At 42.0% G+C, this 126,769-nt stretch overlaps 3 protein-coding genes across 3 annotated transcripts; 2 read left to right on the top strand and 1 right to left on the bottom strand.

Moving 5' to 3' along the window:
• Positions 1-5,708: 5,708 nt before the first annotated feature.
• DCLRE1A (DNA cross-link repair 1A) lies at positions 5,709-19,940 on the bottom strand. Its single transcript, XM_032117135.1, has 9 exons — positions 19,526-19,940; positions 16,507-18,000; positions 15,916-16,049; positions 14,681-14,799; positions 13,034-13,177; positions 11,980-12,125; positions 10,870-11,024; positions 7,130-7,271; positions 5,709-6,496 (listed from the first exon to the last, which is right to left on the bottom strand). The coding sequence occupies exons 1-9, from the start codon at positions 19,938-19,940 to the stop codon at positions 6,330-6,332; spliced, it is 2,916 nt and encodes a 971-aa protein (XP_031973026.1). The 3' UTR covers positions 5,709-6,329.
• Positions 19,941-20,845: 905 nt separating this feature from the next.
• NHLRC2 (NHL repeat containing 2) lies at positions 20,846-54,644 on the top strand. Its single transcript, XM_032117136.1, has 11 exons — positions 20,846-21,241; positions 23,192-23,344; positions 26,986-27,441; positions 30,908-31,029; positions 32,127-32,256; positions 42,263-42,362; positions 42,793-43,024; positions 43,477-43,599; positions 44,682-44,891; positions 45,953-46,181; positions 46,962-54,644. Exons 1-11 carry the CDS (start codon positions 21,079-21,081, stop codon positions 47,222-47,224), a joined length of 2,181 nt encoding a protein of 726 aa, XP_031973027.1. The 5' UTR covers positions 20,846-21,078; the 3' UTR covers positions 47,225-54,644.
• A 52,771-nt stretch (positions 54,645-107,415) lies between these two features.
• ADRB1 (adrenoceptor beta 1) lies at positions 107,416-126,388 on the top strand. Its single transcript, XM_032116867.1, has 2 exons — positions 107,416-108,746; positions 125,581-126,388. Exons 1-2 carry the CDS (start codon positions 107,469-107,471, stop codon positions 125,851-125,853), a joined length of 1,551 nt encoding a protein of 516 aa, XP_031972758.1. The 5' UTR covers positions 107,416-107,468; the 3' UTR covers positions 125,854-126,388.
• The last annotated feature ends 381 nt before the right edge of the window (positions 126,389-126,769 follow it).

Genomic DNA, 126,769 nt, shown 5'->3' with positions numbered 1-126,769 from the left:
CTTCAGGTTATTTCCTAGCATCAGACAAGTGGCAATAAGCAGCACCTGCCCTCAAGATCAGCTAAAACATTGAAGTAACTCAGAGTATATATGTGTCCAGTCTCTCTGGCACCTGGATGAAACATCCCCTGCACTGTGGTCTGATCACCCTGCGACCTTTCCATCCATTTGTCTTTTTAAATTCTGCCAATGGCACAATTGCTGATGATCACAAGGCTGGGAATAGTGCAGGGGTGTTTTGGCATTGCAGCCAGGAGACAGGAGGACGTCTGTGCCTGCAGGAGGGGGTGGTCACTGCTGTCATCCCCACAGGGGACCCGCACCTGTTGGTGGGCTGTGGCACCATGTGGTGATGTCAGCTGTCCCTCTGGTTGTGTTTGGTGTGAAAACCGGGTGAATGAAAGCCAACAGATTTCCTGCACAGCCCTACTCAGAGCCCTCAAAGAGCTCACGGACTCAAGAGCTGCTGCCGCGTCTTGAACCGAACCTCTCTGGTGCAGGGGAAGCTCATGGCAGGTTCCTGCCCTGATCCTCCAGGTGGGACAAAGCCAGGACACTGTCAGGGAATGGTGCTCAGCAAGGAGGTTTAGAAATGTTTAGGAAGAGAACATTCCCCTGAGTAACTCCGGCTGAAGTGGTGGCGGGGGTCTGCAGGTGGTGCTGGTGTGGGCAGGAAGGATGCAGAGCCCCAGCTCCCGCTGACAGCACTTCCAGAGTCGTGCCATCCTTACCTCCCACCCTGCTGTCCACAGCCTGACTTTTCCTGTGTTGTGAGCCATCCTTTGCCTAATGAGCCCACGGGGCATCCCTGCTGCCCGCACCCCACTAACCTGTTAGAGCAGTCGGGTAGTAAATAATTTCCTAATGAGCTGTCACTAACTGTACCACTGTCCTGCTGCGTTCATCCCTCTCCCTGCCACTTTGTCAAATACAGAATACTTTGGGGTTATATGGCAGAAGATGAGGAACCTTCACACACTACTGGAAATGTTTGTCATGCCCTGAGGGCACCAATACTCCATGACAGCTCTGCCATGGCCCATTGTCCCCAAGGCTGTCAGTCCCTGCCCCAGCGATTCTGTGGGATGCCAATCACCCCTGCCTGGCTGTTGGCCCCACAGATGAGCTGCAAGGGCTGTGACCATGAAGGTGTTAGAGAAAAACCAGGCTCCTGCTGTGCTGCAGAGCTCAGTTCATCAGATGGTCGCTGGGTAGCAGCACAAAGAACAGAATTCAGCTTTACCTCCCCTGTTCAGGCAATAGATGTGACCAAGAGCAGGGCAGAGAGCCAAGCAAATAACAAGGCCTCAGTAACAAGAGAAATCCAGCCTGCCTTTCTCTGATTGAAGCCCTGCTGAGATAAATGCTCCAATCCATCACTTCTCTGAAACAGGAGCTGAAAAGTGGGTCAGATCCTGCTGCTGGCAGTGTCGCATCTGCTAGGAGCTGACAAATGACTGGAGCGGTCAGAAAAAAATCAACTTTGCTTCTCACAACAGAGTTCACTGAAATCATGGCCTCTGCAGGGAGGAGGATAGTGGTGGACAGGCAGGAGGGGTGGGCAGCAGCAGGAGGCAGCACATATAGAACTCCCCAGCCAGCTCTGGTCATGCTGAACTCTGCTCCAAAGTCACCCTTGTCGGCATCTGTGTCCTCATGTCACCTTTTCCTCGGGTGCATTGCTGGTGTCTTTTTCCCTGAGGTGGTGAACTTTTTCCTCTTCCATTCTTAACAAGCAAGGCAACGTACAGAAGGAAAGGTGAACCAAGTTTAGCTCAAAAGCCAAATGGGAAAGCTTAGAGGTTTTTAAAACTGTTTGGTTTATATAAGAACCTATTGGAAACTGGCACAAACGAGTGCCTATCTGCTCTGAGATAGCACAGCAGATGTGACAGAGTGGAAAAGCCTCTTCCCTGCCAAAGTATTTGCTGGAGATTTGATAACAAGGTGCCATTGTACAACACTGGGTAAAGGTCCAGAGCAGAAAGAAGAAAGAGAAGAGGCCTCCAGGCGGTACAGGGCTCTGCCTTTGTGGGCTGCATCTCCTCCACCAAACCTCCTGCCTGCAGACAGCAGGTAGAGCTGGTTAGATTCAGTGGGAAGGCAGCAGTCAGCTCTCCTGTGCTGTTTTCCTTCTCTGCAAAGAGTGACAGACTGTCTTGTCCCTTCATTCCTGTTAGAAGGCTGGAATCTCATTCTACCTTCTCTGCACTGCTGGGGAGAACATTAAATTCAGCATTCCAAATGCACATTTATAATCTGTACCAAGATGTGAAACTAAAGACAAGAGCTTCAATTTTTAATATTGGTACTGACAAGCTTTCAATATTTCCTGTGAATTTCATTCATCCCTGTCATGTTTCCCACTAGATACTGTGTGTTCTAAAATATTAATACTGAATGTTTTGCAAACACACTTGGTTTGGAATGGTGGCTATTGAGTAAAATTTCAAATCACATCATCTCACTATAAACCCTAAACACATAAAGCAGCCTGTGACCCACCCTCAAAAGTGATGCTCTTGTTTTGGTTCTGAAATGAGAAACAGCTGGTTTTCTGTAGCTAAGGGAGGATGGGAATGTTTGGGCTGCATTCTCTTGTTCTCAAAACTCACCTGCTGCTTTTTGTCCTCTACCAAAGAAAACTCACCAAAAATTATTCAGACACTGAAAACACATCAAGGCAATAACTGCATCTTTACCCTGACATAGAAACAAGTCTCCCACAATCCCCCCAAAGCGGTGTTCAAATTCAAAATTCATGTTCAGTCAAAATCAACCCCTAATTGCATGAAGGATGTATCTGAAGTCACACTTTCTTAAAAAGAAAACAAACTTGAATGGCAATTTATCTTAACAACCTTTACGAAGCTCATGTGAGCAGACAGGTTTGATCAAATAAGAGAAATGCTTTAACCATGCCAATGGCATCTCAGTTCCTTTCTCCACTCCAAGGTGCTATCAATTGTTATTTCACATCAAGGTTTAAAGAGATACTGGCACCTTGAAGTTCCCTTTAGCTGCCCATATGCTTTTATTCTGCATTGCTTCACACATGCCCTCCCAGCAGCCTCCCCAGCGGTGGCCACAGGCCGTGGGTGCTTTCATTTATCACAGCCAGCCTGAAACCCAGTGCCTGAGACAGCACAGCCAGGAGCTGCTCTCCTCATCTCCCCTCTCCCCTCCTGCTACCCTTTTCCAACAGAGTTGCTTTTAGCTCATTTATCTGCCTATTGGGTGATATGTAATCAGAGCAGGAGTCCTGATGGGAAATACAAAGTGATTCTTTAGAGGGGTTGGCTTTGAAAGCCGCTCTGGGCGCCGATGAAGCGAGTGTTACAGCTGCCCCTTTCATTTTCTTTGCCTTCTGCCCTGAGCCTGTCAGCACCAGACAAACAGGAAGAGCCTCTGGGATGTTCACAGGCCCATCTTGCTTTAGTGAAATCTGGTATTTGTGTCAGTACAGGATGGGCATTTGATGTGAGGTTCAGGACACAGGCTGACTCCTCCACCCCACTGTCCAGTGGACCCTGGGCTAGTGTTTCTATAGCACCACAGAGGTCAAAGTCCCCATCCACTGACTGAAAAGGTGGCACCTCTGCTGTAGTCAGAACCTCTACCCTCAACCAAAATCATGAATGCTTTCATTCATCCATCTCTAATGCCAGCACTGCTCAAAGACTGAAAAAAAAAAAATCACTTCTTCATTAGGAAAAGTAGAGCTAGAGTCTAAGTCCTAATTAATGACACCTGTACAATCACACTGAAATTGGCTTTATCCCAGGTCTGCACTCCCCAAAGGACTTCAACTACTGAGATCAGAGAGATAGCCCTTGGAACCACCAAGACAAGGGAAAAAGTCCTGCCACACATCTTCCCACAAAATTCTTGTTAGTTATATTTTGTTTTCCACATCTGCTTGTACGTCCTCCTACGCAATCGAATCCTGTTATTAATCTTCTTTATTGTAAAGAGAACAAAAATAATTTATTCCTGAGTTTGGATTCTGAAAATACTTTTTTTCCATACAAAGGAGGCCAAGTAACTGGGTAACATGGAGATCTCCTACCATGAAGGTGGATGAAATGCCCCAGAATTCATCTACACACAAAAGCAGCTGGTAGAAGTGCTAATACAAACCAGAGCAAGGGAGGAATGAAAGCAGTCAGTGGGCCAGTGCAGGAATGCCTACAGCAGAGCAGACAACTGGAAACAGACCCCAGCACTAGAGCCCTTCTGCTTTGCTGACCAAAATAAGTCCATCCCCATCTGCTCCACATCAGGGCAGGATTAACTGTGTCAGTCCAGCAGATGCCAGTATCAGTGTCTTCCAAGATACACCATTTTTGTGGTTAGTTTCAGAAGTACATTTGCTTTTAAAAGAAAAAAGACCCAACCCTTCATTCTGGGTAACAGGCTAGAACTGACAGCAGGAGGTAAGGAGCCACAGAGAGGTAACAGGTATCTCACACTCATAAGGCTGCACTGGAAATTGAATTGTTTGGGTTCTGAGTCACCACTGGCACAAACTGAGGGAACTGCAAAACCAGGAACAGCATCAGCCTGTTTGAGCCTGTGAGCCCACACACACACTCATTCTCTGTAGGAACAGTCATTCTTGAAAATGCAACTAAGGAAGCAAGAAGATGTCTGAGTCGTGACTAAGATTTGACTTTGGGGTGCTTATTCCAGCCTTTCATACTTGATGCAAAAATTAGTCAGGAAAAAGACCCTGAGGGCCAAAAAATCCATGCATAATTCCTTAACAATTCAAATGGTAAAAGCAACTGCCTGCCAAGTAGAATCCCCAAATTTGCTCTGATTTGTACAAGGCATTGATTCAGGTTTGGTATTTGCAAGAGCCATAAAAGATACCTCTTCATACACCTCCAAAAAGGAGTGGAATCCTAGGAATGAGCACTCCAGTCCAAGTTCTTGTGACAGCCAGCTAGCACTATGCATGATGTAAGACAAAAACTTCCAATTCCTTTAACTGCTTAAACTGCAGCACTTAACAATGCCAGATGTCAGTGAAATACTGATTCACAATTCTTTTAGTACAAAGAATCTTTTTTCCATCAATTTCTCAGTTATTTCTCTCACAAGACAGAAATAAAACAAGCGACTTCACATTACAGAGCTCGTCACTCAGAGACAAGGATCTATTTACATTCACACTGATCATTACAAAAATGTTTTACAACATAAAATGGCATTGAAGATTCCAGACAAGCTACTCTGAGGGGCTGGGGGATCATTCTTTACATTTGATTCAATCCTGGAAGTTTTGAACAGTTTTTATTTTAATGATTAAAATTTTACTAGTGTGCCTGCATGCACCCAGATACTTCAGTACATAAACACCAGGCAGATACAGAAAAAGCAGCACTGGATAATCTGGTAGGATCAGGGCAAAAAATGCAAAGTGACATATACTTTGCTGCTGCCACTACTAGCATTTGTCTTTCTTGTTTTTTCAGAATTCAGGTGACAAACCTTTATATAAACAACCCTGCAAACCCCAATGGGGATTATGTGATGAGGAACCACTTCTGTGCTCTGAGCATGTGCTGAGAACTGGCACTACCAGGACACAAGAGCAACCTCAGACAAGCAACATACACAGCACATTTACCAAAGACTGCAGACAGGTTGCTCAGGTTAGCAACTCTGGCACTGAAAGGAAAAGCAATTTGCTCAGAAAGAACACACAGGCATAACATACCTTCTTTATTTTAAAAAAGATAACTAAAAAAAAAAGCTGAAAATCTTGAACAGACTGTAGGTAGAAATGTCTTTTGTAAACAATCCTCTGAAGTACCTATGCTGCAGGAGCCCAAGTCAATCCTCTCTCACAAGTTTTTGATTTTTTTTTTTTTTACAAGATTTAAACCACAATAGTCAATTGTGCCTCATGAAATGAGCTTCTCTGAAGCCTGAGTTGACAGCATGTGACATAAGCTTAGTATTGCCTCATTTATTACATAAATTTATTTCCAGAAATTACCCTGGAGACTGTTTAATCCCCAGCATTACACATCTGAGCATCTCCACAACCTGAGAAAAATTAAGAACAGAGGAAAAGGAGTGAGATAAAAATAACCTGAGATATGAACTTGCAAAAATGGTAAGCTACAGGGGGAAAAAATGTAGTAAATACAAAGAAAGCAAGGTGCCTTTTTTCTTTCCCCAAATTTATCTTTCCTTAAAGAATGGCAGTTTAGTCCTCCCTAAAGAAAGCTCAGTGGAAAAAGGAGATAAATAAAACTCACAGGAACTCAATTCCCACTCCACCCTACCTCCTTTGAAATATACATTCTTCCTTATATTTACTTATGCCTATTGCCCTCCGTCATCCAGTCTCTAAAATGCTTTTCCATCAAGCTTCTGTATCTCCAGTCACCAACGTTTACAGTGGGGATGATTTTCTGTGGCTTCAACCACTGAACAAAACGCTTCATTTCCAGGTAACTGCTGTGTTCACTGTAAGGAATCCCTGAAATGAAAACAAATCACAGGCACCTGTCAGTCTACTTAGCTTCCTCCAAGCCTTCCAGCTATAAAATACTTTAGATAAAAAGGTTTTTTCAATTCCTATTTGGGACCCAAAGTTTATAGCTAAGGTAAAACAACCCTTCCCACCAATTTTCCTTTGAGGAAAACTACCTTGCATTAAGTCACCAAGTCATTCATCAGGTCAAACTAAGCAACATCAGTGACCTGGTTAAAGGAATGGTTTAAGGGATTTAGCTCAACCCGCCAATAACAACTGAGAGGAAGACACAGTCTCGCAGACACAAGTAAGACATGGAATGAAATCTCAGCTCTGGAACTGCACTGCCACCACCAGCACTGGTCAGGCCAAGACTCCACCCCTGAAGTCTCTCCCTGTATCAGCTGAAAGCCTTTATTTGCACCAGGAGGACAGGTGCAAAATGTCTGTAAAAATCTGTATTTATGGTGTTCTCAATTACTCATTTCACAGATCTCTCCTGAAGAGATCTGTTCGGTTTCTCAATGAGTTACCAGAAAAAGCAGCAGTTACCAAAATCAGTAGGAGTTTCCAGAATAAAAATAAGAAGAGCATCCACACAAAGCTAAATGCACTGAATCTTTGCCACTCTTATACCATATATAGTGATTTTTCCTCTTGTTTGAGGCTTGATATCCTCCAGAGAAAGGCACGAATCAGAGTAGGTCCACCCTGTAGGTTTGAAAGCCAGAACTTGATCAAAATTCTCAGAAAACTTATTCAAGTGATCTTGCAAACCCTGTGAAAAAAAATAGAATATACTTAATCCCATTAAATAGCTAATAAGACTAAAGGCTGGCCATTTCATGATGGAGAGGCTTCAGACTATATTTTATTGTCATGTGCTTTTTTAACTTTAAGTCTCATCTACCTTGAAGTTATTAATGATAAATATGGACATTTGCAAAACAACTTGTCCCTTAGGATCTCAGTTCCTTCACCTGAATTAAGCACACACAAAGAGCTATGCATTACAGATTAGAACACATAAGGAATAATCACACCTTCTTGTAAATCTTGCTCCACAAATCATTCATTTCCTCCTCTAAGCTCGAGGTCAGATGGTGAAATGCTGCTTCAGTGCAAAATTATCTGGTTAATTTACAGTGCCACAGAGATCATGACACCTGCTTATGCCCAGAAGTAACCAGAGTTAGTTAAACTACCCCAAAAAAATTACAGCAAGCCAGTGCATGAGCTGAGTATTGCTCTGAGCACTAAACCAGGTTTTACCACCTCTCCAAGACAGGAAGGAAACCACCTCTCATCTTCTCACTCTTAAAAAAAAATTACCTTGAAGAAGTTTCCAAGTATAAGGAATGTACAATCCTATTCCTGGATAAAGTGAAGTCAGTATTGCTTCAAGTTAAAAATAGAAAATCAATTTCATGTGTCCTGTATAAAATCTTACAGGCAAATTCCTAATTTGAAAGCCCTACAAGGTTACTGATTACAAAATCATAAAGTTTATATTAGCAGGAGAGAGAGGAATACAAAATAAAGACTGATTAAAAAAGGGAGGCAGAGTGGGATAGAAGGGCTGTGATAGAACATTAACCAACCTGTCAGATATTTGACAACTATAAAACAGGGCAGCAGAAAGCTTCCTGTGAGACTGCCACATTGAACAACACCTTCAGTACAATCTCCAGTAGCAACATACAGAATCCATCAAACCAGGTACATAAAAAATTTTTTAAAACCCCACCACAGCACACATTTCATTCAGCAACAGGAATTGTGGCTCACTGCTGTGACTGTGAATACACTGGGAATGTTCAGTCTTCACTTGATTGAAAGTATAACTGTAGCAGTCTAGTTCTCCTTCACACTTCATTTTGAGAGGATTAACATAGCTTAAGGTAATTATTCACATATTTGCTCCCCTTGCTCTAATGAAATCTAAATATAGTACTTCAAATGCAACAATTATTATATTAACAATGCTAATCTGCTTTCAATTTTGTTATAAATCAAGTATGCAACATTCACATTAAGGATGCAATTTCAATCTTATAAAAAAAATTATTTGTGCATTTCAATCACAAGCACTTCTGAAAGGCTCACCTCAATGCCAGTACAAGACCTTGCTGAGTTAAACAACATGAAAGAGATTCATAGACCCACAGAGCCCAGTTCACTGGAAATTTTCCACTGCATAGTCAAGTGGCAAAGGCCTCAATTTTTGAGTTACAAAAAATTGTTTGTTGCAAAAGAACCATGCACGCATTTTGGAAAAAATGGCCTCTTTCCCCAAAACAAATTACTACAGTGTTTACTCATAACAAGTCCATTTTAAATACACATTCCATTTTCTTCGTTTATTGCTTTAGCCAAGACTGTTCTAAACCTTCATCCTTTTGAAATGGAAAATATATTTCACTGCTACACCAACCTCCTTCAATCACCATGACAGCCTGTTATTCAGAGAGGCACTAGAGTCAGCAGTGTACACAAATAGATTCCATAAGGTAGGGAAAGACTCAAACATGATTTAATATGTAATTTACCACCAGCCCTAACACCACTTAAACTCATCTGGCTTATTCAAGAACAGCCATTTGTCAGTACATACAGCAATCCCTGTATTTTACTGGGGTAAAACCAAATACTGCAGTGAAGTACCACACCTCTGATTTTTTTTTTTTTTAATATTTTCTTAATACATATCAAATCCAAAAGTAAGATAAATGATCACGTGAACTCATCTTTAAGCATTTAAAATTCTCCACGTTTTACTGACCATACATTCCTCTAGCTGCAGGCCTAATTGGCAGCTGGGCACTCTGGGAGTCTCCCCAGCGTGCCCAGCTTACATGGACATGACATTACTAATGATGGCATGAGACCGCACTCAACTTCACACCTGAGGGCACAGCCCCAGTACAGAGGGCCCTGCTGTCAGACCAGGACTCTCATCCACAAAATCACTGTGCCTTTCATCTTTCCCAGCCCTTTTCAGGGTCCAGGCACGGCTTCTGTCACACTGTAGATTTGTCTAGAGGTGACACCCTCCATGATACAACTGCCTCCCTCTGAGAAGTAAAGCTGTCCTTGAGGGTACAATCACACCCTGAAAGTCCAGCTATGCGAGTATCCATGCATGCTGGGACAAGGCGACTTAGCAACCCAGAAATCTGCAGAAGAAACTAAAATAAATTACTGTTTAAGACAACACAACACAATAAAAATAAATCCATACATATTTCCATTACTCATTTTCTGCTCCTCTCTGATGTGGAAACATCATGGAACAAAGTTAAAGCATTAAGATACTAAGTTCCATCTCCTGCAGCTCCATCCAAATCATATAGACTTTTTTATTCCTTTTTAGGTCAACTCTGACCTTGACTAGTCCTGCAGCTAAATACCATCTTGCTCTGAAGGATTTGCTTGAGATGGCACAGCACGCCTGAAGCAAAACAGGAAAATGGATCCAAGTCTGTAAGGCATAAACAACCAATGTTTTTCTCTTGCTTCCAGGTTACCTTTAATCTACAGCCTGCTGCTTTACCTTACTGCCCTTCAGTACTTTGTAGTCTATTTAGTATAGCCTAGGAATTTGTCACATTTCCGAACTAAGAAATTCCCAGAAAAAACATTCAACAACAAAAAGTCGGTGTTTCAAATATCAACCCAATGTGCATTTGAAATCGAATTAGATTAAATAACATTTTTAAATTAACTGCTTTATGTGATTTTGCTACAAATATTAGAGAAAAATGTGTGTGGAAAAACTAAAGCATGTGTACATATGAGGTGACCCACAGTTCACTCAGAGCATGCACTGGTTTATGTGCAATTTTCACTGATTTTCAAGTAACCTTATCTCCAGTGTAAATCATCAGCCCAGAGAGTGAATATTCTTTTAAAAGATGAAAATATGGCTATAAATACATTGGAAATCAGACACCTGACTGGTAGTTGGCCATGTTCATAAGCTGCCTCAAAACAGAGGCTCACAGGCAGAAAGTCCTTTTAGTCTTTTCCTACACTGGACCAGGTAAAAGGCTGAAAACAGGGACTTCATGTCACAATATATTAATTGCTAATAGGACAGATCAGGAAGTCATTACATAAATCTACTTCAAAAAGGCCCGCAAAGAGTGGGTCTTTGAACAAGCCTCACCTTATCTTGTACAAGCACCACATCATGTTTGGAGAAGTTATTAATGTTTAATTGCATTTCATTTTCAATGTATTGCTACATGTCAAAGCTCCACTAAATAAATGTGATCCGACAAGAGGTTACAAAGCACCAAACACAGCACTGGCTGGGAGGAGCCCAGAGAATTTGAGCAGCAGGTTCATCAACAGAGTCCTTTTTCTGAACTTACCTTAAAATTAATTTGCATCATGGGAAGAACATGAAGCAAAGTACCCTTCCAGTCCACACTGATGAGGGAATTAACAGTTGGTGACTCCAAGCACTGCAGGGTTTTGTACTTGTCACGGGACATACTTGCTTTTGAGCCCAGAACTTCAGCAATTGCTTTAGGATTCAGAGGAAGGAAGAAATCGGAGAAAGAAAATTGTAAGAGTTCTTTTTTGGCTTGTTTTGTAGATAGTCCTGATTATTGTACAAGATAATTTTTACTATTAGAAAAGAAATCCATATTCAACAGGTTATAGTGTTTCATAATCTAACATTAAGAAGAGAAACCTATAATGGCTGTTAAAAACCTTTGTCCCCACCATTTTAGCAGCAAAATTTTGTATGACAATCGGAAAGAGAAGGAAAAGTACCTTCATAAATTCCAAGTCACATTTCTTTGGCAGAATGTTACTGAGGTGAACTGGTATTTATTCCAAAGTAGCCAGAAACATGCAGGTTTTGGAATATGTGACAAACAGCCAACATTAAAGACAGACTGAATTTCAGTGCACATAAGTCATGTATTGATGACCTTAAATATACACAAAAGCACAACTGGTACACAGCTGCCTGCTCTAAAGCAGACGTTTGGGCAATCATGTTGGTTCCTGGTGCAGTAACTGAGCAAAGAAGAGCACACAACGTCTTCATTTACTCAGAAAGGAACAGAAGCCTATGAATAACATCCCTTTGCTTTTTCCTGACAACAGGAACTTGTTAGCAACAAAAATGTCATAAAGACCTAATTTATTTATTTTATTAATTGCCTTTAGCAATTTTCTCACCACAATTAATTAATTAGGTTCATACATTTAATATCCAAACTGGCCACCTGTATATTCGGGGCAGGGAGGTTATAAACATGGCAGAACACTATTTCTTTCAGAAAGTTAAAACTTATTGATTAGAAAACTAAAAAAATAGCAGGAGGATTATTAAATATATTTAATTTCTTTACACAATATCTGAACATTCAGACTAAACAACTTTTTATACCTTCAAGAAAGCAACCTTCTAAAACTAAACTAGATATTTATTTAGATATTTGATCCAGTACACTTCTTATACATACCTAAAAAGACTTTTTCTTTTCCAATGGAGTAAGTGCCACAGACAACTAGAGTTCGTGGGTTTAAAGTCACTGTCTCAAAGGCAATGTTGACAGCAAACTGGATAACCTCTTGTTGTGAGGGGAAAGTGTACTCAGGGCTACAGTATCTGGGGCATGGAAACAAAATATACCACTTTGTTACAAAAGATAAGACATCTGAAATTACCAAAAAAGGCCCTCAAAACTGCATGTACACAATAAGTGAAAACGACATTATTCTTCCATATCACTTCAGTCTATTAGAAACACTAAGGTGCCCAGATTAAATTGTTGCAACAAAAATTAGATTGAGCATATCAGTGTTTCCTCTACAGCTATTCACTCTCTGGCACTGAATTCTACATTTTCTTCTTCATAAATACTGAATGCTCTTGCAAGCTAGTTACTTGTATTACATCCTAATTATATTCTTATGTCTATTTTTTGTCATACACACAAATATAATATAAGACATTACTCATTCACAGAAACATATGGAACAGAAATGAAAGTCTGCAGCTGGGCATTAGTCATCATTCACACAAAAACAATTTTGTATACATGAGTCAGAGAAAGGTCTAATGAAAATCCCCAAAACTGATACAACCATTTGGCGTCCTTTCACCTTTGAATCTTCCACACCTCTTTTCATAACAGAGTTGAATCCACTGAAAACTAGTGTTCCATAAACCTCTTGTTTCAGAGCTGAACACTTAAATGTATGAGCTTTGACATCCAGAATTTAATACTACTTATAAATAGCTTATAATACGTATAAAGGTTATCTCAGCAAGTACTTCAGCACCTTTTCCACCACCCACTTTCATTCTCTCATGTAACAGCATAACCAATGAACAAGCTGTACATACATGGGCTTTTAATAAATATCTGCTTTTACTCAACACTAAATAGAGCTAACAAGTGTTATCACAGCAATGGCATTTAGACTTATATTTATTTGGTTCATATAAAGTCTTCCTAAACTGAAAAGAGTAAGAGTAAGCTGAAAAAAAGCTCCCATTTCCAGACAACTTACGTTGTATCGAGGTAAAGGGTGTGGACTTGCTGAGCCATCAGAGCAGGGTAGCGCTCCATGGAAGGGTCTGCCCTGAAGTCCCCTGTGTGCAGAATAACAGTCCCACTTGGCAGGTAGAAAAGGATCATTGTTGCACCTGGACAACTGAAACAAACAAACAAAAAACCCCACAAAAAAAGGTATGTCAACTCTCTATACTGTTAAACTGCCTTAAGAGACAGACCACCTTTCAGCAGCAGGAGGGTGTGCAGAACAGCATTTTAAATCATAGCTACTATGCAGACTAATTTAGCTAGGAATTCCTGATTTCTGAAGGATTTCTGCAGCCAATTCTATGGCCATAAACAAGCTTGACCTGAGTTCTCCACTGAGATGGGAAGAAGAAACAAAAACCCCACATCATTAACTGTGTTTTTGGAATGCCCCACCTTCTAGGCATGACAAAGATGCTGCCTCAGTTGCAATCATTCTATTACTTTACTCGAAGGGGAAACAGCTCACCAAAGAGAAGCAGCATTCTTGTTCAGGAGAAATAAAATTGTACTACTGCAGATTCATCTTCCTTCCTGCAGGACTTACTGGAGCATTTTCTTTTGAATTCTATTTGCAGATTTTAAATGTTGCCCTAGATCCAGAACTCCCTGGTTATAAATACAACTCCCTTCCTGGTGATAGTGCATCCATTGCACTTTCTGCAGTTGCTTGCCAAAGCTTTCTGAAGGGCAAGAGTTCAGACTGGAAAATCTGAGTGGGACTATTTTAGATATCAATCGTCTGCAAAGAGTAAGTGAAACTCAAAAAAGGAAAAACTGGCATGAATCATAAATAAAATGACAGAATTGGTGAACTCTTCAAGAAGCTGAACTTTGTAGCTAAGGTATGTATGGCTTTTAAATTGGAGCAGAGGATCAGAGAGATAAGCAAGAAAAATGAGAACTGTACAAATTACATAAGCAACAAGGCTTGCTCCATTCCTAGAGAGATTCTCAGAGGACTTAATGGAGTCTTGTCTCTCCAAGTATAAACACATCCTACACTAAGCAATATTCAAACCAGCTGTGACACAGTCCTGCATTTCAATGTATGTACTGCAGGGAAGGTCTCTTCCTCTAGCCATGGCCAAATAAGATACCAAGATGCAGAACATCAAGAGCACAGGGCTGGAAGTGAGGTGCTACTGCACTTTAAATCCAGCATTACCACACCGTGCTAGTCTGACAAAACCTCACCCTTTATCACCAAATTCAATAGAAGTCTTGTCCAGATTTCAACAGCATCTTACTTGAAGTTCAATTTTCAAAACATTGACCAAGTTATGTCTCTCACAGGATCCAAAGTACCACATTTTTCTTTAGCTCAGGATTTCCCTATCATCAGCTGAAGTTACAGAAACCTAGTGTATCTGAGAATCAAATTTACTATGTTCCCAACTAGACACCAAAAAACCAGGAAGTGTCCAGATCACTAGAAAAATCATTCAACCTCTCAACAAGCATAAAAATTATGGAGCTACACATGGTTAACACAATGTACTCAAAGCAAAGTTAAACTAAAATTCAAAAAAGTTTCACTTTTGAAGATAACTCACCTATTTCAAAAGCTAACTACTTGCAAGCAATTTTACACCACAAATGCAGTGATACCTACTGATTGGCATCGAGCAACAGCACTTTGATCCCATTGACCACACACTCTGTGTTCATCGGCAGCACGTGGACATACTGCTCCTGGACTCGAAGTTTGCTCTTCACCAGATTGCCAGTTATCTGGAACACAGAAAGGATTTAAAAACAGGACCAAAATCTAGAAGAAGCATTGTTCATTTTAGAAACAAAAGCTCTCAAAGTCAGGCAGTCTGGCTTAGAGACAAACTACAAGGTCCTGGGTATAAATCAAGCCTTTCAGTAGCATTTCACTTCTCAAAAAGCAAATTGAGAAAAGCTGTCTTAAGAAAGCAAACCTTTAAAAGCCTGTCAACAGGTTATGCATTGGAATCAGATAGGAGACAAACAAGAGGGAAGAACATCTGTTGCAGACTATCAGGTCAAGAAGAAGAGATGGGTAAAGCCTTCTCTAAACGAGTGAAGAAGTTTCCAGGTAACAGGCCCCTGGATCTTATCATGGAGGACTGCAGTAACTCCAACTGCAAGGGCAACACAGGAGTAAAGCATTCCAGGAAATTTAATCATAAATAGTTTTTCTGATGCAAGCTCTGGATGTGTTGATTAGGCAAGGTGCCCTAGCATGTTACAAGTAAACAAGAGCTGGTTGGACATACAACAGCTAAGGGCAGCAGCCTGAAGTACAGGACACAAATGCCACTTGCTTAGCATGGAGAAGAGATGGCTTATGCAGAATCTATTCCACACTTGCATCACTGGAACAGTTACAGAGAAAATGGGGCCAGATTCTTCATGATGCACACAAAAAAAAGCCAAGCTACAATGTCAAGTTGCAAAACCAGAGATTTTAAATGTATTATTAGGAGAAATAAAACCCAGAGTGGGTAAGCCCTGCAACAGGTTGTGAAGAGACATAGTAAAATCTGGCCTATGTCCAAAATTTGACTGACAAAAGACTCCCTGCAGTCTGATCTAACTTTGAAGGTAAACCCACATTGTGCAGGAGATCAGTCTATGTGACCTCTAGAGATCCTTTTTAAACCTGATTTTTTTCATGGTATCTAGTCAGGGAAGTTTCACTAACCCTCTTGAGCAGTCAAATCAGGGTAAGGATTTCTCACAAGCAAAATGCACATTCCCCTGTACATATCCACTGACCCAACAATGGAACAACTGATCGCCTATTTAATTCCACCAGCACAAAACTGATTACAGCTGTATATGGATGTGATGATACCTAGCAACCTTGAAAAACCTTACCTTGTTACAGTAGATTGGAAACCTGAAGTTTTTTGTTAGTCCACAGAAATGGTCAGAGTGAAAATGCGTAAGGAAATAAGCTGTGCAGCCTTCAATTTCTCCATACTGGAAGGCATCAACTGTAAAACCAGTTCCTACAGCAAAAAGGGAAGAGAAGCCACTCACTAAACATGCACAGTTCAGAACCAGACTCTAATTAGATATTGGTTTTGTTTTCTCTTTGCTTCTTCCCAGTTAAAAGGTAATAGTTACTCTGCATACAGCTGAAGAAGCCATTTAAAGATTAACATGTTTTGTGTATTAGTCAACAGTTGCAAAAAGATTTTCACTTACTAAAATAAAAATTCCACAAAACGTTCATACACAAATACTTTCAAAGGCATCTCAAATATGCTGTTCAGCTGCCATCCTGCACAGATGGCAACCGGTTAAGCAAATAAGACACATTTATCTGCATTCTACTGGTATGCTTTAAAGTTCACATAGATTGAAATCTAATAACAATAAAACATGTCACTTCAGTTTTAGGACAAAAACACAACACTCCAGCCAAAATTAATTAACCTCTGCAAAAACCAAGTTTCATCTCACCTGGTATTTTCTTATAGAAAGGGCACTGTTTTTTTCTTGGCTCTTCACCAGTAGTAGGTAATTCTTTAAATTTCTTTCTCCACCTTCGTTGGCCACCAGAAGGTATATCTGCAACAGCTCCATTTTTACTTGAATTTTCTGTAACTGCTTCTACATCTTCCACAGATCCCTCAGCCTTCCTTTTTTGCTGTCTGGGCCTCTTTCCATTAGGAGATACTGAACTTGGTATCTGCTTTTTCTCACTCAAACACGCTTCTCCTTTGCGTTCCTCCTTTGCTTTGGGTTTTAACCCAAAGAAAACACCAATGTCCATTTGTTTAAGTTCTTTGGCAGGACTGGTTTTAGTGTTCATAGCTGCTAATGAAAGAGATGGTACTGATTTAGAAGAGATGGGGCTGGGAAAGCACACAGCAGCTGTACTGAGATTTCCTTTTTTCTCTACTGCTGTCTGCAAACTCTCCTGGAGAGCTGTTTTTTCAATGGCACTAGCAGTCATTTTACCTGTATGAGTTAAAATGTTACTTGGCTCCCTCAAAATATTACTCTTCTGTGTCAGAAGAGAGGCAGCATCTTCTCTGTCCAGCAGTGATGATGTCTCAGTAAAACTCATGTATGCAGAATCCAGAGCACAAGCACCAGCATCTCCAGACTCTGTGGTTCCTGATTTGGCAGCAGAGGAAATCAGTTCTGGCTGTTCAGCTTCCTTGTAACTAGAAGCAAAAGAGGATCCACTGACTACCATGCCTTGCTGAGGATCTAGATGGTGCAGTGTATTTACTTCCTCACAGAGGGTTTTTTTAATTATGAAATTTCCCATTTTCCTATGCTCATACTGAGGCTTCCTCCGTAAGAGTTCAGCAAATGTTTTCAATTCCACAGAATTAGAGTCTTCTTCTTCTTCTGAGTTCTGCACTTCAAATAATTTATTCTGTGATTCTTTTACTTTCTTCTCTTCTTCCTCTTCACTTTCCTCAAATGTACTTAGTGGAGAGTAAGAAATTTCACAGTCATTGAAATCCACTCTTGACTGTAGCAGACTTGGCTGACATGTATCTTTCTCAATACACAGATCTTTTCCTGTTTCACTTTCTTGAGAGGATGCAAAATCAAAAAATTCAAATTTACAACTATCGTCTGTGGTCTGTGGAAGCTGAAGTGTCTGTTGAGGTTTTTGAACACCTGCAAAAAAGGAAGTACTTTCACTGATTCTATTTAGACACTTCATTTGCGGTGAATTCCATACCATCGATGCACAGTCATCATTTGGGACATGCTTTATTTCATTAGAGGGTTTCTCATTCTGTGAGGTTTCCCCTGCATGACTTGGGGAACAGCTGGGCTTTGCAGCAGTAGAACCTGTCATCTTCATCTCCACAGTGCTTCCTGAAGAGTTTACAAGATAATCTCCTGCCCTGTTTGCTGCAAGTAGAAAATGGCTGTACCGCTTGTAGTGGGACAGAATGGTGGAGGTGCAGAGTAAACCATCAGGACACTCTATGGAAAGAGTCATATAGAGGTGTAATGTTAATACCTTGGCAAGTATAGTTGGCATAGTTAAAATAAAAATCACATGTGACACAAGATTTAGGAACTCTTTCTTATAAATACAGCTACTGGAGGACAGAAGGCACAAGTAAAAAGTAATTTTCAAGCTACCAAGACCTCTTTTCTGAGCTGAGAAATGAGAATGCTTCCAGCCTAAAACCAAACAGCTGCTGCTCATACAGCACTATGCCTGAATTATACAGCCCATTAACAAGAGTACTTGACCCTGTTTCAATGCTGTGCTCCTGTAATCACATGGTTTCTAGTTTAGAATTGTCTCACTTTCAAAGCTCAGAGAAGTAGCACCAGAAACAGGCAGTACATTTCAAATATAAGCAATAAATAAACCAAATTCTGAATTAACCTAATACTCCATTTCAAATTTTCTGCAATTACACATTAATAAGGAGGAAAAAAAAGGGCTATGTATTTACTTATACGAAGAAAACATTCGGCATTGAGATGCTAGGAAAAAAAACCCATAGCTCTTTCCTAAGCCTTTCCCCCTGAGAGTTCACTACCCTAACTTTTCAGGCTTTTAAGGTGAATGCATAAATCAATCAGGATTTTTCACCTGTTAATTATGGGAGTAAGACGGAAATGAGGTGTTAAAACACCTGCCTTAAATTAAATTCACTGCCAAAATCAGCATGAAATTACTTACATTTCATTGTTCTGAAGAAGAAACTCAAGGAAAGTTATGAAAATATAAAAAGGAGAGTGGTTGTATTACTTGAAATAGCCTTTACTCAAGTTTCCTGTATGCTTTCTGTTTTACAAAAGTTCTGAGGTGTATTAAGGACATAAGATGGATACCTGAATCTGTTCAGATATGGTATTTCCCCATGAAACTAGAATTTGGAATGTGTTAGTTTTGTTCCTCTTGTACAGAGCTCAAAACAAACCCGTTGTTTTATGATACAGGAATGTTAATCTCGATTTCTATATAAAATTTCTAAACCATGGGGGCCCACAAGTTAACATTTCAAGTAAATTGGCCTATTTCAGCTTCCAAATGTCCATAGACAACTGAACAAATCACGTATCAACATGGATACAGGATAATGAAATCTGTATCTAAGGAGAAAGAAACTTGATGTCAAAAGTAGCACCTTCGTGCCTGAAGGTTCTTTTCTGACTTAGTAATTGTAATAGGTTTCATTATTTTAAATATGCACCTTCAGTTTGTTCAATGAAATACTGAAACTTGATAAACAACCACGAAAGTTTCTCAGAGTTTTGAGGTTAGATTCTGAAATGAGATTTTCACGTCAGATTTCCACGTTCTTCACAAAGAAGCAAAAATTTCATGCAAAAATAGGACTGATCAGTAAAAACATAATAAAACATGATAAAAATCATACCAACTACCATTTCCGATTTTGAGCTTAATATAAAAAACAAGGTTTACAGCAACATTTCATGAGAAGTCTGTAAGTTTTCTCTGAAGGCTTTTTTCTTACACTAGCCATACCTTTTTCAATGGGTCCTGGAGTTTCCAAACATTCATAGACGTGCCACTGAGGTGTCTGGACCAAGAGCAAAGAGAAAGGCATCTGGCAGCTGGGACAGTATCCATCGTGAACGGGCTTTGCATTTTGTGAGCCCTGTTCTGCCGAGCTACTCACGCTTTCCTGGGAGTGCACGCTACTGTCATCTTTACATCGATCCACATCCTGGTCTGGCCGTGAGCTCTGCTTGGTTTTCGGAGGTGTATCAGGTTTTTTTACAGATTTCTTTTTCCTATTTCCCTTTCTTTTTAGCCTGCCCTTGCCATCACTGACTTCCTCTACAGGAGTAGAGATGCTCTGTGAATTACTCTGATGCTTTCGTTTCCTAATGGATTTGTATTCCCAAATGTCCTCTTCCAATAAAGCATCTTCATACATGACAACACATGAAATATTCCCCTTTCTTTTAAGCAACAGTTCACAAACCTGCCCTTCCTCCCACTAATATATTTGCTCTTCACTACCTGAAGTAAAGCTCCAGAAGCCCATGTTAAAAAAGCAACACTGGGACACAAACCAAGCAGCAGCCCGTGATAGGACAGGAGCATGGTGGATCCTGTCCCAAGAATAATTTAATGAGTGCCTCTTTGTAGATTTGCAATTTCTCCTGTTACACAGGGCCCGACTCTGCAAGGCCTTCCAGGGTGAGCCATTCCCTTCAGCTTCCACCCCCACCTCGTAAGCACCACCCGGCCTCAGCGGGGACAGGAAGATTTTAAAGATTCCTGCCCGAGCAGGAAGATTTTGAAATAAAACGAGGAAGAGTTCAGCTAGGGGATCGTTGTCAAGGTGTCTCGGGATGCTCCTCCGGAGTGCTCCCCCCGGAGTGTCCTGTGATGCTCCTCCGGAGTGTGCCGGTGCTGCTCCCCGGTGTGTCTCAGCAGCCTCAAGTGTCCGGGATGATGGGGGATGTCGCGGTGCCCCCGAGTGTCCGGGATGTTCCGTGGGATGTCCCGGTGCCCCGAGTGTCCCGGGATGTTCCCTGGGATGTCCCGTGTCCCGCCGGTTCCGCGGGTGGCGGGCGGGCGCTCGCCTCCTCGCCCGTTCCCCGCCGCGGCCGCGCATTCGCTTCCGCAGGTTCGTCACTGCGGCTGCCGCTCAACTTCTCCGCATCTCCCATAGTATGCCGCCAAAAAAACCCCCAAGTCCCACCGTTTAAATTACTGGAGCCTGGTTTGTACTTTGTCCGGTGCTGCTCAATTTTTACGTCTTACAAACACTAAAGCAGCCGGGCGGGAAACACGGGCTGTGCTGAATCTGCTGGGCGGTGCTGAAACTGCTGCGCGGGAATCTCCACCGTGGGCTCCCGGCAGGAATGTGCTGCTGTGGATACCAAGGATACGTAAAAACAGGGGATAAGTGAGGACGTCCCGCTTTAAGACAGACGAGTTACCGCGTGTCTGTGCTTTGTGCTTTATTTTCTTTTTCAGTCGCGGTTTTCCGCCCTGGCGCCGCGGGCGGTGCCGAATGTGCGGCGGTGAAGCGCCAGGCCGGTAAACAGCGCCCGGGTGAGGCGATGGCGGCGGGCGGGCTGGCGGGGCTCCTGCCCGCCCAGACACAGCTCGAGTACGCGCTGCTCGACGCCGACACTGCCCAGGAGAAGGAGAACCTGGTCTACCAGTACCTGAAGAAAATGGACAGCCGCGAGCGGGACCTGACGGTGCCCGAGCTCGGCGGAGGTGGGTGGCGCGGCCCGGGCGGGGCCGGGGGTCTCCCCGGGAGAGGCGGCGGAGCCCCGGCTGTCCCCGTGCGGGGTTTGCCTGGAGGTGCTGCTGCCTTCGAGGACCGGGCAGGGACGGCCCCGTGAGCCGCTGTTTAAATGGCACTTGTAGCTACAGGAAATGTCACTCCTGGAAGCAGCAGGAGCGAAGGGCAAGGAAAAAGACCCCCTTTACACATGCTCTCCCTGGTACTGGCTGCAAAAACGCGTTTGTAAAATCTCTCTTCTAAATCTCTTCCCATCTGTACTGTGTATTTATATCTGTCACCTCTGGTCATAGTGAGAACCTTGCTAACTCTCCCTGCGCTCTCCTGAGCTCCCTTGGTTTCCCGGAGCATCCCTTAGGATATTCCCCAGCTCTCTCTCCCCAGTTTTCGTGTCCCTGATAACACAAACTGTGCTGGAGATGTCATTCATCCTCCTGCGGTGGTTTGCCCCTTTCACACATTTCTCTGTCTCTCCATGTGCTCAGGGCGAAATCAAAGGTTCAGCCTTAAAAGGTCTCGCAAGTCCTGCTCAGGGTCCTTTTAACCTTTGCGAGGCTCCCTGCAGCTATGGGAGCTCACATCACATACTGCGAGACAGAGACCTCAGGGGGGTGAAATTCAGGGTTAAAATCACACGTATCACGGGAATGAATTAGGACTTTTAACTAGTAGAGCAAAGGGAGTCCTTGCTCTGTCTAGATTTGGGCCCTTGAATTGAATTTTAGTTTTTACCATTGATATTGTTTCAGTGTTCTGTCAAGGCTTATTTTCTCCTCTAAAAAGGGCTCAAATAAGTAGCCAATATCTATGAAAGGTATTTTAGTTCTAGTGAAAAGGGGAGAAATGCCATAAAGTATATAAACTACCCTTTTCTTTTGAAAAATGAACAGCAAAGCTGTTATACTGTGAAGATAGTGCATATACTGATGAATTATTCTCATTATTGTCACCAAAGCTAAATGTGATGCATCCATTTTTGTTTATAAATATATGGAGCTAGAGATCACTCCTCTTCGTGAAACAGAAACCAAGCCTCCTGCTGACTTGAGTAGGAATAACTTTTCCTGGAGCAGATCTCACTTGCTGAAACTGTCAGAGTGGAAGTTTTGAGGATTTTTAGATCAGTCAACCTACAATTTTTTAAAAAAAGGCCTTCAAAAATTTAATTCAGCTTTGCATTGTCTCACAACTGTCTTTCCCCACTATGATTTTAAATAATTTTTAAGAGTTAATAATGGCTGACCACATTCTAGAATATTTATTCCTTATCTTGATACCAGGTTCTAATGGATCAGAGGACTTTCAGTTACCAGGGAGGAAAGAATGTTTTCATGTCTCATGTCAAGTGCTTTAAACAAATGACCAGGAGTACTGTTGTGCATATCTGAAAAAGTTGTATTTCTTCCCATGTGACAGAATTAATTTATACTTGTCATTTCAAATTTTGAAAATCAAGATCAAATCTATAAGCACAAAAATATTTCAGTGATCTCTGAAATCAGTTCTTTACAAAACTGTTGGAAAAAAACATTAAGAGTTTAATGCTTTCAAACTTTTAGTAGCCTTTATGTGAGTTTTAAATAATTGATTGTTACCCAAATGACATTGGGGGTTGAATAATGTAGATCGTGTTTCAAAATATATGAAATTTGTTCTGAGGCTTGCATGTTCTTTCAATTAAAAAGTGCCTATGTAAAGATATAAACTACACTTTCCTATTACAGTGAGTCTTATTAATAATATTTTGATTTACTAATTATGAAGAATTGTGGAACGTAAGGGTGATTTGGATAAATAAAAGGCTTTTTGTTTGCTTTTCTACCTTTTTTTTTTTAAAGTTAAAAGCACCAGGAGCATTGTGTGGTATTGGTGCCTTTCCCTACCCTTCCCTTAACTGGCTATCACTGTTCTCTGAATTCCAGATCTACAGTGGTTAAACACTGAAGGTCCTATTTCTCTTCACAAAGACCTTTCTGGAAAAGTTGTGGTGTTGGATTTCTTCACTTACTGCTGCATCAATTGCTTGCACCTGCTGCCTGACCTCCACGCCTTAGAGCACCAGTACTCTGATAAAGGTAAAAGTGCTTTGGCTCTCTTGGAATAGAATTTCCTGGCACTGTTGCAGGCTGAGTAGCTGAGTCACTTTGTTGCTGGTTACTAAACTGCTGGCAATATTTCAGGGGTGTCTAAAAATGTCTTCTAATCTTTTAAGTAGCCTAAGAAAGGTGACTGTGTGTACTTCCATCACATTTTTGAAGGGGGTTAAATAAAGTATCTGTTGTGTCTATGTAATTAGACAAACAGGATATATGCTTAAAGCCCAAATCTGATATCTCTATAAATAAGGCAACTTTCAAAAAGCTACTGAAGAATGTGAGATACAGGCTTAAAGTTAACATAAGTAGGTAACTCTCTACACTTGACTGAGGATCCAGCTCTAAGAAGAATATAGTAGAGGTGGTAGAGTAGATGTAGATAGATGGTAGAATAAGATATAGATTACTTTTTTTTTCCACTGGAACTGAAATAACAAAATATCTAAGCTTGATGTAGAATTGTTTTGGTATTGGCATCGCGTTGTATACCATTAATAGCCCTGTATTCTGGAGAGGGAATTATGGTCTTTAAAGTCACGTCTGAAATGAGATCTGTCTCTCACTCCGACTGAATAAAAATGTAGGGTAATTTCTATTTAGAATGCAGTGTCTTGTTATCATGATGGCTTGTCAGAGATAACCTGTAGTCTTACACAGAGTGTGTCAGCTACTCACTTATGTGGGATATTTTAATAGGCTGAACAGTGAGATGAAGAACAGTGTTACTTTCAGTCCTAAAAATATTGTATGAAATACACTATATATGTAGTAAATAACATTATAATGTTTGTCTGATTCTCCATTGCTGTTTCTGATTGGTTTTAATTTTGTCAGTGTTTATTTTCATGTGTTAGCTTTTTCACTACAAAAAGAAATTGCAATTTATTTGAAATTTACACAGTGCTTTAGATGGGTTTCCATAGCACTTCACAGAAGATTCAAACTAATTTTTCTACCTTGGAAAGCTTAGATGTTTGCTTTGGAGAAATTTGAGATGCAGTGTAATGTTTCAAATATTAGGAACTTTTGTCTTATAAGGAAAAACCTTCATGGTTTTTTTTTTTTGGGGGTGAGTCAGTTTTAAGAGGAAGGTGAATGGCAAGTGATAAGTGGACTGTTGTGGGTATCAGGCATGTTGGGAAGAAGGTCTAGATAGAGATTTAGGAAGATTATATTGATCATAAAATGAATAATATATTTAAATTATAACTATTTTATAGTACACTGTGAGTGCATTAATATAGCTGTCATATCCTTAATCTGTTTTTTAAGGCTAAGGTGTTAAATCAGCTGATAACAAAATATTCATTTTAACAACCTCTTCACACACGCTTTCTCCTAGAAGTGTTTGAACATCTCTATACTGGTGTAGAAGAGGCTTCAGCACTCTGAAGTAAAGGTCCACCTGGAGACCTATTTTTTCCTTTGACTTGAGTTAAACTTCCTGTCACAGCAGTTAGTACTTGAGGAAAGCACTTTGCTGATGGGTGATAAATGATTTTTGTATTTGAACTACCCTTGTAAGTTTTCTTTGGATTTCAGCTATCCTGTTTCTGCAGGAACCAGAATGAGAAAAAATATGCTTGGGGTGAAACTGGAGGTAAAAGGGAAGAAGAGCAGGTTTATGGAACATTAATCTTAAATTTAATCCGTTAGGAAGCAGAGGATAGCAGCTGCATTCAGGAAGAGATTAAGGTGCTTGATAGTTCAAACAAAAAGAAAAATACGTTGGGGTTTTTTTCACTATAGATCTCCCTTTTGGTTCTTTTCTGCTGTTTTCATGTTTTGATTTTCAGCCCGTCAGGATTATTGAATCTCTCTTTGCTGTGCTAAGTGTCCAAATCTTCATATTACAGTAATATGTATAAATATACCAAGGCAGTAAGGGTTGTGGGTTTTTAAGCCATAGAAAACTATTTCAGTACATGGTCTTATATCAGTGTACATCTTCTTCACCTAAGGCAAACGAGATTTACTAATCACTAGGAGAAAGGTGAAGGGAGAGTTGTTGACTTGAGAAGCTTGAGAAAGATAAAAACTGGAAGAACAAAACATCTTGCTTGGGCAAAGCATCTGTCTCATAATGCATTTGGATCTTTAATCTCTTGTTTGAATACTTGAAGGTATATTGCCTATTTTTTCTTAGTTACAAGAACGAACAAACCTCAATACTGATATAATTGACTGTACATTGTGTACATACGTACTGTGTACATACACACCCTGATGATTTTTTTTAATGTGATTCAAATGCCTTCTTACATGGAGCATGTTGAAACTTCAGCTGTGTGATCACCAGACAGGAGAAGTTTAAAACACAGGAGGCTGTAATGTTAGGGTGATCCTAAATCATTATAAATATTCCAGTACATGTGCCATAGTTCTATTGTCTGGAACTTCAGGAGACCTGTTTCAGAATGAAGACTGCTTTCCATAGGATTGAATGTCGCCCGGCATCTTTATCTGATATGCTCTCATTGCTATCTTCAGTGGTGCTATTTCTGTATTTCAAGTGGCATTCAGAAGGTTATTTTAAACCCCAGTGCATATTCAGTTCATGTTATCAGCAGTCCAGAAATTACTTCTATAAGAGGAAGTACTTTTTAATATTCAGAAATAGCTTGGCATAAATCCAGTGTTGTGCTCTGCTGTAATCCTTCAAACAAAGTGTTTCAAAGGGAGTGCATATTGTTATTTCTCAGCATAGCATCCATCATTTCCACAGGAGTTTTCCGCATGAGGGGATGTTGTACCTTAGTTATGCTGTTCAGGTGTTCACTATAGAATTGTCTTTCTAGCTTTAATGATGTTTTTGAAGGACAAATGTAAGTGCTGGTTCTGATCCCTTTATAGATAAAATGTGTGACCTGCTGCTTGGATTTCAACAGTTAATGATACTATAACTTCAGCTGTCTGATACTGCAGCATTCTGCTCCAGTAGAGTTGATAAGACCGTATCAGTTATAGTGACTTTTTAATTTTTTAATTGTGAAATTGTTGTATTCAAGCTTGCCTTGTTTATAACAAGTGTTGTCATTTTGTCATACTTGTCAGTGCTGCCATTTTATTTGAAATAGAGAATACTGTATTGATTTCAGAGGCCTATGCGTTATATGTTTTACTCTTTATCTAGAGGAAGATATGTCCAGGTGATGCTAGAATTCCACACTTTGGTGTTAGCTTTGTGGTTTCTGGTTAACTGTCTAAAACACCATAGTTGTATATAGAAATCAGAAGGCAAAGAGGTGTCTGTCCTAAGTATCTTTAAAAAACCCCAAAGTATCAGTTGAACAGCTACAACTTACCCACAACTATTTGAAAGTATTTCTAGCTTAGTGTGTAGAGGTTCAGGAACTAAGAAGAGTTTGTGTCAACCAGCTGGGGAAGTAATGGTCCTAAAACTTGGTAATTTTACCTGAGTGTTATTTCTGAGTGTCAGTATTTTCTATATATAGCTATCTATATTCCTAATGAGATGTAATTGTTCTCTGTTTGTTCAAATCCTCTCTCATTCTGGGAAGCAGTCAGTCACATTATGACATAACCATGGTTCATTTTTCCTTAATTTTTTTTTTATTATTCAAATATGTTTCAATGCACAACTTCCTTTTTCTTTGCAGATGGTCTTGTTATTGTTGGTGTTCATTCAGCAAAATTCCCAAATGAAAAAGTTCTGGATAACATTAAAAGTGCCATTCTGAGATACAACATTGTCCACCCTGTAGTAAATGATGCAGATGCAACACTGTGGCATGAACTAGAAGTGTCCTGCTGGCCAACTCTGGTCATTCTTGGGCCTCGTGGAAATATGCTGTTTTCTCTTGTTGGAGAGGGACACAGAGAGAAATTGTTTTTATTTACTTCTATAACACTGAAATTCTACAAGGAAAGAGGACAAATCAAAGATAACAACATTGGAATAAAGCTGTACAGAGACTCCCTTCCACCTTCTCCTCTGCTGTTTCCTGGCAAAGTGACTGTAGATGATTCAGGAGAAAGGTTGGTCATAGCAGACACTGGACATCACAGGATTTTGGTTACTCGTAAAAATGGACAAATTCTACACACTATTGGAGGTAAGGATATATATGTAAGTTTATTATAGCAATTTCAGTTCCTGAGTAGGGTATGTTTGCTGTGCCTCCTGGGCTGACTCTTCTTAGAGGACTGTTGCAGTGCTAGGTTTGGTTTAGCAAGCTGCAGCTTTCCTGGAGAGCACAGCTGGGCTGCGTAGGGCAGGGCAGCCTTTCTGTCCTCCCATAGTCCTTTTTGGACAGCCCTGAGCTTCTGCTCTGGCCAGCTGAGCTCTACAACACAGTGATGGCAAAGGAGGCAAGAAGGGTCTCTCCAGTGGGAATCTGTGTTGTTTCATGTTGGTTCACTGGCTCCCGGAGGCAGAGTGCCTGAGAGAGACCTGGTGGTCAAGGAGCAGGGGGATTTTCTCAGGGGCCCAGGGGCGGTACATGGGCGGGGTTGGGGTACAGGAACCAATAGGGAGAACCCGAGGGATTGGCCAGGACTAGGGGCAGGGGAAGGCAGTGGGGAACAATATGGGATAGGAAAAGCAGTGAGTAAACAGATCACCACAGAGGACCTGGCAGTTTGTAAGCATTGCCAGAGTTCTGTTTTGTGCTAAAATTGTTTTTACTGGATTTGGGGGAATAGGGTGTAAGACCATGATGTGAGAGACCATTAATGCAGTTGTTGGAGATGCCTAATTGTTTTTCATTGCTTCATTGACTAAAGTTCATATTTTCATGTGCTGTCCAATATGAATTATAAAAATGCATTTTGTATTCCTCTGAAGGAGTTGCAAATGGTTTTAGATATAAAGGATGTACATCTACATCAAGCAGCAAGGTAGGGAAAAGACAAGAGACTGTAATGCCTCCTTTTCCAATAGAAGTGAATGTTGAATTGTTGTGGTGGTGTTGTGAGGAAAGGTTTTTCGTGTTGTTTTTTTTGTTTGGTTATTGAGTTTTTTCAGTGGAAGAGCATTCCTGTATAGGATCTCCTCTGGTTTCAAAAGCAGAGGAGAATTACTAAGAACAGTGGCATTCCAGTAAGAACACAGGCACCTGAAAATGTAGTTGCCTTAGTGTGTGTAAAAAGACCTGTGTTCTCATCAAAACTGAGATAATAATGTATGAACAAGTTATGAAAATAGTGAAAGTATTTTAAATTTCATTACATTTATTACAATGTTTGTATTAGTAACATTTCAGCTTTAGAAAACGAACATCCATAGTTGATTCTGTGAAGTAACAATCTGCTTTACAATGCAAATGAAGACAATTTGCACACTCTTTGTATGCTTTACTGTTTCACAAATGAAACATTCAGCGTTGGGGTTTTTTTGAAACCTATTAAAATGGTCCAAGTTACATCTTAGTCCACCGAGTACATAACCTGATGGGTTGCATGCTAGCCAGAAGAGAAGGAGCCCGGAGGTTTAGCTGCACTGCCGTGTACAAGGTGGCACTGAACACAGAAGGGGTTCAGAGAGTGAGCTCCTCACCCGATGGAGCTACTCCTGGGCTGCTTGGAGGACACACAGGCAGAGACAAAGAAGAAGGGAGGGGACTCCTCGTATAGGTTCCACGCAGAGATTTATTCAGGTGAAGGGACAGGGATGAAGAGCCGAAAATCTGAGGATGTCCAGGGGTTTTATAGTGGGGAGGGGAAAGGCGGGGATAAGGGATACAGGCAATGGGATGGGGCAAGGGAGGCGGGGTGTACAGTGAGGGAGCCAATGGGATTAATACAGAGGAGGGACTTAGGGAAGGAACCAATGGGGTGTCGATTAACACAGACGCTTCTGGAACTTATGCATATTAACTAAGGGAAATTAATATTAACATATAATTAATATATAAGATTAATATATATAATTAATATATAAAATAGGGAGTGGAAAACATGAACCAATCATATAGGAACATGTAGATCACAGAACTGGGGGGGTTATGGGTTCTCATCCTAACTGCAGAGTGAGTTGTTGAACCTCGGTGCCTGACCACTGTAAGTTGGTCTTGGTTTTACCCTCAGGGGTCAGGGTGGCTGCAGCCACTTGCACCACCACAGTAACTGTTAGGACAACCGTAATAGACAAATTTAAGAAGTGGTTGTATCCTCAAATTATTGAAAACAATGGTTTGTTTATGTCTCAGAATCAGGACCTGTGTGCTGATGTGTCCTGTATTACTTAGTCTGGAATTGACTAATGCCTGCCCCAGGGCAGGATCCTACAAATCTCATAAGAATACCAGTGACTCTGCTGTTTAAGGAAGGGAAGAAAAATTCTATTTGCTATTTGAAGTAACACTGCATTGGCTAGACAGGCTATTTATTCAAGTTAATCTGATTTATCATTAAGGCATTAGTCTAAATACCTTTCTCCAGTAGGATGTGCAAAGAGAATTTCTCATGACAAAAATGAGAGAATTTGGTTTCTGCTTGATATGTGAGATGAATTTTCCGGCTACAAGTTACCCTTTAGTGTTCTGGGACAGTCATTAAACAGGAATTCAGAAGGAGTGTCTTAAGCTCCAAACTGGCACCCTCCTTCCTGTGGCATGGTGTGCTAATCCCTTCCATGGGGATGTGCACCCTCTCACTCACAGGGGAACTACTGGAATCTGACACACCAGTACTTCAGTCCTTTTTGTCTGACAAGGTCTAAATTGATTTCTGACTGGAGGTTGTAAAAGTTTGTGTATTTCAGTGACTCAGTTAAATGATTCAGTGGGCAGAAAATAATGTAATGAAGTTGATAATGCAGTAATAAATGTGGGCATGCACAAAGGTTGAAATTGTTATTTGCATCATAAATCATGGTACACACATAACTCATACCTAAATGTCTTCTGCTGACACATCCTGCTAATGCACTTTAAATGCTACCTCCTCTGAAATACGGTGCTTACCTTCACACTGTTATGTTCCTTTCTATTTCCTGACTGTTCTATGCAGAAGTCTGTCACTCCATCATTCTTACTGTTCTTTTGTGTAATTAGTTCCTTATCACCTTTTTCCTAATTAGTGTTCTTAATGAGAAAATGTTGCTAATAAAATATTAGTTTCATTTGTGATTACAACAAAATCTAGACCAATGAAATGGAGTTGAGCTTTGGACTTTTTTTTCTTCCTGGCTTGCTTTGATGTAGTCAAGACTAAAAAAAAGCTGTAGTTTTTTATTTTTGTTTTCCATTGTTGCTGTTGTCCTTTAGTGCAATTTAGAACCCTATTAGGACTCCTCTAGAACATTTTAGAACCCTATTAAGACTTCTCTTTAAAATATGAGCTTAAGCAGAGAACTTTTGCAGAATGAGTTACAAACTTAATAGCACCAGGCTATTTTTATTAAGTAGCACAGAGGCTAAAATGAGACTACTCCAGATAGTAATAGTGTAAAATGTACAAGGTGCTGTGAAAGCAGCTCTTGGAATATGTAATTATCCTAGAGGTTTAAATGTATGCACTTTATTTTTAAGGTGACTTTTTTCAAAAATTACTTTTGAGTTTGCTGTGTTTTATTTACAGGTCCAAACAGTGGAAGGAGAGATGGAGGATTTTCAGAGGCAGCTTTCAACTCACCACAAGGGATCGCTATAAAAAATAATATTATTTATGTAGCTGATACAGAAAATCACCTAATTAGAAAGGTAAATTTTCCATAAGGAAATTCAAAGTTTAATCTCTTACACTTTATTCTACTTACACAGGTGAAAGTTTACACCACACGAATTACTCTCCAAATAACATCAGAAAGGAGATTTGGTCCACTATCTTATAAAGAAATGCTGTTGAGCAGGGTTTTTGATCGTATACTTTTGTGTTTCCTTGCTAATGGAGATGAGGTTGGCTACTTATTATAGCATAACAGGGTTTTGGTTTTGGTTTGGTTTTTTTTCCTAGTCACTCTTACTTTCCTGTTTTGAGAAACATCTATTCTTAGTCCTGGAAGCAAAAACTGGTTTTGTTTCACTTCCAGTAGTATCAGATTCTTATCTAAAGTTATTGTACTGCTGTGGAGCAGTGAATATCCAAACTTCCGTTGGCTGTTTGGGTTTCTAAAACACAGGTAACTGCCCTGATATCAGAACTGGCTGCATGTGTGTTCTCTCTGATTAAGAACTTGCAACGTTTTAGCATGTAGGAATTGGATCTTACATTAGGTTAGGTCAAATGTAGGATAATCAGAAGTTAAGTTTGGTGATGGAATATAATATTGCTTTGTTATCTAAAGTACTCCGTGCATCTCAGAAGATCTCGGACTCGGGTCCTCACCAGTATCCCATTTGTGATCAGAGGAGGTGCACCCTTAATCCATCTGAGGTGCCTTTGTACAGATTATTTTATGTGGCGATGGGAAATACTGTTACAGTATCTGAGTTTTTATGTCATATTCGTATATAACTTTAAAATAAAACATCCACATCAGTTTATCTAAGTATTTATCCAGAAATTTGTGATGCTTTCTTGTACAGCCATTGAGCAAATGCTGGCAGAGCAGTGTTAATTTTTGTTGCACGTGGAATAGAGTTCCAGGTACATTGTTTTCATGCTGCCTGCTGCTTCCCCACCCCCATACTCCCTGTCCATCAACAAGCACTGTGGTAAAATTAATTGTTTTCTTACATAAACAAATGCCTGATATTTGTTAGGATTTCTCTGGTTTTGACACCTAGCTCAAATTATCTGTAACTTCAGTCAAGTGAATTTCATACATTCATTTAATGTGTCATTTTCCTTCACACAGATTGACCTGGAGTCGCAGATGGTGACCACTGTAGCAGGCATTGGGGTACAAGGTGTTGATAAGGAAGGAGGAGCAAAAGGAGAAGAACAGCCTATCAGCTCTCCGTGGGATGTAGTCTTTGGAAATTCAAGTACTGTATCAGTTGAGCTTTAACATCTCATATTTACACGTGTGACTGTTGGCTAAATTTTTTACTGTTTTGGTATTAATCTGAGATAGAAAAGGTAAAGATGTAATATAAAACTGAGTCCAAAACACAATAATTTCAATTGCAAATGGTAACTGCAGTTCTGCTTTGGATCACGAAATGTTACTTGATGGAAGAAAAATTCTTTTGCATAAAGTTCTGTAGTTACTGCATCCAAACACAGAAGGAAATCATGATTGCTTTTTTTAGGCCAGTGCTTTAAGCCAGGATCAGTAGATCTGAGGGTAGATTTTTTTTTTTCTTTAGTAGATCAACAGGTAGATTTTACAGGAAGTGAGCATTGTCTAGAAGTTCCTTTCTTTGACTATACAGATGTGTCTGACCACTTGTAAATATTTGAGTTTAGGAAATAAAAATAATTTTATTTGGGGACCTTTGTTTATTCCTGTTTAGGTGACATAAAATCCTTAGCCTCAAGATCACAATAGAGTCAGTCAGATAGGAGAGGAATACCTCAGCACAAACCTTGCAAGTGTCAGGAGGTGAAATAAATCTTTGCATAATAGGATACAAGGATCACCTTCTGAGGACTTAAGTAGCTTTCTTTCCCAGTTCACTTTGAACACACACCTGAGCCTGGCATCTCAAAACTGCCAAGTTTTCAGCTGTTGCTGACTGTGAGTTGAAACACAATTTTCTCATGTTTCTGTTTCATTGTAATTTAGAGGTTGCACATGCCAATTTATTAACCATGACAGAACAATGCTTTGATGTGACATAAAACCCATAGGTTGGTATTTCAGACATGAAAAATTGACTTCCAATATTGGGATTTCTTTAATCTGCAGATGAACAGGGTGGGGAAGTAGCATGATTTACCTCTAATATCTTGAAATTAGAGGTGCTTTGCAAGTTTAGTAAATTATAATATTTTACTGATGTGGAAGCATTTGTTAAAATCTTGTGTCAGTTATGAGGGAGGAAAACACGCTCAAGTGTAAGGGAACGTAGAATCACAGAATGGTTTGGGTTGGAGGGGACTTTAAAGACCATTTTTCCAACCTTCCTGCCATGGGCAGGGAAATCTTCCACTAGTCCAGGTTGCTCAAAGCCTCATCCAGCCTGGTCTTGAACAATTCCAGGGACGGGGCATCCGCAGCTTTTCTGGGCAACCTGTCCCAGTTCCTCACCATCCTCACAGTCAAGAATTTCTTCCTAATTTCTAATGTAAATTTGCCCTCTGTCAGTTTGAAGCCATTCCCCCTTGTCCTACCACTGCATGCCCTTATCAAAAATCCCTCTCCAGTTCTTTTTTAACCCCTTTAGGTACTGCTCTAAGGGCTCCCCAGAGTCTTCTCCAGGCTGAACAACTCCAACTCTCTCAGCCTGTCTCCGTAACAGAGCTGCTGCTCCAGCTCTCGGCTCATCCTTGTGGCCTCCTCTGGCCTTGGTCCAACAGGTCATTGAGGCTGATACAGAAATGCTGACAGTGTAGAATCTTCTGGTACAAAGACATTGTCAGTATAGACAGAGTACCACCAGCAGCCTTGAGTACTTGGGGAAGCAACTGGGATATGTTTTCAGATTTAACAGTTCTATTAACATGTCTTGTGAAAAAAAAAAAAAAAAAGCCTTTTCTCAAAGGTCTGGTCAGCAACCCTTACAATCTGTGGTAAGCATATGGAATCCTACTTGGAAGATCAAGGAGGAACACCTGGAAGAGAATCTCACTGGATGTGGGCTGCTACTAATGCAGGCATGACTTTTACTGAATTTTGTACAATCTGCTTTTCCTTTTGTGAACTGGGAGACTTGTGTGGCTAGATGGTGTAGTTTTCAAGAGATCTTGAACCAGAAAGCTGATCCCTGTGGGATGTTATTGCAGAGCTGTTTCACAGATCAGCAAAGAGGAGACTAATAACTGATTAGTACTTCAGAAACTTGAGCTGGTTGACAGAGCTATTCAAAGTATCCTATAATTTTAATTTTTTATGATGCTTTTTTATGCTTCTGTCAGTAGTTAAATATGATGTTTTTTTTAGTTTTGAGAGCTCTGCTTGTTAAATGTTAATTGATATGATAATTTTTATCAACATGAACATAGTATTTACTGAGTTAGTCATCTGTAGAGGATTAGTCATCTGTACTGCTCAGCATTGACTGCTGAATTTTAATAAGCATTTGCATAGAAATCAGATCTTCTGAATGCACTTTGTTCAGACCGGTGCCGATTTTTTTCATATTCAATTAGAACCTACTAGTCAGTTGCCTGTTTAGATTGCTACAAAATATAATATAAGCTGTCAGTTAAGCAGAGATTAAATCAATTTGAATTCTTTTTTTTTTTTTTGAGAGGGTAATAAGCCTAATAGATAAAATGGGGGAAAATATACATTACTGTAATAGCAGTAAATTCTAAAATTCTTTAGAGAATTATAATAACCAGAGAGAGTTGTAAAAATGAGCAGTTATATTGAGTGGAATGTGAACAGGAATCTGTCCTAGAGCATGAGGAACCAGGACTGCAGTGCAAGTCTAACAAATATTTTTTGCTGTCATAAGCTGCAGTGACTTTTTAGTTTGCTACCAGACATCAAAACAGTTTGCCAGCAATGCAGCAGAGTTTGCCAAGGTTGTATTGTTGAGTTGCAAGTTGCTAAGCTGCAACTTGCTTGAGCATAGTGGGATCTTCTGTTCCTCTGCAGTATAACATAGAGTGCACTCGTGCCTCTCAGAGTGCTGTCCTACAAGTTCATACCCTGTTGTCAGAATTTTAAAACTCACGTGCCAGTGTCTTTAGGCATTTGGATGGGTGAGGTAATTTATGAGAGTTTCAAAAATTACTTTTGTGTGCATTCACACAGCAGTGTCCTTGTTTTACATATGCTTGTATCTCTCTGTGCAAGTTGCAGGAGGTAACGTACTTCAACAACGTACGTTCATTATTGCAAATTTTAAAAGTTTGAGTTTTGTATTAACTGGTGTGTCATGTGGTAGCTAACACCACACTTTCCCATCTTCCTTAGATCTATGTAGCACAAACTCTGTGCAGTTTCAGAAGATAGATTTTTAGTTGTTTTTTTAAATATGGATTTTATAATTTTTAAACAAGTGCTATTTCTGGAAGTTTCATTTTAGTGTCCAAAGCCATGCTAGTCAGAACATGAAAGGGAGAAAAAGGAAGTTTAAATGTTTAAGCAGAAAAAGGAAGTTTAAATGTTTAAGCAGGTTATTAAAAAGCTTATTCTGACCTTTTTCAAAGTCTCAAAGAGGAAAGATTGCCTCTTGAGAGAAAGTTTTTTCCTCTATCATTGACATTTCTTGAGTTCACTCCTACATAGAGTTTAGAGTATATATTGATCAATTGAAAGAATTAATTTTTTGTTTAAAACCTTAATATATAGGTGGTTGAGAAATGGAAAATACTGAGAAAAAGTTTGAGGACATGGATAAGCTAATATTCAGGACCGATAGTATGTAGCATTCTTTTAAGTATCCACATAGTATTTTCATAAGTAGACTTTTGTTGCCCTGTTCTATACAGATGCCAAAGTCTGAGACAGAGATTAAGTGAGTGTGAAACACCATTTAAATGAAATTTGGCACAAATGTCTTCCTTTGAGGCAGGGGAGCTAATGGAGACAAAACATATGGTAGGATTCAGACAGAGTATTCTTCCTTGTGATCTTTTTTATTTCTTTGGCTGTGGCCACTGAGCTTGTGTTCTGAAAATTCTTGAATGAACTCCATGGCTTAAATTCTGGCTTTGCTGAGGTTGGTGCTGAAATTTGCATTGATATAGATTGTGTGGGAAATAGAAGGGAAGGGACAGAGGCTTAAAAATACGTTACAAAATTACTGTGTGCTTTTTTAGCTTTCTCTGTTGTGCCCTTCTATTTTTATTTAGTGGGTGTTGAAAGCAAGTGATACTTTAATGCACAGTTGATTTGAGCGTGAAATGTTCTTGATAGCTGCATTCTAGCTGGAAGGAGCAGGACAATGACCTGTGCTTGGTGACATAACCATGTGTTTCACATTCCAAAATCTGGTTTTAAACTGCATGATTGTAATCTATTTATAGAAAGTCCCAAGTACAGTATTGACCATGCTTTCAGTAAACTTGTTGGAAATTTTTACCTAATTTAAGTATTATGTAGATCTGATTTAAATGAAAGTACAGTACCTTACCATACTGGTGCAATTTTTATAGCCCTTAAAAGGCAAAAGTATGTAAGATATTTTTCATCCTTCTCTGTGTTTCTGCTAGAGGGTTATTTGGTACCACTGCATTCCACAGCAAACACTTTTTTTTTTCCTGTATTACTCATGGTGATTCTTTCCTAATGTAAAAAAAATTTTAAAAATCACTTAACCAGTAAGCAATTAGCACTTCCTGCTTGAGCTCAGATTATACATGAGGTGTTTATGTCTGAACTGTCTTATCTTGAGGAGATGCTTTCTTCTACGTGTCACCCTTTTTCCTCCTAGTCTGGTCTCATTCTGTCATTGAGGCTCTGGCCGTCACTGTCCTGTGAAAGGAATTTTCCTGGGTTATAGCTGAAAATGAAAGAGCTGCTTTTGCTATCATCAGGCATTAATTTAGAACCATTTTTCTGGACAAATCAAAGCTTGAATTCTTCCAAAGATACATGCATATATGACATGACTGCATGATGTAGCAATGTGGATTTATTTGGAATGCAAAAGGCCTGCTCATCTCTTTAGCAGTTTCCTATGCAAAGTACAAGCTTAAAGATACCCCATTTGGCTTTGCCCTTATACAAATTTAGTTCCACAGAAAATCATGTTAAGAGACATCACTGACAAAAAACTACATTGTCTGTCTTTCCTTGTTGAGCTGGATCCTAAATTACTTGTAAATAGCAATTATTTTTTATTTTAGATTCTTGGAATTTCAAAGAAGAAGTAACTCCATTAAAGAGAGGGGTGAAGTAAAGTGAAAGATATATAATAAGGTTTTATTCCTGTGTAAGAACTGCTTTAGGTGAAAAAGTCTTTTGAGAAATAGAAAATTAAGTAGTTACAGGGCAGGAGTGCAGTGAAGCAGGACATTACCCCGTCTTGCTTTGGGTTTATAAGTATTGCTGAATAGTAGTAGTAACAAAACTTACTAGTATTTCACATGTTCATTATAGAAACAGGTCAAGAAATGAGGGACTTATGTCAGTATTTTAGTATAAACATGCCTGTGACATTCAAAGACTGAAGTCTTGATGTAAGGATATAATGGGAGTGTAGTGACTGAATATTCAACAGTAATCTTACTCAATTGAGTTTGACAGACTGCTTTTCTAAGTTGGACTTCTCTATGTCTTGAGGAAATGCATAATGACAATGATTACTTTCTGCAGTAGAAAAGAAGCATTTGGATTAGCAGGGTTGACATCCTAGCAGCTGTCAAATTTAGAATCTTTTTGAAGTCCTTGACTTGAAACTGCCTTCTGTAAAAAAAGTGTCGTGTTTGTACCTGGAGTGATGGTTCTCATTCTCTATAGTGATGGTTCCACAGTCTATAGTCTCATTCTGTGAATTAAATCTATGTTCATGATAAAGAAGTTTAAATTAAACATCACATTTCTAAAGACTAGTTGGTGTATCAATTCTTAATTTCAGATGCAAAACTGCTGAAAACACACAAGTGTTAGAGAGGCTTTGTCAGGCATGCTGGGGTCAGAAGGAGACACGTTTTTTAACTGTAACTATTTGAGGCTGAATGTGCTTTTGAATATGGAATGCAGGTGTTGGAAGTCAAGGGAGACTGTGGTGCTGAAGTACCCTCAAGTGTGTGTGTTTGCTGTGCTTAATTAGGAATGAGTAAAACACATACCCAGACTTAGCTCCTTGTGTAGTTATAGCGATGTATCCCAACACTAAATAATCCAAATTAGTTCTTTTATGTTTGCAAATGCTATCTCTTCTGCTTGGGATTTTTTGGAAATATTTACTGCTATTACAGTTAGAAGGCCTGAGTTAGAAAACTTGGGAAAGAAATAAAAAGTACTTCCTTACAGTCATCATTTTTAGCTCTCTATTATCTCCCACTGTAAGACACCCCTTGGTATCTAAGTCCAAGGATTTCCCTTAATGAGAGGGAAGGTATGTTAACTAAGGAGGAAAATTTCAGAAGCATTTTGTTTCATAAGGGTTGTGCTGTTTGCATGATGCAACACTGTGTGAAAGAGTGCCAGGTAGCACAGAAAGAAAAGAAGAACGCTGATTTTTAGTCATCCAAAAAGGATGATGTGTACTTTAAAAAGTCCAGACTTCACTGCTAAAGTATTCCTTTGGAGCTTTGCTGTGTGTGTCTCACTGAAGAACACTGGTTCTCTATTCTTCTGTCAGATTTGCATTTAATTTTCTGAACTTCCACTGACTGAAGAGCAGGTGAGACATGCATTCACTGTGCTCGTGCCTATCTGTGGACTGCAGGGTGTGTTGTGTAGCCCCTTTTGCTCCTTGTGAATTTCCAGAGGATGAGTGTACCAACAGACTTCTTCCTAGGTTCTTTTTGTTTCTTCAAAGATAAAATTAGGAGACAGGAATAATATTTTCAGACTTCAGTCTATTTAGAAAATGTCAGTGATGCCAGCCACAAAATATAACTTTGATTCCCAGGCTTTTTATTCCCAGGCTGGAAGCATGCAGTCCCAGACAGGGAAAGCTGGAAGTGTGGATAGTCCTGGGAATGGAATCCCTTCAAACAGATACTACTCTTGATTGGTGCCAAACAAAGTAATTTCTGTGCATTCAGGTTGACTCACCAGTAATGGTCAGCAGTGTTAGTGACTGTTTGAAGATGTGCCTGTGAACAGACAGGACTGTGAATTTTTAACACACAGGTCGAGCAGAGGCAGATTCAGGAGCTCCAGCATTGTACAATAACTGAGGCATCATACACTGGGGAATGTTTGTGTACTCAGAGCTGTAGTTCACTATTAGTGAATGTTTATAACACAAGTGTATCCCATTTGCAAGCCATACCTCGCTTGGATACAGGCACACTACAGATAAGAAAGCACATACCCTAATAAGGAGAAACTACACTACATTTTTAAAACAGCTCAAGATGGGTTGGAATGTGGTGCTTAATTGAATAAATGTAAGAGAATTGCTTTGTTCTCTTATGTTGTTTTATAATAAATTCTTTAGAAATAAATTCTTTCCATTCATGATAAGGAGTTATTGTAATAATGGCATTACCATAATTTTAGCATTCTGGCTCTCCCTGGCCCCCTTCTCCTGCAAGAAATGTACGGGAATAACAATAGTGATGTCCTTAAACTGTTCTGTCATGAAAGAAAAAGTTTTTCTGCCTCTTTTTTCAGAACATAAAACATTAAACCATTGTGAGGACCATTGTGTGATAGAATACCTTAGCTGTGTAGCATTAATTTTCTGGGTTTGGATAATTTTTTTTTATTAAAGCTCTGACGTATTTTCCACAATTCCCCAAAGACTGTGTGCTGTTTCCATGCTTGCATCCATTCTCTTTGTTCTAATGGCCATCCGGTAGAAAATATTTGTGTTAAAATTTATGACAGTTATGGAGCTCTTACTTATTTTTACAGCCTTGTTCTCTAGTTGAAGAAGAGATCTTCTCTCTATCAATCTTCCATAGTCACTAAAATTTGAATTTAATATTGGTACTTTTTTCTCATATTTCATAAGTCTTGCTGTATGCAGAATTAGAGTAAGAAGCCTTTTCAATTTTTCAACATCTAGCTGTTACAGGGGTGTTTTCAGTATGTGGTGTTAGAGAATTGGATAGATGAACAGAACAGATTTTTCAACAGTGCTCAGTTCAAGTCTGACTCATTTAATTGGTGGATAAAGTGAATATTAAATAATTAACAAAACTTTCTGAGATCACTCAGAATGAATTGCAAAGCATAGCAAGATAAAAAAGCTCACTTTCTGAATAGACCAGTGATTTTAACAGTTTTCATTCTGGAATACTTAGAATAGTAACATCTGAAAGTGCAAGATATGCATAATGGAAATAGAAAATTCTGAGGCTGAGCAGTTACTATATAGGAAGTAGAGAAATGATTTCATAACCTATTTTCTCAATTTAAATCTCTTAGAAATGAGCTCTAATCAAAAAGTGAGACTTTGGGACGGGGAGGTGTTGTTTTCGGTTTTTATACTGGAGTGTTTTTGGCATTGTTGGAGCTTTGGTAGCTTTTCTGGTAATTTATAAAATGTGTGCTTTGCCACTTATTTTGCAAACGTTTTTTGATCAAGAAAAAGCTTTTAGGTACTTCGCAAGTTTGACTTTCATTTTTGGTGCTCTAGTTTATGTAACAACATGGAGCCGCACGGAGGTGCAGAAAAGAGTTACCCGAATTACTTTGATGATAGTCTTGGGAACTTGTATATTGATCCAAGAAACAGAAAATGCTGGTGATAAGCTCTGTTAAAATCATACCAGTACTGTTCTGAAGAGAGCTCACAGTATAAAGAAGTTAATTCTGGAGAGAGAAGGATGCCTTTTTTCCCCTCTTGTGGTGCATAGTGTAGAAAAGATTTAGGATTAGAAGAAGAACAGCAGAATCTCTGTTGGGGAATGGTGGTAATTTCATTTTTTGGACTAACTTGCCAGATTTAAAATGTTTGCAAGCGTTTCACATAACATTGCTTTTATTTTGAAACTCCAGAATATTTTTGGCGGAGGGAGGGGAATTATCCATGAGATTGTTTTCAGGAACAGCTCTGAGATGCACAGTGCTTTTTAAGTTCATGTGAATAAAAAGTTTCTGTGAGCAATTTGAAGGTATTTTTCTGTTGAGTGGCTGATGGTTGTTCCAATGCCTTCTACATTTATTTAGAAAAAATTTGTTAATGTTGTTTATAACTATATGGGACGGTGTTAAAAAGATAATACTGTCCCCGTTTTAAAGCAGTTTTTGAATGTCAGCTTTGTGTTCCTTAAGATTTTCAGGAAAGACTAAAATAAGTAAATTTATTTTGCTTTTGGGTTGTTGGGAGTTTTTTTCATTGTCTTTCACAATCTTCCTTCATGCATTTTTTACTGCTGTAATGTGATTACGTTTAAAGCTATAGAGCACATTTATGTTCTTCAATTTTCCCTTGTATAGTTTTCTTTGTGAAGTATTATCTGGGCAAACTTTGTGTAGTTATTTATAGACTTGGATTGCTGAATAGTAGTTTTATACTTCAAGTTGAAAAAAATAGATGCTTGACACATACTTGAACACTTCTTGATCAGAAAGTCACTGTTCCACAGGTCTGCATCTTGCGTTTGTGACACCACGTTTACATGTGCATAGGGAGAACAACTTGGAAACTGGGTGGTCACTTCAGGGGGAAATTAGGAAATGCCCACGTCACATTTACTGTTTAAATAAACTGCAGTTGATGCTCTGCAGAGCGAGCATCAGTGACCCTTAGCTTCAAACATGATGTCCTCTGTGTATAATGTACAATGGTACTGCCATGGTTATTTCTTTCAAAACCTGTAAACAACACCCAGTAGTTTTTTGTAGTATCAAATTTTGTCACTAGTGTAGTAAAAAAAAAAAAAAAATCAAGATTGCATACCCCAAAACCATGCTTAGCAAAGATAGGTATGTACTTGTTGACTGGTATGAATCAAAAATAACAGGCGAAACAAACACAATAGCAGAATGTTGCGAAGAGCAAATCCCACTTGAAACGTTGCCTTTGTCAGGTAGGAATATTAAACACACAATTTGTAAACCCCTGGGAATAAAATACCAAGAAGAAAAAAAGAAAAATAGCAAGTTTTGGTAGATTAAAGACTCTGTCTCTCTCTCTCTCTCTTTCTTTTGCTCTGTTTTTTTGGTTGTGTTTTATTTTTTCCCCCATAGGGAAGATAAGCTGAAGTAAGGGGGGTCAGCAGAGTTGGTTTGATGATTTCTTTGTTCTGTAAAACATTTGCAAAATGGGGTTTTTTCATCTGATTTTTTGTGTCCCTTTCTAAAAGTTTCAGGAGCACAGGAAGATGATGTGTTATGGATAGCAATGGCAGGCATTCATCAGATATGGGCACTGATGTTGGAAGGTGGAAAACTACCAAAGGGAAGGTAAGCAACTTACTAAGAGAAATGTGAAGTTGCTGCTTGTCTTGATAAACAGCTTTCAGAGCCCAAAGAGAGAGGTAATCAAATTAAACTGAAAATAATTTAGTTTAAAGGCTTGTATGCTTAAAAGTCTGTCTCCTTTTCCCACATCTGTTAGATGAAATGAAAGATGTTACCTTAGCTATACAGCTATGCCTTGGTAAGATACACTCATATAATTGAGTGTTACTTTTCCTTGCATTTACTGAGGTAACTAGTAATGAATAATGTACTGAAGTGATATAAAAGTTAGCACAAGGCATTGAGCAATTCCTCATTGCTGCATTCCAGTTGGTTTTATAACTCACGAGTGCCTGTTCTGTAGCTTCTGTTTATTCATCTTGTCTGAGCTATTTCAAACTCATGGTTGAAATCGGGTGCTATTTGCCTTTAGTGACTTAAAGAAAGGAGTCTGCCTTCGCTTTGCTGGGAGTGGGAATGAGGAGAACAGGAACAACGCTTACCCACACAAGGCAGGGTTTGCCCAGCCCTCGGGGCTCTCCCTGGCCCCTGAGGAGCCCTGGAACTGCCTGTTCGTGGCCGACAGCGAGAGCAGCACCGTGCGAACCATCTCACTCAAGGACGGGGCAGTGAAGCACCTTGTAGGAGGAGAGAGAGACCCATTGGTAATCACTTCAAACTTCCCCACACTGCCCTACTAATATTTCTCAAGCCTGACCTGGAGGAACCACTTTTGGGGTGAGAGGGTAAATCAGTTTCCATGGCCATCAGTTTCTTAACTTCACTGCTTGGAATGCAAATGTGTGGCAGTTGTGACGCTCAGATGGTAGTGCAGGCTGTTGCTCCTTAGATAAGAAATTACTTCACTTATTCTTAAGATAGCCAATTTGATTCAGCATTGTGTGGTCATTAAATCAGCTGGATTCATATTTATAACTTAGCTGTGAGAGTTTCCATTTGTGTGGTTAGCATCCACACTTCCAAGTTTCAGTATCCTTGTTTTGAAATTGTCTTGATTCTTTTTTTAAGTTAGTGAATTTCCATTTAATTACAGTCATTTAAATTCATGACCACATTGAATAATCAAATGTATTAATTAAATAAAATAATTTTTCAGAATCTGTTTGCCTTTGGTGATGTGGATGGAGCAGGCATAAATGCAAAGCTGCAGCATCCCTTAGGAGTAACATGGGACAAGAAAAGAAAGCTGCTCTATGTGGCAGATTCCTATAACCATAAGGTAAGCATATAGTAACTTGTTATATACAGAGTTGGAAATTTTTATTACTACAGAGAATTATTTTAGTAATGTACAAAGACTGTGGTTAATTCTGTTAAGCCGAGGAAATGAATTACACGAGTTCCTTTGTGGGTTCTTTTTCTTTCCTTCCTTCCTTTCTTCCTTCCCTTATGAATCCTTCTCTTTACTATTGTTTTGCTGTCACATTCTTCTGTGTTGATACAATGGTCTCTTGGGGAAGGTGAATTCAAAGTGCCAAGTTACAGTTCCGACTAAAGGCTTTCCATGTACCTTCCCAAAGATGCTGAACTACAATGAAAGAGCTTAGGAGTGCTTAGTCAGGAATATACTGTAGGTTTGATAAAACTGAGAGGGCAAGAGGACTTGCTGTTCCCTTAAAAAAGCCATCCAAGTTTTGAGAAGTATTGGGGGTTGCCTCCTTGGAACTCTGGGATAAGAGACATTGTTTTGCGTGATCGTTCTTATGTGATGTTATATAAGCATTCATGTCTAGAAGGTTTTTAACTGTACACTGACTACATGCACTAAAAGAGAAGTAATCTGGTTTGAAGAGTAAGGTATATTACACTAAATGCTAATTTACATTTTAAGGCAAATAATATTTTGTTTCAGATCTTGTATAAAACATTATAAACTATTTTGCTATTACTTTGAAAAGAAGCCCATCTATTTGTAGAAGAAAAATAATCTACAAGTTAGCCTGCCAATTTCGTTATGCTCTCACTGTTTTGCAATGTTTCTAGAAAGCCAGCAAACATTAGAAAAACAAGTCATCCAGCATACTTTTATAGCAGAGGGGTAGGTACTTTCAAAGTTATGGGAGGGAGCCCTGAGTGAAGACCAAAGGAAGAAGTGAAGTCCATGAGGGGGTCCGGATGGGGGAAGACGGGACGTGTTCCTTGGTAAAGAGTGATAACACAGCCTCTAGGATGCACACCTGGTATCTGAGGTACTCAAAAAGCAGTGCTGACTACTGGAAATGTGGGATATGAGATAATACAGAACATCTAAATCCTGCTTGGTTTTCTCAGAGCAGCTTTTATTGTCTTTGTCTGTCTTAGATTAAGGTTGTGGATCCCAAGATGAAGAACTGTGCTACCCTGGCAGGCACAGGAGAAGCAGGCAATGTTGTTGGTTCCAGCTTTACACAGTCAGCTTTCAATGAACCAGGAGGTTTGTGTGTTGAAGAAAACGGCCGCCTGATGTATGTTGCAGACACAAATAATCATCAGATTAAAGTGCTGGATCTGGAAACAAAAATTCTTTCCATGGCAAGTAATACTTGTTAAACAGGCTGATAGTGGTGTCTTTTGATATAAATTACTATTACAGACTTCAGCAATTGTTATAAAAATGATACAGCTGACTTTGGGTACAGTAGCTGTATTCACAGGATGTTTTGTGATGATCAGGCAAGTAAACATTGCCTGTTAGCACAGTTGTTGAAAGCCTCAGTCTTCAGAAAGACAACTTTTGCATGAAAACAGAAAGTGACAACTCTCTAGAAAAGGTTAATACAGAAATGTGAGTCATTAAAAGGTACAGCCCAGTTTTTCAGCATGAAAAGCATTTCATGAACACTTTGTAAAAAAGGGAAGTGAAATCAATTACCAAGCCCTGTAATTAAGCTGTAAGAGATGATTTTGGGAGGTAGTGACTTACAGCAAGATATATAATGGGCTTTCAAGTTGTCAAATCAAAACCACTGTCATAATTGAGTTTTATTTGATTGTAAACAAATTTGTGCTCATGTCCACCTCACAATGCCACTATGTCTTAATGATTTTTTCAAATATATAAATACCTATATTTATGACATAATGGTCCTGATGTCTTCTCATATGTTTCTTGCATTTAATAGTACACAGTCTTAGTATGTGTTTAAATTTTCATATCATTTAACCTGTTGGTGTCTTTTCTGGAAATTTTCCTCTATTTTACTGTGCAATGTGCACAGTTAAAATCCTGGATTTTATTACTGAAGCATGCAATTTAATACTGGAATTAGAAGGAAATACATTTACATTTTATTTAAAGCAAAAATGTATTCCAACTGTAAAAAATTTTAGTTAAGGGATTCTGTAAAGTAGCTGTGGGTTTTATGGTTTTAAGAGTAAATATTGCTTTTATTTGGATTAATCAGGGTTTTTTAATTTTAAGGAAACATTTTGTCCTTCCCTTTTTCTTTTTTATCATAGTGTTGTTGCACTCTGTCAGAAAGTTTTAGGCCAATAGCCATAATATGTCACTTTGAAACTGTGACTGTGTTGTGAAAGCCCATTTATCTTCAGTACTAATAAAAATAAGCATTTTGTTTGATTTCTACTGATAGTTGCCTATCCTGAAGCCAGAAGCATGTGATGTTCCAGATAACCTGCCTGTACAAAAGGATAAAATAACAAACCTTCCAAGACTGCCTAAATCTGCACCAAAGGTTCAACTTCCTTCATTAACTGTAGCTCCTGGCCAGACAATCCAGTTTTTATTAAAGTTGACTCTTCCTCCGGATTCAAAACTGAATGAAGAAGCTCCCAGTGCCTGGTTTATCACAGCAGAAGGTAAAGTCTCTGGTTAGGATGGGAAGTGGATTAAATCAGCACATCCTGCAGTGCAGGGGATCTCAATCTGATGAATCAAGATATTCCTCCCTGTCCTGTGTTCCTGTTTGACCTTGTGATGCAACACATGATATTTAGAGTTGATGCATTTAACAGCTGGAGTGCAAAGATTGAAAAAAGCCAAACACCTGGTAGACCACTCTTCGTTTGAATTAATACATGCTGCATTATGGCTCAATGCAATGAGTTAGGTGTATGTAGTGTGCAGATCATTTTTCAGTTCACGTACTGTCAAATATTTAAATAAATGTGGAACTCAAGTTTCATTCTAGCAGTAAATGCCATCATTTTACCTGCAGTTTAATGCATTTATGGCAGATATCTTACCTGGTGTCGTAGATCTCTGATACAAATGTATGGTAGCCATCAATTTAAGAAGTTTTGCCTGTGCTTATCAGAATAAATTTTAATATCCTTTTAAGAGTGTATAGGAGAAATTGCAGTTCCATTGCATTTAAATTAGGTGTACTATTTATACACCTATAGTGCTATGGATCTCTCCATCTCTAAATGACTGATAAAAAAGCATTTGTAAATTACTTCTCCTTTTTTTTTTCTTTTTTTTTTTTTTTGTTGTGTTCACAATTGGAAAAATCAGGAAGGAAATTTCCTTTAATGTTTGCATGTGGAAAGTCCTTGTTCTATAGGTAGAATTAGTGTTTTCTGTAGCTTTCAGATGTGGTGTTAAATACCCTAATGATAAAATCTGTTCTTCTTTTACAGATGCCTGGTTGCTGCAAGGACAGTGTCTGACAGGAGAAATAAAGGATGTTTCCTGTCAAACTGTCATTCCCTTTCAGTTACCTGGGAGCTGTGTGTCAGCTGAAGCCACCCTGGCCATCAAAGCGTGCCTCTACTACTGCAGCAAAGGTAGCAGTGCCTGTATGATGGCAGGAGTCTCGTTCAGCCAGCCCTTGCAGGTTGCTGGCACAGCCCAAGGCAGCTCGGCTCAAGTGGAACTCACACACACCTTTGTAACCAACTAACACAAAGCCAGCTGATTTCACACTTTGTTTTGCTATCCACCATTTCTGTGGGAGAAAGTTCAAATAGATAACTTTGCTCTGTTTTTTCCTAGAGCTTATGACAAAGCTAAGAAATAATATGCTTCGTTAAATTAAGTAGTTTTCTCTACAGCCTAACGGGAAAATTTATCATCACAACGTCATTTCTTTGCATTACAGTAGCAGCAATAACTTTGTAGTACTGTAGACTCTGTTGCCAATTGTGAACATACTGGAGGTCTGCCAGTCTTAAGAAATGAACAACAATTTTTAGAATCCATTTGAAAGAGCTGGTGTTACTTTCTGATGTTACTGTAAGATCTTTGCACTGTACATACTGTTAGAGTAGATCATTTTGGACTAACACTTCAAAATTCCTTTTGTGCCCTTATTACATTTTAATAGAATGTCAAAAGGAAGTTTCTTTCTCCAGTCTGTAAAAGAGGTATCTTGCTTATTCTTCTGTAATGACACTTACAACACATGTATTTTGAAAATACATCTTAAACTAGATGCAGCTCTAGTTTTATGCAAATTGAGTATTTTGCTTTAACTCAACATGACCGCCTTACATGAAGAGCAAAGGTTCGTGGAAAATTTTCTGTGAAAGGGGAAGTGTTCAAGTTCCTGCAGAAGAATTTCATGCTGATTTTTAACAAAAAATGTGCCTCTCTGCAATGTGTTTTTATATATATATATATATATAATAGCCACCACAAAGCTATGCTGGAGTTTTTCTGATACATACCAATCTACGTTTTATAGAAAGTGGTAGGTAATGGTTGAATATCTACACTGCAAAAATTAAATGTCAACCATTTCAAGCAGGGTGATTCACTCCCATTTTTATGATTTCTCTGCAAAGACTTGTCTGAAGACTTCTGTCTTGCATATACATAATATTATGAAGAATATTGCACTCTTGAAGTCTGATTCAGAGTCCTTTGAAGTCACTGTTAGTCCCTGGATTTATAATAGTGGCCACTGAACCAGAATTGTATATTTGATAATGGATTATTTACATTCATCTTTAAAGCTTCTGATCTTTTGCTAGAACACTGGTAACCTAATCTTTGAGTAGGACGCTTTAAAACTCTGTTGCAAAACTCTGCCCTTGGGGTTTAAATGTTTTGCAAGTAAAATTCCCTCAATTTGCTGTAGTAAGTAGGGCCGGGGTGATAGTGGTGGTGCAAATTTATTACTTGAACTGGAAGAGCTTCCACCGTGCTTAAGTGGTAATTAGGTTAGGCTCTGTGCTCTGGTCATGATAATCAGTTCTGAGAAGATGATTTTGTTTTAAGTTGAAAGATAGTATTGTCACACATATTATGAAGTGCAGTAGTGAAAGAATTTTTTAATAGTCTTTTCTAAAACAATTATTCCTGACACCTTTCAGTAAATCCCCAGCATCAGTTGTTGTTGCTTTTTCTTACTTGAAAGCTGACAGAAATGTTGGTCATGAACCCGAGAGGCTTTTGTTTTAAGGGAACCATATGGACTGGTGTGGTTCTTCCTTCCATTGAAATGCCAGTTTATCTGAGAGTTCTTTGTGGCACCAGAAATGGTTGTTATCTCACCTGTCAGCAAAGTAAGGGCTGAAATACTATTTTTCTTATGTTTGGTTTTTAAGCAACTTTTCTAATTCAGTGTTTCAGCTCCTTTGGGTAAGCCTCTCAATTCTCACATGCCATTTTGAAGAGTGAAAAAGCTTTGCTGCTTTGTTCACAGATGGCAAATGCTGTTGGGAGATTGAAGATAAAGAAACTGATTTGGGCATTTACTATTTTTTACACTTTAGTAGAACTCAGTCTTTCACCATTTTTTGTTTGTCTGTTTAGCTTTGGATAGTAGCCAGGAAACCTTAGAACAGCTTCTAGATAGCCTGCAGGTTTTCTGTTGCTCTCTGAAAAAAACAAGCATTAGGTTCAGAAGTTCAGAGTAACGAACCAAACTGCTACAGTTATCTTGAACATAAAATTCATCAGATAGATCTTTTTTCTCTCATTTTGTCCCGTCATAGAATGGTTTGGGTTGGAAGGGGCCTGAGAGACCATCTAGTTCCAACCCCCTGCATGGACAGGGACACCTTCCACTAGAGCTGGTTACCCCGAGCTGCATCCAGCCTGATTGTGAATACTTTCAGGGATCTGGCATCCACAGCTTCTCTGGGCAACCTGTGCCAGTGTCCGACCACCCTCACAGTAAAAAATTTCTTTCCAATATCTAATCTAAATCTGCCTTCTTTCGGTTTGAAGCCATTCCCCGTTGTTCTACCCCTACACGCTCTTGTCAAAAGTCTGTGTCCAGCTCTTGTAGCTCCTTCAGGTACTGGAAAGTGCTATAAGGTCTCTCCAGTCTTCTCCAGGCTGAACAGCCCCAGCTCAAATTTTCAGCTAAGATGACATTATATTTTTCTATTTCAATTGGATCAGGTCATCAAATTCTGCCTGTATGCCAATATTAAAAAAAACCTCAAAAATCTGTTTTGTTATTGACACAATTAATGTATTGCTGTATGGGAAAGGCTCTATTCCTCACTTTATTTAACTAGAGTGTATAATGTTTAATTACAGTATCGTAGTTATATTTTCTATCTCAGTGTTCTCTCCTTGCTCAGTCTGTGTGTTCACTGTGATTGGCCTTTAATCATGTAATCAACAAGTTTTGTTTGTCCAAGGGATAAGGATGCACATTCCCAGAGTCACTCCTTCTGTTTCACTTGTCATGTACAGACATTCAAATGTTCTGTGATTAGAAAAGCACAGATTTTTTGAGAGCTTATGATATTTAGGGATACTATTTCCATTTCTTCCTCCAGGGTTTACAAGATGCTCTTACAGTAAATCAACAAGTGCCATAAATTCCACCAGACAGGCAAACAGAATAGCAGGTACAAGCTACAGAAATTTATTTAAGTACCAGAAAGCATCTTCCAAATATGATGCAGAAAAATAGGAAATGTTACTATTCTGTCTAAGTACTGAAAAATTGGATATATTGATGATTGCTACCTCTTTGTATGGGAACTTAGTTTTTTGGTGTTTCCTGATATAAAAATTCCAAGCAAATTGGAATGGCTCAGCACTCCCAGATTTGTGTCTCACAGTAAAAGTATTTAATTCAAGGCATTTTCCAAACATGGCTTTCTACTGGCTTTAAACAGGTTTTGCTTCAAACTTTAATAAAGCACTAAATGACTTCAGCAAGTCTCTAAAGAGTATTGGTCATGGTTGATTTGTATAATGGAAACGAGTTCAGTGGCATTTTAAGATTTTAGTTGTAGTGTTTGCACTTCTGGGACAGCTTTTTGGTTTTGAACGGATGTATTAATAGTTCCATGAGATGTTTTTAGTAATTTTATTTAATTGCAGTGTAATATTTTTTATTAGACTAGAAAAAAGATAATGTGGTTTTGAAGAGGGAGCGTAATTTGTTTTAATAGCTCTTTCATGTTGTTTGAATGCAGTAATATCTTTCTGTAGTTTGCTCCCTTCTGTTGAAGGAAGGGTAGGGATGATGGCTGTGTAAACCTATTGATGGGCACGTATTTTATGCATACATTTTTGGTTGATTTCTTTTTGTGTTAGATTCTTACATCATTTTTGGCTTTTCTATTGAATGCTTTTTCTTACTTTCTTCTAGTTTGTGTTTGGCTTCTCGTATCTTCCACCTGTAGAGCATTTTGTTTGTATAATGCTGTGGTAGTGTGGTACCAAGCAAGTGCAGACCAGATGAGTGATACATGAGAAGTAGTTTTATAGCATCAGATAAATGCCTTATCTGCTTATCCTGAGAAAAGGTGCATGTGGCTTCCAATATATTGTATATATTCTTAATGCACTGGTTTTATTTCAGTAGGAAAATATTGTAGCTGAAACCATGGGTAAAACTGTTTTGTTGAGAGAAAATCAGGAAAAATGTATTCCTTACCTCTTGCTCAGAGAAGGGGGATGATGAAAATGAAGAGACTTTCCTTCTTATGTAGGGCTATGTCCTTTTGTTCCTTTAATTATTGACTATTTATTTTAGCAAAGAGAGAGGCACTATTGACCACAAATTGTCTTGAACTTTTGATTCCTAACAAGGTTTTCTACATACATGGAAGCTTTAAATGTCTGACTCTGTAGAGTTATGAGTGATAGATCTAGTTTTAAATGGTTTATAGTTCAGCAGACAATAGCAGAGATTTATGTACATTCTTAAGATGTGTAATTTTTTAAAATCACTGGTATTCATTAAGACTTACCTCAAAGACACGTTGAGGCTACGCTCCCAGAGACGTGTGAACTCAAAATTAAGTTTTCTTTGTTGTAGAATGTGTGAGGTTTGCTGTGGCACATTGTGTTCTCCAGGCTGCAGTTGTGCTACCTAAGGAGAACTTCCCATGCACAGCAGCTCCTCAGTCACCCCCAGTAACTCTGCACTCAAATCTGCCAGGTCACTTACTCATATAATCAATTAATATTACTGGTTTATGTTAGCAAATATTTAGTATTCAGAATTTATCATTAAAATTTTCATTGCAATTGGTTTGTCAGGGATTAGAGGAGTTTCTCTGTCCCATAAGGATGGTGACAAGTAATTGGAGGTAATTTTTGAAAATGTGAGACCTGGTTATTTTTTAATTAAATCACAACATCTGTTTTTGCATTCAACAACAGATCATTCATTTAGAAACAATATTTCTAATATTTTACATTCCATTATGTTCATATAACCAAGTTTCACTACTGTCTTCCATCAGAAGCAGCTGATACGTATTTTATAATTTTTGTACTCTGACAAGTAAAATCACTACTCTCATTTAGGATTAGGATTCATTCCTGTTCAGAATTCATCACACCTATGATTTAGTTTCCAAGTTTATCTTGGTTTCTTTGTCATGCTATTATGGGGGATTTTGGTTAGGTTTTTGGGTCTGTCCTTTCCTCCTTTGTGTAGTTCCCACAATGAAACGCAGCCCGTATGTTGTTACCATGGAGGGATCCACGTAGGAAGGATAATTCCCTCCACCAGCTCCTTGCCCCTCCCCTGCTTCAGGGGTGGGATGTAAATAGCAAGTAATTCTAGATGGCATTAGAATAAGGTGATGTCCTCAGGTTGGCTTCATCAAGCTTTGCACTGATGCAGCTACTGTCAGAAGTTTTACCTTTACCTCTGGCCCTGTCCAGTGAGGTCCTGAAGTTGTTTCTAGGTGTCCCAGAACATCCCTTCAAACTTGAGTAGCCTCTGCAGGGATTCTGATGGCTCTTAGTTTCAGGAAAGTTTGATGCTGGAGGTGAAATACTTTAGCTGCTATAGGTTAAATATTTTAGCTATTATGTAATTTGCTGTCTTGTTGCAGATTGTTTAATTATTGTCAGGTAATGCACTCCTGCTGCAGATGAGAAGCTGGAAGCCTTGGGTGTGAGTTGAGGAATGTTTGTGTAGCTATAATTAAATATTGCTTATTTTACCTCTTTGGTGGTCCATTGCTTTCAAGCATATGAGGGAACTCTGTCCAATTGCAGGCTCTAGGGCTAAGCAAAAGAATTGCAAGTATTTTTAAAGTCTTGCCTGGTTCCTTTGAAACATTGACAATTTTGAGCTAAAGAAATCCCGTTTGAAGAAAACCTGTTCATACATCTGCCTTAATTTAATGTTCTGTACTCAACATGCCTCAGAAGAGAGATATTCCACACTGTATTCTTTCCCATTTTGACTAAGGATTGAGAAATTCAACCCATCTGGCCATTGTCAGACTGCATAGAAAGCAAAACAGCAATTCCCAATTTGATTTTCCCCTTTTTTTTTTTTTTTTTTTTTTTAATAAGAGCCTATTTTCCAAGCTTTTGATTAAACTCAAATACTAGGTTGAACCATATGTTCAGGGGATCTGTCCTGAGAGTTGCCTGAATCAGATTTCCGAATCTGGTTTCCAGATTTTAAAAATGAATTGATAGTAAAGTGGAGAAAAAAATTGCTAAATGTTTTGTCTATTGAATATTTAATTTCAGAAGTGTCCAATTTCACTTTTAAAATATAATTAAAACAACTAAAATGTTCTCCTCTCTGTTGTTACCATTAATGTACCATTAATCTTTGTATCATTAAAACCTGTGATGGATCTGTGTGATTTTGTAAGAAAATCAATAAAGAAAAAGAAGGTAGTTGTTAAACAGTGACTGGGTGAAATCCAGGTGCTCCAAGGTTAGTGGCAAATATCTTTAGGGCCAGGAGTTTGGCCCAATGTGACTGAAATTTTGTGGTTTTATTACGTCTTAATGGCTGAAGGAAAAAATCAGTGCCTTTTGTAACAATACTTGAAAGTGTTTCTTTACAGAAATACTGGAGTACTGATTGGAATAAAGTATTTGACCTTCATGGTTTGCAAGCTTCAGAGGGATTTAATTCTACTAATTCTGAAACTGTGAAGAGTTTTCCTTCTCTGTCATGTTATTGAATTAATTTGAAATTACGGTGCTTATTTGTCAAACTCCTTTTCTTACAAAATGCAGTTATTTCTCAATCTTGTGAGCTTACTTCTGAAACTATTGTTACCTCTTTTGTACACTTCAGAACAAACGTGGCAGGGAGACTTCAAACAGCTTGCTGAAATTGTGGTTTGAGTGAGATGGAAGGCAAAGCGTGCACTGATCTAAAGGGGCAAAGGTGACACCTCTTGGTATTTGAGGGGTGGAGGGTTGGTCTTTGTTTTGGAGTTGTTTTCATCTGTTCTATAGATCAGCAAAGATTCTTTACACAGCAAAAGGTGGTGTGTAGGGGCAGTCAGGAAGGGTCAGGTTATCTCACTGCGAAAACATGTAACTTCATTTAGGTTCTGCTGCTGGGATATCTAAAAATCCCAGCAGTACAATGCTAGTGAGGAAAGTCACATTTGAGCACTTAACACCTTAATAAATGTCTCCAGGTGATTTAAGGGGAAAGACAGGAATTTTATTTTCTTCCTTGAGAATATCAGTGTTGCTTTGTGGGCATTGGAATATTTTTGTCTGCTCTTTGAGATACTAAACCTTTGTTTCTCCATTACATTTGATGCAAAGCCTTCCATATATCTGAACACTGAAAAAATGCGGTTTACATTTGTTGTTACAAAATATGAGAAGAATTGAAAGCACATCATCTACAGCTGATGTAGGTCGTAAATTCTTCACTGACAGTGTTGCCTAACAGTGTTCTTAACAATATTCATAGATGATGATCCTTTTTAAATAAAAGGTAAATGTCCTGTAATATTGTGAGAACAAATAAATACGCTGTAGAAGACATGTCAGCCTTGGCTATCAAACCAACAGATAAACAGTGATTAAAGAATGTATGCTTTCTCCTGTGCAGCCTCTTTCTCCTTGTAAAGCTTTTCCATGGAAAAATAAACATTAAAAAATTTTATGTGTTCTTTCAAGGCTGGGTTTGTCTATCAATCTTTGTGTGAACATAGATATAGAAGTTATGAAATGTGTCTGCTGTGAGGGGCTGCAGCTTGAATAAAACACTTTAATTAAGAAGTACTGTTTGTTTCCCGCTGCCTTTGCCACAGGCTCCTCAGCCGTGGGTGTCAGGCAGCCCTTCAGTGACCAAAGGTCTATAAAACAGTGTGAGTTGTAGGACTGCCCCCTCCAGGAGTCTGGGAACAAGAGATCTGCTTTTATTTTCATTTCTGCACATAAGAGACGTTAAAAATGGTGCACTGCATGAGTCACAGGCTGCCTGATTGTAGCCTTCAGTTTACTGCAGATATCCCAGAGCAAATTTAGCTATGGGAACAGATCCCTCTGCATGGAGCTCCACTTGAGGTAATGCTTGTGGCTGTGGTTAGACTGTGCTACACTTTGCAGCATGTGGGTGCCTGTTTAATTATAATTATGGTTGAACTGTGTTTTAGCAGCAGCATCTAAAAATAATTGTTTTACTCAGAAAACAGTTTTGCAGCTTTGACCAAGAACCTGTAGGTATAGGGCAGTAATGCAGGCTCTCATGTGCTCCAGTACAACTGGAGATGGACACCAACATGGCTACAAAGATAATCCCTTATTTGTGCTGCTCATCATGTTTTTATTGATACCATTATTTCTCATTAATGAAAGCATTGTGTGACAAAAATTCTGGAATATCTGTAGGTGAGCCCCATAAATTGTACTGTAACTATGTTGAATTTGTGTCATTCCCCCCACCCCATTAAAGATTTTTCCTCATGTTTATTCATCTATTCAAATATTTAAAATATTTATACACACCACTTACAAAACTCAGCTAACTTTCTTTGATTTCCATGTAGATGCAATATATTCAGCTTAGCCTGATGCAGCAAGTCTGGATTTGACAGAGTCAAACAAATTTGATTGTAATTTCTCTGTTTTACTAAAAAGTTCATCAAAAGCTTCTGCCAAGCTCAACTCAGCTAGTTTAGGCCAGGTCACGCAATCTCTCAGCATCTTAGTGAGCATTTGCCACAGATCACAAAGCTGAACCTTGGCTGGCTTTCAGTCGTCATCTCTGAAATGACACCTTCACCCCCAACTTCTGAGTGTTCTTAAAACAGAAATCCTGTGTGAACACAAACCTGTACGTTCTACATGCAAACAAATCTGTGATGTTTTTGTATCTAATGGCATCTGTGGCACTGAGCTGGGCTGGTGCATTTTGCCAGAACCCAGGGAGGCACTGCCCAGTGCAGGTTTCTGTGGTCACAAAGTCACTGCTCTAGGAAACTATTAATTAACTTGCTTCTAAAAGCAAGGGGAAGGAGCCTTTCATGTTAAAATCACTAACAGGGCCAAGATATTTTCTTGTTATTGCAAGGGATTCTGCAATCTCCTGCCAAGAGCAACTTATCTGGAGATAGGGTAAATGGAGCTTTAAACAGCTCCTCTCCCTGCCCTGTCCTTCCCATCTGAGGTAGTTTCCTGTGGCTGTTCAAACTCATGACTGCTGCCTCATCTGAATTTTATCTTTTCTGCCTGTCACCCTGGTATTTTGTGCACACAATCCCACCAGGAACTGAAAACAATACCTGATGGCTATTTTATGTGCCAGTGTGGATAGCAAAGTTCCACCCTTGCTGTAACTGGGCTTTCTGGAGCGGGTTTGTGCTTCTTTGCTGTCTGCTTTAAGAACAGAAATCAAAGCAGAGGTGACAATTTCAGCCTTTGCGTGTAAAGTTTTAGACAGTTTTAGCTTTCTAAAGTGTTGCTACAGCAGCACATATTGATTCTTTTTTTTGGAAAAGCATTAGCAACCCTTAGCTAAATCTCTGTAATTTTACTATCTCAGACATTCCCTTAAGCAGAGTATATGGGAATGCCAGTGCTCAGAGCTCCTGGCAAGAGCTCAGGCTGTAAATTGTGGGTATATTTCCCAAACACTGAACAAAGCTCTAATATTAAGGAGTAATTAGATATTAATGAAGATTTTGTTTCACTAAAAGTAAATACTTCATTGAAGTTACCCTTGTGCTGTATAATGTTTGAAATCTATTTACCATGGAACTGCAGTGTTGTTTTTGAAGCTATCATTGCGATTATTGTCCTTGAGAAACAAATAGTTTTTTTAACACCATCTTTATTTTCTAACAAGAAGGCAGCACATCAGGTTTAATATCTACATTAGATAACAGGGCTTGGACAAACACATGGTTTCCATAGTGAAGTGAACCTGTGAGGTTCTGAGGTGACAGCACATAAAGTGCGATGTGTTTTAATCAGAGCAAAGCAGAGTCAGCAGTTTAATGATGTTTGTATTGATACAACGATTTATCATTAATGAAAGCATTGATGTGTGTCAGCAGCGAGCGTAAGCAGTCGTTGCATTAAGGTCTGTGCGCCTTCCCTCCCCCTCCTTGTGCACGCTGACACACTTGACTAAAGCTGTGATGTTTTCCAAGTTATCTGGGGTTGATACTGAGACACAGAGATCACCAAGAATGAGAGATGTAACCATTTTTTCAGAATCTTAATGCATTCAGCAAGTGGAACCACAGGAGAAAATACAGCATTGAAATGCACCAAGCAGTATGTAGGAGCATCAATGCCTAAGTGGCAGTTAAATCCAAAGGAAACTTGCTGGGGGCTACTGAGAAACCCATCATTTAAATTTTTCTTTCCTTTATGCAGTTGAGTGAGGAAGATGGATTTAATTTGCATTTTTGCCATGCTCTTAGCAGTGAAAGTGCTACAAAGTGCTGTTATCATAGACTCAAATCAGATGTGCATGTGACAGAACTTCTGAGACCTTATGAGGAAGATGCAGAGGGTGTAATGGAGTCTCTAGCAGACAGTGACAAAAATTTGCCTCACAAATTCACTGCTAAGTGTAAAATGAAACATTTACTGAATCATAACAGGATTAGTTATGAATTTAAACTAGCAGGGGATTAAAATTTTTATTTACTTGAGGCTGCTCAACTGAACGATTCTCTTTACAGGAGGCTTAGATTGCATGGAAGTACATGAAATAGAGAAAAAATACAGAACTTAGCCAAAAGAAGTGAAATAGGATGGATGGTATATTTTATATAGAAGTATATTTTTTTCCAATATATAGCAAACTTGCTGATTTAAAAAAATATGTAATGGATGGAGATCTCAGCAACTTTGAGACCTGTTTCTGGTCTATGTGAATGCATCACCAGTAATCACCAGATTATATGTTTTTCTTATACACCTGGTAGAGGGTCTTTCCTGCTTTCACATACAGTGGTAGCCTGATCACCCTGACACCCTCTGGGACTCTGCATATCACAGCTTTTTTCTTGACAATAAGAGAGACTACCTTGCTACAGGCACCTGACAGCAGGCATGCATCTGTTTTCCAAGAACAGCCTAGCTCAGATGAACCTTTCAGAGTGATTGTTTTCCACCTTCTCCTAACATGCAGAAAGCTTATGGAGTACCTTGTACAGTGACAAGCAAAAAATAACCAGGATTTAATCCATGCTCAAGCTTCTCACAGTCTCACAGGAAAGTTGTATTTACAATTAAAGTGCTCCCAGGAAAGAGATAATTTGCTGTTTGCAGAAAATCCCAACAAGTTAACCTAGAAAAATTGTATGTTTTAAACTCAGAAATGCTTGCAGTCAAGCAAAGAAAGAGGAATCAAGTTACCCCAAAGCAATTCTGACTTGCCACCTTAACAGTGTGAGGACTACAGTAAGCAATGATCCAAACTCGTGGAAGGTGTCCTTGCCCATGGCAGGGGGGCTGGAACGAGATAATCTTTAAAGTCTCTTGCAACCCAAGTGGTTCTATGGTTCTATGACCCTCTCCTTTCTGGTTGTTGTTGGGGTTTTGTTTGGGGTTTTTTAGGTTTTGTCAGCTAAAGAAATTAATGAGGAAAATCCGTTAGAATTATGTTCCAGCACTGCACTTGACTAGCACATCGCAGCATTAAAGGCTACTGAGTTCTCCTCAGTTTGGGAAGAGACTCAATTCAGTGGTAAGTTTGACTCTATGATATAAACCTCATGAAGGCTGAATCCTCAAGTGGAATAAATTTTCCTGCTTCTAACTGGGCAGTGGAGTTTATACATTTCTCTCAGGCAGCAAATAGATGCATTTGCCTGCATTGCTGTGCTCCTCTCGTTAATCTCTGCTGAGCTTTTTCTTAATGACCATCACGTGATCCTTTTCATTCTCAATTCATCTCTGTAATTAGTTCTCCCAAGGCTTGCAGCACAGTAACTATCTGCTTGTAGCTCCTTTCTCTCGAAAGAAAAGCAATTTACTTTCTCTTGTACTCGAAAAAAACTACTACTACCCTGTACATCCCTTTCCCTTTTCTTTTTACTCTCCTGAGATGTGTTATTAGCAAGAGGTTCTGTTTCCTCTATTTCACCTCTATACCACATCCCACTAATGTGGCTGTCCTCATGCTGACCACTGAAATTGCCCTCAGCAAGGTTTCTAATTATCCATTGCTAACCATCTTCAGTCTTCTTGGCCTGCCAGTTGCCTTCGATGTACACAAACTGTCTTTTAGTTTTGAAATTTTCATTTTGTTTGCCTCTGTACTTCCCTTTATTCCAACTCTCTGCGTGCCTTGGACACTGCTCCTTCATTATGTCCTCGGTTGAACAGTCCTCTCTTTCCCATCTCCAGTTTTTGATGGGAATTCCTGTGAACTGCCACCTCCCTTCCCTGCTCCCTTTGCACACTCTGTCTCTGGATGGTACCAAGTTCCTCAACCACCTGTGCTGAGGAGTCAGAGTCCTCCTCCCTCTCTCCTAAAGAATGGTCTCTTTCTACTAAAGAAGTGTCACCATTTATCTTCCTTTGACTTTATAAAATGTAAATACACCTGAAAACTCCTTATCATCTGTTCATTACTCCTTCATGTTACTCCTTTCCTTTTGCAAGAAATCTTTTGCTTGATTACAATAATGTGACTACAGAATGTTTATTATTCTGATTACAGACAAGCCTTAGAAATCCAGCATTCATTCTGTTTCAGCAGCCCACTGGGTCCTTACATTTGGACAGTATTTGAGTTTTTGCTGTTTTTTTCCATCTTTGCTCTGCTCTGTCTTATCTGAACTCTTGTTTGAGGTTTTCTACCTCATGTCTCAATTTCTACAATACACTGTGTTAGTTACAGAATCTTGGCCTGCTCTTACCTGTCCCAAATGTGACTCTCTCAGGTGTTGATTTCATAGCCCAAAGGGTGGTGACTGAAACATGACTTTCTAGAATCCAAGGGCCAGCTCTCCCTGCTTGCTGGTATCGGTCACATGCTGCACCTTCACATATTTCACTGTGCCTCACAGCCTGGTCATTTCCTATTTGTGACATTCTATTAATTTGCAAGATACAACTCCAGCCTCTGGGGTTTTTTAATCTTTCTGCACCATTATCCACTATTATTCTTGCAACTATTGCACAGCTAAGCTCTGAGGCTTCCCTTAATTTTTCAAAAGGATTTCCTCATCAACACTGGCAAAGCCTTTCTTACAACACTGAAATGTCATCAACTTTTAGGCTCTCCTGGACTAAGATCACTCACTCCTACACCAATAATATCTCATTGTTTGCTGTCAGACTCTGGCTGTTGGCTGTGCTGTGCCATTTGCTGCCTGGTGTTGTCCATCAGTTGTAAAATCCCAGTGTAAGCTCTCCGTGGACATGGGACTTTCTTCTCCCCATGTGTTTACACAGCACTCAGTGCCATGGAGTTTTTCCTGAGAACTGTGGTAATATAAATGGTAATAAGAGTTGGTATGACAGGTTTATTTCCCTGGCAGTGCTTAATCTTAGCAAAACAGCTTTTAAAATTGATTTGGGAGCCAGAAGAATAAGATAGGTGACTTGAACAAAATTTTAATTTCTGCTTCCATCGTTCCAATGTCTTGATTTTGCCTACCTGTTTATAGACATTGCTTGTCCCACTGAAGCTTAAGCAATGTATAGGAAAATAAATTTTAAAAAACTTTCCTGAACTGTGGGAATTATGTCCTTAGTCCAGGAATTCCAGAAGGGCACATGGAGTTCAGCTGAGCTGGATGTCTGTCCAGGTTCAAATCCTAAAGGATCCAAAGATTTTATCATGCTTTTATAGGGATGTTTAATCACATACTGAAAAAATGTTGAAGTTGGCTAGAGATGCATCTGCCTTCATGGTATTTTTGGGCTTTTTCTTCTCCTCTAGTGGATAAGGAGACAAATGATTGAAACAGATAAAAAACACAGGAGTGTCACAGATGGGGTTTGATCCTGCACTGTGACCTCTGACTTCCTCCAAAATACAGCAGATCCTACACACGTGAGGGAAGGGATGGGCCTTCCCATTGTGTGCTGCTGCAAAGGGCGCGTTTGCAGAGTCTTTGGGAGGTGAGTTTTGTGGCTGTGTTTAATTCCCATTGAAGTACCATCCGTGGCTTTGGAAAAGCCACCAGGCTGTCCCCTGCACTGCTGGTTGTTACCCTTGCGTGGGGATCTGAGTGACTGATCGATGCTCTTTCTTAACACCTACCCGACCTTTTGGCACTGAGTGTCTGGAAGGTCATGAACAATTCCCTGGATTTAATTTGAAGGATTAAGTTTGGGGCAGAAGGAGTCAATCTCCTCAGCCACAGACCTTCTCTTCTGTATAAGCTATTCTTTCCATACCTCTCCACACTCAGCATCAGAAGCTGCTTCCCATCATTCCCATAGCTTTTGCTGTGTGTGCTCCCACTGCTCCCGCAGAGTGGTCCAGGCTCTCAGCTCCCTCTGCCAGGGAGGGGCTTTTGGCAGTTTGGACCACAGGTTGGTTGTTCTGAGAAAAGGCAGTAGTCAAAGCCCTGTTAGCACCAGTTAGAGGGCACTCTTCCGTGGGAAGCCTGAATCAGCAGAGAAGGAAGATGTGGTGACCTCTCATTTGCTGCTGTCACGGCAGGGACATGAACTGCAGCTCATGGAATAAGTGATGATTTCACTTTCAGTATTGCAGAGCTGCAGCCCAGGCAGCAGGAAACGAAGGCATTTATAACTGAGAGCAGCAATCTGCCAGGTTTGATGTCTCCTGGTCAGTGAGAGGTGGAAAGCCTTGCCCTGAGATGGAGCTGGGTGATCCCTCCGTGTCAGTGAGGAATCATGGAGCATTCTGGCTGCAGTGTAACCACCCAGACAGATGGATGGTCAGGAGCCCTTTTTTTGGGGAAGTTCTGCAATCATGCATAAATTTTTCTGGCCTGGTCCGGTTTATTTTTACCTTTAATCCTGAAGAATTCTTGTCTGATATTCTAACCTTGTTTTCTGATGTTTTATTAGAACTAACTTGCAAAGCCTCTTCCAGTATGTGTGGAATCCTGAGCTCAGCTCTTCACTAAAAGCTGCCTTTTTAACTCTTTCACACCTTCCCCTAGTTGATTTTTCTATTAACGTAATAGAGTATCTAAGTCAAATATTTGGAGAAACAATGTGTTCTTTTTCCTTTTCTGTAAAATGGAGGGGCTTGAAGTCTAAAGCACCTAATACATGACACTAACTTGGGAAATATGCACCTAAGACCCATAAAATTCAGCAACAAAAATTAAGATATTATCTTAGGACCTTAATTTTTTTTCCAGATTCCCTAACTTTGGTTTATTTATTTTACAGTCTGAAGGGAGTCACATATATACCTTTCAAGATTAAAAAGAAACCCCTATAATTAGTGCAACTAATATTCTAGTCAAGAATGTAAGGCTGCATAACCAAAGCTGTCATAAAACACAACAGAGCCCAAGTCAGGTCTTGTCCTTTACGACAGTGGGAGATGAGAATACTCAGTTCTCTGTGATTGTATATCAGTTTCCTACCCCTCTCAACCATAAATAAGCACTGTCCAGTTGATACTGGGTTACTAATATACTATCTAGTATACTTGTCTTTCCCCTGCCCCAGAATATCTATATTCTTTCTTGGATGCCCATTATAGGAGTTTTAAAAATTCTGCACTTCCTTATTTAAAACCTTTGACTGCAGATCACCCCCTCTCCGAGAGAACTGACAGCCTGTTATAAGCAGGCCTGTATGATGACAGATATGTGATTATATTTAAATAGCCCTGTCATAAAAAGCATTTCCTAGATTTTTTTCTTCTTAACCTGATATTTGAAAGGTTGCACTGCATTTTCTGTGTTGTTAATGAAAACCTTCTGCAGTGTGAAAAAGGAATCAAAAGCCCTGAACTAAGCATGTAGGTACCGTTTATCCTACAAAATAAACACAGAAAAAATGGGGGAAAAAAATTTATAATGAGCCTATGAGAGCTTCTCATCATGGCAAAAAATGTTCCAGTCTGCTCAAAGAACATTTGAATTTGGATCTCACTTCCAAAGAAGGGCTCCTGTTGCTAATCTCTGTGTCCTGCTGTTTGAACTCATCAGCTTCAGAGATGATAAGAATATGTTGTTATGCAAACTATCAAAGTTTATTTACACAACTTCTTAAAACAGATTCTTTCAGTGGTATGGCCAGGTGGTTAATGCTGATTGTCAGATTTTTTATGCATGCCAGCTTGGTAGTACACATCTCCATCCTGTAAGCAAGATTCTGTCTGCTGTACAATGCTCTGTCATCCTAAATCTCAGGGGTTAACACGCTCTCATCTTTAATCTCCTGGAATCCTTCTTTTCCTTTGATTTTAAAATCTGTGAACATTTTCACAGAGCAAATCCTCAATAGAATAAAAAAATCAAATAACCTAAGCAGCTTTAAGTTCAAAATTAAATTATGTATCAAGCAGGAATCTGGCAATGCAGTGCTAGTCTACCATAAAGTCTTTCATCCATGCAAATCCTGTGAGCACTTTAGTGCTCCCAGATTGTCAGGTGAGCTCTCTGTTCTAAATATTTTTAAGTGGCTTAAGCACTTAAGCACTCAATTCTGGAATTCCCAACTTAGTGTTTCCTCAAAAGATCTCATTTACAAAGGATGGCTGTTCATCTTCTGCTATCTATAAACTGAGGCAACAATTTAACTCCAAACCCTTTATAACAGCTGGGAATTGTCAGGTCTTCTATATTTTAAAAAGCTTTTCTTCTGCATGGGGTATAAATCACAGAATAAAATGTATGAGGGAAAATGGGAAATGGAGATACCACCTTATACACAAAGGAAATACTGGAGATTTATTGTCAGTGATTTTCTTAAATTTGCTTACAGACCCAAGACAATATTTTCCAGAATGGATATGGCTGTAGTTTTTCACATCCATAGGTCAGCAGTTTGTGGGGGATCTTTGAAGAGCTCAGACTCAAACTAAAGGGCACAGACAGTAATGAAATGTCTTCCAGTGAGCACCAAACTGCCAGGGGCTGCTGAAAATCACCACCCCGGTGAGGGTCTTGGTGTCACCCCACCCCTCACGGAAGTGCTGAATGTGACAGTGGGAACTTTGGTGTGTGTTGAGAACATCTCTGAAACAGTGTCACAGGGATCAAGCTTTAAGTGGAGCCCACAGCTCATCAGGACAGCATTTTGAAAAAAAAAAAAAAAAAATTCTTACACCTAAAGTCAAGTTACAGCAACTTAAAAAGGTCAGTTGGACATTTTTGTGGCCTGTGTCACCAGCAGGGTTATCTGAGCGAAGGCCACGGTAACTTAGATTACTTTGTGTTTGCCACAGCTTCAAGGGGCAGGAATAACAAAGTCACCTGAATGGAATTGCAAATTCTAGACACCTTGGAATCCAAAAATTATTTTCACTTCACTGTCTCCTTTGATATTACTTCCCCTAACAATGACAAGTGCCTCAAAAATGGCGTATTGCTTTCCAGCTAAAGCTTGACCTTTACTGCTTTTCTTCTTCAACAAGTGACACCGATAAAATTATACAGCAGATAAAAAAAGCAAATAAATAATCCAGCTATGAAAGACCTATATTGAAACTGTGGGAAAATATATACTGGGCATGACATTCAGGAGTTGATTAAATCACCACATTTGCAATTCCTGAGTGAAAGACCACAAGCAAAGTTTGCAGGAAACTTGCAGCAGATATGCAGCAATGTCCACAAATAGTAAAACCAAGACTTCTGAGAGAGTGTGTGGCATTTGGGAGGACAGAAACACTCACAGAATATTAGAATATTTTGAGTTGGAAGGGATAATATTGTGAGTTTCATTCAAATATCATTCTCACTCAGGTTACATCTACCAAAACTCTGCTTATTCAGAAACCAGAAATTTGTTGGCCAGGAGGTTCCCAAGTAGGGAGCAAACAAGAATTGTCCCCTTCATAGCTATATAACACCTGTTATTGGTAGTGTCAGTCTATTCTCAGTGGTCATGCAGCCAGCCTTCAGGAATATGTCATCATAGCTGACTGGCATTAGGCTGACTGCAGAAAGGAGAAATACTGAGGAAGCTGGGAAAGAGAAGTGCCTTTCAGCACATCCTTCCAGAACTGAGTTAAAGCATAGTGCTGAAAAGACAATAACAGACATTTTTATGCAGTACATTTCATCCCCAGATTTGGTTAATCTTGAATAGCTGCTGCCACAACTGGGGCTGTTCTGTGGATGAGAGGACTGTCCCTCTCTATCCCGACCCAGAAAGAATGTGCAGAAAGCAAAGATACACAAATTAAATCCAGCCAACGTTTTCATTATTTATGTTGGGAAGGTGAAAGACAGAGCAGACTTTCTAGACTATTTTGGTAACTGGAATGATTTAAAAACGTGGCTAGGCAACAGTGTGTACAGACCTTAGGCTGTTCTGCCAGCTCATCTAAGTCATCATCTGCAGCATCATTTGCTATTTGGTTACTAGAAATCCTTGGGGCTGAGCACTTCAGTCATGCTGCAGCATTCCAAAACATTTCAGCCGGGTTTTTCTGTTTATCACTTAAGGACAAATGCCCACAGAAGAATTAGCAACTCCATTCGCCTTTGTGCTCTGCTCTTGGAGTTGGACTGAGGATGCATCCTGTGCTGGATGCACGTCAGCTGCAGGGAGGAGTCACTGGATCTTCAAGGTCCTGCAGCTCCTTATGGCTCGAGCATGCCATTGGAAGCTGAAAATCTCGGCTACTGTGGCAGGGAATGAGCAGCAGAGAGGCAAGAACCCAGGCTGCTGATTTCCAAAGCTCCATACAGCTGTAGGAAAGGCCAGTGGTACCTAAGTGGGACCCACTGCTCAAGCAGGGCTGGGCTGTTGGGCCAGTGCTGCTGTCCCACGAGAAGGGCAGCTCCAGCACGTCAGTACCGTGGCCCTCACAAACACGTGTGGGTGCCTAAACATAAAAGAAGATATTTCTGCAGTCAAATCTGGACATGGTGTTTAGATTCCTCTGGGCTGGGCACTGGGGGTGCAGGCAATCTGGTTGCTCTCCAAGGCCAGACTTACACAGCACCTGAGTCACAGTCTGAATTTCATCGTTAAGCCAAGTCCTCATTTCTCTGAAGTCCTCCTTGAGCTTTCAAATCTTTGCCCTGAAAAAAATATTCTCTTGATAAGATACACGGTTTAATAACCCTTTAAAAAATAATAAGGAAGAGAGAAAATTGAGAACCCAAGATGTGCGCAGTCAGGTCAAATACTCAGTTCCTTCTCCAAACTGAGCTCATCACACTTGGAAAACTCAGGACATAGCTGTATTGGTCCAGCTTTCCTTTGAAGCATTTTAACCTGTTGTCCAAAACAAAGCAGTAAATTAGACGAACCAGTCAGCTGAAGTTTAGCGTCTTTAGCTGAAACTTGGCATGTAGCTTTGCCAGCTCAGTTATAGATTTTTTTTTTTATGACTATTTGGCTTTTTGTTTCTCTCTGTGCCTTTTTTTTTACTTTCTCCTTCTTTTTTTCCTAAAAATATATTTTGCATTACAAGGAGCACAGGAAGGCACCACCTTATTAACTTCTCTAATGCAGCCATTTTATTTAAATATTTTAGACACTGGAGACATTTTCTGTTAAACTTGCACATTTCTTTCTTTCTGTCATTGGAAGATGGTTTTAAATGTAAAATATTTTGTTTCTGAGGTGTATGGAAGTGAGTGTAATGTGGAAAATCACTTTGCTCAAATGAAGCTAAACAAAGCATCAGGAAAGATACAAAAGACTATGATCCTGATCAATGCAGGGACATCTACTTCATTTCCATTGCTGAGTTCTGGCACCAATGAAATGGGTTTTTCTCCAGGTAGGTCTTCAAACAGTGAATAACACAGTATATTTTGAAGATTTAAATTTTAGCAGTCCACATTTCAGGAGTCACTTCGCATCAAAGTTAATAGTGCATTGTTTAGAATTACCAAGGAAGTTTTTACAGAGATGGTTTGCTCCCTTTCCTTTTTCACCTGAACCCCACAGAGATCTTACCAGCACTGTAAAAAGCTCTGTGTGATGTTTGTTCATAACATTTGGAATATTACATCTTCACCTTACTTGTGGGTCATTACCATCTTGAGAGGAATGGCACAGCAGAAGGTAGCTTGAGTGGTCCCTCTATTCTCCATCCTCAGCTGATTTGAGGGCAACGCTGATTACCAGGCATACTCAGAGCTGCTTAGAAATTGTAAAACTTCTGGTCTTTCTCTGGCTTCTGGATTTGCTGGCTTGTTGACAGCAATTCCAAAGAGTCCATGGTTCTTCAGCCCAGACAGCAATATTTACCTCTTTTCTTGAACTTGCCATAATTTCTTCTCAAATTTCCTTCAATGTCAGTAAGGGAAGCAGAAACAAACAAACCAAAAATACGAACTTTACAACTTTTCTTGGAAGGAAAAATCAGCTAAGGCAGCTTTCTGAGGAAGTAGAAACCAAGTTGAAATTGGCTTTCTTAAATTCAGCTTTAAGGCTTGACCTTCAGTTCTACAGGTCACATGAACACCAACAACATTTGTATAGAAATAGAAAATAGACATTTTGTTCCTAACAAAACCCCAAAAGAATAACACCATACACATTCATATGGCTACAAAGGCAAGTTTGAATCTCCCAGAATCATGCATTCGAAAGGTTTCCTGGCAGTGATCTTATTCTACAGGCATACCTTATATCTCTGTACCAAGTGAGTGAGAATTAGATGCCCTATCCTTTCATTCTTACAATCATTTCTTAATCAAGATGGAATCTCAATCTTATTTATTACAGTGAAAATACAGAATAGCCCCACTAACCAAAATAATACTATTCTTTTTGTATACAAAAGCTAATAATCGATGCAGTAATGGTGTGTGTATATGTCTGAGTTTATATGCAGATGCGTCCTTCAAATCTATTTATATATTTCTTCAAATATAATGCATCAAACTCTATCTGTATCACGGGTATAGCTGTCTCAGAGGGATGTACCTCGGGCACTGAGCTATAGAAGGAGAAATTAACTCTCAAAAAACGCAAGATTTTAACAGACTTCAGAATGGAATCCTTATCTCCTTTCCAGCCCTTCCTTTTATTGTTGCATTTTTCTCTTTCCCTGACTCTTGGAACAAAAGAAATATAGCTTAATGCAGATCTTATCTTCTGTAGAGTAGCTGTGAAATAGCAGCTCCACAAAACCACTGTCCTTTACACAGCCCAGAGTGACTCATTAGCTGTGTCAAGGGCTGTTTGCTCTTCTGATCTGCTCATCCCCAGCTCGGCATCCAGAAGCCTGTTTACACACAGGATTCCTGCCCTCTGTCTATTGACGGCTGTAAATAAAGACTTTCTCCCCCTTTGTCTTGAGTGGCAGGAGCTGATGTGCTCCAGTTGTGAGGTTGGTCCTTCTCCGTGGTGGTGGCCCTGAGCTCACCGAGGCTTCGGCAGGAGCAGGCAGATGGTCCGTGAAGGTGGGAGGTTGGAGTGGTATTTCAGAATATCAGCAGTTATAAGAGATATCTGACATCCATTTTGGAAGTGGGACAGACCCACCCCATGGGTTTTCCATCTTAAAGCCATCTGTAACTTTCCAGAGTTAGCTTTGATTTTCCTGGGAGAGCCCGTGCCCAAGGCAGGGCTCCTTGGCTCACGTCTCTGTGTTTAAGGGGGTGGCTGACCTATCTAAAGGAGCACTCCCCCCACTGCCATCACCGGACAACGTGCAGCAAATGAAAGAGTTGAGGATAATCTACTAATTAGGAACTGATTCCATGTTTTTGCCTTATCAGTCTTTTTATCAGAAATGTATGAGTCCACATGAGGAAAATGCTACCCTTTGTGGCAGTCACAGAGGATGATTAAAATCAGATGTTTTGACTAAAATGCAATTCTCTAAACAACAACAAAATGGACAAGAGCAAGTAGAGTTTGAAAAGAGGAGAGAGAGCTTCCTCTTTCTCCATCACACTGCAACTAAACTTGTTTCAATTGTTTCTAGTTCATCACATTTCAGCCTAAGGCTTTAGAAGTTCCAACACTCATATGATCTTTCTCCCTTCTTTAAGAAGTTCAGACTAGTTATTACATGCTATTTTATTCTTGGTCCATCTCTATAGAGTGGGAAACCTGCAGCAGCACCAAATGGATTATTCCTTCTTTTACAGCTTTTTTTCTGTGTACATGTTTGGTGACTCCAAAGTTTGAAAATGAGAACTCAACCTCCCATTACCCAGCAGCAATTCCCAGTGGGCAGATTGTTAGGGAAGAAATAGCAAATCACAAGCACTGTAGAGAGATTTAAAAGAGGAAAATTAAAAGCTGTATCATTTGATTAACCTCTGTGTCTCACATTTGAAAATTAATGATAATTATGTTTACTTTCATGTAAGCCTAGAAATAATTCTCAGAGAATTTAAAAACCCAGAGCACTGTCATTTACTTAGAGCTGAGATTCCCCTATGCAGTTTTTAATAGATTATACACAAACCCGTATCTTAACTGATTTTGAACATCTTTACAAGACAGTACCTGCAAGATAGATCCATATTTTCACCCTACCTTTTTCCTCTCACTGTTCTACAGCTTCACTGTTGAGCCTGGGATGGAAAGCTGGGAGTTTACTTCCACACTATAATTAAGTGATGGCTAAAGTCAAGTCCCTGATTTTCCAGACACTCTCTCCTTTTTTTTCTTCTCTCTTCTTTCCACTGAATACAAAGAACAGAAACTTCCAGGTGAACAGAATTGTCTGAAACAAATTGCTCTAATGATGATGCCTTTTCCATGAATCAATGATGCACATTAAAGATTCAGAATGCACTTTAGAGCAATCCAAAATGTGGAAAATAGCAAGATAACAGTGTGATCTCCCTTTAAATTATAGATTGAGAATTAGATTCTACTTCCAACCACACAGGTGCAAATCCATTAATTTCAGAGCAGCCTCTGCAGGATGACATTGAAAAATATGTGAAGCAATGGTTTAGTTCTCTTTTTCTTCCCTGATTATTTATTTATATATTTGTTTATTTATCTGTATGTTGGAAAGCCTTCCACTTAAAACATCTGTATAAGCTTTGATGGAGTTTTCAACCTTTCTGATAGACCCCAAAGAAATTCTAGATAGTTTTTAAATGCACTCTAGCAAATCAAATCTGTTCTTAACGCCCCCTTCCTGCACCCTTCTGAATCAATGAAGCATATAATTTTTGACCTTTTAAAGGCACAACAGGAGGACACACCTAAATTATGCATTGCTGGTGAAGGAAGAGCTATCATGAAATACTTTGACACTTCTTTGGACAGATCCTCAGCTGTGGTAAACTGAGAAAATCAGCCAGAAATCAACACACATATCAAAGGGAGATCTAATTCACATGCTCTACATCTGAGGAGGTCAATGTACAGGGTAAAGATGCATGTTGATCTATCATGTTAGAGATAATAAAATTGAGTTATAAAGAATTTTAAGGATTCTTTCCAGAATTAAAAAGTGACAGTAGGGAAGAAAGACAGGACTTCCATTTTTATAAATGTGGAGCAATTCCTGCCATGAGAATTAAACTGGTGTGGGGTTCATAGACCTTATTTTGCCAGACTTTGCCTCCATGAGTGCAGCAAAGGGAGTCTTCAAGCAGCTTAATGGCTTTCCTGGCCTGCAACTTCTAAGGAAATAAACCCCATTATTTTTGTATTCCCTTATGCAGTGAGTCCCAGACTCCTCCATCCTCAGACAGCACAGTCTGTATTTGCAAGAATTTGCAGATAGATTTAGATAAATTCGTCTGAGTAACAAAATAGCATGAGGATTAAGAATTGCCTATAAAATGTGAGCTTTGGTAATAAACCAGAATGTGTGGGAGTTCTGCTCTAAGGCAGCAGTATGTCTTGAGTCAAGGAGACTCAGTGAATCCAACCCTCTCAAGCCTCTCAGCATGGTATTAAATGAAGTTCTTGCTAATTTTGGCTTGGCTTGTGATAGATGGGAATACATTAATTTTCCATAAGCAGGAAAGCCCTGTGTGTTTTCTTCTCAGTAGTAGTGGAAGTGACAATACATTTAGAGGGCTCTGAGGAGGCAGAGGGAGAGAGCAGAGATCGGCCAGTACTTTTTCATTTGAGTTGCTCTTCGAGCAGTGCTGCTGCCCCTTCTTACCCCAGCTTGCTGCTGCAGCAGGGGTAGGTGATGCACATCCTGAAAACTGCCTGATGATCCTCTGGCAGCCTGTCCAAGGAAAAGGATGAGGTTCCCAGAAATGAATGGAAAAGACTGTTACAACTGTGTTGTCTTGCACAAATTATTTTTTATCTCTGAGCTTCATCCTTCTGCTATCAATGGAAGCATTCCAGATAATGTGTTTTTAAAGGGAAAAAGATGTAAACATTTTGCTTTGGTATGCCAGAGACAGGCTTAATTATCAGGAGATTTGTTGGATATGTCTGCAAACCATTACAGGCTGAATTAAATCCTTTTGAAAAGCCAGGTCTTATTCCTCTTTACTTTTCTTTGCATCTAAACACCCTGATAAAACATGCATATTTGTGTTTATTAGGCAAGTTCTGCAATGTCTTTGTTCCTTTTTTGTTTGGGCATTTGTACTCGCTGTGTGTGTTGGATGAAGTGATACTGCCCTACCAATGTTTCTCCAGTGGCTCAATCAGCTTCTGAAGAATCCAACTGAAGTAATTATTTACATCCTTTAGTGTTGCAAAGAAAACCCGAATATAATGAAGTGGGTTCCTTCTCCCCAGGCCCTATACAATTAGAAACACTGAAGTGACTGGGTGCTTGATAGGGCATTTCTCCAGCTCTGCCAGTAAGAAATAAAACCCTAGAACTGCCCACTCCATCTCAGCCAGGCATTGATTCTGAAGCCAAATAAAACTCCTCTTTGCGTGCAGGTACTCTGCTGGTCACAGATATGTGGGGCTTCCTGCTCTTACCTGCTCTCTTTAGGGCAGGGGTCCACGTTATTGAAGCTGCAGAGCTCACCTGATCATCATCCATATTTTCTTCACCATTTCTGTCTGGGAAAAAAAAGTATAACTGGCAATAACATTTCTAAAACCTGAGGCTGAAAGCAAGTGATACTCAAGCTCAAGCTCAAGTGAGAAATTAACCTGGTTTTGAAGAGCTGTTTCTGTACTGCTTCTGCCACTGCCCTTCTGCCCTTCACAAGAAGGCATTGTATTTCAGGAGACTTTGCATGTTGATGAGCATCTGCAGAACAGACTATTTATGTCAGAAATCAGGCAAGGATGAACTTGTGCCCATCTCCCCATTTATACCCCCATTTATATACTAAAGAAGTTCTCAGATCAGAAGAGGAGATTTTCTTTCATTACATTTTCTTTCATTACAGAAAGCAAATTGAAAAGAAGGTCAATATAAAGATTAAGAAGTTAGGATCAATCTGAGATCTCTTCCTGAAATCTGTTTACTCCTGCATTACTCTCTATATATGGAGCAGTGTTTAAATTCCAGGTTCCTGTTAAGCCTTTTTAGAGAAAATAATGGAATTTCACAAGCTTTGGAGCTTGTGCACTCCCAAATTGCTAGTGTCTTACAAATTACAGAGGTGGAACCTATTCCTGGATTTATAGATCTGGATTTGAGTCTGCTCTTATATCAGCCACCAGCCAAAGTTCATGCTGCTTGGTGGTCTGGTTCAGGCCTGTGTGTGATCCAAGAGTCAGGAGGGTGCACGCTCTTCTCTGCAAAGCAGACATCAGTTAAAAGAGACTTCTTTGGTTTCTGCTGGAGAAAGCCACACTGTCAAGTAACCACAAACTGTTCAGCTCACCGTGATTTAATTCTTTTGCTAAGAAAAACAGTTTGAACCATCTATATTCCTACCATAATGGACACTGGCCATGCTTAATTTTTAATTTTAGCCATGTGCTATTAATTATAGTAGCAGCCTAGATTTCCTGGTCTATCACTTACTGTTCTCACTAAAATGTGACATGCACAGCAAGCCAACGACTGTGGCACAGCCAGCCTGGCTGACTCCCAGGACTTCCCTGGCCCTGCTCAGGTCTACTCCACTGCCTTGAACTGGCAGTTTTCTCTTCGTATTATTTATTGCTGCTGAGGGTTAATTAAAAGACAAATTCTGCTTAGGTCTAACTCACTGAATACACAGTTAAATCTAGGAGAAACCTTCTGATGCAAGTTAGTAAGTCTAGAAACGACACACAGCTTTTTGCATCCCTCTCCTCCCCTTGTACTTTACATCAAGCCAGCTTCACAACTACATTAAGTTTTTCAACTATATGAAACCCCAGAGAGTGAAGCCCTTACCACTGGCTGTGTTGATTAACACTTAGCTTGTGAGGAGCAGAAAGCCCTCGTAGACAGAGCCTCTTCTGCAGCAGCATTTTCCATTGCTGAACTCCTCCTGCATGCTCCTACTGCCAATGACACACAGCACATCATCTTTCCAAGCCATTTTACTTTGTTTTCCTCAAACAAAATGATCTAAGAGTGGCAAGGGTGTGCTTTTGCAGTAGTCTCTGGAAAGGCTTATTGCTGCCATCTGTCTCAGCTCAGCTTAACCTCCACTCACTCATCATTGGTGCCATTTACTCTGTAGTTAAATACGAAGTCTTTTCACCCAGTATCCCAATTCTAAAAGAAAGTTAAAAGAAAGTGGTTTAACCATGGGCAAAATAAAGCAGTGATATTTTGGGGGTGGAAACATTTTGTCTCATTCCTTTAAACTTATTTTTGAATAATTGAGTTTATTCAATTTTCTCTTTTGAGATACTTAGTTTTAAATACAGTTTTAGCAAAGTAGGCTTTTTCAAAAGGGTGAGTTTCATTTGGAAAACACAAAAAAAAAAAAAAGTTTCACTATTTCCAAGAAGAAACATTTTATTTAAAAAATTGTCAAAGGAAAATGTGTCTACATTTAGTAAAAAAGCCCTGGTCAGCTTTTTCAGTTGTAAGGTAAATTCTAAATCAGTACAGGTTGCAGTCTCCCTGAAAGTCATCTGCTCCAGAAATAGACACTGACTGTCTGATACATCAGCCATCATCCTCCTGAAGTATTACAGCTCCTGTTTTATAGCTGTCCCAGCTGTAAACCAGAAGTAAAGACAGACTGGATCCCTGCACCCCATGTGATTTCTTCTTTTTCCCTCTCTCCTCAGACTTTGCAAGCACTGGCACACTCAGGGCAAGGTCCTGTCCTCACCCAGCATCTCCCTGTGCCACCGAGGCTCAGACATGCAAATTCAGCGTCTCACACCCCCGGTGGGTTGTGGCCTGAGGGAGGGAATTGGGTGGCTGCAGTTGCTGGAAGTGTTGAGTTACCAGCCCTGGAGACACAAATCTGTGGTGTCAGACCTGGCTGGGACCACCTGTCAGCCCAAACCTCTCTTCTCTCTTGGTAGCTCTGTCTGCCCATGCCAACAGGAGGTGCCAGGGTAGTTCAGTTTTCCTGCCCTTTCTTCCTTGAGCTCCTCTGCAAAAGCGCATGTTTGATAAAAACCTTCTGTAACACAGCCAGACATTAAGAATTAATGGAAATCCAGCAAATTCCCTGAGACGAAAACAACTCTTGACCATAAGGAAAGGGGATGGCATCCAAACTGCTGCCCTGGCAGCACAGTTTCTGGGAAATGGGTGCCTTGTTTCCCATATGTAGTGACTTTAGGGCCACCAAATGCCTTCCTTCTTGAAGTATCTAGAGCCACCTGCTGCTTCGCTGTTGCTGGAGGGGCAGGATAAGGGTGAACAAGTATCATGGCAAAATGTGCTCTGAGGACCAGCAACACTGCTCCTTTTCCTCTGTGCAACAATTTTTTTTCAGTTAAAATGAAAAGCCCAAACTTGTTTTCTTTTTCTTTTCTTTTTAACTAGCAAGAATCTCAACATGCAGCAGAAAGCTGCTCACCCTGCTCCCCAATGCAATCAGCCCCTTGCCATGGGGGGCTGTGTAGGCAGATACAGCATCGTTCCAGTAAATTTCTCATTAAGAAGCAGCTAAATGCACCAGGTCAGCTTGAAATGCAAATTATGTCTGTGTGATTCACTGACACTGATGAGGTTTTCTCTCAGCTCAAGTTAGGTCTTCCTGCTTGTTCAACTCATAGTGCAAAGACACTCAAAGTGAGCTACAGTCAGGTGAAAACATCAGAGCTGAATGAAGTCTTTCAAGATTAATAAAATAAAGTAAAATAAAGTAAAATAAAATAAAATAAAATGGATTTTAGGATAAGAAGTAGGATCTACTGAGGAGTTGAATTCATACATGATCCTACCATACCGCAGAGCCCACCATTTGTCCACTTTTTTTCCTTCATCTGCCTTGTGTATGTGGATGGTCAGAACTCCAAGGCAAAGGGGTAGCTTAAAAGCTGAGGGTGTGGTACCTGTGCAGGGGGCTCTGGTCTTCACTGGTCTAGCAACACGCGCAGGGTGACTGAAAATTAAATCAGGAAAAGTGAGAGACAAGAGATTGTGCATTTAAGAGTGTTGAAGTACTGGAAAGCACAAGGGGAGTTTAGTTCTAACTTTGCTAAAGTGACTAAAAAAGCCAGTATTCAGACAGAAACACAGGAAGCAAAGAGGGAACTAAGGACTCTAGAAATGTCAGGAATGGTGAGTCTGTTGTTGCATGCTCTTATCCTTCACGGTACTAAAAAACATATTCAATGAGTTGTTTATCCACAAGAACTAAAATATTTTAACGGACTGATCAGATGTTGGACAACACAGAAGTGTGGATGGGATTGGGAAAGCAAAGAATGAAATGAAAGGCTGCAAAGAGGACACTGTTTTTTTCCATGACACCTGATTGTCTCAGCCCAGTCACAGCCCACTCTGGCACTTGCTGTTTACTTTGCTGGAGGTAGAAGAGCAGGACCATACCCGTTTCTGTTTGAAGTTGCTAAGTTATGAAACCACATGTTCCACAGCAGACTCAGGGATGGTAGGCTTTGCTTCCACCTCAAAAGAGCCATACAATGGTCACGAGGAACAGCAGCTCCACAGTGACCTTGCCAGAAGAGGTAAAGGAAAAAGAAGAGTTCAGCTACACCTGGCAGACATGGACAAACCTGTGCAGTTCTGCCTGAGAGTATTTCTCTTGGTAGATATATTCGTGTAGAGCAATTCAGATCATGGGAGCATGGGAATAGTAGAATCACAGAATCATGGAATTGTTAAGGTTGTAAAAGACTTTTAAGTTCATCAAGCATCAACCCAGCACCACCACCACGTCCACCACAAGTCCATGTCCTCCAGTGCCACAACCACACCTCCGACTTCCAGGGGTGGTGACTCTACTGCTCCCCTGGGCATCCTGTTTCAGGGCTTAACAACCCTTTCTGTGAAGAAATTTTTTCCAAATATCCAATCTAAACCTCCACTGGCACAACGTGAGGCCATTTCTTTGCTACATAGAGAAGAGACTGATGCGCACCTTACTACAACCTCCTCCCAGGTAGTTATAAAAGCAATTAGAGATCCCTCAATAAAAATGTCTATAAACACTGAGTCACAGAGCAGACTTTTTGCAGTTCCTGCAGTTTTCTATCATATACATTTTGATTCAAAGTGACTTATTTTTCACAATAACCCACGAGAAGAAAAACACAAGGGCACATTGTGTGTCTTAAAACCACTAGGAATGTCAGATAGACATTTTGCACTTTTCTGAAGATTTCCAGAGGAATTCAGTTGGTTTTTTTCATCTGTGGATGTAGTTGTCCTTCTAAGAGGAATCCAGGTGCCACCTCCCTAAGAAACAGCCTAATGATAAACCTAGCCTTATATACACAGATTTAATAACTCTCTGTCCATTGCCTTTTTAGAAGATTATTCCCACCATACTTAGCTAATTTCAAACATTTTTCAAATTAAAGTCTAATCAAAGGGTCTTTGCATCTGACCAGAATATTCTCTGCAGGAAACTTGCTGTTTCAGTACCTGTAACAGTGGAAAACATTTCAAATTATATCCTTGTTTTACAGTGACACTGCTCATAGGTCTGGTGTGCACAGTCTCCTCTGGAGAGCTGTAGCACTGTTCTGGTAATAAAGAGGAAAAAGCCCTGCTGAAACATCTGATGGTTCTGGGAATATCTGCATTACATAAGTTGTTTTCTCCAGACCTGTTTCAGTCTCTCCATATTTTTGAATTAATAAAGAGATTTATCGTGTAAGGAAGTTTCCAGATAAGCTGCTCAACAAGTTATCACACTCCTCCAGTATGCTATTAGAAATGGATGGTTCGCTTCTACAGTTCACCGGCATTTGCTGCTTCTGCTGAGAGATTTCTGACAGTCTTGCAATAATATAAGACCCATGTGGATGTTCAGATAGCGTAAGATAGGGACATAGCAACTTTTAGCTGAGACAAGCTTAATAAACTCACAGGTTTTCAGGTTTCAGAGCATTTGGATATCATATTACAAACTGCAGCTGGAGTCTTATCTAAAATTGGGAACGAGGCACCTTTCTGGCAAGTTCTGCTATAAACACTCAAGTAATTCATTGGTGCTATTCTTGTCTCTTGGTGTGAGTCACCAGGCACATTGGTCATACCTCTGTACACAGGCAAAGGTGAAGCAGCCAGAATACTAAATAACATGCATGGTTAAATTTAGTAAAAGATTTTATTCCACACTGTTACTCAGAACGACTCCTTTACTTTGACAGCAGTGTTGGGAGGCGTGTCCAGATTTTTGTGTATTCACTTGAATACTTGCAGGTGAAAAACAAGTGACCACACCTCACAGTGCTGATTTACCTGTGTGGTTCCATGTTCTTCTTTAACCAATTTAGACATGCAAGGAAGTGCCTCGTCTGCATCCAGGCAGAACAAAGGTGTTTGGACACCCATTTTTTGAGGTCTGTGGGAGTTATAGCATGCTAGATAATGCACCATCACATGGATTGGCACACATTGTCTAGGACTTTGAGTGATCTGGTTCAGGCTAGGTGTCAGACACAGGCAGCTCAGGAGTCTCTCTTCCTTGGAAGAGCCTCTGGCTTATGATTTTTGGAGAACTGGTATCTTCAAATTGAGTAAGAATGTTAAGAAATTTTGACTCATATCACGACCTTTAGAATAAAAAAGTAGTGTGGGATTCTAACAGGATTTATGAATTAAGCCTGTCTTTTAATACCTGTGTTAACCACAAGATAGTTTCCTGGGGAACTGTTACGTCTCCTGCTTCATGTTAAACAGTTGCTGCATTTTTTCCTTACTAAGAGAACAGGTATTGCTGTATTTCTTACAAGAGCACAAGAGGGTTTCAGTACCCTCTTTAGGTTTATGAATCTGTGTGCGCAATGTTTATCGTTGCTAAATATAGATGTGAAAAGCACCAATCCTTTTCATGGTATTTAAAATACAATGGCTCTTCAGCCTCTTCAGTTTTCATCTTGTTCCAAGTGGGGGAAAATATTCAGTGTGCTGTATGTTTTCTGCTTCTGAAAGATGTATGTATCTACAGTAACATCATAAATACTTGGTTGCCTGAAACTGTACAAATACTGTCCTTCTGCCCAATGCAAAAGTGATTACTTCATTAGCCCAAGATATACAGCTGAAATAAACATGATATACAGTGAGATTGTTCTGATTTTGGCTGGATTCTCAGTCTGTGAGACCCTTTTTACTCTGGGAAACATAAGATATTTTTTTCTGTTTGCAGAACTAATGATAACTTGCTCCACAGAGAGCAGAAGACTTACGTTGAACTTGGTTTCAAAACACTGCTTAATCTTGGGGCACTATCTAGAATGGTCTCTGCTTCAGCTGAGGTTCAAGTTCACGTCCCTTTGATGCTGTAAATGGAGCATGTTGGACTGGCTGACGCAGTATTAAATGTTCTGTGTGCTTTTATAAGAACAAATTAACAAATTATCTGAGGGCTAGCATGCTCTGCTTCACATGCTGAAAATTCAGAGGTAATGACTTTAAAAGCTGATTTGTGTTTTCTTTCGTGTCCTAAAGCTTCATTCACTTGCATTGTCCTTCTTGTTCCTTCTGCCGATCTAGAACATCAGGTTATCTCAGCAGAGTTTATACACAAATGGACCAGAAGGTTCAAAAGAGAAACAGGATGAAAACTCTTAACTATTTATTCCCATCACAGAAATTCACATGGCACTTGAAGCAGACACTGGACATGTTCCTGGATAACCTGCACTAGGGACTCCACTTGAGCAGAGGGGTTGGACAAGGTGACCTCCAGACCATTCTGTGATTATTTGAAGTCCGTGTTCCCCCAAGAATCAAAGCCTTGTGTTTATTCTAATATGATTAAAAGTAGCAAGATTGCAGTGTCAGATATATTTATGTTCTGGTTTAGTAACAAATTCTAAAGATATGCATGAATTTTTAAATTATATTTAAAAACTTAGAAGGAAAATGAATAGTATCTCTGCAGTTCTGTACTCTTTCCAATCATTCATTGGATCAGTTGAAAGTTGTTTTCTTCTTTTTCCAATTACAGTACACTTTTAAATTTCAGTAGGAAAGTGTTTTTAATATTTCAGGATTTGGCTTGTTCTTTTCTGCCTACAGTATTATTTTTTTACCACATTTCCACATGATATCCCTTCCCAGTGAAGGAAAAGGAATGCCAAGCCTTTCTGTGCTCACTGCCAGTGTCGGTATAACTCCGGCGTGATTGCATCCGCAGCGCCAGCCAAGCAGACAAAGGAGTTGTTCAGCATGGGACTCTCTGTTCCCAGGCTGGTTGCTTTGATACCTGCCTTTCTGTTCCTCCAAAGCTTCCTGCCTTCTATCTCCAGATCTCTTTAGGCTCTGTTTCTTCTCATAGATCATCTGCAGCATTGCACATGTTGCTTTCATCCAGGAAACATCCCGCTACACAAACCGAAATTCTTTCTGCATGCCCATTTTGTAGTGCTTCTGGAGTGATTTTATTTTTTTTTTTTCACATCCAAAACATCCCAGTGACAGGCAAAAAATTGCATCAAATATCAAGGAGGTGTTGAATTTTCAGCAGTAAGCTACTCTCTGTGTGAACTTTTCTCCATGCTTCTAATGCTAAGGAGCTAAAGATTTCTCAGTTACCACAAGAAAAGATTTGTCACCCTTTGGAGAATTTTCCCATGTGCAGCTGGTTATATATGATGCTGTGGGAGGACTAAATCACAAATTTGCTATAAATTCTCTCTTAAAGACGAGATGTACTTTTCAGAGGGCTGAAATATTAGAACCCTTGTTGAACCAATCTAGTCCTCATATCAATGAAGCAATTTCTGCCATTTGTAGGAAGTGTGATTTTGTACAGCTTCAAGGTAATATTTCATTCAGGTAGGAAAACTCTTGTGGCTGAAAACAGTATCATAGATTATGGCACATATATTGAAAAGGTCTAGACAATAACCCAGGTTACTGGCATGGCAGATGTCTCAAAAATAAAGATCCTCTCTTTCTCATCAAAGACAGCTCATGGAGCTGATTTGGGATGGACTGCTTTTGGATTTCACTGCTGCCCCATTAAAAAAAATTATGTCCCAGAAAAAAACAATAACATCCAGACCAATGCAATGACTGCTGAATTGTGAGGTCCATTCCTACTCCTACATGTATTCCTTGGATCATCCAGAGGAGTAACTTCATTCCTCCACACCTTTAATTCTCCTTGAAGGAGAAAGAGAACCCTGCTCTGCCTGAGGTGTCAGAGAATAACTAGAGGACATATTCATATGATTATAACATGAGGACTCCCTAATGACACCTTCTCCCAAAAGAAGTGTCCAGAGAACCTTAAAGAAACAAGTTCAGCTGCATCTTCAGGAAGTTCATCAGCAGAGAACCCCATTATGATTTAAAAGCCTGCTTAAATACCAAAGAAGGCTTCAGTCTCTGGTTGCTTCCTGCTCTGGAGCACTAGAAGAATATAATCTGTAGCCATAAGGTGTGTTGCTTTTTATGTGTCAATGTAGGGGTTTTTATGGAGAGGTTTAAGGAGACCAGAGGGAGCTTAGTGAATTATAATGAGCAATCCAGGCAGTATTAATTTGGGGTTATTTTCTATTCTTTTCTACTCCTTAATGCCTAAGCTCTACTGCTGATCTTTTTAGCAGGCAGATGCCAACATAAATTTCTATTCTCTTTTCCTTCTTTAGTTAAGTCTGACGTACCAGAAATGTAATAAACAGCAGATACAACATTATTAGTGCTGCCACAGAGTTGGGACCTTGCCCTGGTGGATTACAGAGCTGCTGGGATTGACTTCCCTGTCAGCCCACTTGACAAATTAATTTTCTTTTAATTGGTTAAAACTGATTGTCTTTTTAGCCCCTAGGAGTTTGCCCTTGTTAATATTACCATAAGGGGAACTGCAAGTGAGATGGTGAAGGAATTAGGAAACTTGGTGGGTTTAGAGTAGTTTGGGGAAGCAGCTGTTTTTCTTTTGTTATTTAGTTTACTGTATTAAACTCTTACCAGAGATGGATGGAGCAAACACGAGAAAGAAATAACTCTCAGACAAGAAAAGCACTGAACAAATAATGCTTTGTCTAGTACCAATCCAAAGAAAACGGAATTCTGGCACCTTGGATGGCACAAGGTTTACACAGGGGGAGAGGAGGATTTGGATCCTCTTTCCTAGGGATTTGTGTGTATAAAACAGTCCAAGTGCAGTTGTAAACTGGAGACTTAAATCCCGAAGCTTAACACCCAGTCAGTCTGACTTGGTACTGTCTTTTAGTAACACAGAAGTTGCAAGGAAGCTACTTCTGGCTCCTAGCAAAGCCTCTTGGAGGGGCACAACCTGAGGGGACACTGACTCAACATGAAAGCTGATGGCTCCTCTGGCATCCCAGGGTTGTACAGGACTGGTACAGCCTGAGGTGGTGGTGCTTACCTTTACACAGGACCAGTATCCCACCCTTGGCTGGAATTACAGCTTATGGTGATGGATCCTCAACTATTAAATACGTCAGAAGCACATACAAAAATATGTCTTGAAGTTCCTTCAAGTCTTCAGCAAGCAGAAGTCATCCCACAGCACGAGTCAGTCAGTAATAAATCCTTGGGAGGCCAAGCTGCGGAAAGTTTATGTTGAATTAAAGGATCTCACTGTGCAACTTCATATGGTTTTAGTTGTGAGTAATGGTAACTAAAAGACACCATGGAACCAACTACAATTAAAGGAAAGAGAAGGGAGTTTCCATGTTGCAAAAGGAAAATTGAAAATGAATACTTTGGATGTCAGGTAGCCAGGGGTGAGAACAAATTTCTCTATTCAGCATAAGTGGATGAGCACAAACACATGTTCCATATATATTTAATCATGCATTCACAGCCTCTTTTTAGTTTTATTTGGCATATAGGCATAAGAAACAGTAGAATAGAATAGAATAGAATAGAAATGTTTCAGTTGGAAAGGACCTACAAAAATTACCCGATCCAATTGCCTGACCTGTTCAGGGCTGACCATTAAAGTGTGTTAAGGGCATTGTTCAAATGCCTCTTAAACACTGACAGGCTTGGGGCATCGACCACCTCTGTGGGAAGCCTATTCCAGTGTTTGACCACCTCTCTCTAAAGAAAAGCTATCTAATGTCCAGTCTAAGCCCACCCTGATGCAAGGAGTGGCTTCCTGTCACCTCCTTGCGATGTTTGCTCACAGCACAGTGAGTGCTGTGTGCACTAGCCAGCTCTGGATATCAGAAATGCCTTTGGAACCTTTGCAGCTGGCACAGCAGTTGTCAGATGTCAGATCCAGAGCTGAGGTGAGTTAATAAAAAGCTTATCCAAGGGGTGGTGAGCGGGTGAGAGGCAAACAGTAGTCCAGGGATTTGGCACGAGGACCGCACGAAATGGCAAGGCCACAGTGTCAGCCACAGGTTTTTGGTTTATTAAGAGTTTTCTTGTATTTATCATATTGGTCTTCTAACCATACATCCTGATGCCGTGGAGACCTGGCAGCAGACCCAGGAAGATGGAGTGACAGCATGCCACGCTCCCAAGTTCCTGTTTGAATGCAGAAAGAGGCCCAGGTTGCAAGAAGAATCACTGAGATGAAAATAGCTCACTGCAATGTTAAAAACTCTCTTATATCCTGTCTGCAGGATATAAATTTTTGCCCTGCACTTCAGTGAGTCATGTGAGATTTTTATATACTCATATTAACTTTTTTTTTTTATTGGAGAAGGGCAATGGGTTTTGGTTCTAACTTCTCGTGTCTTGCAGTTTAAACATCGTGATCGGGATATTATTGTTACTCCACACAGACGGTCTGATTTCCCTTTGAAGGAGCACTCAGGACACCTGTATGTTTTTAAATTGGCAGGCAGTGACATTGTAAAGCTTTGCAAAGTCAGTTATTGGTGAAATAAGTGATATTTTAACTCTGCAGAATGCAACATCCATGCCATCAATTAAAGATTAGGTGTAGCAAACAGTGACTAGCTAATGAAAACTCCAAATTAACTTTCTTTTTTTTGCGGTGGGAGGAGGTGAGGCAAAGACCAAAGGCATCTTCCTGATACTTTATGGGCTTTCCTGCACTGCTTTGTGTTCCTGTGCTCTTCTGAGGGGCTAATTCGAAGAAGCTGTGTGGGCAACAGCCCCTTGGGATCCCAATTAAGGCTTCTGAATTATGTTCTAATTTTGTTTCAGTGTTGCAAGGGTGGAAATAATTTAGCTTCCTGCAGCACCACACCAAAGACTCAAAATCCTCAGCCAGAAAGAAGGGAATCGGTCCTGTCACATTCCTACCTTCAAAATGCACTCTTTAATTTAATGAAATTTGTTTTCCTCCATCACTTCCTTGGAAAAAATGGTAAAGAGATCCAGAAGAGATTTCCCACTCCCTGCCTTCATACTCATCTATTTCACAGGATAGAAGTGAACAGATGCAGCTTCTGGCTCACAGCATCTCTGTGGCCTGTCAGGATTGCATTTAGCTGCTGTTCACAACTTCTGGGGCACTGTGAGATACACAGACTTCATTTTTCACCAGCTGCTGGGTATTTTTATAAATAGAACCTGATAGGAAAAACACACTTGCTGCTTTTCAAAAATCTACAGGTTGTTGTAACTCAGTTTCTACTGCACAATTCACAAATTCAACAGAAATTACAAATATGTTTCCAAGTAGACTTGTATTCTATCACAAAAAAACCCCTAATTGCATAGTAAGTATACAGACATCATGCAGACAAAATGTGCTGCCTTTCCCCTTTCTCCTCACACTTTCTGCACATCAAAAAATTTGACGTAAAATAAAAATGTATTTTTAGAAACCCCATATTTTGTCTTCATAGATGATGTTTTTACATTTCTCTGCAATCCAAAAAGTCACAGAAGTGGTCTATTGGGGAAGGGCTGTGACTGCTTTTTTTTTAATGACTGTCATGATCCTTAATACCAAAGGTTCCCAGCCACACTTTGCTAAGAGTGACAGCTGAATTCAGTTCATTCTCCTCCTCCTCATTGTAATCTTACTTAAGGCAGAAAAGCATTAGATGGGAAGTGCTGTGAGAATGGAAAATACATTTGTGTATGTGCATTCTTAGGATTTCTGTGTTTGTAGAATTGGAGGTTATCTAACTCATCTCTCTTCCAAGTCCTGTTTTTAAAACTCTTTCAAGCTCTTTTGTAAAGACCTGAGATTGCTGAAGTTACATAAACCTGGGTAATATCTGTTTATGAAAGAAATTGAAAGCTTAACATTATGTGAAGAACAACTTCAAGATACCAGCAGCAAAAACCTCTTGTGGAAGGGGAATTTGTGACTTGGATGTTCGGTGCTGGTAAAAATGTCGCCACCCACATAATCATTAATAAACAACACTTTTCTGCTTGCATAAAGTGCTGTTTATGTAAAGACAGTGTGAATGGAGGTGAGATAACTTATTGACAAGGAATTTTGAAGTCCTGTATTTTATTTGGCGCAAGAGTTATGTTAGCAATGACAGTCTCCAGCTGGGGCTTGTGGCCCTTTTGTTCTGGGCTCTGTGGAGACTTGTAATTGGAAGGACCTTCCAAATCTTTCTTTACAATTCTCTGTTGTGCCTCTTTATATCTGCCAGCATTTATGTCCTATTCCAGTCCCCAGTTTAACATCTTATCTTTTCATCTTCATAAATATTTGCTAGTTTCTGGTGAGCTCTCCTTTGCCTGACTGACACTGCAGTTGTGTTCTGCTGAAAGCACCTGGCACACGGATGGATGTGGAGCTACACAGCACTTAGGGCTAATGAGCTCTCAGCATCCTCTGCTCCCTGTGCTGATGAGGAGAAACACCTTTGGGAGCTAACTTAAAGAAAATGTAGAGAATGAATTGCTTTAGGGAAAAGAATCCACTTAAATGTAATGGTGCCTAAAACAGATAGCTCCTTCTGTCTCTAAACTCTCTGATACCATTTCTGCTGTTCTGAGATTATATGGATTTTTTTTTTTTTTTTTAATGCTGGTGAAACAAAATGGAAAGTGCCAACTGTATTTTTTCCCCTTTTTCTCCTCACAAGTGAGTCCAGAGGTTCAGGTAAGCTGGGAAATACAGCAGGAAATCAATGATCTGTCATGGAGCACTCCCAGCAGTTCCCTTTCTAGCTGTGTCCCACAGCAGCAGACAGCATCATTCCCCATGGGCTCTGTGAGGATGTCCCTGTCCCAGAGCTTGCTGCAGCTGCTGGAAGCCTTGCCAGGAGTATGGGCTTCGTGTCACACCAATTTTGCTGATTTTAGGAGCCTCGATTTCCTCACATCCATGCATGACATTTCACAGACGGCCCTTTATGTCTCTGAATTATTCTCACACACCAGGATATCTTTGAATCATCTTTACCCTAAAGGAAAGGAAAAAATATTAGTCTGGGTCAGTGTAATGCCACTGTTGCCTAGGAAGAGCCATTCCTGCAAGGCTCTTTGATTTGAATGACCTGAGCAGAGCACCAACCTTTGCAGGGCCCATTGCTTTGCACTCAAAAGCCAGGAAAAGGCTTTGTGGTGGGAATTTGCAGATATTTAGGAGGCTTTAGCTCCATGTGTCCTAGGTTTATCTACAAATGCAAACAGCAGGATTTGCCTGTGCTACACCTCTCAGAAGAAGTTTTGAGAGTATTTCATTATTAAGAATTACAGCAATAGTATGCAAGGAATGTCTGGGAATAAAAGCATTTTTCCAAGTAGTTGTGACCAGTGTTTAGGACAATGTCAGCTCTTTACTTGACTGGGCAATGAAAATAAGAACATGTGCCCCTTATAAGAGAAACATACCTGGATTTTGCCCTCTTGGTAATATGTTAACAGAGATTTTTTCTAGCAAGTGGCAAATGACCATGGTATTCACCATGAAATCAAGTTTGTGAGTGCCCAAATAAACTACATTTCAGAGATGCAAACTCAAGATTGTGTACTCATTGGGTTAACCAAATGTACAATCTGTTCCATAAAGCTAAGAAATAATGAGCCTAATTTCTTAACTAAGCCCTATGAGTTTTAATAATAATATCAGTACATTTTTTAATTAGCCTAGAAAATAAGTATTAGATTTTCCTGTGCAAAGCCATGGTTTCTCGCTGCTACAACTCTCCAGCCTTGTGTGGGTCGCTTCAGGGAAAGGATGATCTCCCAGCTGTGTAGGAGTAAAATGAGAATTTCTATTCTGTGGGAGGCTATGGGAACTGCATGGCCTCTGCTTGCTCATAGACTGAATTGTTTCTGGCCTTTTATTGCCTTTGAAGGGCAATGTAGGACGGAGCAGCTCTGAAAGTTCAAAGGCAGCACAGGTGGACCAGCCTGACACAAGAAGGAGAATCAGAGGAATATGGCAGCAATCTTCATGCAGTTCCTGTGCAAGGAAAGCTGACTTGTGCACAAAGCATCTGGACTATAAAGAAGAATCTGGCCCTTTGTTTATGAACCTTCATGTTATAACATTGGCAGCTTAGATGAAAAACACTAAACCATCAGATCATTAATACCTTTCACGTTTTGTCAAACCATGGGTGAAAACTCCAAACAGAACTCAGGGCAAAGTTCATTAAGCTGGCAACAGTCCTGGGAACATGAGCCAGGAGCTTAAACCCAGACTCCAGTGAATTCTGTTTATCTGTGTCATTGCCCAAAATGGTCAGAGAAGGAAAACAACAGTGGACACCACAGCAGGTTCAGTTTCTCTGTTTTGAGTTCCTTCTGCATTACGGAGAGGAGAGGAGAGGAGAGGAGAGGAGAGGAGAGGAGAGGAGAGGAGAGGAGAGGAGAGGAGAGGAGAGGAGAGGAGAGGAGAGGAGAGGAGAGGAGAGGAGAGGAGAGGAGAGGAGAGGAGAGGAGAGGAGAGGAGAGGAGAGGAAGTCTTAACACATCAAATGTCCATGTTTAAAAGTATGTCTGTGCTTCCCCTCTTTTTGGACAGGGAGCTTGAACGTTGGACATACAAGTTAACCACTTTTCCCCTTTTTCAAGATTTTCTACAGAGATGAAGGTCTCTGTTTCATTCAATTTTCTGATGTTCCTCATGACACAAAAATGCCCAGGAGCATGTACAGAACACCCTTGAAGTTGTTGAAAGCTTGATACAAACTTTAATGCACTCTTGTTATAACCTCTTGCAGCTGCTGTGTGTCATGCAGGGTTTCTCGTTCTTGTCTGCAGGAGATATCTTACCAGCACTTGCCCGCAGCAGCATGGCATAAATCACAGAGACCAAATGCCCTGCTGATGTGAAGGGGTGATGTTCTAGGCACACCAGGGAGCTTGTTCTTTTGCAGTGGCAAGCACCTGGCACTAGAAGTGTGTGTGCATGTGTGTGCACAAGTGTGCTGCAAAATGGAAACTGTACCAGAACCCACGTCCTCGTATTCTGTTCCCTGCAAGCACCATGGTAAGTCCCAGTGGTGCCCTACATGATGCTATAAACAGCTATGAAGGGCTACAACATAATAGATAAGTAGCTATAAATAGCTTTAGGATTTGTCTAGAGGAGACAGTTTTATGTCGTTTTAAATTCCATCAAGACTCATGCACCTGCAAAGAGTTGCCGAACATTCCTTCTACTCAAATATCCAGAATAATAAGTTTCTGTTAGCACTATGGGGATATTTTTGTGATGAAAAGATTCATGTTCTCTTTTAAAAATCAGGTAATAATGAAATTGCTAATAAAGATATGAGTATTTAATCTTTCATTTCCCTGTATTAGGAAGGTGAAGGCTTCTTGAATGCCTAGGAAACATTCACTGGATATTGAATAATTAGTGGCAGAGCTAAATTAGCCTGTGGGTAATTAGTCCAACCTGCAGATGCCCCTGGAATGACACACTCAAGCAAACTGGTGATTTCTTGAGTTGCAGGTTCCAGCTGGCCAGAAATCAGCTTTGACCACAACAGCAGCCTCTGACTAAGACACTCCAGTGCTGCATATTTTTAGGCTGTAGCACCCATCACGTAGCACAGCTGGGGCAGGTGCTGCCCTGGGTTGTACACCACAGCCCAAGCTCACACTGGGACAACCCCTCCTGCATACACACCCAGAACAGACATGCCTTTGGATTTCCAGAGCCCCCAGGTCTAGAAAGGGCTACACAAGCTCTCCCGTCTACTGCTGCTGCTTTGTCAAGTGATACAGGCCACAGGTGACAATATTGGAAAGGCAGGTGCAGACTGGAAAACAGTAGATTAAGCAAGTTGTCCTGGCAGACCACAGCTGAAGGAGCTCCTCATGATGGGGCTCATCAGAGTATCAGGAGACCTGCCAGCAAACGTAAACGTTTTGTGAATTTGTCTCTGTTGTATTTAACTGTCCACGAATAACAAACCACAATAAATGGTGAAAGCTGAAATTTTTCCTCTTGGCAACTCCAGCCAGAACATTTGGTTTCCAGCTGGAAATAGGTCTTCATTTAGAAATTTCATTCCCTTTTGTTCAAGAAAATAGGTTTTAGAACACCCTACAATGCTTGAATCTGAAATGAAATGTTTTCTTTACATCAAATTCCAGAAACTTGTGGGGTAGGGAGTTGGAGAGATTTTAATAATTTTTAAAAATAAACAGAACTATCAATCATTGGAAAAGTTCTCTTCCTGGCTTTGCCTCTGACTTCTGATGGAACTTGGGGTATCTCAGGACATTTACTAAGCCATTGTTTTTCCAGCTTAATTTGGAGCTATAGCTATCCCTGCCTGTGTTTGTGCTACACTGACCTCAGTGGGCCCTACTCTAATGAAAACTGCAAGAGTTCCTCTGCTCTCGTTCTCTCCTCCCAAGGCCTCCCGGCAGACTCAGTTCCTCAGCCTCACTAAAACCATTGATGAACCATGGGCAATGGCCTGTATGTCTGCAGACATGACCTATCCTCTGCCTCCTCCTTGATCTGCTTGCTGCTGCCTCTGCAGAAGAGAAGGCTGCTCAAGGGAGAGCAGATAAGTGATCTGAAAGGCAAAGGGCTTCCTGAGGTGACCCCTTCAGTGCTGTCTCCAGAGCACCAAACCACAGCCAGGCCAGCCCTGCCTTGGACTGGGTCAGCATCATCTCCCCAGTCCACAGCTCTCAACCAGTGCAAGATGAGCCAGGACAGATTGTTCTCCAGGACAGACTCTTAACTTCTGCTACTCCCCAGTGCCAGCAAGTTCCTTTAGCTAGTCACGCTCAGATTAGTCCCTTTCTGTGGATATCAGTACATTTTTCCCAGTAATCCTCTAGTTTATTTCCTCTTAAGAGTCCTGAGAAAGCTTCTGCTGGCACAATTTATCCTGACTCTACAGAAATCAACAGAGCTCTGACAAATTTTTTTCTAAGTCAGGTTCTTCAGCCACTTGTCAAGGAGTCCCATAGGGCATTAGGGTAACGTGAGAGGAGAATTCAGATCTTTGTCCCTGCCCTTGGAGAGGCAAGGCAGAGCCCAGGGAACAAGAGTGAAAGGGCGGTGCTTTGTTAACAGGAATGAATGTCATCATAACGCCACCATCATCTGCCACTGCAATCCATCTGTCTCCATAGCAAGGAGTTAGCAGTCAGGACTGCATTGACTCTGGCTGCATGGCCTCACAAAGTCTCATCTATTTTCTGCTTGAGTAAAAGCAGTGAGGAAGAGGATAGAATAACCGCTTGCTTTCATTGGGTGTTTTGGGAAACGTGATTAATGGGCTGCGTGGATGGTGTTAGAGCTTATGCTGTCACAATAACTCTTCTTGCCTGATAGTGCAGGGCTGCACATCTCACCAAACCTTGTCAGAGTAATAGTAAATAGCCTTTATAAATTAAAGAAAGAGTAAAATCAAGATTAGTACCAGGAAGGATAGAAAGTCTTCTTGGAAGTTGTTTCCTTAATATTTGGATATAATCAAACTTATTCAGGAATATCCGTCTGTATGCAGAAGAAAGAAATATGCTTTTGTCCCCTGCAGCAGAGTCCAAAAATGAGGTAGTAAGTATTGCTTCCTGATCACACACAAATGGGGTTTTTATCTGTGCCAAGATCATAATATGAGCACTCAAATAAAACTGCAAGCAGAGAAGAAAAAGAGCTCATACCTGAAAGCCTTTGGTGACTCTTTGCATCCCCTGAGCTTCACTAGCCTGCTCTAATGAAGCTTCACTGGAGCTTTGTTTTCTGAGAACATTTATATTCTATTAGGAAAATGCAAACATCTCTAACAATAGCTTTGTGTCAGGCCACAATTGTAGCCCTTGATGCTAATGCAGGCTATTAAAAGACAAAGTTCAGCCAAAACCCCTTGGGTTCTGGGAGAGCTGTACAACTTGGATATCAGATCCACTTCCAGTTTCAGAGCTTTGCTATACAGATGATTTCAAACCTCGCGATTCCACCAAGGGAAGTTCAAGTCACAGAGGCCACTAATCTGAGAGGGGCTGCAAATCAAACACAATTAAAATGCCAAAATATCTTGGCAAATAGGAAAATACCCCACAAGTGTAGAAAAAAAGATAATTCTGGAGGGACTACAGCAGAGCAGAAATAATTAAACATAACTGCAGAAAAGGGGACAAACAATTACAGGCTGAGTTTAATGTTGTCCCCTTTGCAATAAGGTGAACAGCAGGTGGGGCTGCCCAGGCTGGAAACTTCGGGTCCTAAGGCAGGTGGAGTGACCCTGCTCCAGATGGGGCTGGGAATACTTGAGCTGAAGCATCAGCTGCAACATGGGAAATCCAGACGGTAGGGAAAACTTTCTGGTTGAAATTGTAGGGAAGCAGTGCAGTAGATTGCTCGAGGATGCCACAGAATCTGCACAACAAAAGATTTTGCAAAACAAGTGGGGAATGGGTGAGAATGGCAAAGGCAAAGCTGCTTCTGTTCTGGAGGAGGGGCGGGGGCTTTCCATGGTTGCCATGCTGCAGTTTGGGCCTGAGTTCTCAGAGCCAAAATGAGTTAGAGCCAATTGCGTCCACACAAGCTGTGCAGGATCACGGGTTGTGCAGGAGAACAGGGTGTTTTCCAAGTACTTCCTCAGAGTGTCTTCACTTTAATTCATTGCCCACAGGGCTGCTCAACAGAAAGAGGAAGGCAACACTCCAAGGAAAACATCCCTGAGTGACCTTCAGTGCCACCAGTTAATCCCTCTGCTCCAGGGGCTGGCTCGCTCCAGCCCAGTGCCAGAGCACTGCCAGTTCACATGAGCAACGAGTTTGGGTTCAGTCACAGGACTTAAGCCAAAAACACAATAAATGCAACCACTAACTCCACATCTTCCAGGAAATACAGACTTCCATGCAAGAGTTCCTTACCACTTGCATGAGATTTGCAAGCCTGTAAAGTGTCCTGTGCTGTGATTGCTATTTGACTGCCCCTGAGTGTCTCCCTGTAAATCAGTTCCTTATTCCAGAAAGGCACCTTTGGATGTAGTCCCAGATACTGGTAAGTGGCAAGAGTGAAGGAGGGCAAAAGAGGAATCTTGCAGTCACTAATGGTTTTGCCCAAACAGAAGTTTTACAACTTGTACACACAGAGTTACAGGAAACAATCGATTCCCTACAGCCATCCTGAAATCAAAGCATCACGCCTCTTTCTGAGGCTGAATCCAGATGATATTCCACATCCTATCATTCCTTACGGGGCTAGGAACTAGGTGAAACAGACTGTCTTTGTGAAGAATCCTTTTTGTTTGAAAGGGCATGCATGAATCTTCATTTCTCCTCATCGTCTGCAGGACTCTGTGACACATGCATGAGGGAAGCATTTTAAGTACATCCCCCCAGTGTGAGTTCAAAGGAAAGTGAGCTGGACAAGATGTGACAAAGGGTTTAACATCTACGCCATTCCTATAGAGCATTGTTTTGTCCTTCACACTGTGTGAGGAGACACCCACATGTGTTTTCCACTTTCATTGTGAAAGCAGGAAATGTTTAATTAAAATCAAGCTTAACCTACTTTGTTTTCTCCTCATGCTGAAGTAACATCAGCTGCTGAAAGGGAGGATCTGTGAGTCCTGGAAGCCAAATGGCCTCACCCAACAGAGGGACAGAGCTGGAGAGATCCAAACAGATCCACTGGGATGATGTCTGTGTCCCTGGGGTATGGGAACAAATTGGGTCATGCACCAGGAGGGGCAGGACTTGGGGTGGGCTGGGGAAATTCAACAGAGATAGTTGTACTGGGCCAGACTGTGTTCCATTTATACAAAATTACAGAAAATAAGGATGGCAAGAAGCTCTCCACAAGATAAAATCCACTTCCCTTGCTCCGTTCTGTCACCCTGGTGAGCCACAGTGACTGGGAGTTAGGATAGCTGAGGTGAGGACAGCTACAGGTACTGCACCCCAGGATCCTCCCAAACCCAGCAGCTGTGCTGGTGATGGTACCAAATCAGTAAAAGAAACTCAGAGAGATGACTGATTTATATCCTCACAGGATCAGGCCAAAGGAAGGACACTCCAATCTATCTTAGTATCCAGATCTTATTATGTTTCTCTTTTTCACTTGCCAGGGGCCTGAAAGCTTTTCAGTCCCTTTCAGTGGCCATAAAGTAACAGGAATCTCGGTGTTCTGTTTAGTAATGCAGAAAAAACAGTCCTATGGTCAAGAGTGGTTTGGGAGGAAGGTTAAGGCTGCACATTCTTTTCCCAGGGATAACTCCATGTCCAGTTACACATCATTGTGTGTCAAGCACAACTTCATTTTGTCACAGAAGGTAGTCTCAAGTGCTTTTTGCTATGGCACTTCAAGTGCCAGGAGAGGCACTAGTTCTCTCAGGAAAGAATAAAAAGTATAATTGTGTAACAGGAGCTTTCCATGCAGTGATTACAAGTAAAGTCCTTGGAGACATCCATTAGACCACTTTGGAGTGTTCTGTAGCATCAAGGTAGGCTCTGATCAATAAACTCTAAAGAATGTAATTAATTCCAGTAACATTTTCACCAATTCGAATACTCTTGAAATGGAAGTGTTCTTCAAATAATTCAGTGTTTTGGGTCAAATCTCTGTGTGCAGTTTTCCTGCAGATGATGAGTGATCCAAGTCAAGCTAGAAGCAAATTAGCGTTTGCAATTTTAATAAATTTCCCAGCCAGGTGTTAACTTTCTCATTTACAAGGAAATTTTGAGGCAGGCTTGTCAAAGCTGTGAAGTGCTATTTAAAACCCTTTGGGATTGTCCTATTTATCAACATAATCACTGGCATTTTTCTATAATTTAGATGGGGTCTTTAGTGCTTAGAAGAACACCAGCCAGAATACAGTGCTAGCCAGGATCCTATTATTAGAAGACAACCCATGCCCATGGAAGCATAATCCCTGTCTCAAACAGCATATTAAAGTAGGCTAAAATTCCTTCCTCAGTTACCAATGGAGAATCTGAGGATAAGAAAGAAAAAAGCTACTCAGAAAATGGGATTCCTTTCTTCCATGAAATTGTAACATTCTGCAGCAAAGGGAAGGCTGGCAGACAATGGATTTTCTAAACATATTGTCATGTTTATGAATCTGAAGTGGGAAGAGGATGGGAGGAACTATCCCATATATCAGTGCTATGGCAGAGGAGGTTTGTCTCCAATTTTAATCTCACTTCTTGTTTTCCCTTCATTCCCCCTTTGGCCCATCCTGACATCACCCATGCTTTAACAGTTTGGCCCCTTCCTCCTGTTTTCCCTAGAGAAGGGGAAGTAAACAGAAGTTTAAATGAGCTTAGGAAAGAGCTCAGGGCAGAACAGGAGCATAAAGTACTGGGGCTCATAGGGTTGAAGTACAGCAGTGTTGTTTCTTCAGCTTTAGAGCTATAAAATTACAAGCAGCAGCACACAACGTGTTGTCATGACAATGAGTGTGATAAAAAATCGGGGTTCTTTTCATGGCTGATGCAGTGAGGGAAAGGTAACCAGGACAGCAATAAACACTTGAGAGAGTTCACTGTGTTGAGGAGCACAGAATTTAAAACATAATTAGAGACAAATAATTTGTTATTGATGAGATGATCCAAACTTTCCCATCTGTATTGAGGGACAGTAGTACAGGGGAAGCTGTTCCAGCCTGACCTAACACCTGCAAAGTGACTCTTCCTCATGGCTGCTATGCCACACTCAACCCATCCAACCAAGAAAGGTACAAGACGAACCTGTGGATCAAACATACAGTACAGTCTAATGCCTTGAGACTATGAAAGAGGTGAAAAATTGAAGATGTAGAAGAGAACATATTAAAAGTGCTAATAAGTGCAGGTGCTAAATTGTGAGCCACGGCACAGCGCTCTCCGTCCACTCAGGCTGGGTGAGTTAAAGAGGCAGTGTACAAATCCAACAGTCACAGCCTGAAGACCCTGTGTGCTCGTCACTGCAAGAAGGCTGTGTCTGTGAAAAAATTCTGAGCTTCATTCATTTTTTAAAACCTTTTTCCCCGTTTTAAACCCTTTCTTCTCTGTCACTGTTCAGATCAGTGACATAGGAACACCATGCCATGACCTGACAACAGGGCTGCTTCAAAATGTGCAGTTATCTTCCTAAAAGATTCTTTTTTTCCTTTTCTCTTGTGTTCATGAGTTATTTTCCTTTGATCCTAAGGAAGCAGATAATGGTTCATTTCGGACAAAAGACAAACTGATAATAACAGATCTCTCAGTTCATAGGAAGGTTTTCTTTGTTTTCAAGTCAAAATCCAGTAGCTCAGATCCAGCCAGCTGCCTGAGTTTCTGGATGTGGCTCTTGAGCAAGGTTTTAAAACTCCATCCAGCATTGTTTAATTGATGAAGAGCTTTATTTTTGAGCTTCCAGGGAAGGACATATCAAACAATAAGGAATAATGGAGTCCAGCCCAACATATTTAGTGAACTGTGGGATCAGTCCATCCACGGGTGTTTTGTTTACACAAAATAAAGTCTCCAGTGTCTTCTAGTCTCAGTGTCATCTCTCTCTCTGTCTCAAAGGAGACAGTCCTTCTACGTTGAATTCCAAAGGCAGAAGTAGACTGTACCTTTCTGCTTGAGCACAACTGACCACACTTGTGTTCTGCTTTGTGATCTGTTCAGGATCTCTGCTGCTTGTCTAAGACTGCTCCACAGCCTCCTAGATCACACTAGAAGGAAGTTTTTCTTTATATTCCTCCTTCTTCTTCAGCTGCTGTAGCTATGTTCAAGTGTCTTGTCCAAAGCCATTGTTCAGGACATCTCCCATTCTGTTGCTAAACACACTGCTAAACACACTCCCTTGCACAGAAGTTCTTCCCCATCCATGCTCACAGCAATCGTCTCCAGCAGCACACCAGGTTTGTTATCTGTCTCACAGTGCTTATTTTCTTTCCCTTCACAGCTCACCTGAGCCCATTTTCTTCCTGCAATCATCTTCCTGTGAAATTAAGAACGCATGCAGTCAATTAAAATTTCAAAACCAGCTCCTCCCTTGAAGGCACACATACTTGCAAGCCCAGCAGGGCACACCGCAGTTCACCAGCTGGGATTCTTGGGAATGGCTCCTGCTGGGCATGAAGTCCCCATGTGGTGGGCAGCACCCACAGACGGACCATCTCCATTTCACTTAACAAAACAACAAATGTGGGAACTGCTCAGCTAAGAAACTACTGATTTATTTGTGTTGCATCTAGGGAAGAGGGACAGCGTATATTTTTTATATTGGAGCTACACTGTGCCATAAGCAGCTCACAGCACTGGGACTAAAAATATCCCAGTTGTTGGCTTCCCACTCATACTGGAGGGACAAATCTTGCACACGAAAAATGTTATTTCTTCCTTCTCTGTCACACATATGAGGAAAATGCTGGAGAAGTTTTTGCTTCTTCTTCCTAAGTATCTGTCCGTTTAGTATATATGTTTTTATTAAATGTATTAAAGTTCACCACCTCCAGACAACACGCCACTGTTCTTACACAAAGTTTTACTGCTCAGAGAAGAAGCCACACAAGGGTTAAACGTCCAAGGCTGGGAGCACATAACCAAGTGGGGATTGTAACTAAGGGGCAACCAGGCTCCCTTCCTGCTCAGTCACACTGCTGTCTGCACTGCGATGATTTCATTCACCAAAACACGGCCACGGACAAAGAACGGACTCTGCAAAAACAGCCCCTTATCTGCTCCTGCCTGCCTCTTGTCCAAGTCATGTGTGCTTAGTTTACTGACACAAACACCCCTCTGCAGCCAAGGCAGCTGCAGGAGCAAGCTGTGCTCTGATACAGCTCATGCCTTTACAGCAGTGTAAGAGCAGTAGCTACCTGTCTTAGCTGAGCCCAGGAGCTTCACTGTTTATAGAGCTGGAAGAAAAACAGTGTTTGATTCTAAGGGATCAAGTAGATTTGGTTGAGCTGGCAATCAAAATAAAAAAGTCAGTCCTGATTTGTAACAATAACTGCGGCGAGTATGAAGTAAAGATTGGCTGTAGAGAACAAACACAGAGCAGAGAAATGTAATTCCCAGGAGGTGTTTTAACTTTTCTTCGGTTTGAATTTGTTGATAGGAAGCAAAGGGGTTCAAAGTACTTGGGGCTAGGGGGATGAGGAGTAGGTGGCAATAGATCAACTGAGAGCCTCTAAATGCCATAATTCCAACCACGTATCATTTAAGCAATTACTCCTCTGAAAATTAAAACTGTGGGGAGCTTAACTTCAAATATATTTCTGCTGTGTGTGTTCTTGGATATCTGCTGTGAAAGAAGCTCTGCAGCAGCCTTTCTGTGAGTGAGGCACTGGTAGGCTTTCTTCACTCTGCCCAAATACTACTTTCATTTACATTGATAGGAGCTTATTCTACTGGACATCTTTTGTCCTTTGTCAGCCCTGGCTGAAACTTAACAACAGGAGGAAAGACTTGAGAAGAGAGATTAGATGACTCATCACGATCATCATCATCATGATGCTTTGCAGTCATTCCATCAGCGTTCATTCCTGCCATGAAAGGACTATGGAAGCATGGATATAGGATATGCCATGTTACAGACCTCCTGTCATGCTGCAGAAGCTTTTCCAACGGAAGTATTTTGATTCCAGTCTTAAATGTCAGTTCCATGCTTTCTTCAGTTTCAGCTCCAGAAAGTTCATTGAGGACACTCACCTTTTATTTTCTTGCAGGCTTACAACATGAAAAGCAAAGCAAGCACAGCCCAAAAGCTCAAGGGAAAAAAAAAATCAACCAGGAAACAAACAAGCAAAAAAACCAACCAGAATACAGAGCATTTAAGAAAGACCTGTTTTTCTAAATGTAAAACCTCAAGAGTTTTAGGCCAGTATGATTTTTCTAGGGAGGGCATCTTTGCCACAAACAGTGTTTGGTGTTAAACAACTAAGACGATGCCTTTGTTCACAGTAAATGGGTTTATAGAAAAACTTTTGTTAGTGCTGCATCTTCTGACCTGGTGAGGCAGTCAGGGTATTATGGGGTTGCTATGGCATCTTTTTCTAACTACTTGATTGTATTTCTAAAGAATCTTTGAAAACTGAGACTAAAACGTCTTTTCCCTCATCTGCTTTTTAGCACTTAACACTGGAATATGACCCAGTAGGCAAAATGTCTCATTATCAATTATTTTTGAAGGAAAATGGTTTAGCTGATAAAGCCTTTAGAACCATGTTTATATATTCAAAGAGCAAATAATTAAACCATTTGGCACAGTAAACAAATGCTTAACTTTCCTGAAGAGCAGAAAATACATATAATGTTAAGGTTGTTCAAGCTTCTGTGAAGCAAAGATTTGCTGCAGCAAAGAAGTTGAAAGGCAATGATGAAAGCAGAAACTGGAGACCATGACACAGGACCCACAGGGTCTGAGGATGAGCCATAGGCTAAAGGCCAGTCACTGAGGCTCAGATTCATCCCATTTAACTTCAGGCACTTAAATGAATTGGCTAACGTAGGAAGCTGGATTCCCTCATTAGAAAATGTAGAGAGAAAAGCTTCTTCAAAGAGATTTGAAGCACAGCCAGAACTAACATTTCTCTTTACTACATGTAAGAGAAGTTTAAACTCTAAAATTCAGTGATGCTTCTAACCTGAGACCTCACTTAATTGCATAAAGTTACTTCCCAGCCACCCCAGACTTGAGTCCAGCTGTCTCTGCTGCAGCCTAAATGGCTCTTGCTATAATGTGTGTCCATTCCTTCTTCTCCTGTATCCAGCAGAGAACAGTTTATTCCGCTCTTCTTTGCAGGAACATTTTACACTGTCATTGTGTCCCCTTAGTGATGTCTCTGGAGTAAACAAACGCAGCTCTTTCAGTCTTTCCACTCTAGCTACAGTATCAAGGACTCTGGTTGTTCTCACTGCTTGCTTTTGGGATCACGCCACTAGGCTCACATACTTCTAAAAGTTGGCACCTAAACCTGGACACAGGCATTGCCAGTAGGCTCATACCAGGTGTTTATTTGCTACTCTATTTTCAATAGAGTAGAGGGATTACTTTATGTCTTGCATGTAGCTCGTGGTGATTATGCAAGCACAGCCACCACTCCCCAGAGGCCTTACAGCATGTCAGGATTATCAGACCTTTTCACTGAGGGAGAAATAACAGCCCTGCCCCCTTAGTCCTGCTCCCACAAGAATGTCCTTTCATGGTATGATAACTGGTGCCAAGAGTAATAAGCGCAGGAAATGGGCATAAAGTGGAAAAGACAAGTTCATTGCAATCAGAGGCACCAATCCCACAGGCCAAACACCAATGGAGATGCTGAAGTCGCCAGTTACAGTCCAACCTTGCAATGTTCCTTCTGGGCAAAGTCATTTATCCTGTCTGACCCACTGATTCCCTCCTAACGTTGACCTAATGCACGTGATTAAGTCTGTAGAAGAGCACTCCTGTACCACAGGGTAGATTCAGTCATTCTCCCACCTCACCCAAACTACCAACCCCACTGTAGGGCAACAGCCAGTAGCAACTGAAGTAAAAAGTTGACAGCAATGCCAGCTGCCCAACCCAGTCTCCAAAAATATGTGATTTCAGAAGCAGTTGAATGAGAGCTGCCTACACCTGGGAAGCAGTGAGATGCCCTCATGTTCACATCAGAAGCCCTCCTGTGTTCCTTCCAGATGTGCCTCTCCTGGGTTGGAGACTCCATCCTTTGGGGAACAAAAGCAATGCCACGTGGTATGGTTTGCAATGGTCCATGAGGTCTGTGGACAACACATGAGGAACATCAAATAGGCAAAGACATCAGGAAGGCAAAGAGTTCATAGAGACCCTGTGGCCTGAAATGTGTTTGCATAAACAATCTCCCTGAATAATTATGAATAATTAAGGAGTAAAAAGTACCAAACTCATTCTTGGACAGTTTGCAGAATAGAAGGATAAATAAATCATGAGGAACAAGGTGTTTGCTGAGTGACAATAGCCAAGCTAACTACAAGCTTAGCAGTTTCAGATTGCAAGGCTGCAGTCTGTGGTAACTGTCAAGAACAGCTTGAACACAGGGGTGCCTCAATAGCAGTTCTTCTATTTAAAATAGTCATAATATTCTGTCTATAGGAGACCTTTCAGATGAGGACTGCAAAGTGGTTCACAGCTATTCAGACTCACAAAAGCCCAGTGAGAGCAAAGAGAGTATTTATTAGATACAATTATGGCTTTGTTACAAATGCTTTACAAATTTGTTGGCAGATACAAGATTTTGTTACTCAGAAATGAGAGAGTTACATGCATTAAGTATAACAGCTAATAGAGAAAACTTTAAAAAATAAAAGGTTAATCTCCTTTTTTGTCCAAAAACATTGTGTATAAAAAGCAGGCGTATCAAGAATTTCTTGCAAGTGTCCTTTATGTTACTTGGTCATAAATGAATTTAGCTTGAAGCCACAGTGAGGTATTTGTATATTACTAGATGTCTTGCTGATTGAAGAGGAGGGGGGAAAGGGAGGTCTGGTTAAACCGACTTCAAAATTAGGCTCTTACAATGAAAATTGAGATAACACTCAGTAATAACTTTGCTTCATCAGACATTGAACAAAACTAGAGAGGATTCTGACAGGAAGGCTTTGTTGGGTGTGGGGGAAGTTTCCTGATGGCCTCACCCTGCAAGGGGTTGAGTCCCCTCCAGTCTTCCCCAAATCCCTGCAAATCTGACCCAGCACTACCAGGCTGGATCAGAGCCTGCACTCTGCCAGTGTTGCTGGTGCTGTGGCTTCACTGTCCATGCTAAAGCCTTTGGTGACCTGGCACCACCAGCACAGCGTGTCAGGAACAGTGAAGGGATTGGCTGGAGCTGCCAGCACTGGACTGACACCCAGATCATGGTCTGTTACCCAGACTATTGTCAGACTCCAATGACCACACAACACGGGGCTCTACATGCAGGAGAGTCATTTAGCTCAAAAAATACTCTGGGACAAGTCATGATGAAAAGAAAGACACTGAGACCAAAATCAGACTCAGAGTCGCTTCAGCTTCTTTTTTCCTAGTTAAAACTACATTCTAAAACCATAATAATTTTACTGAAAGATGTAGATACATAGCTTTAAATTCTGACCAGATTTCCAGAAGTACAGAACACATATTTATCCACTTTACCTCTAGGAAATGGCAATGCTGAGCACTTCGCCTTACCATACCAGGTGTCTGTTGCCAAATGCAGACTGAAGAGATATTTCCCAGTAGGTGGTACCTAAACGGGAATTTGCCATCAGAAATGTTACCTGCAGAGCTGGAATATCATAGTTTAATTTGTAATGACAAATGGATAAGCAAACAGGTGAAAAGGGACATAATTTATCACTATCTTAGGATGATTTTTTGATAGACTGAATAAATATAAAAGGTGCATGTCCTGGTCCACAGCTACTGAAAAGCAAAAGACGCAGAGGTGACAAAAATCTTAATCCAAAGAAGCAGTACCAGTTCCACCAAGAAATGGTCAGCAGAGGTGTCTCGTAATAAGTAAAAGGTCATTAGAGGCAAATGTGTTACTGTAAGTATTGTTTTAAACACTGGGAATGTGTTTAGGAGGAGGTACCACAGATTCCAGCACTTTTCCTTCCCCACTTGCCTGAGGCTCAGATGGTCTGCAAGTCAGTGAGGGCAGTGCATTGCGGGCTCACCCACATCTGAGCTAGGTGCAAGTCAACTATTTATTCTGCGATGATTGAACCTGAGCAGTTTTCACTCAGTGACAAGCATTGACTACATTTGAGATTGCGGTTAAGGAGGTTTAATCTTTTTCAGCAGTATCCAGAAGCAGATATCAAAGACATTTATCAGAGAGGTACAAAGCATTAGGTTAGGGAAAAAAGAACAAGACATAATTAGACTAAAGTTGTTGTAATATATTTTTCTAAGATTATTGTTAACATCTGTGTTTTCATATGCTACTTGATAGCAGCCTCACATGGCTCTGCAAGACCCCCAGCTAACACTGATGCATCCTGCTATCTCTTCCTCTTTCAGTTAATCCTGTATTTATTTGCACCAAATAAAAGCAGTCACTGAAAAAGCCTGACACTGAATATTATAAACTGCCAAAAAGATAGGTTTCAAAATTAAAATTTGCAATTCAGAATCCTTCAAAAGCTCCTAAAGGAACTCTTAATGCCACAAAATAAAGGAACAACTATTTAACTTCTTCACATGTTGCGACAAAATCTTAGCTCTTCAGAGATCTTTCCCATGGTACTGCCCTAAGTTAGCATGAACCACAACTGACTTCTCTGGCTTCAAAAAAATCCAGAATGTATTTTCTCCCAGTGGGAGACCTAACCCATTTCCCTGCAGAATCCAAGGCCTCAGTACTACATCTGGAGATACTCAGCCAACAGCACTGGGCTGACCAGACCCCTAAATCAGTTGCGACCATCACCCACCACCACAGCCAGCTGGAGCTGACCCCCAGCCATGCTCCTCCAGTCAGTCTTTTGCCATTCAGAACATAAATGCAGATTTCCCACACATCTGAAAATACTGAATGAGTCTTTTTGAACATTCCAGGCACTTGTTTATGTGCTCTAGTTATCCGTGATGTGAAGGGGAAAGAAATGGTCTCTGAATTCCACATTTCGCCACCCAGCATGTTGCTGGACTGAAACACTGCTGCTGTGCTTTTTCATCAAGCCCACAGCTCGAGATGTGCTTTTAAAGCATCAGGGTTTTTTTTCCAGTTAAAATCTGAGATGGAGTTTCCCAAAGCATGCTACTGTCATCCTACGGATGGGTAAGCTTCAGGATGGAGAAATAAAGCAACTTCTTGCAGCCAGTATGCATTGAAGCAGGAATAGACTAATGTAAAATTTCAGAGGACTCAGTCATTACTCCTCTGCTCTCATCTCTGACCACAATCTGTCTGTATAAACGAAGGCTCTGGCCACTGCAGGGTTTTCTGGCCTGCTATAAAAATGTTTTGCCACCCCTCTCACAGGAATTGCTGATGCTTAAAAAAGAGGCAGCCTTTTCTCACAATGCCACTGTCTCTGTGAAGGAGTCTGGAAGTTAAGAAAGTATAGGGGGATGCAGACAGAGACAGCTGGCTACTTGAGCAATTAAAGGCTTGGTTGTAATTTGAATTAATGAGCACATTATTATTGCTACAGGTTAATAATAGTCCATTATTAATAGTAGATTATATAATCTAATAATAGATTGCAAATAAAGATAATAGAGTGCAAATAAAGTCAATTCTGGGAGAATTGAATGTGTTGGTGTTGGTGAAACTCAGCCTTTTCCTGAATTTTGACTTTTTAGCAACAATGAAACACAGATTTCAGGAGACAAGAAACTTGACTTTTGTGCTCAGTGTGTGAGAGAGACAGAACGACAGATAGTCATCTCTTTTATCACTTGAAGGGAATTAATGAATCAGCATGCTTGTAAGACAGTCTCCTGATGACAAAAATGCTCGAAACAAGGGCTGGGTTGCTGTGACAAGGTGTTCCAGAGTGTCAGGATTTATTTATGTGTGTTCAGATTGGTTTGGAGCTTTTCAAAATGTTGATGTGCTCAGTCCTGTACATGCTAACCAACACATCAGCCACAGCCCTTGAGGGAACAGGAATTAGCAAGCATTCACTACTTTGGACCCCCAAAGTCAAGCTCAGGGTATGCTTCCTAAGGTAGCTCACACTTGTACACAGCATTCCCCATGGAATGATGGTGTTACACGCACAGCACAGGGCTGAAAAGTAGGGCCACTTCTGTTCTTTGATACCTTTGCATTATATTTTCGTGATACTGTTTAACTAAAATCAGCTACATATGGTATTTGGAGCACTGCCACATGTGCTCAGGAGATAATGTCAATGGAATTGCATGTTGTCACAGGATAACAGCCTCCCGCTGTTGCTGAAATGCCGAATTGAAGCTGAGGCATTTATGGAAAATAAACGTCAAGTCAAAGCCAACATGTTTATTTTAAAAACAAGAGACATGGATCTTGTGGCAATGTTCCATCATGTCTCTATTTCTCTAATAACAAATGCCCAGTGTGAACAGAGACAAGTGACGATTTCTTCCTGGGCCAGCACAGAGAGGGTGAAGCCTGACCGCTTCACATGAGGACTCACAGAGCTGTTTCTCACCTGCTTTCCTGCAGGTTTTAGTCAACTGTCCAGGTAGCAAACACAAAATGATTTATCAGATGCATGCTAAGTTTGCAAAGAGATTTAGGAAGACAGCAGGAAGAAAAATGGACAGCAAATGCATTTTTAATTTGCTTTCACATAGTCCTTTTTCTCTGCAGAAGGAATGACAACATGAGGCTCACTGAAGTCAATGGGAGGATTTCCAGGCTTTTCAGTGGACTTTGATTTATGCCATAAGAGAAAAATTGCTCATATTTTTGGAGGGCATTATGTTAATGATGGTGGTCCCTGAATTTCATTCATGAAGGCATGACTGGACCAAGACTGGGCAAGGAAGACAAGATCCTTCTGGGTCGTAAGGGGCATCACAAGGCATGCAGAGCTCAGAGCAGCCCTGAAGATTCAGGGATGGCCCACAGCAACAAGTTAGACCTGGCAACAGCAAATCCACTGCCCTAAGCTACAGCTACAATGAAGGAAGGGGTTAGTCCCAGTGTCCAGCACCATTCCCAGTCTCCTGCCCCACTGCTGGTGCTGCTGACATTCTCCAGGGCAGCGCTGTGCTTATAGGGACAGAACCCATTCAGCAGGACCCTCATCCTGCAATCTATTTTGGATAGAGGGAGAGGCAAGAAGACAAGTTGGAAGCTGTGCAAAGCATCTCAAAAGACTGGGTTTAAAAATATACCCATGTAGCCCACTTCAGTTCCTGAAATGCTGAGGTTTCACAGCTCATGCCAACAGGGTTCCTCAAATGCAATACATTTTGATTCTCATTGGATCTACCTGTTATCCTCTATACAATGTAAGACTGATGTCTCCCAGTAACTACTGAGAGTTTGGGCTTTCTTTTCAGTTTTTTTTAAAGACTTCCAGAGGAAAAAGTAAATTAGTTGCTCATTAAAATCTATGATCTGGAGAGCAAGTAGAAACAAACCTTGTCAGTGCTGTAAGCTCTTCTCTTGACCTAACATAACATCCTTAAATAATATGCAAACAAAAGGCAGTATTAAAATCATGTTAAAGACCTCTCTGAAATGCAAAAAAAAACCAAGGACATTTTGAGTTAAACGAGATATGCAAAAGATAATGCTCTGAAAGAGGTTAAGCCTACAGTGAATACTTGGCTGCTCTTTGCTGCAAGGGCCAGAGGGATGTTCTGTACAGAATTCGTAAACTTGCTTATTTTTTCCTTTGGAGATGCATTGTTTCCCAAAGACATTCTGGTTCCAGCTCTGATCTGGCATTCCAGATTGATGCGTGGCAAACCAACAAAGACATGGAGAAGCAACACACAATTATGTGTCTTCTGCTTTATTGCATACTTGCTAATAATTCCCTTTATTCCTGAAACCTTTAAGCTTATCTTCTCTTATGGTGGGAAGAGACCTCCTGCTGGAGATCTGATAAGACAGCTTGATAGGCAAAGAGCTGGTATTTTATTAGTTTATGGTGTTTATTAACTGTATAAAGATATTACAGCAATAATGGGTCTGGACAGATGACAGATGGATGGTGCTCCAGGAATAGCAAGTAAAACAGCTGCAGGGTATCCCCAACATTGCTTCAGTGTCATCTTGGGAAAAATATTTAAGATTTTATCAGAATTTTTCTGGCTGATTTTTCGCTAAAATGGACTGTACACATTCACAGAATTCATCCAAGCATCTCCGCTGTGAAGGCTTTGGTGCAATGATGCACCATGGGGCTCGTACTTCCTTTAAGTGTTCCAGCTAAATGTGGAAAAGAAAAAATTGTTTCTATCCTACAGCTCCACAAACCTGTTTGCATATTATAATTTTTTTTTTAGATCAGGATTATAGATGCCAGACCTGGAAAAATACTCCTAGAAACAATCCTTCTGCTTTTCATTCCCTCTGCTCTTGAAGATGTAATGCCTCCTTCCTTTCCCACTAAACACGGTCATGCTTTGGTCCAGCAGATGACGAGCAGCAAAGCAAAGTCCATGGGAACACGAGGGAATGGTTTGCCAAGCAGCAGGTCCATGCTGGTGTGTGGCCTTTAGTCAGGGTTAAATAAACAGTGTGTAAATAAATAAATAATTTTTTCCCAGGTTGTGACCTTGTAAATCAAGCCTAAGCCTCGAACGGATTTTTATGGGCCAGCTGGAACAGTAGAGCAGTCTTAGAAGAATAAATACATAGGGGGAAGAAAATAACTGTGCCTTCCAATTGCTCCCAGAGTGCTGTGGGGAACATTTGGTGCTGCTGTAAAGGCATGCCAATGATTTAAAAGGCAGGAGAGAGGGGACATTGTTTTTATTTACTCAGTGGTTGCTCCACATTATTTTAAGAAGTTTAAAACAGGAGTAAAATGCAGTCTTACAGCTTCAGAGCAGAACAGAGGGACAAGCAGGTAAATGGAAATCTAACCAAACAAGTTCCTAGCAGCAGGTTTCACAGAAGCAGATGGGACCTGCACAGGGATTTGCTCAGTCTGTTATCTGGGCGTTGCAGTCTCTTGATGTTTCACGTACTTTACTGCTCGTTACCAAATAACGGTACTCACAGCATTAATAGTTAGAGCAGTCCCTAGATTTAGTGGGTTTGACCAGACTCCGTAAAAGCTACTGCCTGCATTTTTAAAAGTCCAGAGAGACCTGTTCAATACAGCAGAGAGAAGTCAGAAAGGGGAGCTGGAGCTCCCACCTCCCAACCATTCAGTGGCTTGGTCTGGCAGGGCTGGAGGAGATGGGGGAAAGAGGGTTGGCAAGAGAGAGGTGCAGGGGACAAGCTACAGCTGCAGTCCCTGCACGGAGCTGGCAGCATCATCCCTTAAGCCAGAAGGTTTTACATGGGGGCTCTGAGGCCGCCGAGGCTGGGAGAGGAGGCGCTGGAGGCAGGGGGCTTACGAGCGTGGGGCTTGTCCCCGACGGGGACCTCCAATGGGAAGGGATTTAATTACTTTCCAAAGGAGAATGATGGTGACAGCGCTGGAACTTTGCCTTTTCCAGGGGTAAAGAGAAGCAACTTCTGTTCCAGAAGCTGGCAGGAGCCCATCCCGCCCGTACGCCTGCCTGCCCTGCGTCTGCCGGGCACGGACACCCCTTGCCCGGGACATCCGCGCTGCCGTACGGGAAGGGGGCTCTGTGTCCGGCAGCCGCGGGGCAGGCGGAGCGTGGCCAGAGCAAAGCCGGGAGTCCGGGGGGGGTGTCCGAGCGGGGTACCGGCAGGGACAGGGGAGGAATAGGGAAAGAGTAGGGGCAGGCATGCGGGCAGCGATACCGCCGGTGCGCCGGCGGGGCGGGGCGGGCGGGGCGGTCCAGTCCCGCCCCCTCGGTGTCGATTGGCGGCGGGTGGTGCCGGGGCGGTGCCGGGGCGGTACCGGGGCGGTGCCGGGGCGGTACCGGGGCGGTGCCGGGGCGGTACCGGGGCGGTGCCGGGGCGGTGCCGGGGCGGTACCGGGGCGGTACCGGGGCGGTGCCGGGGCGGTACCGGGGCGGGCCCGTCCGCCGGCGCGGCGCGGGGCCATGCGGCAGCCCCGGGGCGGCGGCAGCGGCGGCGGCGCCGCCTTCCTGCCCGCGGCGCGGTGCGGAGCGGCGGCCGGAGCGCCCCGCACAGCCATGGGCGATGGGTGGCTGCCTCCGGACTGCGGCCCCCAGAACCGCTCCGTGGCCGGGGTGACGGCCGTGCCGCCCGGGAGCAGGCAGCTGCCCGCCGCCGAGCTGCTGTCGCAGCAGTGGGCTGTGGGCATGAGCCTGCTGATGGCCCTGGTGGTGCTGCTCATCGTGGCCGGGAACGTGCTGGTGATCGCGGCCATCGGGAGGACGCAGCGGCTGCAGACGCTCACCAACCTGTTTATCACCTCGCTGGCCTGCGCCGACCTGGTGATGGGGCTGCTGGTGGTGCCCTTCGGGGCCACGCTGGTGGTGCGGGGCACCTGGCTCTGGGGATCCTTCCTCTGCGAGTGCTGGACCTCCCTGGACGTGCTCTGTGTGACGGCCAGCATCGAGACCTTGTGCGTCATCGCCATCGACCGCTACCTGGCCATCACCTCGCCTTTCCGCTACCAGAGCCTCATGACCAAGGGTCGGGCCAAGGGCATCATCTGCACCGTCTGGGCTATCTCTGCCCTGGTCTCCTTCTTGCCCATCATGATGCATTGGTGGCGGGATGATGACCCCCAGGCGCTGCAGTGCTACCAGGATCCGGGCTGCTGCGACTTCGTCACCAACAGGGCTTATGCCATCGCCTCGTCCATCATTTCTTTCTACATCCCCCTTCTCATCATGATCTTTGTGTACCTCCGGGTGTACAGAGAGGCCAAGGAGCAGATGAGGAAGATCGATAGGTGCGAGGGCCGGTTCTACGGCAGCCAGGAGCAGCCGCAGACACCCCTGCCCGCTCACCCTCACCACCAGCCCATCCTCGGCAACGGCCGAGCCAGCAAGCGAAAGACCTCCCGCATCATGGCCATGAAGGAGCAGAAGGCCCTCAAGACTCTGGGCATCATCATGGGAGTGTTCACCCTCTGCTGGCTGCCCTTCTTCCTGGTGAACATCGTCAACGTCTTCAACAGGGACCTGGTGCCGGACTGGCTCTTCGTTTTCTTCAACTGGCTGGGCTACGCCAACTCCGCGTTCAACCCCATCATCTACTGCCGCAGCCCCGACTTTCGTAAGGCCTTCAAGAGGCTGCTCTGCTGCCGCCGGAAAGCCGACCGGTGGCTGCACGGCGGCGGCGGGGAGCTGGCCCGGCTGCCCGGGGGCTTCATCAGCACCGTGGGCTCCCCCGAGCGCAGCCTGGCCGGGACCTGGTCCGACTGCAACGGGGGCACGCGGGGCGGCAGCGAGTCCAGCCTGGAGGAGAGACATAGCAAAGCCTCCGACTCGGAGTCCAAGGTATAGGGGGGACGTGGGGGGCCGCGTCGGAGCCGGGACAGGGGGGAAGGCAGGCTGGGAGACACGCAGGAGCAGAGAAATCCCCGGCAGCCGCCTGATGGTAATGCTATTGCCAAGCGAAACGATGCCCGCCTTGGCAGGGGGAGTGCGGGTGTTTACTTAGGAATAAAAGCAGGTGAACTGGTGTGCAACATACCTCATCCGAAACTACAGAAAACAGGAAACCCACTGACCGGAGAACAAAGGAAATAAACAGCCCATCCCAGAGACAGCCACCTTGTCCTTAGGAGCCGCGCTGTCGGCGGGGACTGTGGCGGCAGCGCCTGCGCTCGGGTGACTGTCCCAGGACCGTGCTGGTGGCCGAACCCGCGGGTGGTGCTGGCCCTTGGCGGCCGAGTTCGGCTGCAGCTGGGGTCCGGCCACCCCCGCCTGGCCCCGGGGCTCATCCCCTCTCCCAGGGCACCGGGATTTTGGGAGGCGCGGGGTCGGTGCTGCAGGTGCTCCGGGCACAGAGCGCGGCCGGCAAGACGGAGACCTGCTGGCAAGATGAGTTTTAAGCTCGGAGTAGCCGTGCTCTCCTCGTCTGCAGAGTAGCGAGAGAGAAAATAATGAGTAATAAGGAGCACTGGTATATTTCGAAAGGGGTTAAAACAACCCAACCCACACTCTTGTGTTTATTCCCTCTGCATCAGCAAGCAGTGAGTTACTGTGCTTATCTCCTTCGGCCAGACAATAGCAGTCAGGCTGAGAAACTTCTACCTCAAACTGTGCATATTGTACAGGGGAATGAACGGACCATGTTTATATTAAACAGCATATTTACGTACCACTAATAGGGTTTTATGACCAGGGCCGGGGAGGGGGGGCGAGGAACCTTCTGCAGCTTGTTCATTGTAATTACAGATGAACGGGGGGAGGGGGGAGAATCCTGGCAACAAAAATTTACTGCACATTTTTTTAAAAATGGCGACTAAGTCGTTTTTTGCACAGTGTTAAAGAGTTGTAAAGTTATTTGAAGATATTACTTGCACAAGCATACACACATGCAGATTGAAAAGGAAGAGGAGGTTTGAGTAACACCGACCCTGAACCTGATTTCTGGTTTTGTCTGATCTGCTATAGTTTTATTGAGAGAGTGACTTTTTTAATATTATTTTTTGAAGGTACTGTAAATATATCCATATTATAAATTAAAATATCTTAAGAGACTTTATTATTTTTATTTTTATTTCCAAATGCCCACGTGAATCTGCTGTTATTTTAGCACTTGTGTGTAATTTCCATTTTCCTCTCTGTGTGTGTTTTATAACATATTTATACTTTGGTGCAATTTACTACTGTGTAAGTAATTGGTCTATGTGCAATAAATACCATTGCAGCACAAGCGTGTCTCTACAGGTTTTGAAACAATACCTACCTATAATGGGAAGAACAGCATTTGTTTTTCTCCAAAGATGGCTCAGATTGCCAATACAACTTGATCTAATGGCTTTTCCTGACACAGTGTTGTAAAAAACCTGTTTGAACCCCAGTATGGTTGTGTTCCTGTTGCACTGAGGTCCACTAACTTCCCTTATTAACGAGAAAAAATTAATGGCTAAATTAATGGCTAAAGACAAGGTGTTTCCACGCTGATAATGAATACTCATTTTCTTGAACTATTCCTTTCAGGAATATATTCTTCTGGGTTTTTTCTCTCTCTTTTTTTTTTTTTTTTTGGTCTTTTGTTGTTATTTTTGTAGGAGTACATGGCTGGGAGTCAGGAGCCCAGAATATTTAAGATTACAGAGGGCGTTTAATTTGAAAGCTTAAAATGGTCTTGAGTAGAAAGAAATCTCTGTAAGCATTACATGCCACCCCAGAAGTAAGTCCACCTCATGCTGACAGCTGATCCTCCCCAAGGAGGTAATGATAACTGAATGTTACATTTTTAATTGTTCTAAGTAAGAAGTTACAGTGAACAGAAGTGCTGCAGCTTTGTGTCCCTGGTTTGATTGTCTTCCTTTATGGCTTTATGAAGGTGTGCTCCATCCTTGTGATTTCATAAAGTTTTTCATTACTGAAATGAATACATGGCAGACAGAGCAACAAAAAGACAGTGCAGAATAAAAGTGAAGTCATTTTTAGCTTTATTAAACTCAGGAGTATAGTTTGATTAAATATCAGCTCCCAGGAAGAGCACTTCCCAAAGCTAGTTCTTCAGGGTGGTGGCTCACGGTTTGTTTTGGAAAACAGTTGTTCGTTTTTCTTTGTTTTCAAAGTTGAGGAATTTGTCCTTTGCAATTTCTAATGTTGTATTTTCAGGGGAGAAAAAAAAGTTGCTCTTTTTATGCAAAGACAAAATAAAGGGACCTGGGAAGTAAATAATACTTTTCCATTAATGTTACTGGAGTTTGAGGTGAGCTGCAGTTAACGGTGTCTTCCTTGATGACAGTGAAATGGGCTCCTTAAAATACTGGGTGATGTTAGATCAGGAGCTAAGTGAAGTGGGCTCTGCCACTCTGCCACCAAATGAATTAAAAAAAAAACCATCTGGTTTTATCTTTGATTACCGCAAACACAACAGGACCAAAAAGGTGCACTGCATGGTGATGTCTGATGACTGCAACTGCAGCAAGATGTTGGCTGTGCATGTCAGGGATGGGATGGGATGGGATGGGATGGGATGGGATGAGATGGGATGGGATGAGATGGGATGAGATGGGATGGGGAGACAGTGTTGCCGGATGGGATGGGATGAGATGGGATGGGGAGACAGTGTTGCCTTGCTCTCCTTGTGAACATCGGGATCACAGAGCCAGGGCAGGGCCAGGTCATGCTGGGTAGAGCAGGACAGGATCCCAGCAGCTGGCTGGGAACTGAAGTGACTGTCAAACCCTCATCCTCAGCGGGGTGCTGGATCCTGGGGAAGCACAGTGACTACTGCATGGAGCAGGACAACCTAATGGACTTGGCTCTTCCTCTCATAAATCAGTTCACATATTCAATTTTAACTATCCAAACACTCCTGTCTTTAGACTTTAAAAAGTGGTGACAATTTTGCCTCAACAGGCTCCAACTTAGGTGGGAAATGTATGCCCAGAACTTGCTCTGCTTGCCCTGCTGAAGAACTGTGCTGGGTGATGCATCTCCTGGACAAGTGTAATGGCACTGAGGTAGGATGAGTTTAGCCCACTGGGCTAAACTCAGAAGGGCCAGCTGTGTCAGCAAAGCGGTCAGGATTTGTCTGCTGTTGAATTTTTGCCAGTTGAGGACTTGCTGGAAGAGTCTGGAGGCTGACACGTTGAGTCCCTTCGTAGACAGCTGAAGTAATCCCACTGGCAGCCTGCGCAGGAGATGCCAGTCCATCTTGCACGGCATGGAAAAGGTGGTGGCACAGTAACAGCGAGGACAGAGCAGGACATATGGCACACATGTGTGCAAGGAAGGGGAGGCTGCTGGCGAGCAGTCTGCTGTGGATCACTCAGAACAGGCTGTTCTCTGCAGAGAAGAAGGATACTCTGAGAAACATTGTGGGGCAGCTGAAATACTCTGGAGGCAATGAGTCAAACACTCACGATGAATATTTTTTTTCTGACGAAAACCAGACATGGCTTAGCAGTTGGAGCCGCAAGTTAGAAAGTAAAGGTGGTAGGCATGCGGCTGCACACGTACGTGGGCAGGAAAGCAACAGCAAAGAGCTGCAGGCCTGTAGGAAGGGAGACACAGGTAAACCAGAAATCCGCTCAGAGAAAATGTCCTGCAGCTGCCAGGACCAAAATTATTTGGCGAGGATGCCTGGAGACTTCCACATGGAAGACGCCTGGTTCTCCAAGGCGCCGGCCGCACTCTGTGCAGTGTTTGCTCAGCACTTCTGAAAAGAAGGCTGCTTCTCTCCACGTCTTTAAATGGGAATAGATCAGGTTGAAGGACTGGATTCAGTTTTCCATGTGCTCAGGGAAGTTGAGGCTGTTTCAGACATGCAGCAGGCTCTGCAGAGGGACTCCCAACCAGTGAGAGTTGCACAGAAGCCCTCCTGCAAATCCGCTGCACTCTGAGACTGCAGCCCTCAGCATCCATTGGCTATAGCTCCAAGCAGCATGAAACTATGGGCAGAAAAGGTGGCTTATGATCTGAACTGTGCATTTGACAGCATCAGCTGGGTGTTTGAGTTGCTGCATGCACTAGTTCTTATGCAGATGCTGCTTTCCCTCTTGGGTATCCATGTGTCCTCAACTATAAGGACAACTTCTTTATCAGCTTTGGTTTTTTTTTTCTAAACCCTATCTGAGGTTGAGGTTTTATTAATAACTTTTAAGTGGCTATTTTGCAAACCTTCCTTGTGCTGCACACTTTCCTAATTTATTGTAATTTCCCGTCTGGTGGAGTGCACTTACTTCCTTTATGTAATATATCAGCTGCAGGGCTGGAAATTGGGCAGCTATGAATTGAAAAGAGCAGACTTTCGTGAGGCCAAATGCGGTCAGGTATCATTGCCACTGGGAGCAGAATTTGACCTGATAATCTAATCTCATACGAGAGACTATCTCCAGAAAAGTATTGTTACCAACAGCAAATGACCTCTGCTAATGAAGCTGGACCAATCAGTCCTATTTAAAGCTGTCGAGCAAATGTTAACTGCTAAACAACAGTTAGTGCTGGATAGTTCAAATAATGAGTGTTTTGTTTGCTGGTGTGTGTTAGGTGATGTGTTGGGAAATAATTATCCTTTGACTAGCAGCCAGCTTTGTACTAATCAGAAAGGAGAAGTCATGTTCTGTTTGAAGGATTATACCTAAAAATAGTTCTGTTACTGCCACATCAACGAGCAAAATGAAGCAAATTCACAGCAATGTACACACCTTCCTAATGTTTCACTTTTCATCCTAAAAACTCATTGTTCAGCTGGGACTTTCTGTTTGATTGTTTCAAGAGCACTAATGTGATCTCCTGCAATAGCACTAAGCACACTCTCCCTGAGGAACATTACCCTATGCACCACTGACTCGCTTTCAGACCCTGCCAAATTGCCAAACGCCCCAGGAGGAAGTAAGGATTCGTTCTCTTTATACAAACAATCACACATAATGTAAGATCAACAATATTTGTGACAATTGTGTTGCAGACGAAATCGATCTGCTTCTTCTCTGAGATGTTTGTATGCCTGCCCATCTGCGAGGAGCAGCCGCCCATGGTAACAGCAGGTGACTTATTCCTGCAATTCAGTAACTTCAAACTCTGCTGGGAAAAGTGACTGAGATGGGAAAAGGATAAAAAAGGTGATGCTGGTGAGCAAACACAGGATTGTCATTGCAAAAAAGGAAGACTGGGCTATCTTTGGCCATGATGTAGGTGTTGCCTTTTACTGGTAAATTGTAATTGGTTTGGAGGGGGATACACCAGGCAGAGGCACTGTGGAAACACAGGTTAAGAAGTGTGAGAGGTAAGACATTCCATATAGGACCATGCCACCAGAGGACTGGCAGCTGAAACATGCCCAAAACATTCCTAGAAGCTTTTCTTATTCTTTTTGGATAACAGCAGCAGACTAAAGCACACCTGAGCAGTTTTCAGCAGATGTAAAGCTGTGCAGCTCCCTCGCCAGCTGCGGACACATGCGACCCCTTCAGCATCTCCCCCTCCTCTCCAAGTGGCTCCAGCTGAGTTTCTTTGGACCTGGAGCTGCTCCCCAGCCTGGAGCCACCCTCCTCCTGCTTGGTGCCAAACGGGAGGTGCCCCGTGGCCTCGGGGGGTGGCAGTGCTGCAGGGTGTGCCCGTGCTGCCCTGGCTGTCCAGGCGTGCTGGCACTGGCTGCCAGCCGTGCCCCTGCCCTGAATCATCCTCCATCCTGCGAACCAGGACCACAGAATCGGGCCTGCCGTGCTGCAAATGGAAGAGAGTTTGGGTTTGTTATGCAAACTGGCACTCAGCTTCCTGGTTCACCAAAACCAGCAGCTTGGTACTCACATTTGCTTCACAAGCTAACTTTTTTCTTCCCTGCCCCACTCAGCTTCCAGGTTTTTCATGGCAGTGTTTGCCTGCTTGGCCTTAGCACCCAGCAGCACAAGTTTTTTTGTGTGTGCCCTGGCAGCATTTTGAATCCAGACATGAATAGTACCAGGTGCTGGGCAGTGTCTGGATTTGGTTGTACCCATTCTTTTCAGGATTGATGCTCAGAGTTATTAAAACTGGCTGCACCAGAGTGCAAAATTCCCAGACAAATAGGAACTGAGTCCTGACCTCCAAGTTCACAACCTAAAGGAGAGAACAGAACCTTACCCAGTCTTCTGCCATTACCATGATTAGCAGAGCATCTCAGATGTAATGGTGTACCTTTCCCATCTGATCCTGTGTAATGCACCAAATCTTGTTGTGCTTAATGAGATTAAATGAGGATTTTCTACTAGTTCAGTGCCTTAGCCATTAGCCAGAGTTGTGTGTCTCTAGGCAGTGATGTACCTTTGCAAGCCTGGCTCAGTGTCTCTCTCAAAGCCATGATATTTGGCTTCTTCCTACCAAAATTATTTTGGTAATTGGTCTTAAGCTCATTGGCACAATGTTTTGAAAGGCAGATCTAAGTGTATACACCAAAGAGGCAAATGGAGACACTAAAGAGCCCAAAATTTCAGCAGCTGCTAGGTGTATAAATATTTCAGCTACCAACAAGTCATTTTGCAGGGCAGGTGAGTGCTGCAGCCCCCTCAAAGTCTGCAAGCTGCCCTCCCTCAGAGGGGCACCCTGCCACTGTAAGGAATAATTGCAGGGACAGCACAATAGCTCCTGACAAAAGATTTTCCAGGTGGTAAAATTTGAACAGTGCTTTGTGGCCAAAATTTAGAGACCTCTTGTTAAGAAGAAGGACTTGAGACAAGCCCCTGGTGGGAGTTCCTAGCGCGGAAGGGAGAACAGCGTTCCGGCCCAAAGTTCGCATGTGCAGATGAAGAGCCCCGCATGGACTGGTCCCGTGAGGGTTACAGATGCCGCTGCACACCCTGTGCAAGCCGTGGTGACGGACAAATGCCATCCACCCCAGGGACAGCTCACGGTGCCCCCAGTCACCTCCCTCTGCCCAAGCACCGGAGAGGACCCCAGAGGTGTCCTGAGACACAAAGGTGAGTGTCAGCCCGCGTCCCCCCCCGCGGCTTGCCACCCCCTCATCGTGCTGTGGAGGGAGGAGCGCTTCCTCTTGGACTGGAGCAGGTGAACTGGGAGATGTCCTACAAAGCTCCCATTGTTTCACAGCTCGCCCGCTCGCAGCGCCCGCCTTCAGCCAGGGGTGGTTTATTTGTCTGCTCTTCCCCTAAATGCTCACTTGGGAGCCGTCAAATAAAATCTCAGTCAGCTCACTGAGGACACGAAGGGCAGTGTGGGATGTGTTCGCTGGCAGGCAGCGTTCCCTGGCAGGCAGCGTTCCCTGGCAGGCAGCTCTCCTCGCTGTGGGCACGGGAGGCGGGAGGGGCGGTGCGGGACCTGTTGCTCACACACAGCCTCAACCGAGGCATCGCTGGTACCCTGGCAGGTTCCCGTCCCCAGACTAGGACAGCCACACCACCAGGGCATCCCGCTGGATCTGACACAGGAGCGCCTGATCTGCTCACAAAACAGCTCGTGTCAAATACAGGGGGTTTTGGAGCTTTTATCTAATATGCAGCACAAGGCAGCTGTAATTGCCGGTGACAACGGGTGTTGTAGGAGTGCTCTAAACTACCTTGAGAACATCCAAGGGAGAGGTTTTGTTCCTGTTTCACTGCCAGGTAGTTACCAGCTATAGTAGATGCCTGTCTGTGGTTGTCAGCATCAGCCTGTCCAAGCCAGGGCTGGGGCTTGCACCCTCTCCTCTCCCCAGCCCTCAACTCCCACTACATGTCCTGCTTCCCAGCCTGGCTCTGCTGCCTGTGCTACTGCACGGGCACTGGGCTTCTGTGGCTAAACACCAGCCCTTTCAGACAAGGTTTGTTTCAGCTGCCCCAGCAGGTGACACGAACACGTGTAACGGCATAGGAAGATGCAGAGTGATGTGTTAGGGATCATCTGTTTTGGGAGCAGCCCCAATTTAGATCCATCCCTGTGATCACAAGTCTCATGTCTGGTGGTGATGCTGCAGAAGCTGAGACCCAGACCAGCCCTCTCCAGCCTATTTTTTGCTTGAACTTTCTTGGAAAAGGAGGACTATCACCCAAACCTTCCCTCCGTTTCAGAGGCTGCTCTGAATATTCTATTCAGAGGCTTAGTGACTAAGCCATTAAGCTTCTCACTGTATGTGAAAAGTTAAAATAAGTTTAGGTTTTTTTACAAATACTTGTGCAATAGAAAAAAAAATTATTTAAGTATGGTTATTTGCAAGACCACAGCATAGGGCATGGGACAAGCTTTCAACAGAGATTGGGACCAGGGCAGCTGAAAGAGCAACTCAGGTGGGTCACAGCACTAAACTGTCCTCAAATGCAAGAGGGTGACATGGCCACAAGCCAGGGGCAGTGGTAAAGTAATTCCCCAGGAAGAGCAGCTCTGTTTGCCCAGAGTGTACGTATGGATCCCAACACTCATGGGCACCACTGAGCTGTTAGGGGCTTGTGAGCAACCCCCATCATGTATGTCTGCTGGTGAATGATGTTTAGCTGCTTTTATTCCTGCACACTTCACTTACGTGGGAGCAGGGAAGGTGGTGATAAAAAGGCTGGAATGATTTCAATGCTGGAGAGTTTCCATTAATATATTTCTCGTTACATAACGCTGCCATCACAGTACAAAATCCAGTAAGGTGCTTTGGAAAGGTGGAACTTTCCTACGTAGCTGTAATTAGGTAAGTGGGGTTGTAGAGCAGGCTGGGCTTTCATTAGACAATTTTTAATTGCACCAGATGTGTTTGGGCTATTGCATGGTATAAATTTCTTTGCCTTTACGTTACAAGGCACCTCATAAATTAAATGGTTGATGTTGTCAAGTGCCTGCCATTAGCACTCTGAGCAGATAATCCTTCCCGTGGCCTCATCGGAGTCTATCTGAGGGCCTGTCTCCAGATAATGGCCTGGAAGAAGAACAGTGGTGCTCCCAGCTTCCCAGGGGCCTCTACTCTTCAATTCTGTGCTTCAGAGAAGAAAAATTATCATTATCTGCATAGCTCAAGCTCCCTTTGAAATGCAGTTATTTTTTACTCATACACTCCCAAGTATTTTTTACATGATATCAGTGAGAAACTTGAAACCCCCTTTGAGAAGAGAAAGATTTCCTGCAGCCCTACTACTAAAGAAAATGGATAGATCAAGTAGTAAAGTTCAATGACTTACTTAGCGTTAAATAAGAAAGAGAATAATGAATTGGATTTTGTGTGCCTGGTTTTCCTCTGCAGGGAGCAGCCAGGCTAATGGATTTTCATTGCCTTGTGCTTCTGTTCATTAGCCTAGGTGAGTTCAAAACACTCTTGCCTTTTCATGTTCTCCTTTCCCTGCTCACTCGTCACAACTTCAAGTATTTGGAGATTAGCAAACACATAGGTTTGCTGCCATCAGCACCATCTTGACTGCTGAGGAAAACACAGGGTTAACCCTCTGCACCCAGTGATGACTTTTGGCTGCATGGGCATCTGTATTTTATGCCCAGTGGATGCAAGTAGGCAATTCCTTACCTAGGGTGGACACTAGCTTCCTACTATTATGAGTTCAGGCTGTAACATCCTTCAAAAAAGACATTATTTCCCCGCTGGGCTCACCAAATATTTGTTGGGTCTCCAAACCCTCCTCTTTGTTTACAGGCTTTGCCAAACATGCCATAGGGCTTTTATTGGGGAAGGAAGGGAGGTGGCGGAGGACGGAACTATTACAAAGCTATTTAACATAAACAACTTTCTCCCGTAAACTCCAAACATGGCTTGGCAGGGAAGAGGTTAAAGCTAGGGGGTGGACGGGGAGAATCATTAGGGCAAAGCAATAAATGACAAATTGGAAAGGCCAGGGAGAGACATGGGGGAAGAGATGGGCTGACCCTAAATGGGGTTGACACCCTGGCTTGCTGGAAGCCCTCTGCTGCTCTGACCTCGGGGTTTGGACCTGCTTCCTCCCTAAGGCATGCCAAACCTGGGGGATGCTCAGACAGAAATCCTGCAGAACTGATTGGGAGTCATATTTCAAAGGTGAACCTGAAAGGTCTCTACAGAGCCAGAAATTGCTACTTCCTGCCCCAAACCTTGGCTGGGTCTGCCAGCACTGCCCAGAGCCAGGGAGCTGCTCTCTGCCCACTTGGAGCAGGATTTCCGTTTTCCTACCAGCCTTGGTGCCTCAGGCTTCGTGGTCTGTTTTTTGTCTGAATGGGAAATGCATAATGACAAATTGTTTAAACAACTTATGGTACAAGGAAACTTGCTGGAGTAAAGTACAGTGCTCTAATTTATTTCCAAGGAAGTGATGCAGCCTCCAAAAGCACTGCACTCAAGCACTGCAATTCAAAGCTGCAGCATAACTGCTGGCCATCCTCAGTGCTGCCTGCAGCCCTCATCTAGATTGGTACTCTAGCACAGTTGAATGCCTGAGGTGCAGGGAAGGTATGGCTCTCAGAGCTGTCCTGACTGTTGGTTTGCTTGTGTGGGTAATTCTGGTCATCCCAGTGCTGGGGAAGGAAAGCCCAGGGGCCACAAAAGCCACGGAGGAATTCTGTTGTTCTATTTCCAGCCCTGCTTTTTAAGACACTGAGGGCTTCAGATCAGATGCATTTCTGAAGCTTATCTTGTGAATATTTCACTGCTTATCCAAGCAGAACAAAAACCTTCAAACCTTCTGAGGTCTATCCATCAAGAGCCTTATCTCCCCATGTCACAATTTGGCTCCTGGCTGCTGCCGCTTGGAGCCTCCCGCCACCAGCTTCCCATCTCCCCTCTCTGTGCTTTTCCACAGTCACCCTGCAGCCACAGACTCCCTGTCACTTCAGTGATGGCCTCTGCACCACATGCAGGAGCAGCAGGCTTGTGCTGCTGCATGCTCTGCAGCCAGCCAGCATCCTCGTGGGCTGCATTTGTGCTGCTGTGTCACAGCCCATCATCTGCATCCCCCCCACACACATATGGACCCTGGGATATGGCACACTGACTCTGCCTGGCCCCAGGAATGGAGAACATTTCTCTTTTTTTATGGGATGTTAATGAAGCTTGAATACAGGAATGCTGTCTCCTCTATCTGAGGTTCCAAGACTGAAATACCCAAGGAGAATATTTCTGATCCTCTCCCACCTGGAAGCTGCTGCTCCCCTCTGGCAGAGTCACCACTGCCATGGGGCTGCTTAGAGATCTCAAAGAGCACCCCTAAAAGTCCAGGCAGGCTCTACCCTTTGGTAGCTGAGCATGATACCTGAGCCACTGGGAAGCACCAGGAGCATAGCAAGAACACAGGAGAGGCACCAACATCATCAGCCATGTGGAAATTCCTGGCAAGGTAAAACAGCTGCATAGTCAGACTTAATGCCCAGTTTATATCCTGTGTTACTGAGCTGTGTCAGAAGAGACTCTGCAATGCCTTGTACTTGGTATCAGGGCCACAGGATTTTCCTTGCTTTGAAGCTGAGCTGGCACAAGAAGTTGTCTGCAACCATCCTGTCCAAGCCGTGGCCAAAAACAACAGGGTGAAGACTTCGGAAAGAGCCACCCATCCACAGTGTAACTGATTTAAACCCAGGGCCTGGCTGGCTCAGGGCTTGAGAACAGCTTTTATGCAGGTCAGAGGTTGAAATCCTGTGCACCACGGTGGGGATCAGAGATTTCTGCTGCTTGGCACTGCCTGGACTCAGCCCAGATGTAGACAAGCTTCAGCATTGGGGTGACCTTTTCCAATGGGGACCATTTTCCTACGGTCCTGTTCACAGGAGACTCTGATGTGGGGGGTGCTTTTGCTCTCCTCCCTGTGGCTTTAATTTTTTTCTCTGTTTTGATAGCCAGGGGGGTAAAGTTAATTCCCATCTCATATAAAACAATGTCTCAATAACAACAGGATAAATGTACTTTTTATACTGTGCTGTATGATAAACTATTTATAAATTCATATCACTTCTGGAGCACAGTCAGAGTTTAAAATAAAGTTTTAATTTAACCATAGTTTTCCAGTGTTGACAGATATGATAAATACATTTTTGTTTCAATAAAACCTAATTTCAGCAGTGTTTTGCAAAAATCATTAGAAGCTAAGGATTATTTCCCTCGGTTTTTTTGCTTTGTTTTTCTCCATGTTCCAGTGTTTAGTTTAATGTTACATTCCATTATCGAAAAAAAATTGCATCTGTGGTAATTTGTTCTCCAAGGCCTCTGCTTAAGAGATGGAAGGATTTTCCTGAGAGGAGTGATGGGGCAGTTGCAGCACCTCTCTGAGGCAGAACCGGCCCTCAGGGCACTGCTGCAAAGCCCATGGGCAATTTCACAGCGATTGAGCAAACCTCAGTATTTAAGGTGACCCCATAAGAGAGCCAAGAGGGCCCAAGTGGGGCAGGTTTCATGCCTGGAAGGTGAGTTTAAACACAAGTCCTCCATCTACAGGAGGGTTGCATTCCTGTTGCATCCATTGATGAGCTGAGTCCTTTCAAATTTTTTCTGGACGCTCTCCAGTTTTCCTTCTTCCCCATGTAAACAGCTTTGTGGAAGATGTCTTTTTATGCAATCAATCATTTTCATTCTGCAGTAAATAGCCCTTACATCAGCCACCATTGTATTTTAGATGTAAATGCAGCACAGCAGAGCCCTACTATGTTGTGGGGTGAGCGGGTCAGATACTGTGCTGGAACAACAAAAACACAAGGAAGGTTGAGCAGGAAAAACAGCTTGTTCTTAAAGTGTTTTAAAGCTGCTGTCTGTCTTCTCAGCCCTGCACTTTACAGCCCATACTTCTCATGCTGCCTCTGCGTTAGACAGACAAACAAGAGATGAAGCTATTTGGAGAGCGTGTGTGCTGCAGACATAAAAACACTGACTTGTACCTATATGGACTGGCCTTTGTCTGTGAGGAGCTTCCAGAAGCTGAAAATACCCAGGAAAGTGTAGAAGGGGAGAGAGGTCTTCTTCTGGTGGGCTGCCATGTCACTCAGGCTGCTTTCATGGTGGTACCTAGAGGACGTCATTGATGCAGCCAGCTACGATAATCCTTTCAGTAGGAACAGGTGCTGGGGGATAATCCCTCTGTTTTCCTTGGTTGTGGTTCTCTTCGGTCACTAAGACAGAGCAAACAGGATTATCACAGCAGCAATTCAGGAGGTGAAGTTTCTGGTGCTCTGTGCCTGGGGCTCTGTTTCCGAGGGACATTTGTTTCCGAGGGAGGTGCTGGCTTTGCAGAGCAGCCTGTCCTGCTGAGGGCAGAGGGAGGGCAGGTGGGCTTGGCTGGCTGCTCCCAAGGCCTTCACCCAGACCTGCCCCTCAGGGGTGAGGGCTGAACCGCAGATGCAAAGCCCGTGCTCTCTAGGAAGATGCCTTCCCCAGAACCCCAGACGCGTGTGGGGTGGAGACTGCCCAGCTGTGCGTTGTCCCAAACCCTAGGCTGGGCCAAGGCACTGGCAGAGGAGCTGGGGGAGGACAAGGGGTGGTAGCTCTGCCTGAACTGCCAGATTTTCTCTAGCCAGGAGTGTTAGAGGCACTAAGACACCCTGGAGGTTCACAGTAACCCATCCTGTCCTGTCTGTGAAACTTCAGAGCAACTCTGTGCCTGTGTAAGTGTGGGCTCATGCCTCCAGCAGACTTTAATGTATCATCAGGTTTTGTTTTAAATCCCTGGAGTGCTGCACTCATCCATCCCCTCTTAGCACAGCTCCACTGCTCTTAGACCAGCCTGCACCCTGGTGACTGTCCTTGCCATGCAAAGCCACCTTTTGCTTTGCTGATAACAACCCCTGACCCCCCCGTGCGATTTCCTTCTCCACCAGTGAAGGAAAGCCATGTGAGGTTCTTGGAATCAGCCTTCACACAGCCTCTGTGCTCCCCACTATTGGTTTGCTTTGGGACTTCCTTGACCCCTGATTTCAGTATCAGCAAAGAAATTGATCTTGGCTTCGTGGTTTTGAGGCAATCTGGGCCCAAGGCTGTTTTAAATAGCAAACTACAAAATAAACATATGTGTGCAGCATATGTTCACTGAACTGCAGGAATAGGAACCAGGGACGTGCAGCGCAGGAAGGGTTGTTGAAACTCCAGCTTGTACTCGTGCTGATAAGGCAGTTTCCAAGAAATTGCCCAGCCCTTAAATTCTCGAAGCTCTCTCTTCCCAGGTCAACAACCTTCTATGGACTGAATCCTGGTGTCACTCTACGAGCAAACATGGGCCAGGCAGGACCTCCTGCAGACGGCACAAAAAAGAGAATCTGTGTTGCTAAGAAGGGATCCAGGCACTCTCTGGTATAGGAAACCAAAACACACAATGAGAAGCACACTGGTAACTGGTAGTTTGGGAAAGCACAAGAAAATGCGCTTCAACCTTCATTCTTCTTTGGCCAAGCCTCATCCTTGCCTGAGAGGGGATGAAGGTGATGTTAGCTGAGCTGCTGCTCTCCCTGTGCCAGCAGTGGGCTGCAGTGCTGCAACACCTGGGCTCTCTCCAGGGTCTCCCCTTGTCCAGGGGAGCACTCCATCAGCTCTGAACCCAAGCTGCTCCAGCACCCACTCCCCAGCACCTCCACACCCTTCTTTTGACCAGCCTTAACTTCAGACAGGAACAAAGGCTCTTTGGAGAGCAGATTTTCCATGGCATCCCACAGCTCTGTTAGCAAAAATGTTCATTGTGGTTTTAGTGAGAGCACAATCAGGGCTGATTAGACCCAGTTGTTTGGCTCCCTCATTTCATGGGGATATTTTAAAATATCTTATGCAGGTGCAGGAGTTGACACAACAGAGTGTGCACCATGTTAGAGTCTGTCCAGCTTGTGTGTAAACACCACTAGTCCCCTTTTCAAACTCTTAGGAGCTGTTTCATAAACACAAAATACTTCACTTAATTTCCAAACCACGTGGGTTTTCCTCAGCAGGGCCGGTGGTGGAGGACACGGCACCAGCCCTGTGTCCTGCAGAGCTGCCCCAGCTCCCTGCCAGGGCTGGCAGCAGAGCCAGGCAGAGGCTACCACCTGCTGGACCCTCCTCAGTGCCTCCTGCTCAGAACGTCTCCACGGTGCCACTTACTGCTGGCAGGGACACCGTGTGCATGGCACAAACCCCTCTGGCCAGCCCTGTGTCACTAACAGAGCTCTGGACATGTAAGCCTTGCAAAGAGCGAGGATGCTCAGTCAGCAGCTTTGGGTGCCTGACCTCTTTCTTCCTCATTTTATGTCTTCCAGAGTCTATTTCTCTTCCTTACTGACCCCACAGAACAGGGTCATCTTTCTGAGCTGAGGCAAATTGCTAGAATTTTGCTGAATTGGGGAACCTGTCATCTCCCCATTGTAACTTGCTCCTACCAAAAACCAAAATGACTCTTCCAGCAGTCCTTAGAAAGGGGGAATAAAATTCATGTATACTGGATGGGCACATGCCTGAATTTGTGTGGGATCCCACACTTGCATGGGGTGTTTTGAAGGTCTTCATGGGAACATGGGAGACACCCTTGCGTGGCTTAGGGGTCTTCATGGGACCTGGTGGTAGAGTGTGGCCCCTGCTCTCACTGTGCAGGCAGCACTCCCAAGCACCCAGGTCAGGTCACAGGACTGCTGATTTTGTGAGGGTGCAGGGCCTGGCCTGGGTAATCCAGGAAACCCAGGGTCATGTTTGTCCCACTCTGATGAGTTCAGTATCTCACCCTGACTCCTGCAGCCTTGAGATTAAGGGACTTTGCACCTGTGCTGGATGGGCACTCTGTGGATCTTGCAGTGCTGAACACTCACTGCTGCCAGCTTCTCCAAGGGGCTCATGATGCGGCAGCAAGTGCATTTCTGGGGCAGAGACTCTGCCTTTTTGCACCAAGCACACTGCTATTGACATAGTTTCTTGATTTAGCCTTTTTTGTTTGAGCTGCTCTACCACGCTGAGCCTCGACAAATCATGCTGGCTTGCACCTACAGTGCATCAGGCTCCATCTTCCCAGTTAGCCAGGCTCTGGGAAAGTCACTGGAAGGACTCCAGTGGCTTCAAAACAGGAGTTGAGTCATGTCCCATGAGATCAAAACAAAATGTCTCTGCATATGAAAAAATATTATGGAAACTGTATCATTCATGCAAGAAAGCCACACTTCAAATTTATCATATAAAATACATAATATCGTAAATGGAAAGAAAAATTGCACAAGCCCTGGTGTGCATGAAAATTATTGGCATGTGAAAATGTCTCTTCCCATAAACACAGCTGCAGTCTGGTACACAAGTAGGCATCCAAAACGGGTAAGCTTGGTCCCTTTCTGCTCTTCTTCAAAACTCTCCCTTTCTGTAGGAGTTATTAATTTCTAGACTCATCCCTTGTATTATCAAGAGTGGCCCAGAGCAAGGCTTGAGGTGCAGTGACCAATACGAGGCATTGTGACAGCTATTTCAGGGCCTCACAAATACAGCAGCAGCACCTGAGATCGCTGCGTGAGACAGGAGATGGGTGGTCAGAGCACCCCATGGCCAGGCTGCAGCACTTCGGGCTCACTCGGGTCTTTGTGGGAGGCCTGACTCTGGGGTCAGATCCTACTGCCCTCGTGCTGGCCAGGATGTGGCCATGGCGTTCAGCAATGCAGGGTCCCTGCGATTTCCTCAGCCGACATCTGCGGCTTGATTGCATTCCAGCAAGAGCTGATTGCCATGGTCCAGGGAGCAGGATTCAGCATATCACCTTGAGGAAATGAGCAGAGGATGGCTCTGCACGCACAGCAAATGTAACTCTGAGGGAAAACATGAATTAATGTGGGTATTAACCAGCAATTTGTCATACAGCCTCTAGAGCTAGCTTCTGATGCTGTGAAGTGTGCCGTGAAAAGCAGTGGCTGCTTCTGTACCTCCTCTGGCTTCTCTGAAGCTCTTCAGCACTGGGAGCAGGTGGATACCCCCATGCCTGTTCACTGCTCAGCAGTGGGAGAAGTCAGGAAGAATGCTCCAGCTGCTGCTGCTGTGTCACCTCTGTCCAGGGGCCATGGGGCAGACTGCAGCTCAGCCTTTCCCTCTGTGCCATGCTTCCCTGCCTGGGTGGGAGCACCAGGAGCTGGCTGAGGGCACTGCAGAGGTACTGTCTGTCCCCTCCTAGGCTGGACCTGACACAGTTTCCATTTATTGCTCTGCGGTGCCTCATTGTCCCCTCCCTGTGACACCCATGTGGCAGAAGGATCCCAGCACACACCCTCCAGCAGCTGGCACTGAATGCAAACACAGTCCAGATTCCAACGATCCAGAGTGCCAAGGGACCCACCTGCACCATTTGTCCACTATTGCCACCAAGTTGCCCATTTTTTTCCCCAAAGCACACGCAGTTCAGCACAGCTGGCCACACTGTGCAAACCCATCACTGATCCCCATGCCTACGGAGAGCAAGAGCTGTGAGATGGCTGAGAGGACCCCTGGCTCTCATGGTCCCCTGCCTCAGTGTTACGGGGTGGAATGCTCCTCAGCTAACTGGGTTGTACTGGTTCCCTGCTGGAGCAGGGAACTGACTGACTGGCCCCGACTGAAATCAGGAGACATCCAATCTGCAATGACTAAACTCTTCTTAACTCCAGAAATCTGACAAATAAATGTTTCTTGAAAATCAGCTGGTGTTTTGTTCTGGGAAAGGAGCGAACCATCAGCCTGGTTGCTTGTGTGCAGAGAGCAGAGCCTCACAGGGACCCGCAAGGCACCAGGCAGTAACACGAGCATCTTGCTTGCCCATCCTCCCAGCTCGCCTCTCCTCCTTTGATGGGTTTGGAATGAGCTCTGGAGGTCTAACTGTGGAGAGTAATGATGTGTGAAAGCTCACTTTCATTTTTCACTCTACTTTTTTGGAAGGTGGAACATTTTAGAGTTGACAGTACCATGCTAAAGCCATATGAGGCAAGTAACTATTTTTAACAGGATGGAGACTATCTGAGAGTCTACTGCTGAATCATTTCAAACAAGGAAGAAATCATGGAATCCAAATGTAGGCGTGGGA

The sequence above is a fragment of the Corvus moneduloides genome, chromosome 8, assembly GCF_009650955.1.
Source record: "Corvus moneduloides isolate bCorMon1 chromosome 8, bCorMon1.pri, whole genome shotgun sequence".
Taxonomy (NCBI): Eukaryota; Metazoa; Chordata; class Aves; order Passeriformes; family Corvidae; genus Corvus; species Corvus moneduloides.
The sequence above is the reverse complement of the archived record's forward strand: the minus strand, read 5'-3'. Positions and strand labels throughout refer to the sequence as shown.

Excerpts from the sequence above, each read along its gene's own strand:
- DCLRE1A (XM_032117135.1), bottom strand. The coding sequence starts at position 19,940 with ATGTATGAAGATGCTTTATTGGAAGAGGACATTTGGGAATACAAATCC. Across the intron at positions 14,800-15,915 it reads TTCCAATCTACTGTAACAAG|ATAACTGGCAATCTGGTGAA; the intron begins GTAAGGTTTTTC and ends TCTGTGTTCCAG. Across the intron at positions 13,178-14,680 it reads CTGTTGCTCGATGCCAATCA|TTGTCCAGGTGCAACAATGA; the intron begins GTAGGTATCACT and ends TGTTTGTTTCAG.
- NHLRC2 (XM_032117136.1), top strand. The coding sequence starts at position 21,079 with ATGGCGGCGGGCGGGCTGGCGGGGCTCCTGCCCGCCCAGACACAGCTC. Across the intron at positions 23,345-26,985 it reads GCACCAGTACTCTGATAAAG|ATGGTCTTGTTATTGTTGGT; the intron begins GTAAAAGTGCTT and ends TTTTCTTTGCAG. Across the intron at positions 32,257-42,262 it reads TGTAGTCTTTGGAAATTCAA|TTTCAGGAGCACAGGAAGAT; the intron begins GTACTGTATCAG and ends CCTTTCTAAAAG.
- ADRB1 (XM_032116867.1), top strand. The coding sequence starts at position 107,469 with ATGGGCGATGGGTGGCTGCCTCCGGACTGCGGCCCCCAGAACCGCTCC. Across the intron at positions 108,747-125,580 it reads CCTCCGACTCGGAGTCCAAG|CCTCTAGAGCTAGCTTCTGA; the intron begins GTATAGGGGGGA and ends TTTGTCATACAG.